The sequence below is a fragment of the Falco punctatus genome (genome assembly GCF_963210335.1).
Source record: "Falco punctatus genome assembly, chromosome: 2".
NCBI classification, from domain to species: domain Eukaryota; kingdom Metazoa; phylum Chordata; class Aves; order Falconiformes; family Falconidae; genus Falco; species Falco punctatus.
The window spans coordinates 77,604,641-77,726,536 of record NC_137581.1 but is presented as its reverse complement, the minus strand read 5'-3'; the positions used below and the strand labels follow the sequence as shown (position 1 = coordinate 77,726,536).

General features: G+C 42.0%; 1 protein-coding gene across 6 annotated transcripts; it reads right to left on the bottom strand.

The window, feature by feature from the left end:
- Positions 1–12,586: 12,586 nt before the first annotated feature.
- Positions 12,587–81,923, bottom strand: KCNJ15 (potassium inwardly rectifying channel subfamily J member 15). 6 transcript variants are annotated; one of them, XM_080376654.1, is made up of 2 exons: positions 36,684–81,923; positions 12,587–14,959 (listed from the first exon to the last, which is right to left on the bottom strand). In XM_080376654.1, exon 2 carries the CDS (start codon positions 14,941–14,943, stop codon positions 13,813–13,815), a length of 1,131 nt encoding a protein of 376 aa, XP_080232780.1. In that variant the 5' UTR covers positions 14,944–14,959; positions 36,684–81,923; the 3' UTR covers positions 12,587–13,812. The 6 variants fall into 6 exon arrangements, with proteins under 6 accessions (XP_080232780.1, XP_080232781.1, XP_080232782.1 ...); XM_080376655.1 differs by having other exon boundaries at positions 49,477–81,923; XM_080376656.1 differs by lacking the exon at positions 36,684–81,923 and adding an exon at positions 19,016–27,623.
- Between the last annotated feature and the right edge of the window lie 39,973 nt (positions 81,924–121,896).

Below are 121,896 nucleotides of genomic sequence, written 5' to 3'. Positions count from 1 at the left end.
CCTCTATTAAGTCTTGCTACAGTAGAATCAGATTCAAAGGGTAAGCAGCAGTGCGTATTTATGGTACAAACCTGCCAGCTGGCACAAGTTCCTTAGCCCAGCACCCCAGCCAGTGCAGCAAGCATGCTCACCTGCATAAGCCATAGCAGTGGAAGTGCACCCCTGCAGCAAAAATAGGACAAAGTCCAGCACTAGGCATAGTCTAGGTATCACACAGAGGCTAGAAGTCACAATATTTTTTTGAATATCCAGGGCTTTGATCCCCACAATCAAACCTGCTTCAGCAGATACTGTTCAGCGCAAGAATCAGAAAATCATAAGGCTCTCATAGTCTGGTTTAGGGCTTGACTGAAAGGTTTTCTGGCCGTACCATGGAAATCAGTGGATGCTGAGGGGATACTCTGTATCCTGCTCTGATTCGTGTGTGCCCCAAATCCAACGATAACAGCTGTTTTGGTAAGAATCCTCATGAGATAAATCCGTGAGTTTTCCACTCCTCAATTATGAATATGAACTCTAGTCCTGGTTCAGCTTTGAGCCACAAACCAAATCTAAACTTAATCTGGATGCAGACCCAGCCCCTTCCCCCATTCAAAACACACAGGAATTCCAAAGGCAAATTTTGGAATTTTCCATGGTTTGTGATAAGTCTCTGCGGAGCAGAGTGTGGGCAAGGCAAGCACGTAACATGGCTATTGAAGGCCAGATGAGTGGAAGCAGTTGTTTGCTTTGTGGGTAATACCTTGGAAGTCAATGAGGCTGCTCTCTAGGGAAAACATGGGAAATCAATGGCAGAATACAGCTCTGTGCCTGCAATCTTCTGTAACTACAGGGTTCAGCAAATGCAGAAGAGACAGAGCTAGCAGGGAGCACTATGGGGGCTGCTGCTAACCCACTGCACATCTGCTTTCTCCAGGTTTGAAACCTTAGGGAGGGGAAAAAAAACACCAAAGAGTGTTAGCAATATCTTGTCTGAGATTACCGTCCTTTGGATTGTCTGCCTCTAGGAGAATTTACCCTGTGAGCATCCACCAAAGTGGAGCAAACTTTTCAAAGTGAATAAAAACTCTATCCTTTTCAGAGGGCTTACACAAAAGGTTTACCCAGGCATCGAAGCTCTGCAAGTCCCCATACTTGAGCCCTGCTAAGCGGGTTGAGTGACCGGTTGGGTGGGCACAGGGCTGCCTCATTGACCAGGAATGCCTGTTACCCCATGAATTCTCAGCTGTTTGTAACCTAAATGCCACTTAGAGTGTTTTCTTCCCAAACATGTTTTGCAAAACTGTCAAACTTCAGACATGTAAGTGTGTATGAAACCCAGTGATGGAGCTGGTTTGGGAAGCACTGGGTGAAGTTCGCCTAGCAACTGTTTCAGACAAGTATTCCAGTTAGACAGCACAAATGTTCAAATTCCTTGGCTGCTTTCTGGAGTCCCAGGTCTTTACCTTGGCTTCAGATCTGGATCAGACCAGAACTGCTTGGGAGGGACTTTTCTTTATCAGCTACTTTACAGATAATTTACTAGCAGTCCAAGCTGCATATTTACTTTGAAGAGCAGAAACTTCAACTTTCAGATAAGATTACTCTCTTAGTAGATATTGGGCAGAACACAAGGAAGGGATAAAAATTGCGGACAGAATGAAAAGGAAATGGCTGATCAGGCTATTAGATAGTTCAGGTTGAAGTACCTTCAGAATCAGTCAGAAAGGAGATTAGAGAGGAAAATAGTTCATGGCTTTGTATGACCAAGTGCAATGCGCTACACTGGTTTGTGATCCTTGCAATGTATTCACCTGGCATGCTCAGTAGATTTAGACACTGAAAATTAATTCAGAAAGGGTCTAAAGTTCCAGTGTAAATACTATTCAGCTAAATGTGGCTGTTCACTGTAGCATCCGAAGTCTGTTGCATGCTAGCCCAAATGCTTGAACAGAAAAATAAAAGCCCTGTCTAAAAGCCTTTTCTCTGTGGAGGGGATGCTGCACTGCAGGGCAGCAGGTGCCAGGCTTGCCTACTGTTCCCACGAGGGAGCTTTTGGAGGAGCAATCATTTGTAACAAGCTCTTCTGGAGCAAATGCCATGGGAAGCATGCCAGAGTGAGGAACCTGGTAGAGACAAAACGATGATGAGTTGCATCAGCTGCAAACCTGGGTGCTGCATTTCCATGTGGTGCTTGGCTACCCTGGTGACAGACACGTTATAAATACCCCAAGACAGACCCATTTTGGAGGGGTGCCTGCAGCTGTGAGGAAGCTACAGATTAGAAATTCCAACCAATGCATCACAGGCATGAAAAATATTTCCCAATAGTGCTCTGTGCTTGGGGAGTTTTCTTAAGCAGATGGGACTTCACTAGTGTCATCAAACCGCTGTTAGAAAGGCTTGCGAAAGCTGCATGCAGCCTGAAAACTGATTACTGCTGTTGTCAAAGCCAGTGCGATGTAATGCTTGCCCTTGAAGCAAAATAAGACTAGTGGAGAACTGATTGTGGTTGAAGAGACAAAGGCTTGAGCTGGCTCTTTAATGCCATCACTGGGTTTTGAAATGGAGGGGCTTGTAGCAAGAGCCCACATGTGCACCTAGCCACTAGGTCACATGGGCCAAAATGCGCTTGTAGGGTTTACGTCACCCACATGACATCAGTCAGCTGAAGGCTGCAGGCAGGATTACGTCACTACTCCTATCCCAAACTACATTCAGAGAGACTGTGTCTGCCTTCAGTAGCATGCTTTACATGACATTTGACATGCAGGACAATGTCTGACACATCCCCACCCATTTGTTCCTGTGCTTTGCACTCCTGAAGAAGTGACCATCACACAAAACCTACCTCATGGTAGGTCATCCATGCAGGTGACTACCTCATGGGTGGCAGAAATGTTGACAGCACAGTTCACTGCATAGGTGAAATGTGAGACAGATTTTATCCTGAATTACGAACCTCCCAGATCTAAAACCTTTCCTGTATAGACTGGTATTACTACAAATGCAATTGTGAAGACCCTTAACAGGCTGAACACATTTTCATTTTTGAAATATAAACATTTATCATTCTGATGTTCCATTGAGCTTGGTCCCAGGCAGTACAATACCCAGAACACAATCAAGGACTTCTTCCTGTGCAAACAACGGGAAGCAGAGGAAATGATGCAAAGCCATGCTCCAGCATGCACCTTCCCCTTCATGAAGACATGAATGAGAAATTGCCAGGCTGAATCATTTCTTTCTGATAAAACTCTGTATTAATTAAACCTAATCACTCTAGTGCAACTCCTTATATGGCTGTTAAATTGTTACCGGCTTACTGATGATCATATTTATGAAAAGTAATTGGGCTACCTTTTTATTGGCATTATCAGAAATTTCCACCCATCACTAACTTGTTCCTTCCTCCACCACAGATCCTTTAGATGTGCCAAATGCCAGATTAACCATTTATGGGCTGCTGCCTGCCTGAAGGGGAAGAAATCTTTAAACTGAAGAAGGCAGGTGCAATAAGCATTTTTAATAAGGTTTTTCCTCTTTGTTGGTCCCTGGCGGTGCTTATAAGGACAAACGAGCAAACAAGAATGAAATGGTGAAATATTCCTTTGCTTCCACGTAAGTGCCATTATATACTACCATAAAATGCATCCTGTCCAGACTGATATTAATGGGCCCCTGATTATGTTCACTGCCTCATCTTGCCAACGTGTAATATTTATATATATATATATATGTTTTATGCCTTCATAAAAAGTTATACCGCACTTGACATCTGTTATCTGGATTAAGGCTATTCACTCAGCTGGCCAAAAATGGATGGAAATCTGTGGAGCATTTAATTTGCCACAATCCACAGATGATGGTCATTTGTCAGGTTGATAATACGAACAAATCCAATAAAACAAGCAATCAGCCTGTGGACTTAAATAATACAACAGAAAGGGGAAGAAATACCAGGCTTCCTTCATAATGCTCTCCTATTTATTTTTTTTTTGTCTGTTTGGTCTTGTGACCATAAATGTTGCCATTACAGTCTACATTACTTTCTTGAGTGTATTACTGAGCAAGGGATTTATCAGCAAGACCTTCTAGTAAAGAGAAGACAAAATCCAATGTTTAGAAGATCTCTGAATTCAGACATCTGAATTGAATATGGCTAGTACTGAGCAAGCTTAGAATTACTGCTACATTTACTAGAGCTGGTAATGTCCAGAACTATTTCCTCTCTGTTCTTTTACAAGTCATGTCATTTCATTTCTCCTCTATCAACACTGTAGTAAATGAAAACCAGACTCATAATAATACAATCAATTCTATTACATTGGCACTGTGTGAAAAGGAAAGCTTTAAAGATTAAGCAGCATTTTAGATAAGGAGAGTGAGCAAACTGTGACTGCTTCAACACCACCAACAAAGAGGGAGCATTTAAATAAAAAATGGGAGAAAAAAAAATGTAATTGGGTACATAACATGGCTGATACACTGATGGTCATGAAAATTTAATTACTTTCTGAACCATTGAATGAATTATGCCATCTCTGTCTGCTGTAGAACAGTTTATAGGCCAGATTCATTGTTGGCACAAGCAAACATGGGCTTCCATGGAATTGTCATCATTTGTTCCAGTGGTGAGCTTGGCTCACCACCCCTGCAGTATGGATCCAGAGTCCTTTGAAGTCAATGGAAAGGGCCCTAGACTTCAAGGGACTTTGGATCATGTCTTGTGTACCATGTGTTTTGCCAACAAATGAATTAGTTATACTGCAGATCACCATGTACACACATATTCAGTGTCGTGACATGTACCAACCTGGGAGTGGGACTGGAAATGCATCCCTAGCAGCAAACACTCTATTTCTGTAACCCAAGCCCATGTTTGGAGCTGGTCTCTTCACATTTAGAATATTTCCACTTAGTGCCCAGTTCTTCACTTTGTGTACAGTTTAATTGCTTCTAGCATGCTATTCCATCAGCACCTCAAATCACTCAGTAACTGCCTGAAAATTAAAGCTATTTTAGATGAAGCTTCATCAGAAAAGATGTGGTTATAAGCTAACATATTCTTGCCCTGCACCAGCTGTCTGTTCTCTAAACCTAGCTGTGAATATAATTTTCCCAAGAAAGCTCTCTGGCAGAAGTTAAGGAAGAGAAGGATGGTGGAAAGCAAGATCGTGCATTTTAACCACCAGTTAGCAGAGTTAAGTTGCAGAGCTTGCTCTTCTCAAATCCTTTCCAGCCTGGGTAGAGAGGGTACATGCGAGCAAAGCAGGGGCTCCATTCATCACATAACTAAAGAAATCCAGAGAAACTCCAATGAAATACAAAGCTCTTTATAGGCTCCGCTTCCCAATGACTTGTTGGAGTGCCTCAGATGGCATCTCTGGACAGGTTCAGGATGCATCGCCTGGATGGCTCTCAGTCAGACCTGTGTCCTGTCCATCCTGGGCCTGGAGATCAAGCCACAGGTCTCAGAAGCCACAGTCCACCTTTCCTGAGGTGTAAATGGATTTCTACTTGTCTATCTCAGCAACAAATATTTGTGAGAGAAGGAGATCAAGGAGAGAGGGAGACTGACCAGATATACAGAAAAAATAACCAAAAAGGCTGTCCTAACAGGCAGGAATGGCAGCATGGGCACCCCAAGAGAACTGAGAAAGAGGACAAAAAACGTGCCAGTAACAGTGGTGTTTATCTTGATGGACAAACATTAGTGTGAATGCGAACTGTCTCCTGGATGATAAGAGGACAAGATAGAAAATCTGACACATACCACTTCTCAGGTAGCATCAAGTGTCTTAAAAATGTTTACAAGCCTAATGTGACCTTATTACGACCTCACTGAACTAAAACTTAGGTCTCCAGCTTTGACACCTGGTGTTGACATCAACAGCTTCGATCTGCTGGGTTACCCTTGCTGTTTTGCTATTCTGTGTCACAGCTTCTCAGTGATGGAGAGGAATGACAGTAAATCATGTTGACTGCTTTAATAAAGTACTAAAGAACCTCTTGCTCTAAAGAGAAGCAATAGCAAAATAGGCCCATTTTCTATTATTTAGCAGCTGTATACAGGTATGAGATGGATACTTGGTAATGGGATGGTGATATCAGATTGCAGGTTTAAAATAGAGACTTTCAGAATATGGAAGTCCACAGACAAATTTGTGAAATACCAGTTGAAGCACTGACCATGGATTAGCAATGAAGTCTAAGTTCAAATTCCAGCTAAAACGCCAAATTTATGGTTGTAAATTGTAATGTTTAAACAAACCTGTATCTGACACCAACTGAACATCACAAAACAGAATTAGAGCTGGCTACAGTTCTCTGGGTTAGCATGAAACTACTGGAAGTTTAAAGCTTTTTCATGTTTTGTCACAATCTTGATAATGGGCTTATTATGGGGGTTGTAAAATTTTATTACAGCACATTCGTTTCTTGAACAAAATGAGACTCATTTTTCCAGTGGAAATAGCCTGGTCTTGACGATGCTTCTTTCTGTGCCAGAGAAAAGATTCAGCTGGCTTCTTGGATCAGCTTTACGGCCTCTTTGCAACGCCAGGCTTCTGCAGAAAGGGGAACCATGGAGCCAAGAATTTGGCCTCTAGATTTCAGTGACATTAACACCCAGAAAGAATTCCTGGGAAGGACCACTTCCATGAGCAGAAACTGGAGCCATTCCTTGCAGTCTGGGGCTTGTCTGCACATGCAAATAAATGCATCTGGAATAAAAGAAGCCGTAAATTTGAAGTGGGAGAGTGGTAAAATGGAGTAAAGTCATGTGGCAATGGGATCATTTCTTTTTTATTTCTGATGGAATCGGTCATGAAAGTCAATGAAGTTGATGCAGGGAAAGACACTCACATTCTCGTCTCACAGTGTCCACGTGTACTATTGCTCCAGGCTGAGTTACTTGGAGTTGTTAAACAATTATGCTGGAATAACTCCATGTGCATATAAGCTCCCATTTTTCTGTAGAACTGGGGAACAGCAGAAGTCTGTCAGGGAATAGATTCCACTTGCTTATTTCCTTTCAGAATAAAATATTTTCCCAGGTTTGTGAGGTTAGTATAAATAAAACTGCCAGGATAAAGCAATCAGTGTTTCATTAATAGACATTTCACAGCTGAGCAAACTTTTTTCAACATATCAGCTGGAAGACCCACAGCCACTTCTGATTTTTAAAACAGAGGTTTTGAGTGTCTGTTCTAGCTTTCAAGTACTTTGGTTAAAGGAAAAAAGATCAGCTATGATATTCACCCAGATATAAGTAAAAATACAGTTTTAGAGCAGTTTTCTAGAAAAAATACCCAACTTGCCTCATACATAGGTGCAACTTATTTGAAGAGGATAGCAAGTCTCAGTTCTGAAGTGCTGCCCGCTTAAAGAAAGTATTTAACTGTACCTTTTTTTCTTGCCTGCCTTTTGGTGTTTTGCCTGTTACTTCAGCCATAAACTGTCATAATATGAACCCGAGTCTGCAGCTTTTAGAGATGCTTTACGTTCGTACTCGTAGGGATGCCGTTTGTTACTTAGCGCTATTTTAGGGCACTTAGTGTACAGAACAGATAGTCTCAAAATGAATCCATGGAAGAGAGCAGAGGAGAGAGGGAGGAGGAAGAAATGTGGGGGTGTCATTGGGAATTGCACTTAACCTACATTCTGACCTTTCCCAGACACCTGATGGTACTGCGCTGAGACTGAAACGAGTGATTCTGTTACATGAATATCAGTTGGACATGCTTTGGGAAATGAACATTGCCTAAACCTTTGTTTCTCACAGGAAAGCAGCTATATGTCTGCAGCTTTACAATGAAAAACTAACCTGACCTACAACAGACATCTTTCAAAGGCTGCTATGGCACATAATCTTCTTTCCAAACTTTGTCTACCATCAGGGTAGCATTAATGATACTTTTTTTTTTTCTGAAAATAACAATGTTTTTTTCCGATAAATAGCAAGACTGGCCATTTAGCATGAATCACCTAATTCATTCCAGATCTTGGACTTTGATATTTATTTTGAGATATTTCTTATTTTGGAGCACAGCAAAGGGTACATTTCACAGACCGTTTTAGCAACTTCATTGGGTAAAGAATGAATAACAATTCCCTAACTTGAAAATTATTGTTTAACCACAGTTGTTAAGTGAAATCTTACTCTGCTTATGATTCAAGTATATATCTTTGTTGCAAAGGAAAGATAAATAAATTGTGATCTAACCAGCATTAAGTAATTAGATGCTTAATATGAGCAGTAGAAGGGAAAAGACGTAGAAATTGGTCTATGGGAGGTGAACATTTTGAACTGCAAAAGTCATTAATGAGTATTGGAGCCATCTGATCTCTGTTAAGTCTTTTCCTCAGATACCTCAGACCTTTTTAATGTATAGCAACTCAGACTCACTGCATTTTAGTTTGAGGCTAGCATGTTCCCAAGAGAGAGTAGATATACAGCAAGGGTGGCTGAAGACAGCTTCATGTTGCTGCCCCATCAGACACTTTTACTCCGCATGAAGGTCAGCAGAACAGAACACACATCTTGCACCTCCACAGTGCAGGATCTTAGTGCCAGCTTACCTCCACGAGCTGGCTTTGGTCTCATCAGAGCCTGCCGCACATTTGAATCTCAGCTGGAGCCTTGGTAGTACAAGGCAGTGCTCCATTCAGCTCTTGGTTCTGAGGGTGCTGATCCTGGGGAAAGGAGAGGAGCAAGCAGGTAAAGCAGTACAGTCTTTGTCCATCGTGAAAGATTCATGGCAACGCGTGTCAGAGTCATAAATCCTATGTCCTTAAACACTTTCCTCGTCTCAGTATCACTAGTGTCAGTCACCACGTCATATTTTGTCTGGATAAACATTTACAGGGGATATTAAAGAAGGAATGAATTTAACAATCATGTGATATGGTGAGGTGCACAGTGGCCATTGTGGAATTTATTGTTAAGAGGAGATGCAATAAAAGCATACGTATGTTGTGCTACTTGTGGAATTATGTTGTTTTGCTGTGTATTCTGTGTGCTGACATAGGACAGGGTGGCTCTGAACGGTCTCTACTGAGGGAATATCTGATGTCCTGGAAATGCTCCAAAAATTCTTTTGAGCCATCTAGGTACAGGATGTTCAATGAGTACCTGCTGCATTAAAAGGGAGCTGTTCTGCTAATCTAATATTTGCAGAGAGTATCTGCTGAAGGCTGAGTAGGCAAGCCAGGGTATCTTTCCTTTATTCACGTAATCCCAACATGAGGGTAACCAGGATATGACTGCTTTGCAGTCAAGCAGTATATTAGCAATGAATAAACAAGATCAAGAGCATACACTATGCTTTTTTAAGCTTCTCTCGATCATGGGTTTGATAGAATCATCACAGAGTCTTACCTGTTCTTTTTCAAGATCAGGCTGTCATCATACTAAAACTGAGCAAACACATTCAGAAGGCGTCAGGAGCATTTGTTCAAATACAAAACTTGCTTTCAATTTTCCCAGTCCTTTGAGACGTCTCAGCAAATCTGAGTGAGTTGTAGGGTTTTTTAACCTGGCGTCCTATGGAAGTGGCAAGTGGTCAGTCATACAGATCAGTGTGAGCATGCACGATTAGAGCTTCTTTCTGTGTTTCCATTCTGCAACGCACACACACACACACACCCCCCCAGTATATTTAAGACCTAATAGCTACTTGCCCTCCTACCTCTATTCAGAAAATTAGAGAACCAAATTTTTCTGGAGACTACTATGATCCCCTGTCAAGTTTTTGGCTTTCCACAAACATTGTCGTCAGTTTGGAAGATGAAGTGAAACATTTGTGAAGGATGGTGGATCTGACTTTGGCACAGTCAGCCTGCAGTCTCTGCGAGTTCATTTCACCCCTTCCTAAGTCATTGCAAAAAAGTAACAGAAGTGAAATTATGCTTTTTCAATCACCTACCTCTACAGAAAAAAATCATAAAAAGAGAAAAGGGAGAGAAAAAAAAAAAAGAATAATGAAGTATTGAAGCCAAAGCAAATAGTTCAGAAACAGTCCACAAGCTGAAATAAGTTCCCATTCAGCTGTATGCTGTACAAGTCCCAAAGACTCTAAAAATGTTCTGCTCACTGATAACTCATGAACAAAAGACAAGTAAGTATGTCATCTTCCTCAGCAAATTTTTTAAAAGTAGATTTTAATTTATTTTAATTTAATTTAAATTACTATGACTATTTTCTTCAGAATGATCTAGTGACTGGAAAGTAGGATTTACTTGACAGACATAATCATGCACACAGGGCCATGGAGCTCCACCACTTCCCTTAGTCCCTGCAATTTTAGATTCAGATTTAATCTAAATCTGTTCATAAAGTTTGTACATTCTAAAGACTAGTATAGTCATCCAACTCAGTAGTTCCCAAAGCAGTGTTTTCCATTTGTGGGGCAGAGTGAGGACTGAGAAGGTGCTGCTGCCAGCTGTGTAGGGACCTGACCTGCTGGAGTTGTGGATGCTCTGCCCCAATACCCTTGGGACAAGCAATTGATGCACAAGAAGGGTATCACACCCTCAATCACCATGTGGGCAGGACAGTCCTTACTCATAAGTAAGGCAACTTCAGGATGGCCATGGAATTTTTGCCTTCTGGTTCTCTATCCTGTCAGTCCTCAGCTGAGGTAAATCACCATAGCTGTATTTACACAACCAGAAGAACTTACCACAAGCAGTGAGAGGCTGTGGTTTGCTAGTGATTCATATCAGATCCACATGTCATGAGATTTTTCCATTGCAGTTCAGTACCCTGCAGCTAAGCATGCTGCTTAAAGGCCACTTCTCTTCTTAACTTGCAGACAAAGCAGTGGAAGTTACACTTGCATGAAAGCAGGATTGAAAAGTACAGCTTATTGCAGAGTAAGACTGTGTTCTGAGACTGGAATGAATGAATAACAGTGCATTATGTATTATACTAATGTATGTATACAGTACATACAGAGACTGTACAGTCTCTCACTACCTGATGAAGGTTTGCTTTGACTTTGATTTTGCCAAAGACTGCCTTGCCTTGCCTTGCCTTGCCTTGCCTTGCCTTTCTTTGCCTTGCCTTGCCTTTCTTTTCCTTTCCTTGCCTTGCCTTCTCTTGCCTTGTAGGACTGAAAGTTCAGAGAAAATATAATCTGTGATGCTTTCCTTCTTTCCAAGGCTTTTTCTTATGATGTCTTTTCATCAGGATAACCTAATAATTGGAATGGCCTAGTGAACATAGCAATGGAACCTTGGGACTGGTGTACAAAGGGACTTAAGTCTCTACCTGCTTCCTTAGCTGCCAAATTGAAGATCCTAAAAAATGACTGCTCAGCAGCAGTCAAAGCCTTGAGCAGCCTGGTCGCTAGGCTCCTAACTGACTGCCACAAAAGGCCTCACACAGACACATCGCTGCAGCTGGGTACCCACAGGACTTCCTAGATCTGACACTCAAGAAATATGCAGGCCTGTTGGGACTTGGCACGTGCCTACCCTACAGGGCTAAATGCACTAGGATTTCTTAAAATACAACCAAGAAAGTGCAATAACAAACAAGTTTATTGAAATCAGTGGAGCACTCACCTGAAAGATAAAAATTCATATGTCTCTCTTTGTTTCTGGGGATGGGAAGAAGGGGATCTGTTAATGATCAGGTATTTCTGGACAAGAACGAGCTCATTTGCTGTTGGTGAAACTGTTTTACAGCCGATACACAGCTAAGACAAAACTTTAGGAATGATTTGAGCACTTACTCAGATAAGAAAGAATTGGAGTGTATGTTTTTTTATCAAAACATGGAGGCTAAGGCTTAGCAGAAGGGTTAAGACACCTGCACTCTCCCCTCAGCATCCCAAAGCAGTGTTCTTTGAGCTGTAGGACATGAACCTCAGGTCTATACATAGTGACTGCAAAATTTCATGGAGCACACACGCTTCCTTGCAATGAAACAAGTGATCAAAGTGAAGGAAAATTGAAAATGAACAATCAGTAATGTAAACTTTAACATCCTCTATATGTGATTACAAATGAAAACTTGTGTGACAGCACAGCATAATACCACCTGGGAATTCTTTCCAAAAATGCTAGGCGGGACCTGCAAGTACAACTGTTTTAGAAAACTTGCTCACGTTGTAATGGGTAGGGAACCTTCTTGGATTAAGTTCGCTCTCTCTCTTCAGACAAGTACCTGGATTTCTGACTTCTCATGAAGGAGAGAGAACAATTTGCACACATGAGCAGTTTCGAGCCTCTCATGCTCCCCCTTATCACCACCACCACACACCTTCAGTATGTACTTCTTTCTTGACCACTTTCTTGGTGCCACAGGCATCTTCATGCTCAACTTGCTGCATGCCTCTTTAGGCACCAAGCTAGGATTTTACACAATATTTACTGTGCAAAATATTGTATGGCAGACTGCAGAGCTGCATTCCACTGGTGCCAGGAAGCTAAGCATGGTAATAGTAAATGCAATGATGCCAAAAGTCCTTTCATCACTGCTGGCCCTGGTGGCTCTCAGACCAAGACCTGGTCCACAGACCCAAAATCATATTTAATACAGCTTTTCCTTGGCAAAGCTTTAGAGGAGAAAAATCTCTAGAACTAGAACAAAGCTTTAGAGGAGAAAAATCTCTAGAAAGCTGCTTAAGTTGTATGAGTTGGAAATAATTTCTAAGTCCCATTAACAAAGCCGACCTATATATAACAGGCATGCTACATGCACACCACTGCTACCTGGTGTGCTACCTGTAATCTGATGGCTTTAGTGATCTGCTGAGTCCCTGGGTTGTGTGCTGGATGCAACTGCCTATACCAAGCACTTGGCTCTTTAAACATCTCCAAGGTACCACACCCTCTCCCCATGCCATAAAGAGATCAGGAGCTGCTCAAATTAAATTCCTTTATTAATGGAATGGTTTTATATAGACCAAAAATGAAATGAATGGAAGGAATGCTTGTCCTTTATGGTTGCCAGAAAAAGTAAATATTGTCTACAGACATTATACAGCTTTCTTTTAACCAAAATTAAATATGGTCCTTAGCAAAGCAAGCAATCTGTAGAAATGTATCGTCATGCTGCTATTACAAACTATTTACATTGGATAAAAAACAGATGCCTTAAAGCCAGCTTTAATCATAATTGATTACTGTTATGCTTCTGTGTATCTTGCCCTCATCTCCCCTTTTTGCTAGTATATATAAATCAGGCATTTAACAAGGTTAAAAAAAATGAGTGATCACAAAACAAGCTCTGAGTAGCAGAGAGCACGCTCCCTTCCTCACCACCCATCACAACTACTTTGTCACCCTCCTTCAAGATTTAAGAAGTTTATCACCTCCCTGCAGGCTCTTCCCCTATCTAACCACTTGTATCTCAAAAAAACTTACTTTCAGTGCCAGGGATCCCCACAAAGGCAATACCTGGTGTGAGAATATGCATTTTAAATATACATATTTTAAAGGAGCATATTTTCTTCTAGCAGTACTGTGTGCTGCCTCTGTGAATGCATGCTCACAGTAAAGCCATGTCAAATAAATATTTGAAGGAATCAGCACAGTGCATCCAGTTTCACTTTCCATACAGAAAGTGATGTGTCTGCTTTTAGTGGTCGTATAAGGCAGAGACTTAATACAAATCCAACTTTGCTAAATCACGATCATGAACAAATAAATCCTGCCTAATTACAAAATACTTAACAACTCAGTCAAAGGGACAGTTTTACTATACACCAAAGCTATTTGCTGAAAAGGACTTCACTGCTGGTTTCATAGCAGACATACAGCACAGACAGTATGATTTTTCAATTTGCAAAAAGGATTAATCAGAATAGTTTGTCCATTCAGTCAAACATTGCTCTGCTGTAACAACATCGTTCTCAGTTCCCTCTCTCTTTGATCCTCCTGCCTGTATTTCTCCTCTAGTTTTTGTTTCTCGGAGTCCATACTATAAAAAGTAGAATCTGTGCTTCTCCTAATCTTCTCAAACTGACTGAAATCTGCAACGTACTTTCCATTTGGAGACAGAGAAACCACAGGCACGAACTCATAGCCCCAGTGGATCTCCTCAGGGATGTAGGAAGTCCTGCTTTGGCAGACAGCACTGGTGGACTCCACCGTGGCATTCAGGAGCACCACAAGCTCAAAGTCTTTCTCCTTGAGATTTTGAGGTGTGAGATCTCTCAAAGGGCTGCTTTCATCCAAAATGTGGTAGAAGGTTAAGGGCAAAATGAGAAATGGACTCTCTGAAGAGGAGTCAACATTGAACTTGACACTGGCTTGATTCAGCAGGATCCGCTCCCCTTCTTTCGTTTCATATGTCTGGAGAAGCTTCCCAGAGAGCTGACACTGTATCAAAAGGCTCTTCCTCATATTTGCTACTCTGATCACCAGGCAAAGTTCTCCATTATGTTTAGTGATGACGGCACAGTGGCTGAATTTAATAGTCTCTGCCCTTTTTTTAGGTCTTGCAATTTTGGCCAGAAAGGTACCTGTGATGAAGATTTCAATCAAGGTGGTGATGACCAGCTGGGCCACAAGTAAGAAAATGGCATGAGGACACTCCTCTGTAATGAAACGAAATCCATAGCCAATGGTTGTTTGTGACTCCAGGGAGAACAGGAATGCCCCCGTCAGAGAGTCTACATTCTTGACGCATGGCTCGCGCTTTGGAGTGAACTTGTTTATTTCTAAATCACCATGAAGGAATGCAATGGCATAGTAGATAACTCCAAAAAGGAACCAGGTCATAACAAAAGTAGCAGCAAATAAGGTGAGTTTGTACCTCCACTTCATGTCTATAACTGTAGTCCACAAATCTTGAAGGTAGAGTAGGTAAATGCCATCAACTTTGTCTATCCGCACGTTGCTGTGACCACTTTTGGACATCACACGGGGCTTGTGTGCCTTGAGCATGGCAGTGTCGATGCCTCCGTTAACCAGTGGGATGCGGGACATATTAATCTTCGTGGTTTCCATTCTCACTGCTTCAGTCCTAAGGAGAGAATAAAAAAAGACAGTTACTTAAATGAAAACAAAGCACATAGCTGATTCTGAAAACCATTTGAAAATGTCATTGGAGAGAAGGTACAAATATCATCTAAACACAGCAGCAGTGAATAAAAGCAGCTGGAATATAAAGTTACCATCACACAATATATCACATTGCAAATAATTTGAATTTCTTTTTCTCAGGAAAAAAATAACCATTCTTTGATTCTGGTGACTGCCGAATATGGAGAAGTAGGTTTCTTTTATGATAGCCTGCAAAAGAGATTTGACAAAGCTGAAATTTTATATTAGTACTTTATTTCTGTAAAATGAATTAAATTGCTTTTTTCCTTACGTTTCTCTAGAGAAGAGGCTCTTTTTGATTACTGAGCAGGTTTTCTTTAATGCCCTGAAGAGAGACATCTGATCAAAATTAAAGTCGCGTCAATGCTTGGTTTAGAACGCAGATCCAGCACGCCACTTCTGTCTCTTCCTGCGACGGAGGCAAAATGAGCCAGACCAGCTTTCACTGTGAACAATTAACTTCCACAAGTGATTTACTCAGTCGGATCTGGCTCTTTGTTACAAACCTACAACTAACCTAGAGGTAAACAAAGCAGACCTGAACACATCGAAGTCGAGTTTTGGAAGGAATATTTACACCTGAAAACACTTTGAAGCTGTTTGCACTGTACACACTCCAATTTTAAGCCGTCTAAGGAAAAAAAAGGAGGTAATTCACAAAGTCAGCATTCTAGCCATGGGCCCTGACCTGTGCAAACCCAGCAATCATTGGACCACCCGACTCCTGAAGTTTGTTTACTGTGCATCAGTCCGGATGAAGAGTAAGTGTGCGGACACTCAGGGCTGAACAAAGCCCACAGAGTGAAGCAGAACGGTGCCTGTGCCAGTTTGATGAGGCAAGTAACAAGACCCGGCTTGCAGGACCAGACAGTGATTACGTAGAGCAAGGACAGTGCATGTTATAGTCGTTCCCAACAACAAAACTTCCTGCTGACAAAAACAACAAAGAAAAATAACATCCCATGCATCCTTTGTGCTTTGGCAGGTCATACAAAAAGCATTGTTTTGTTCCATTGTTTTCCTCAAAAAGAGCCTTAAGTAAGTAAGTGATTCGCTTTCGTGAACCAATGGAAAAAAAAAAAAAAAAAAAGACACCAAAAAAGCCCAACCCGTCTTCCTTATAGCTACTTAAAAGAATTTTGCAGGAAGTACAAGATATATTTGTGGCACACACATGTGCCAGTCCAGGACATCAGCATAATTGCTCACTGAAGTACCCTTCCTGTTATGTCAATTAAGGAGAATTTTTGTTTATGACTATACCCATCACACTGTTGTAGGTTTTCTGGTAAAGGGTAATTAAACTTTACTCACATTAACACCTGTAGCTCATTCTAATTTTTGTTTAATCACCAACATTTCTTTTTAATAGCCTAGGAGCCATTGCCACACATAAATACACACACACACACACACACATGCACACACACACACAAAGGAATGCATCAATGATCCCAGTAGGAGATTCCTTATGTGACAGTCAAATCAACACACAGTGCACAGCATGTCCGGATAATAAACAGGAAAAAACCTTCAAGTGATCTGAAAAAGAACAACAGAAGGAAATGGCGGGGGGGGGGGGGGGGGGGGGGCGGGGGCAGGGGACGGGATGGGACGGGGAGGGTAGGGTTGGAAGGAGTGTACATGCAACTGCTCTTTAAGAAAACTCAAAATCAAGCGCTACTGTCAGGGCGTGGTAAATACATGCAACCTCTAACGGGGAACCTTTTAGGAAAATGCATACCACTTAGTTATCCATTGCATATCCATAAGGCTCCATTCCCCACACTGAGCCTCACCCTGGACAAGCCACGGATATAAAATGTGTGCAAAAATCTGTCCTGAAATAACTGTTCTTGCTCTCAAACGCATTTTCCCTTAGCCATTACTTCCAGGCACAAACATTACATTGTCAGAGCAAATTTCCCTGCCACAGATTGCTAGGCCAGGAGATAGCTGGCCTCTCCAATTCAGCACTGGGGACATGTCCCCATCCCATCCCTCTGCTCAGCCTACCTGGATGCCTGCTCCTGGGAGCAGCTCCCCAGGACTGTCGGCTCCTCCTCCTCTGGAGGCCAAGAGGATGGAGACAGCCAAGGCTCCACCTTCCCTCCTTGGTGCTCCATCTGGTGGGCTTGAGCTGGTGGGGCAGGGAAAGGGCTCATGAGCAGACTTACCTGGTCAAGATCAGACGTGTCTCAGGGCAAGGGGCACATGGACACTCAGTACACCACACTCATCATGGCTCCACCATGCCCCAGAAACACTGGCTTCTGCACAAGTGGTTGGCATATAGGTAAGAAATCTGGCATGTTTGGGATGCAGCGAGCCTGCAGTGCACAGCAGCTCTGCCTCACACATGCTGTGGCCCTGATACTTCCTTCATATGTCAGACTTGGTATGTATGCACTGCACTGTTCATCTGCAACACCAGCTGGGTCCATGGTTTCAACCTGCGCAAGGATCTGGTAAGAGTTCTTGCCATTGCCTCTGCTGTGCCCTGAAATACATTGTTCCCTGGCTGGGAGCCCGGAACAGAGAAAATTCTGACACTGCAGCCTGCCAAATTTCCAAAACTGGTGGAGAACACCTAACATCACAGATGTACCAAAATGCCATAGTAGAAGAGTTCCATCCACAAGATAGGAAGACAATTGCACAGCACGATGTCATCCCTGAGCTACGTCAATGGAGAGTACAGATTAAAAATTTGCCATTTCAGGCTTAACCTGTGAAGTAAAGCTTTGCTGCAGCCCTAGGCAATGTCTGGCACGCTCCAGACTGTTTCAACTCACAACCAAAGCTGTTTTTCACTGTACCTCTCTACTGTCCCAAATGTGTGAAGTTTGATCTCCACTTGTGAGGTCAGCATGGCAGAGATGTTAGTTTTGGACTCCACCATAGATGAAAGAGGCTGTATCAGAGCTCCACTGTCATCTTTTATGTCCTCTCTTGATTTGTATTTCTGCATATGACAAAGTTAGTCAGCTTTACAGTGATTTCCTGAAATGGATCCCAGCCAATTTCTGGTCCTTTTTTTGGTGGTAGGATATTTTTTGTGTTGATTTGCTTCCTTTTTTTTTTCCTCTTACATCACTTTTTCCTGCATGATCCTGAATTCCTCTCATGCTCTTTTCTTCTCCAGGGAAATTCATCTTGGTTTCCTTTCCCTGCAGAAATACTTGCCTTCTTCTCTGCCACGCTGATACGGGAAGAGAGGATCTGTCACACTGCCTTAGGGAAGCGCTGGTTTTGCTCCCCTCCCTTATCACTAGCGGCAGCCAGCAGGAGTAATATGGGGGAAGAAACTCTGATGAAACCAACAGTGGGACAAAACTGGGTTTTAGAAGAGGTTCTTCCCTGCCCTCCACTTCCCCACTGCTTCCTGAGTGAAATGACCACTACAATATCCCACCATGAGTGATCAGTGAGTATTTATGTGTATAAAACCCGTTTTATAACACCTCCATTACTGTTTCCCTTCTTATACCTTACATAGGCACCTCAGGTACTCCACACCCTGATGACCATCCTCAGAACCCCAGCCAAAAGGTTTTGGTTTGTTTGGTTTCCATTCCTTTCCCTTTAAATCTGAAAGCATGTCTAACCACACTAAGTTAACATAAGCAAACAATCTTGAATAATAATAACAGTATACATTTTTAAATCAAAAGAACCTCTACTGCCCATTCTCTAACTGAATCTACTCTGATAAAGTATTTTTTATTAATGCAAAAGAAAACCTTACTCAAACTGTAGCTGCAAAGAAAAGTGAACTGAAGTACTGTTAAGGAAACAGATACTTCAAGAGGGAAGAAAACGAAATTGTCTCAGACTTGTCTAGCACTCTAATGTCCTGTGAACTACCTCCTCTTTTCACCAGCCCTCTGGAACACCAAAGGAGACTCCCCATCAGAGCACATGCTGGTAAGGAAGCTTAGTGCAGACAAAGTCAATAAAATGTAGAGCTACATACCAAACCACCAACCATGAATACCTTGATATTAAGGCAATTCCAGCAGCCAGGGATATAACAAGCACATTAACACTGCTTCCAGAGACCACATTATTAAGAAGTCGAAGCCAGCTTGCATACATGCAAAAATGTTCCTGTTTCATGAAGCCAAATTTGCTTGTGCAAGATCTCTTGGCAGACACAACTGATTAAAAGTGTACAGAAGCATGACTTGTTCAAATGGCCTCAGCTGTTTTCTTTTTTTCAAATCAGATACGATTTGCCACTTGAGCAAAACCTCACGCATGCTTCGCTGCCACTCTGATTCAGGGGCAAATCTTGAACTATTTTTTCAACCAGCATAAAGCATTAGCAGACTTGGTATTAAAAAAAAAAATAGCAGGGGTGAGGAAAGAAAATATTGAATATTGAAAAGAACTACATAATCTTTAAATCTTTCCTACGTCTGATGTGGTTCAGTAGGTTATAAAAGTCCCTCCTGCCTCCTGAATTCCCAGTGCTCTGCCTAGCATGAACACCCTCCTCCCTCTGGGCTATGCACCAGGCTGTGCTGCACAGTTGTCAGCCAGCAAAGTCATCCTCTGCAGCTGAGCTATGGAATATGAAAGGGAGGGCAGAGGCAGAGGGAGGGAAGCAGTGGCTGCAGAAGGGTGCTTCGCCTCCACCACCAGCTGCAGACACACAGCTGGACATCGCTACCCCGGACTTCCTAAAAGAGCCCTTCTCTGACAGGACTGATCATCACTGAGAGTGGTGATAGGTAGGCAGGCTGGCAGGCAGTCACATTGTGAAAGATACTGACTTAAAAAACTAAATTAACACTTTTTTATTTTCTTTCACAAAAGGACTGAACTGGGAGAACTGTAAATACCTCCTTATGTCAAAATCCATTCCCAAAGCTGCGCCTTTAGCTCCCCCACCCCTCCACAGCTGCCCATCGCTGCGGGCAGCTCTGTGAATGGTGACACATCCCGGGCCTGGGCACCCAGGAGCGGATGAAAACAGAGGCACGGCCGAGCCTACCAGCAGGGTAGCATCCAGGGGCTGAGAACTGGCTGCACCAGAGGCGGGGGCAAGTAGTGCCGTGGGGCATTTAGCAGCATGTTTTTCGTCACTCGGCAGAGCCAAGGCAACAACAATTTTCAGACCACTGTTAATGAATTAAAAACTCAAATCCATCTTGATGTCTCCCAGGCTGCTGCCTGACATCTGGCCATGGAAGATGAATTAAAGCTGGAGAAGTCTCATGATACACTGTTTCTGAGGAATATTTGTACAGGCATCTTGTTCTTTCTAAGGACAGGATGCAAGGCTTTGCACTAACTCTTGCTTTATGTAAATGAGCCTTGGAATCTAAAGGGATGGAAGCAAATAGGAAAACAACCAAGCAGGCAGAGAGAAGGCAAAAGATGATTAAAATCTTATTGAGGTTAATGGAGAAGCTTCCAGTGATGTCACAGGTGTCTGGGTCAGGCCTCCAAGTGGAGAAAAAGCACATGCTGAACAGCTAACACACTGCAAGTGAGCCACCCACCCTTCCAAAAACCTGCCCTCCAGCCTCTGCCGTGGGCTCTGAGGGTAAACAGGGACTTGGTCATGCAGAGTCTTCAGTCTGGGAACCTTCAAGAACACCAAAGTCTCCTTTCAGAAAGAAGTATATAAATTGACCAGTTTCCAAAACTTTCATTTTTTTGTTTGGTAATATGGTTTATACAACACTGCTGGAAAAGAGAGAAAGGTTCCCCACAAACCTGTTCTGCTCTTTTGTATTTACAAATGGCTTTCCTGCAGTAGTGTAACATTCAATACTTTTGAATGTCTCCCTTTCCGGCGTATTGTTGCTTCAAACTCTTTCAAGTTTCAAACACTTCACGAGCACAGTTAAGCATTTAAAACTTACCTCTGATGTGATGCTTTTCCCACCCACTAAGCCCTTGCTCGTTCTTGCTGTTCAAACCTTACCTGGCTCTTTCTACATGGGCAAGTCTAAACAGACTCTCAAGAGCCTGTCCTTTCTGTTTCTGGGGAGCCGGGTGCCAGAACTACTCTGCAAGGCTGAAAGGGACGTTATTGTTGCATTAGGCTTATCAAGCTCACAACCTGTACTTCCACTTTCATTTACATCTTTGACCTGCTGTAGGAACATCAGTGACCCCCCACCGCAGGTGTCTGGCACAGGCAACCATCTCAACACCACCACGGAGAAGGAACTGAGCTAAGGGATGATGGGAGCAATGTCCTGTCCCAATCAACGTTAGCAGTCAATACTAAAGCCAGGACTGGACCTTCAGAGAGCTTAACACCTACTGTTGTCCTGTTTTGTAGTCCCTGCCACTATTTCTTCACTCTTTCTTTCTAGGATGCCTTTGGGGGTTTTCAGTAGCTATATCTTACCCTTCTTTCTCCTTGAAGTATTTCTTTCCCACGAGGGTATCTCTCATTTTCCTGCTTTCCCCCATTTTGTTTAGTATCCCATTCCTCTCTTCTTTGCCCCCGTCTGTGAATCAGAAGATCCAAATTCATCGTGCTTACACCACTACCAGACAAGTGTGTAGCTGTGGCAGCAGAGCTGTTTCTCAAAAAACTGAATACTATTTTATGTTCTGCAAGTATCTTACGGTAGGTTCGCAGCACCTATTCCTGATCTTTCCATTATATGAATGTTTTCAGTGGTTTCAAATTTTGCAAGGCTTCAAGCCTTTGGGCTGAGGTTTTCCTCAAGACTGGTCACAAGCGAACACACTTTTTTTATTCGTTTGCTTAATGTGTCAGTCAAAACAAAATAAGTGTTTCCAAAATCAAAGCCAAGAAAATATGTTTTGGGAATATTCTTCACCCATGTTAAGACAGTTTTGGTGTCTTTTCTTTCAGGAAGTCAGAGTGTAAACACAAGCAATTCTTGGTGCAGAAACTGAAACTCACACTCTCTGTGGCCAGATGAGCATCCTAACAGCTTGGCCATAGAGTAATGATGATGCCTCCTTGCTTTCTGGCCTCATCCATACAGTGATGCAGCTTCATTAGGAAGTGCATCTCCCCTCCCCATCTCCCCAGTTTCTTACCAGTGAACTCCACTGCAAGGGTGGAAATGTGGGAACAAATCACCTCAGACACAGAGAAGAGTCTCACCTCCACCTCCTTCGATGGTCAGATTTGGGAACACAAGTGGAAGCAGCCCCACACTTCAGGAAGTCTTGCTGTGCAGGAGGAAGGTGGAGAAGAAAAGAGGGTATGTTGGGAGAAGGCTGAAGACAAGCCAAGGAATGTCTTGTTTCTGGCTTTTCTTGCTTAGACACAAGATCAACTAATCCATTTGGTATCTTACAGGGTGCTTTGTGTTATGCTGAAATGCAGAGCTGTTGGGTGCCCAGCAAAATGAGGGTCAGAAATGGAAACACCTGTACATGTCAAGCACTTCCAGCACAAAACAGAAACAGAAGCTGGGCAGGGATTTTCTGCAAAATAGTTTTTCACTTAGTCAACTAAGACCTACCTAAGTCCTACTTAAATGCTTTATTCCTTTTTTGGGAACGGGCCCTTTGCCAGCCAGCTGCTCCAGCTGCTGTGAGAGCATGCTTCCACACATCTCCCACTACCTTTCCCATCCTGGCGCGGGGACGGGCCACCTTGCTGGAGCACAGCTCTTGGGGGAGAACCAGCCAGGCAGAGGCAGCCAGAGGGGCTGTGCTGCTCTTTTCTCTGTTTTCAGGGCTGGGACTCAAGGTGGTTGGGTCGGTTTACCTCTCTTTATGCTTATTTATATACTGCCTGTTATAAATCACCTGGCTATAATCTGACTGCACAAGCTCATGTGCCAAGGCAGTTTCATGTTTCTGTACACAGCTGAGGGATGACTGTTTCCTTCTAGTATTTTAGTCACATTCTGGCAGCTTTTATAGCAATATAGAAAATAATGAGTGTGAGCCCATCTACTGCTCAGGTATTAAGTTCGACAAAGTTTGTAGGGAAGGGAGTTCCCTCCCAAGTCAGTGCGGAGCACAAACGTCCCAGACTGGACTGCTGCTTAAGTTCACTGGGACCGTCATTCCTTGCTCACCGTAGGTTGGCAGTGTCCTTGTCTTCCCTTCTTTCACAGCAGGTAAAGGACAGCACCTTGTTTTTAACCTCCAGAGTGCCCACCCATCACTTCACAAACTGGCAGAGACCTACTTTACCACTGAATAATGGTGATAATAATAAAGTTAAATTCATAGTGACTGATTTGCCAATTTGCAGTTGTTTTGAAATTTGCTGCTTTTGTTTCAGACCTGAAGAAGGGTTAGTGGGACAGAAAGCTTGTCTGGTCTCTTTTTTTGTTTGTTCACTTTTTTCTCCAAATTAATTTCTTGGTCAAATAAAAATCTGGTTTCATTTGAAAACAAACAAGTAAACAAAATGAAAACCAGACACTTCCTAGATTTTTAATTGAAATTGTCAGCAGGTAGCTGAAAATGAATAGTAATGTGCCTAGTCATGTTTATGCAAGAGGCAGGGAGAAAAAATAGCCCTTTGCTGATAGTCCGTGAAAGCTGGCTAAAACATCTGCAGCCTGCCTTTCCCAGGGCCACTTCTCCCTGTTTCTCAGCTACCATGGGTGGTACATGAAAAATATTTATCAGGCATCAGTGTGATATTTCAAATCATTTAGAGTGGTTTGTGCCTCTTCCCTTTTGTGGGCTACAAATACCTGGAACATCAAACCCTGGTTTGGACACCAGGTCCCAGCACCAGCCTCATCTCACTCTGGTGAGCAGAGACATCAGTTCCTACCTGTATGTCAACCCCACAATATTAATATATCCAGTGGCTCAGCAGCTCTCTTTTTAATTACCATTTGTGATGCCAATTCATTGCATGATGTATGCACTGTATGCCAGTCAAGTTGGGTTTTGTTTTTTAATTAGTCATTGCACACCAGGGCTCTCATGGCTCAGCGTAGGTGTGGCTGTGAGGTGAGGCTCCCTGCAGGGTGTCAGGCTTCTGCTGTGGCAGATGAAAGCTACTTTTCCCGTAAATCACAGCACTCCTTTAGCCCATACCACAAGATATTACACTGGTAGAGGAATGACCTTAGTAGCCCACAAATATCCCACTGTATGTACACATTTGCAAACACTGCCGAAATAGGCATGCTTATAATTCTCTGTTGCTATGCAGTCACTAAATCTCAGAACTGAAATACCAGTCTATGAAAAGAATTTTCCACCAAAAAAAAAATATTAAATATGTAAAAGCCTCAATAGTACTTAAAATAAAGGTAGTGCTGCAAAAGGCAAGGAAACTGGCAAGGGAAAAAGCATTTTATTTAAAGGTCTGTATATCCTTTTGTTCATCTAATACCTAACGCAGACAGAATCAAATCTAACTGGGGAAACAGCACACCTTGACTCAGCAGGAAGAGGGACCTTGTAACACTAATAAAGCTTTCCCTCTGTGACAGTTTCTGGGTCTCTCTTACTTGTATGGTGCAGCTGTTTTGTACTGTTTCATCAAGGCAGAGTAACAAGAAGGGCAGAATAACCTGCTAATTAAGCCAAATTTATGGCTTCTCTTCATGGCCAGGGCACACTAGTGAATTTGGCCTTGTGATTTTTGCAATACTAACAAAGCACAAGAAAGGAGGATGGGTTTGTCTTGGTTTCATCTTAAAACTTGTTACAAGCTGATTTTCTCAGGAAGTTATTTGGTTATGAAGAATTGCTCTACCTGTGTGAACAAGTTCATACAGTGGAAAACGTTTTCAGAAAGTGACTGGTCTTTCATGCTAGCAAAATGCAGCCTGTGAGACAAAGTATCCATTTCCCTCACCCAAACCTAATGATTTTTAAATTGCATGTCTTTCTCTCTTCGGCAAAACACAGACGGTGCTACCAGCATAACAGAGACGCATACAGATTACTTGAATTTTCTTTATACTGTATTATTGTGTGGCCAGTGTTCTCTCTGAGGGACACAACAGCTTCAAACCTGTTCATTCCTACTCCATTTTCTCTGCACTACAAAGATGTCAGATTGCACCAAGCACCCATTTCCCTTGATTGTCCAGGTCTGATAAACAGAGATCAAGTTCTACTTGATCTCAAACAAATATTTGGTAGCTACGTAACAAACCCAAAATGTTAAAACTTTTAAATGCTGGAAAGAAAGTTCAATAGTGTCCAATAAAATCAGGATGTGGTATTTCACAGGCAAAAATCTATATGCACTTACATAGAAAACATAGGTTCATTTTTACTATTTAAAATATTGCTTCATGATATGTGTGTTCTTATAATAATAATAATTTTTTTATCTATAATAAAAAATTAAATAATAATAATAAATCTTATAAATATAGATGATGCATTGCCTATTCTGTAAAGCACAATCAGTCGCAAATACAGGGTATCAATGTGGGAGATTTTGGTGTTATCTCGAGTTAAGTCGTGAATGTATCTTCTACATATGTTTCCCTTTATGCCATTATTACCCTTAATAAAGTCTCAACACAAAATAATTTTCTCAAATGGCAAGTCTGGGCCACATCCACAATGACCAGTAGCCGCAACCCATAGCTATGGTCTTGGAGCAAAGTCCTCACACTATCAAGTCTCCCCTTGAGCTTTGCTCAAGCCATCCTGGGGCTCATGCAGGGTGTCCCCATCCCCATCTCCATCCCTGGCCCCACTTACAGTCTGGTCCTGCTACTGCCCCAGCCAAGCATTTCCTCCTCACTGGCCCCGCAGGAGATAGCCACAGCTCCCAGATGGACAGAAATGGTCACGAGGGTCCTATAAAGCATTAAAATGCTGCACTGGTGTATAAACTGGGGGCTCTCACCTGCCTCTTTGAAGTGGTCTCAAAATACCAATGACAGTTTCATGTTGCTGTAGGGTTACTTATTCTCAGTACTGCCCAAAGTCTAATTTCAGGGCAGCTTTCTTGTTTTTTTCCCCTCACCAATCCATGGATGTGGTTAATTTAAGGTTTAAAAGGCTTTTTCTCACACATACACACACACCCATATATGTTTTCCACTGAAGTCTGTGCTTTTTCCTAGACCCACCCAAATTCCAGTACATAGCTCACTTGTGTGCCAAGCTTTCATACTCACCATGCAATGAATGGAAAAATGCCCTTTTTTCCACTTCTGCACATTTGGGGGGAAGGAGGGGGAGCATGTGTAGAGAAGAGGGAAGAAAGGCCTCCAGAGGAGTTCAGTTATACCTGTTATTTCAGAGAAGAAACAGAGAAGAGTCCCAGGGTTGTCCATGGGAACACTGTTTCTGCCCACCTGTGGAGGTGCATGGGGTCCAAGCCTGGTTGCTTGGTTGGGACTCTGAGCTGTATTTGTGGAGTGCTAAGGAGATTTTAAAATTAATAATTATAAAGTAAAAGTAGCGTAAGCTGCTAGCTGATATGTTTCCCTTCTGTTCTTATAAAGTACGTTAGTAACACTCTTGAACACATCGATATTTTATGAGAGGGATGAAAAAAAAATCAAAGCTTAATGATGAGAAATGTTGGGGAGTTTAAAATGGAAGTGATAGTTTTCAGCTGTGTCATCCTGAGCTCCCTTTAATAGGGTATTTCAAGCCATGAGCATCCTGGTGAAAGGTGGTGGACTGGCTGCAAAGGGCTTCTCTTGTTGGCCACAGCAGCCTGGCAGAGAGAAGGCTGCAGGGCTAGAACCTTTCCACCCCTGCCCATGCCTGCCTTCCTACAAGAGCTTCCATTGTAGTTCATGGGGTGGCAGGAGACCCCAGACCATGGGGAAGGAGCCAGCAAAGCCCTGTCCCCTCCTGCTGCTGCATCTCCAGGGTGAACCCCAGGGCTGTAACAACACGCAAGCTCCATGCAGTCTATTTCATTGCACTCACTTCCATGGGGATTCTCTGATGTCTGGTCAAAGCAGGTCCCCCTTGATTTCCTCTTCTCAGTGAAGGGATTAATGACATCTCTCTGACTTACAGAGCCACCTAGTTTCATGAAGCTTGTTGGAACATAGTTTCTGAAGCCTCTGTTCACCTGCCAAGTTAAGCTGAAATTAGCCTGTGGATTTAAGTATGCGGGCTGTTTTTTATCCCTTTGTTGTGAAGGAATATGCTAGGTTAATTATTTATCCTTTCCATCCACAAAATTTTATCATTATACAGAATCTTATTATCACTCATATTGCAAAAACTGGAATAAAAAATACATAGTGTTTAAGAAAAAGCTGTTTCCTGAGTTTGTTGACTGGGAGGTTACACAGTCCAGGTTTGTATGTCTTCCAGATAAACTCCCAAGGAATCAGAGGGAAGAGAATATTTGTTTTCCTCATTGCTTTCCCAAATTACTCGATCCCTGCCAATTTCCATGACACAGACCCCTCAGTCTGCTGCAGAGACTGTGGCTTCTGAAAGGGAGGAAATAGCATGAATGTACTGGTGCACATCAATGTTTTTTTATTTTCTCGCCAAACCAAAAATACCAAAACAAACAAAAAAAAAAAGAAAAAGGTTTCGATTTTTTAAAAAAATAGTAATAAAAAAATCATTCTGGACTGAAGATGCTGTTTGTTCAAACCAAAACTAAACCTTTAATTTTGCTTTGACGTTTGTAGAGAGATGTGTGTGTGTGTGTGTGTGTGTGTGTGTGTGTGTGTGTGTGTGTAATGTAAATCAGGTGAGGAACAAAACATTGCTTGAAGTGACAGGTTGCAACATCTTACTTTCACAAAGTCAAAACGAAAGTTTTTACTTTTCAAAATTATTTTCAGACTTCTTCAGTCTAAGGTGCTCTATCTTGTTCACATGAATTCATTATATCTTTCATCTGACCTAAATCAACATTTGCAGCCGTTAAGACTTTTGGCTGAAAAATCTCAGCCTTCTGTAGCTGTAAAGACCACATGAGTTTCCTGGCTGGTTTGGGAGCAAGTAAAACTTGTGCAATGAACTGTTCCTCTAGGAGAACACAGCAGAAGCAATGCCTGTCCCTGTTGTTGTGATCTGGGGACATAACTGTGTGATTCACTTGTCGTTTTCCTTTGTCCTATAGTTTCTTGGGAACCTCCATAAAAGCTTTGTGGTGCTATGTTACAAGAGGGTGAAAAAAGCCCAGCAGCGATGATGTGCCCAAACAAGAAAAAAAGTTCCTGCTGTTTTTCAAAGTTACTACATTTCCTTATACTCAAAGGAGGCTATTTTGCTTGTTTATTTACACATACCTTATCTTTATGATGGTTCCTTTATGAACCCATGTCATCTCAAAAGCTCCGCAATGCTTTACAGTTGGGAACTTGGGAAGGTCTAGCTTTGATCACTGAAGTGATTAGACTGAATAGAACATTGTTCATGTTCTGCTGAGAATAGTTTCCAACTACATTCAGAATACCACAAACTTATTTTTAAAATTCTACAATATTCAGCAACTTCTACCTTGGTTTTTGTGAGTTTTACAGATGCTGTGAATTTCAGAAGTCACTTTGATGTTTTCCAAGCAGCCTGATTTATGAGAACAAAAAATACCACCATTCCCCAATTACTTTCTGTCGCCTTGTTATAAGGCTTGATACATCAATGGAAATATTGTCTGGCTGAGGAGGCCAGGCATAAAGAATAACTGGGGTATGAGGAAATCAACTACATCTCCCACAAGAGATCATTCTTTCAGTGGAAAAATCAAACTTTTTGATCCCTAACACTGTGCTTTTCCTGTAATATTTAATTTAATAAAGCCTCCATTTTCATTGAAAAACACACTTGATGGGAAACATGTAACTAGACCTAGTAGACATTTATGTTATTTTAGTGCTGTTTATATGTTGTTTTAGTGCTGTTGAACAGAATTCATATTTTGTAGACAATTGCTAAAGATAAGTGGTTGCAAAAAGTAGCTAAGCAGGACCATGAATATATCAAATTGCAGCAGCGTATTTCAAACGGGGTTAAGATAGTGCTATTGCTGAAAGTCGTACAGACCATGACTCCACCAGTCAGATGACAGCTTAATGGCAATGCAGAAAAGTCCTTCATTCACTGCTTTAGTGACACACTGTCAAACACAATCTTTCCCAAAAGGACATGTCGTTTCTGAAAGCACTTCCTCTGCTCCACTGCTGTATGCTTGACTTCTTGTTTGCAGGCAGCTTGATGCCACAGCATCTGCAAGATCCACCTTTTCAAGTCCAGAATTTCAGTTTATTAATTATTTCCCAATGTGCCTCTTGTTCACAGTCCTTCTTATCTGTTCCATGACCAAATCACTCATACTTCTAGGGTAAAGATCTTATTTCCTTTCTGCTATTTTGACCATAATTTCCCCTTCATTAATGCAAACACCTTTTCATTACTTCATACCCATAAAGCTCACAGCCTAACCTTTCCACAGCTACTGCCCTGCCCCCCATAGCTCTTCTTTCTTTTACTCTTTGTTGGTATCTCATTCCTCTTTCTCAGCAATGCCTGTTTTTTGTGACTTTTTGCCCCCTTCATGGTTTATACTTCTCTTATGCCATTCCTATTTGACATACATGAAATTCCCCCCTTCACCAGATTCCAACCAAATCCTGAAAACACACCTGTTTTGAGACACATTACAATTTCAACAAACATCTGCTCATCTTTATGTTCACCTAGCAAGTTCCTCCTTTGTGTTGTATCATGTCTCACTTGCTGTTAGATCTGTAATCATTTAGAGCAGATCTAAAGTTTTCCTCTTCTTTGTTCATCTGACTGCAAAGCGTGTTGAGGACCTACAGCATGGTGAGAATTAACTTGTTCTGCTTACAGGCTATGTTCAGCATCAGCATTGATAACAAGTGATTTCTTTTTTGGAGGAATTCTTTTCCAGGATGGCTCTACCTACTGCACACCTGGGATACCTTGAATGATGCTTCTTTATCTAATAGTGAGTTTTCTCTGAAATAAACTTGGAGATACACTTTTTTAAAATTCGCCTGTGAATACCAGACATCTGGAAACCTCACTATGAGATCTAAGTTCAGACCTGGCTGCCAAGCATCTACCAAATTGAGACATTTCTAAAGGTATATCCACTGCAAGACCAATTGTTGGATTCTGTAGGCTGAAATTTCTTCTTTGTTCATGTTAGTCCTCTGAAAGGTTTCTGTCTAGCCTGAGCTAGTTTGCTAAGGCACCAGAGTCAGCGGAGAGAGCTGGATACCTCCACACAGTGAGTCTGCCTCTTCTTCTTCTAGTGCCTGGAGGTGCCCAACTCCTTGCAGTGCCTGATAAGCTGAAACTAGATCTTTAACTTTTAGACAGCTGAAATTATCTTATCCTTGCATCTGTATAGCAAGGCTAGTGTTCCTGAGGGGTGCCAAGTTTATTGCTTCTATAGAAATCAACTATTCCAGGGTATGTGACAGTACCCCCACTCTTCTGGGAAGCATGAGGCTTACGTACATATATTATATAGTACATGTGTATATTTCAAGTTGGAATATCCTAAATAAATACATGCCAGCCTGACTCGTACTGATGAAGCCTTTTGGGTTAAATCCCATAGAAGATGCTGTGCAGTGTGGAATCCAATGCAAGATTACACAACATGATGTACTCTTTCCATCACACATACAGTTCAGTTATTGTTAAAGGATGTAAATTACACACTGAAGCAGATGAACAAGGTTCTTATATAAAAAACATGCTATCTAGGAATCTAAAACAAGATAAGGGAGATGTCTGCTCTGTTTTATAGGGCTTTGACTATGACATTCCCTACCACAGATCAGCTTGCTTGTCTATGTCATCAACATATACAGTGCCACCACGTCTTTACCAGAGTATGGATGCATCATGCTTATACTGTGAAATGCTTCCTCATCCATGTTGTTTTTACTTATGCACCTCCAAAAAATGTCATCAGGGCCTGCCTGTGAACAACCTGCATCCTACACCTTTGTCACCACTGCTTATTTCGAATGATCCCCTCTTCACAGTGTGGCTCAAATCTGCCTCTGCTTTTCAGCATGCCTAACCTGCCATTCAGCAAGATGGAGCTAGTAATCAATAGAAAAAGATAACTAAACCAGAGCCATTCAATGGCACATATTGTCTTAAGCTGATCAAAGTAAGATAAAAGAAGTTTCTGTTCATAGCACCTGAAGTTTTAGGAACTCGACAAATTCTGAATCTTTGACCACTGTTTTCTTCTGAGGCTGGGAAATGAGGATCTGGTCCTTCTTCCCAACTTTTTTGTGGATTTCAGTGTTAATGTTTGAGCTCATATAGTATGTATTATGCTTAAATCAAAGTTTCTAGTGAGAACACAAAGGTTATTGACTTCTGTGACACTGTCAGTCTTTATGTGACATCTTGGGTTTCTTAAGTATCTTAAGACCGTATAAAGCAATCAGAAATAGAAGCTTTTCCTTGAATATGTAATCATATTTGTAAGACCCAAAGAAGTAACACAGTAATTAAAGGCATAGCGCCCCAGTTGTACATTTTCACAGTTTACCAATCAGAGCTGTATCTGCAAAGGCAGAACTCCGCACTACGGTACAGTAGTGGGATATATCACTGGAATTGCTCCACTGAAATGATTTCTTCGATTTCTGTACATAAAAACTAAGAAATTGTCTTAAATTAAGATTTTATGTTCCCTATCACCTGAGACCTTGCAAAAGGGAGGGAGATTTTACTACCAATAAATATTATTCCGGGTCATGATCAAGTCACAGCTTTGGTCATTTTACACTGACAGGAAAAGACCTCAACACTAAATTTTAGAGCTTTTTGTTCCTAAAATGTATATTTAAGGTTCAGGACATCTCTTATGGATTTTTTTGTTAGTTTGTTGGTTGGTTTGTTTTTTTTAAAACTGCAAGAATAGAGCAGAGTATGAACAAACTTCAAGGACCAAGCACTCCTCAAGACTTGGGCTGAAGCACCAATAATGTTTTTACCTGTATTGAAGACAGGGACTGAGGCTAGTAGCCTTAATTGTGTTGGCATAATTATCTCAAGAAAAGCAAGAGTATGAGGAAAAATTAGATATATTTCTGGCAGTATGACAGACCTTTAGACCTTTGCAAAGCTAGCTGAATTATGGCATAATACTACAAATTTTACTTGTTGGAATCTGTTTGCACAGATAAAACCAAACAGACCTCAACTTAGAGCTCATGGTGTGATGCTGCCAGCTGAAGAAACCTTTCTGGCCTCTACATTTCCCATTAGAGTATAAAAGGGCCACAGTGTGAATGAGAACCAGACCTGAAGCCTTTTGTTTGTCCATTATATATAGATAAAAATATCATTGTTAGCTTTCCCACACCTGCCTGAGTTGTATTCACTACTCTTGTGGAAGCATTTTTACACAGCAGGCTATTTCAGTCTTTGACTCTTTTCTGTGATGTGATAAAAGCTTTCAGCACCATTTATGTAGCTCATTTCATGACAGGTAATGGACACTGAAAACTAGCACCCATGAGCTGACATTTGCTATGTTAATTTATGATTCATAAACAGAAACCCTTGTAACAATTGACTTCCTGCCTAATCTTAGGGGAAGAGGAGTTGTGATCTAAAAACAGTAAGCTGGGAAGAGTCAAAGGACCAGCTGCCATGTATGGTAGAGGCCACCAAGTATGACAGTTAATGAAACTCAATATGGTAGTAAAATGAAATATTGCCTTAGAAGTTTTTCTTTTTTTTTTCATCCTAAGCTTTTGCATTGTTGTGAGAATGTTTTGACATTTGCCTAAAAAAATGAATCAGAATTGCAAGTGCTCTGTATCACTCAGACACCTCCTCCCACATGCTGGTATACCTTTGGTGTGTGACTGAAGCCCAGCCTTGCTCAAATGCTGTGAAAATCACAGAAAGCACATCTTTGCTTATCTTCCCTTAGTCCCTTTATTCATTGGTGCAGTACACAGTTTACTATGGAGAGAAGGGACTGTTGATAGGTTTGGTGTTGAAGTGTTTGAGGAAAGAAACTTTTAGGAAACATTATTTCTGGATAAGGCAGCAGGAAACTGAAGCCCGTTTGCTTGGCCGAGAGGCTGGAGGGGGTTCAGAAGAAGATAGGTGGCATGGAAGTTTCCAGGAGTAAGTATAGGCAGCTTTGAGTGAGATCATCACTGAGCAGGAAACAAGGGAGTGCTTAGGGGGATCTTTACAGACAAGGTCAGAAAAATTCAGAAACACTTTTTCCAGTTGACATTTTCCTTGGAAAATGTTGACTGAAATAAAAATCATTTAAGCAGGAAGAATTTATTTACTGGTGAAAGTCTATATTATTGTATATTTTTATCAGGCTATGTAATTCTAGTGAGAAGGGGAAAATTTGATCATAATATATTTTTTCCCTTTTCATCAGTTCATGCTAAGAATATACCTTTTAAGTCATCTAAGTAGGTGTACTGTTATATATATTGCTTCATTACAGATTACGGCAATTTGTTCAACAAATAAACATTATCATATAGCCTCTATGCAAAAGTGTGAACTGTAGATAAGGAAAAGTTCATAATGTAAACCCAGAGAAGTATCCTGCAAGCTCCAATCTAACCAAGAGTGAATCACTTCAGTTAAAGCAACAGAGATTAAATTAATCTAAGCAGGTGATAATTTTCTTCCAGTCAAAACTTATTTTACTTTATCACTTTTGATAGAGACAGTGGCTTACCCAGGCTCTGTAAGCATGGACAACTCTAGGTGATACTCTCCATGAGAAAAACAAACCAGAAAGGAGTCAAGTGTGGTTCTAAAGGCACCAGACTGCAGTTCCCAAGGTTTAGACTTCCCCTCCACCTTAAAACCCAGGTAAAATGCATTATGCCCTGAAGGTCAGATTGCACAGGCTACTTTGAACCACGTGGAAGAAAGACATTTCTTAATCAAGAAGCCCTCCTGGGAGGCAACAGAAAGGCATCTGGCTCTCATACCTCAGCGGACACAGTGCAGGGAGGGAAGGGGCTTTGCAAGTAACAAAATGCCTAGATCAAAGTGACCAGATGCTCACCCACAAGGTGAGCCAGATCTCCTCAGCAAGGTCTCCAAGGAGATTCTCAAGCCTCGGTCAGCAAAAGCTTGCAGGGCTTCCCAGTATCCCCAAGGGTGTCCTGAAGACACAGGGAATCTGCACAACGCTGTGGTACTTCCCTGAGATACATGCTGGGTCCAACTTATGTCCCAGCAGTTTGGTTTCAACCTTTCACCAAAGACAGCCTGAGGTTTGCAAAAGGCTCTGCTGGAAGGTGGAAATTGCCAGACACATTTCCCCACAGTGGGTAAAAATGACTGCAGATGTGTTATGTCAAAAATATGCCAACCCTCACTATGTCCAAACATTTATTTTGTCCAGTAAAGTATGATAATACTTAGAGCATTCATATCATTGCTTGCTCTCTTTCTGCCTGACCATGACCTCTAACTTGCTGTGAACTTCAGATGGTGCTAGTCATACAAAGATAATTTCATACGCTTAGGAGGAGGAAAAGATGCTGTGGCTCTTGCCATTTTTCTTCCTTTCTCCTGCCCAATTAGTAATGTATCCGCTGCTTTTGGCTGCTCTCCATGTGTTTTTCACACCATTCAGGCTCAATAGGTATAGAATGAGCAGGCATTTCAATTCATGCACCCCCAGTACAAGGCAGCTACTTTTTTTTCAGCTGTGCCCTGTTTACTCCAAGAGCATGCACATGCTGAACACCAAGCTATTTACCATATTAATGTTACAAACACATTGAGTGTTAAAACGATCCTCAAACCTGTAGTAACTCATTCAAGTAAGTCATGAAAGTTGTCTCATCCCAAGGGGTCAAGGATAGCTCAGCAGGAAGGAGGCTTTGAATAGTTAATACTTAGTGACTTTGGGCTGAAAATGTTGATTTTAACTATTTGATGCTCTAACCAGTATTTTTTTCTAATTTTCATATACACAGTGTAGCCAACAAAGTAAAGACTTTTTCCTCCATTAAAAAAAAACCACAACAACAACACCCCTCCCCCCCCCAAAAAAAACAACCAACCAACAACAAACCAAACACAACCCCCCAAAAAACAACATAAGAAAAGCCCAAAACAACTGTGCCATAATCTGCTTTGTTTTTCCTGGAAACAGAGTGAATCAGAATTTATTTCAAAATGTTCTGAGGTTCAGCATGCAAAACAGTTAAGTTTCTGTTTTTCTTGGCCCCTCACAAGAGTACTGCTTGGTACTTCACAGCTTTGGTATCTACCTGTTCCCAAAGAACACAGCCTGTCTGTGTGAACTGTGTGTCTTAGGAGAGAGAAACAGGAGAGCAGGAGGGAATAATAGTCCAAACTGCTTTAATATATCCTGGACAAACAACAATTTCAGCTCCCATCAGGGCTGTGGGTCGATGGCTTGTTTGTTTCATTGCATGAGGAGCCAGGATAAAAAAGAACTGTTTGTTTTCATTTGAAATTCTATAAAAAGTAACAGGACTGAAGTATTGTATGTATGTTGGAAGACTGAAGCCCAAGTCATCTGCTGCTGTTTTTGTCTCTAGGCCATGCCTCATTTACTGGGATGAAATTCTTGGGGAAGTTTTTGGTCTCGTCTACACTCTGCTTTTCAAAAACGATGCCAGTTTGTACTGTACAACCAACACTATCTTACATTCCAGGCTTGTTTCTCCCCTCCTATAAGCTGATTATTAGAGAGTGCAGAGAGCATAGTGACATTTTACAACCAAGGATATAAAGAAGACATTTCTGTAATAGCAAATTGCCCCCTTTCCCCCTCAATTTTAAAAAAGAAATCACAGGTAATACAGGAGAACACAGACAGGTAGGTAGGCAGGCACTTGATCAGAAAGACCCTAGAAATGCCTCTAAATACAGCCAAAGGCAAGCGAGGAAGTGAGCTTAGTTAAAAAGTAATGTAGATACTCCTGGTTCACAAAGGAAAGCCAGCTTTGTTCCTTTTTATGATCAGCAGGGAGAAAAAAGGAACTTACCTGTAAATCTCTTTACAGCCTGATCCCTGTGTGAAAACAAAAAGTGAGGCAAAACCAAGCTACATTGAAGTAGAGGGGAATTTGCACCACAGGCTCAGGCTGTGATTACTGAGGATAAGCCAAACCTGTTGTAAACAAGTAGTTTGAAGACACATGCAAAAGTTGGAAGAAAATGAATAATGTTCTCCAACTCAGACGTGTTTACATTCTTTATACCTACCATAGAAAACTTACATAATCTTTTCTTATTCAGATAGGTAACAGGGACTGGATAAAGTTCTAGGCAAGCTTTCCCACTATGTCAATGAAAACTTATTTCTGCACTGAAAAAAAGAACCAGAGCTGACTGAAAGGTATGCTTCTAAGACCCTAAAAAGCACTACAGATTTCTGTAAGGAAAAACCTCTGGCAGTCAAACATTTACAGAGATAGGTTCAGCATCTGCCACCCTCCCCAACATATAAAAATATCAGCCACATACATTACAAACCTCACATTCAGTAGCTTGCATCAGTGGAAAGACCAAACCATGACAGCTTTTGCTTTATCATTGCTAAAATGCCCGTATCTCAAAGTTCACAAGAAGGCATAATCTTATATACATTTTTCTTTTACAGACAGTTTCTAAATCCTTAAATTACTAATATAAGAGGAAAATAGGAAAAGAACCTACTCATTAGCTTTCAGTTCCGCACAGTCTCCAAAGCACTGTTAAGCATGTATGCATTTCTGACAAATACCTCTTACCTGTAAAAGAGCAATGTTCAGATTCCTTACTAGATGTTATCGTCATGACAAGTCAAACAATCTTTTTTATAAAAGGTTGGATGTCTTTTCAACAAAGCATGTGTGCATGGTTAAAAAAAAACCAAAACAAAACACAACCCTCAGAGAGTCTCTCTTCCCTCACTGTCAGTCAAAAACAAGTTGGAATAAGTCTGAGTTGGAATTACCTGAATAAAGAAACTGGAGAGAGGGAGGGAGGAGAGGGAGGGAGGGGGAAAGAGAGAGAGAGAGAGAGAGAGAGGGAAGAAAAAAAAAATAGTCTGAGAGGAGACTCAGTGATGTCAGCAGTATGTCTTAAGGAAACCTACAGCTGAGCCCGGCAAATTTTATAACTACGTTGCACTCAACACCTAGTTACGTGGTAAGCAAATACCTGCTTAAGAGGAAACTGATGTACTTTTAAAGAACGTCAGTTAATCTTTGACGGAACTTTAGCCAGGTTGATCAAAGTCCCTCAAAGGCCTTATTGCCTAAATAAATAAGGTTACAAGTGGCTGTATAATGCTAAGAAAAGAGTAAGAACAAAAAGTCAACAGTATTGATTACCCCTTTCCTGTTGGCAAAAGGGAGGCTGAAACTCATCTGAAGCAAATTCATACTATGGTTGTAACACACTGAGCTGTAACAGCCACGGACGCAGCTGAAATCCCTGACCACCAAAGTTTCCAATCTGTTTGGCCACAACACTCTTTTCCTTTGATGACTTACTCTGGGTTTGCTTCAGTGCCTTTCTGCTCGTTTCCTAGATGCAGAAAGCACAGAGAGTGATGATTTGAATTGGGGAAGGTTCAGCACCCTGAACACATCGAAGAAGACATGTGGATGTTTGCCATCTGTAAAGCCTGTACACTGCTGTTTGTACCACTTGGTATTTGATGGGATTCCCTGAACTGAATGCAAACAGCAGCAGTGAAGGAGAGGTCACTGCAGTACTAGAAAGGTTAATGTGATAGCCCTTGTATATCATTCTTCTGTGTCCATGTTCCCAGAAATACTGCTTCCAGGAATTACATATCTCATTAAGCTAGTCCAATACACCTGTAGCTCAGCATCACCCGCAGGGACATCCCATGGTCCAACCGATGCCAGGTTAACTTCATTCCTTCTCACTTGTGGGAAAGAGGAGATCAACACACGATGAATTGTTTACTAAAAAAATTCTGACCACCTCAAATTCACAGAGAACGCATTACCAAAAACAAAATCTCTCCTTTCCTCAGCAGTGTTGGTAAACAGACATTTAAATGCCATTAACAGACATTAATAATGTCATGATATGCAACCCTAGGAAACTAGAGGCTGGAATTCTGCCGTCAAGTGGTCAGCTGTGTAGGCATTCAGGCAGTGCCAGCAGGCAGCAGCTGTTTTATATTTAAAAGGATAACAGTTAGATGTGATTTTTTTTCCCTTTGCCAGAGACTAAAGAATTTCACACGACTTGAATTCTTCCCCAGATCCATGAACCTGTTGCACTGGTATCTCTTTCTCTATATTTACTATGAGGGAGATGGCAACAGCTCCTATCAGTTTTCATTGTATATATATAGATATATATATATAAAATGCTTGTGAATGTCTTCTTCTCCTTTCAGAGAAGCTCCTTTGTTTGCAGAGCCCTCTGCAATGTCATGGGATAAAGCACCTATACTAGAAACTCTTTTTCGCTATCTGATTAAATTATGTTTAGCTGTAACTGAATTATACATTATTAAACCCCCCCAACTGCACCTTTCCTCTTCTTTCTTCGGACAAAGTTTGGGAAACTGCCCAAATCATAACTGAATATGAATATTCTCATGTGCTAGTCCCATACATCCCCCAAATCAGCATCCATGGCAACATGGTGCTTGTGAAATCATCTGCAGTGTGAAGGGTGGTTGGGAGAGCGTAATATGAGGATATGCTCTGAACGATGCATTTCACATTTTGTGCAACCACACTACAGTTCAGTTTTAAATTTTTGTACTGTTTTGCTAATACCCTGTGGATTCTTATCCCATTCCAGAAGACAGACCAGCAGAGCAGAGGGTAGAATTTAAGTTGTATGAGCATTTCCCAGCTTTGCACGCTTGACTTGAAAATGTAAATACCTTTCTTTGAACACGATTTTCCATTCATCCATTCAGCAGAGAGCTCACAGGTGATCAGGGCTCTGAGGACGAAATGATGACTACAAAACCTGTCTCCCAGGAAGCTGTGAAGAGGCTCCAGAAGATGACTGAGTTGGCTACACTGCTTATGGACATGTAAAACGGTCTTCAAATTTCTCATCCCCCCATTTTCTCTCTGCTTTAACTGTGCTGTCTCTTCCCCAACTTTGCACCGTCTCTGGTTGTTTGTACAAACCTCTCAGTGAATCCCGTCAGGCTGCTAAACCAGACAGAAAGTGTCATGTGTCTGTTCCTTTCTGCAGGGTTACTTTTCTGCCAGTCTAACAATCTGAGACACCCCATCTAGAGGCCACCTGAGTTTGGGAGCTCAGTGAGAGGAGTGCATGGCCAGCAGAGGAAAAGCAGGACATGGGTTACCCCAAGTGAGCAGCCTGCCAATAGCTGTCCCTGCTCAGCTCTGACTCCTCCTTTATTACCAGCAAACTATCTCAGTCAAGTGTTTACTGGCAGGTGACCACATGCTCCAGGATGGTTCCCACACTGCTGCTGAGGTGGGCCAAAAGAAGAAACTAATTTGTTAGTTCATGCCCTCCAAAACACGTAAACTCATGTGTTCTTTCTTCAGCTTTACCTCAGTACTGAAGCTCAAGAATCTGCCTCCTTACAGCAACAACAGGTAAGAGTTCAAAAGTTTGGCTAAGATAAGTTGAAATACTTATCCAAAATTCTTCAATCAATAAAGCTGAGCAGGAAATCCCATGATGATAAGGGGCTTGCTCAGGGCATTTTCAGTTCTTATGTTGGCTCTGGTTAAATTTAAGTTAGGAAAAGAGACAATAAAACTAGAATCCCTGGCAGTAAAGTTAGTCCTACACATCAGATCTGCACCTCCAACTTAACCTCCATCAGAAAGTTAGTTCTTTTACTGAAAAAGTTCTTTGGGCTTTTCATGTGGAGTGTGACCTGTGTGGAGAGCTCATGAGGATGTCTGCAGTGAGAATGGGGAAAAGCCACAGCAACAGTGACACTGGCACTCTCTCTTCTCCTTTGTTTCTGTGAGCCCCAAATTCATGACTTAAAAATTAGACACAGGATATAAAGCAATTGGGATTGGTATATAAAACCAGACACAAGACTAGAAATGGACCTTCTGCAAAGTGAGGTTAAAATGTCCTGAGCAGAGATGTCACCTGAGAACCGCTGAACACCTATTTGTACTTTATGTACATATCTGTGTAAAGCTGAGCCTTGTCTACTCCTGCGCAGATTCTTAGAAGTACTGAGGAGCACAGCTCCCAGAGGAATCACACTGGTGACTGGACACTGTTGCATACATGATCTCTCAGGACTCAGACTCCCTCTGTAACACTGGGATAATAGTACAGCCAAACCTTAGAACAAATGCAAAAAAGATGGGAAGGAAAAGCACAAAAAATTATCTCTTGTAATAGCGCTTTTATTTTTAGTGCACCCTCCAAGTCAAAACAATTTCGTAAAGTGTTCAGTTCTGCTGGCTGGAGGCCAGAACTATTCTGCCATGATTCGTGGTGCTCTGCATTCTGCAGCCATTTCAGTCCTGCAGCCCAAACACTGCTTTTATATTTCAGTACTAAACTGATAGAACTTAATGTTTTCTGCATGTACCAGCTGGCTTTTTACCTTCATCTACACAAGTTATTTTTTTCTATTTTTATTGTAGGCTTTTGAAAAACTGCATCAATAATAGCAAGGCTTTCAGTAAGCAGAAGGGTGAGTGAAAAGCTGGCAGGAGTCCTGCCTAAGTTGTCCATGGGCTTATTACTTCAAAATGTGTCTTCATTTGAAAGCAAGTACTGTAAAACCAATGCAACAGAAACTGTCCACTTCATATTAACAATAACAAAGTATAACACACAATGCAGAACTAATCCCAAATACCATTTTGTCAAGAATTATTTGAATTACACCTTGTCATTCAGTATGTGACATGTCCAGGATTAAAAGTACATTCACTAAAAAGGGTAAAAAAGCCACACATTGTTATGCACATGAAAGAATTTGATTTTAAAAGTAAGAAACTAACTTTAAAATTATTTTCCTGTTCATGAACTTACTAGAAGACACCCTGCAGCTAAGGTTTCAGTGACTTTCTTGCGTGGAAATAGAAATACATACTTTTCAAACCAGAAGACTGAATAAGAGACATTCAAATATTTAATCCAAAACTGGTTCTTGTTAAACACAAAGAAGCTCTCCTGTGACTTTGCGCTCTCTTTACTGTATGTTTTCTCGAATTGCTTTAAGATATTCTCCTATTTTTTGTTTTTTTGCCCTGTGCAATGAACTATTCATCTAAACTGTAAATCAAACCATTCATCTGCTTCTTATTGATCAGGTTCTTGATAAAAAAAAAAAGAATTGAAAGGGCTAAAGTTCATTACACAAATTCCCATGCGATTAGGTAAAACATAGGACCTGAAGGTGCTGTAGGAAATGCAATTCTCCAAGCACATGAATGCTAAGGGGCACATGAATCTTCACATTCCAGCGAAATCAGAAACCATGCTCTCACAGCATTATGTGCTCTTAGGACAGTCAATACACATTTTTCCATCCTCTTTCTTTTGTTGCCTCTTTGTTGACATTGCAACAGCATCTGCACCAAGGAATTCACAGCACATTACCTAGGCTGCTACGGTTTAAAGTGGTGGTTTGCGTACAAGCACTCCGCCATGTGTTCTTTGCATTATGAGAGGTTGTGGCTGAGACCGTCGTTCCAAAGGAAGATTCGTGCACATGAAAAACATATAATTGGAATGGGGTTTTATTCCACTTGATGAGCTTCACACGGAAGGATCTGGCTGAGGAGGGCCCAGCTCTGTTCTCAATGAAGCAAGCAGTGACCTTTGTGGAAACCCTGTTACTGCAGCAGTTAATGCTTTCAAAAGCTTCAAGTTCACCCCAAGTAATTTGGATCTGAGAGGACTGCAGTTGCTGAGATGTGTTTTATCTGTTCACATTAGGGGAGGTGGTTGCTCTTCATCCAACTGGCTTGGGGTTTCAAAGCCTCAGCAAAACTGCTGTCCTGCTGGGGATGGAAGGACTTTGACAGCAAACCTCGGCTTCCAAATTTAAGCACCTGCCTAGGGGTGTCACTTCTTCATGACAAAAGTACTGACAAGTTACTGCCCAAGATGTCAAAAGGATTACCAGGTAGCAGAAAGCTCTGGAGAAAAAGCAGCCTCCTGAGAAAAGACACTCATTCCCAGGCATGTTTGGCTGCCTTCTCCCCAGCTGTGGAAATGAACATCCTCCGGTTTTGGTTCTAGCCCAGAGTCAGGGCAGATTCACAAGCAGGAATTCAAATCCAAGCTGACTTTCTACACTAGAGTGAAAATTACAATAGGCTTCAGATCCAAGAGGGATTTTAACTTCCCCTCCCCCGTGAATCTGGCCAAAATGTCCGAAGCAGTCAAAATTCAGCTCAGATTCCTGGAACTGGGCCACATGACTTCGCTTTCTGAAACACTGTGGTGGGTGCATGCTCAGTTTGCCACATCATGAGACAGCAGGATGCATAAAGCTATCCATACGGATGATCTGCTCACATTGCTGGTAACACCCCAGCAGGCAAAGATGCTTCCTGTAGCACTTCTATGCTCATTCTTACGAAAGCAAGATCAGACAGCTTTCCAGGTCACTCAGGTTGTAGCTTTAACATGACATTGGTTTTATTGCAATAGGATCAGATCCACAGTCATGGAGAGCTAAGCTCTGCAAGACCCAATCCTGAAAATTGCTCTTAGCTACAAGCAGTATATCTGGCCTAAGAAATGGCCCAGGGTTATGGTCCAGAAGAGCTGCTCCAGGGGATGTTGGGAGAAACAGGGCTGAAAGCAGTCAGCTGTGAGAACCACTGACTCAAAAAAAAGAGAGACAATTTTCTCTGATCTAGCACTTTCCTCCACTTGACCCATGATGGTTGGTCCCCTCGGTGTGCCTGTGGCTTCTCCTCAAGTGTGAATTTCCCTAGTTAGAGCTGTCCTGATGACCAGAAATCTTTCTGGAAAATGCTGGAAAGCCCCAGCTTCTCAGTTGTTGCATCCCTTCTTCTATTGATGTTTTTTCTCTGGCACAAAGAACATTCCTCAGTCAAAGAAAAACCTGCATATGCATACCTCCTAGCTATATCCTGTCACATATCTTCAGTAGCACACTTTGAAGGACAGCAAGGGAAAGGGAAATCTCTCCTAGTCAGATTTCAGTTTCTTGGGGTCACTGAATCTGCAGAGTCCGCTCTGAATTTTCCACCATGGGGCCTCAATCTCTAGTTCTGAAACACATTTCATAGCAGTCCACAGCAGGTAGGTTAGTCTTTTTCCTTACCTTTAAAACTCAGCGATATTTTAATGGAGCTCTGCTTTGGAGTGATTTGAGAAGTACTTGGAATAGGCAGCAATAAAAGCCTTTTGAAAATACACATTATGTACTTTCTTCACCGAATTTCTTTGAGCTGTACAAACCTGTGATTCTTTAGGATAAAAACGTGGCATTACTATTAACCAGTTTCAGATGCCAAGACTAGATGGCCTCTCAGGAAGCAGTACTAAAAAGGCAGAACAAATTAAGCAAGTAACTGTGCATTTTAAATGTCTTCATGGAAAATAACTGCTGGCTTGAATGAAAGGAAGCGTAGACTTTTTCCATACTTTATCAAAGATTATGAAGCGAACCTACAAACAACTACTGAGGTTGTTGGCAGAGCGTATGACACTACTAAAGTGCATGAAAAGAAGGTAATAAAGGGAAGGGTAAAGAATTTTCAGTACACGGTGTATGTACAAAGACTACCCCCAGGCTTACTATCACCAACATAGATCATGGCATCCCTACTACGAAAAGGTTAGGAAAGTGGTCTTCCAAAAGCAAAGGGCAAACATTTGTCCAGACAGTGCTAAAAAGCCTCAACTTTAAGATTAAATGTTGTAGAAAGCAGAGTTGCCATCATTTAATCTACTGAACTCAACTCTGAGAGGAAGTAAAATATAATCCATGATATTACAGGGGAAGAAAATGATTGTTTTGTGAGAAGATGATGGCACAGGGGTGCTGGCTGCACCCATTGTCACTGTGATTGCACCACAGTTTCCATCGCAACCTCCTGTTTTCATATACCATAAGCATTGCAAAATGCTGACCTTTGGGGCTGCATTTTTCCATGCTTGCTCCGTGCCCCAAAGGTGAATTCTTTCAGAAAGTCTGAGCAAAATCTTTTCAGGGACCGTGGCTGTTATGTTTTGGCTGTTGCCAGCATGGCTTCCCCGGGGCAGATTGTATAGCAACTTCTTTGTTCCTCTGAGCTATAATAAATCCTACCATCCATCATGTAAAGCAGAAAATGAAAAGCATGAAAAACAAATCAGAGCTCTCCTGATTTCAACTTTTGCAAGGACTGTTTAAGCTTGCAAATGGCAGCAGGTAAAGAGAAGAGAGATTTAACTGGGAGGTACTGAACCGAGCAAAATTCTTCTCTAAAGATAATTGCTGACTACCGTATTCACATCAGGAACACTTGGGTTACAGAAACAGCTATTGACAAATGATGTTAAATACAGTCTTCAAAACATGGCAACGTGACAAACCTGTGACAGGAAACTGTATTTTGTCCCTTCGGGTGTCTGTTAGATGAGACACTTGCTTTTCTCAAGCAGTTCATTAAGAAGTAAAAGGGTGCATGTTCCCATGCACTGCCATGTTAGCTGGTTTCCTAAAAGGCTGGGTAAGTCAGAGCCAAGGGCACTAGATGCTCTGGATTTTTCAAGACACTTGAAGGAGCCTTAAAAGATGGGCATAGATGCTGAACTATAGGTACCCATGCTCGAAAATGCAGTCTCAGGGCTTTAAAGACCACAGACTATGCGTTAGGATAGAGATGATGGGCAGCACTTAAAGCCAAAACCAATCCCAAAACAAAAGAATGTCTACTATTTAGACATAGTGCCCAGGTGGCCTCATATACCCCCCCACATTCTCATGATTTTATCATTCATGGAAAATATGTATGAAAGGTACTGTACAGACAGGAAAAGCCAGTCTCCTTACAGGCCGCAATACAGACTAGAGCTGCCAAAAGGTCTCTGGGAGTGCAAATGTATTTGTTTCAGTAGGTCTACTCTATGAGGATACACACCCTCCAGGTTACAGCTTAATTTGGTGCCAAGTTGCTGGTAGAGAAAATCTGGTTGCCATATGATCTTCCTTTAATACTGCTGAACAGTTGGTTAATATTCAGTTCTATGTTCATCTCACATGGTTTAGTCTTATAGGGATTTCAGTCACAGATTTTAAGGTACAAGCTGCATGAAAATCTGGGATAGGCTTTCTGGAAACAGATAGGATGGCTTCAGTAAAACATCACAACCAGTGTACAGAAGACCAAACAAGTTACAGTGAAGCCTTAATTTATGCATCAAAACTTTTGCAGGCAATCATGAATGATTCTTTAAATTCCTTCTTTCTCTGCATCTCCCAGGCTATCAGCAGATATGGGGAAAAGAGCAGCACTGCTGCTTGTCCCTGTCTGGGGACTTGTTCCTCCACTGAGTCCAGTTTGGCTACATCCCTGCATAGTGCGTCAGCCTGCTTAGCTGGAACCATTCAGACCAACCCTTTCAGTCTGTTTCTTGTTGAACTGACCTTGGCTGAATTTGCATGACTATCTCTGGTGTTCTGTTATCTGTTTGATTTCTGCAGTATTCCCACCATCATAATCTTTTCAGATTCAGTCGTTCCCATGCCTTGATTTCACCTCTTATCCTCCTTTCACTTTCCTCATTTGTCTTCAAATGATTGCACTTTACGTCTACTATTGTTCCAACTTCAGCCTTTGAGTGCCTGATTATCTGCTTTCCTTGACTGTATTTTTCAGTCCACAAAAACATACTGTTCACAGGCTGTCTTGATACAGTAGTATTTGACATTAAATATAATGCTTTAATGCAATACTTTTAATCTCAAACACAACAGAATGACTAGCAAAGATGAAGTTTACAAGGAACACAAAATAATCTGCTTGTTTTATAACTTCCTTTTCCTAGCTGCAACAATTAATCTACATGACAATTAATATTAAATAATTCCTCCGGTTTTGTATGCTATCTAAGAATGTGTGTCAGATATTCAATTACACCTGCACATGGACCTTAACATCAGACCATCTGTGGCTTTGTTCTCTAATACATCTAGTATTTGTAATACCTGATTAAAAGCAAAAAGAACGATGGTGAATTCATACTGTTTTGTCATTCACTAAAGTTTTATATGAAGCAATTTCTTAATGCCCATAAGGCCTTATGACACTGTTGTGTAGGAGCTCGCACACAGCTTTTATCAGTGCATTTATGCGGAGCACCCTATATTTCTCCTGCTTCCCACAATATATCTCAGCTGAATGCTGTGATGAATCCAGCAGAAACAGTGACTGGAGTCACAGTGGAGTGTCTCCACCCTCCGTACTTTTCCATGTACTGCTGGAGTATTGATACCTTGTCTACTGCAACATACCCTGATTTGAAGTCACACTGTCTCTTCCCCCTACTCTGCAGCTAACTGCAGCATGTTGACAATTGATTTCACCAGGACAATCAACTCATACCTCTGGATTGCTTGGAATGAAAGCAACTCTTTTCATCAGGGGTTCATTCAACTATTTTCTCTATTCAGCTACCTTGAACTTCCACTTGCTCCAATATACCTTTTCAGATATTTTTTTATTTTCTGCTTTGGCAGAGTTTGTCCCTAAAAGGCCAACTGTGATATTTATCTCTTCTTGGAGGACATCTGCTTTTAACTCTTTCTTGGAGCATAGTTTTCTGATGAAGGAACTGAGCCCATTCAGGAGTGTCTACTATGTTTGCATTGCAGGGTGGATTGCAAGCTTCTAAGGCTGGCTAAGGCAGGCTTCAAAATACATCCTTGATATTTACTTCACCTTTGTGGTATGTGGTTCACCACTCTTTCCCCCCTCTAATTGTTGGTGTTATTGGCTCAACTGCATTTCCACAGAAATTAACCTTTAGCACACTGCCCTTTGTGCCTTGCTTTCTTGATCTTCCCTCAGATCTCTCCCTGCTTGTCTAGCCTCAGAGCTCAATTTTCTGCAGGATACTTTTACTTCTTTTGTTTCACTTCAGCCTTGGCTTGTTTACATTTTCCCCATATTGCCTTGTTTTATTGCTCCTCTAGACTGTTGTTAACTATGCGTACTTTCCATTAACTTCCTTCACTTTGTTTTTTGTCACTTTGTTGAGTATATATCACAGCTGATCTGTGGTGAGATTTCCTCATCCTTGCAATTCAGTGGCCTGAAAAGTCACCAAAACCCACCTTAGAGGACTGCCTCCAAGAGCTATCCTTTAACACAGTCCTGTACTTGGACACAGGTGGTTCGAGGTGCTTTCCCCAGGTGAACAGATGCAGGAAAGCCCTGTACCTTGACTGAAGCCATAAGGTTTCCACTGAATAACATGGATAAGATGGTATTGAGCCAGGTGTGGGGGACACACAGACTCCATGCAGGCAGCTCACAGAGCTACACAGGTGACTTTGTGTCAGAGGACAGCCTGAGTTCCCACCTGGGTGATGGAGTCTGGCTTGCTTTGGACAGCAAGAGTGCAACATCTGGCCCTGGCCACACAGTGGGCTCTGACGTGGCTCTCCTTCCTGCTGGACAAAATAGGCTGACCAAAAAGACACCCTCTCTGTCCAGAAGAATGCAATGAGCCACACTGACTTTTTTTCTGGAGCTTAGCCATCAGGCTTAGGCCATGGAAAGGGCTCTGGATTTCCAATAAGTTGAACCTCCAGGAATCTGGAACTATCAGAACTGAGTGAGACAATTTAATTCCAGCATTGGCAAGACAGTATTTGGATGCAACACATTACAAGATGTCCTGCCAGTTCTGGTTTTGGGCACACACTCTGAAGCAGGTGAATCCTTCCTTATTTGTAGTTCCACAGCAAGTAAAGTGTTTCACAGAGCTCTAGCAAAGATGAAACGAGCTGGCTGCTAGAAAGAGAGGGCTGAGAGAAGTGGTCCATCTAAAAGAGCTACTGTACCTGTTGCCAGAAGTTTCTGAAATGAAAGCAAATTACATTAAAATAAGTGTAGTCTACATCTATATCTGCATTGAGATAGGTACCTATATGTAAATAAAATGTGAATCTCTATACATTCATTTGTACTAGGTGCCATGTGTTCTGCGTGCATGTGTTTTGTGTGCATGTGTACTTTCCAGAAGTGAACTTTTCCTACTTTCCTTGGCAGACCAGATCACTTTCACCTCCTGTGATCCAGATACCATGGTGTCGGAGAAGGAATGAGTCCTTTCTTCTACTTGGTTTCTGGAACTACTTCACTACAGACTATTTCTCATTTTTATATATCTGTTCCTGACACACTTGCTCATCAAAGTACATCTCTATCTCCCTCACTCTCCTATTGTCATGTTAAGAGTAGGCTGAGTGTTGTGGACTTTGGCAAATGAGTCTTGAAAAATGAATCTTAAGAGCTTTGATATACAATAAAGAAGGTTGGGCTGGATGGTGTTGCCAAGCTTTGAAAAGCTTCTGTAAAAATGTACGTTTTCCTATAGTGCTACAAAGCCTATATTTACGTAATAGACTGTTGAGAGTCCAAAGGAGCTTCTACAAAATTTCTGGTAAATAGTATTTGTTTTAAGAATTGATATACATGCCAAAAACAATACACTACATTTATCAGCTTGGAACTATTACAATCTTTTCAGTAAATAATATCCTGGTTTCTGAAAAAGCCTAAAATGTGTATCTAGTCCAATTGTGTCACCTCTCATTTCCTTCAAAGAGGGGGAAAAAGGCAAAGCTAAGTCTGAAATTCTGGTTTGAATTAACTGCCACTTTATCTCTAAATGACCTCTTCGTGCAAAGCTGTTACTGCAATACTGTCTCTGAGATCATTCAGTCATCTCCGACCCCTGCAATGTGTGAGTACAAGGTAGTTAATACTATCAGCACTATCATCTTGCATTTGTGCAGGACTTCTCATCCAAAATGTTCTAGCTCCTTGCAGGGTGATCCTCCCGTTGGGGACTAGGCTGCACTTTTCAGGGGCAGACTGTAGGTGCTGTATTAAGTATTGCAAATTCCCCAACAATGTCAGGTGGAATTATACACTTTAACTCATTTCAGTGTGCTACTCTTAAAACAAATAACCCTTCCTAAGGTGAAAACCAGCAACAAGTGCTCTGAAGTGCTGCACAGCTATTGAGAGAAGGAAATCAAGAATATTCCAGGTCTTATTCTCAATTCCACTCACGTTTTTTTTACACCTCTCTGGCAGTATGGAGACATCTAAGAGCAAGAAAGGTTCAGACCCTCTAACAGAAAATGCAGGGCTACAAAGGGTACTTAAACAGAGAGACTTGGTTATTCAAGCTGTGATAGAGCCCTAATTCCTGTCAGGAAAATCTGGTGTGGTAAAAGGTTGAATACTTCAATTGGGATGGTTAAAAATCTGATTAATTTTCTTCATTACAATGAAGGTAATTTAAACTCATTACACTGTTCCTTACTGTCAGTCATGCCAGCCCCTCACTCTCTCCTCTCAGCCATGCACCCACAAATACCTTTCCACACCAGTCCATTTATTCCTGGTCACTCCTCCTCCTTGCTTTTCTCAGCAGACAGGGGCTCCTCTTCCCAATGGCATCTCCTGAGTGTGTCAGCAGTCAGTTGCTGAGGACTGAGAAGCTCGTCCCACCTTCCTTCTGCCCCACTGGTTACTGAAGCTCAGTCGTTTCTTCTAGCTGGACCCGTTCCTGACTGCTCCTGCAGCTTCCTAGCTCTCGGCTGCTGGAGAAGGTTGAGGTGGTGAGCCGGAGAGCTGGAGAGCAAAGAAGAAAGAAGAGAATTTATACTTTGGTATTTTGGAAGCTGGAATCCAGGGAGAAGCTTAAGAACGTGACTTGAGGCCAAAATGCTTGGCTCTCCAGTTACAGAGCAGAGGGAGACAGGTTTATTCCTATCGCAACACTGTGGCCCATGTCTTGTTGAGAGCTGCCAGCACTGGTGATGCGTGGTGGCTTCAGAGGAACCTCTCCTTCACTCATCTGTTTTCTGCAGCACTGTGGGAGGAAAGGGATAATAGGAGAATTAGCAGCACTGCAAGAAACTTGCCTGAGATAGAGCGGTCTAGTGTGGAGCATAATACATACCACATTATGAGATTGTGTGCCTGGAAGTTATTATCGGGACATCTGGAGGTTACAATTCCTCCTGTCATTGTCCTCCTCAACTGTCCTCCCTTCCCCTCATTCCAGCAGAATTGTGGCCCTCAAACTGTTAATTTGGTCTTTGACTACTATTTCATTTATCCCAGCTGCCGAGTTAGGAGGAAAAAGAAAAAAAGCAGCATCTCACTGAAAACAGATGCTGCGTCTGTACTAAGCAGATAAATTGAATACATAAAACATGGGTTGTTTACAATGTTGATTCTTTGTAAAGTTTTAGTGTTTCTATCCTTGATATTAAAATTCCAAGTACATTGTATCACTTTAGTTTTGATCCATCTGGATTAGGGAAATAGCCCGTTGGCATTTCTTATGAGTACTGTAAATTAAATGGACTAAAAATTTACCACAGAGATGATAGTAAGGAGAAAAAAACTCGAGAACTGCTTTTACTCCTGTAGAACATATGCAGCTTTTCTAGTCCACATTTCTCCACTGTCATTTACATTTCTATGCAATTTCTTTCTATATCCAACATGTATAACTTTAATTCATTGAACTAAACCACACACTCCCAAGACAGACCTGCATACACACACAGAGGAATACAGCTCCATGCAGAGAGGCTGGATTAAAGCTGTTCCAGCATACTCTTTCTCAGAGTTTGCTGACTCTCCAGCAAACAGCAGCAGTATTTTGCCATCCTGTTAGCAGAACTGGGACAAACACTTACCTTTGTTTTAGTACAGTGCAATAGTCAAAGCTGACCCTACAGACTCTGAGATAAAAACTGATCTTTTTGTTGGAAACACCTGATCAGTGTTTACAGTTCTATGGAAATAGAACAATGTACATGCTACAATAACCTTGAAAAGTCAAATGAGAAATGCCTGTGATTTTCAGATGTCGAAGTTAACCAAGGAATGATCTTTGCAGCTTCTTAGATCTATTGAAACAGTCTTTTCCTTAGGAAAGACAGACAGGGAGTTTGCGGTCTGCTAGGGCCAGCAGAATTTGGAATTTGTTAAAGTTTCTAGATTTTGTGCCTCAGGTTACATTAAACAGAATATGTATATGAAAGCATATTGGTGTCTACATTGATGTATGCTGATTTTCATCTCAGTAATAGGAAAAAAAAATTACAACAAAAATGGTCTGGCAGCAAAGCTCGCTTCAGACATGGTTAGGGACATGTGAGTGAAAGAAAGAGCTAAGGTCAAAGTCAAAGCATGGCAACTGCAGAATTTCATGCACTACATGTTTATACATGTTTTCATCTCCTTCCACCTCCTTTGGCACTCATGGTGTCTCCCCCAGGCAGATCCAAGCAAGATGCCACAGATATCCTGGCAATCACTCCATCTGGGGGTCCAGGCTGGAGTAGCAGTGGGATATGGGGAGGGAGCGGTGGTGGATTCTCACACCACAGGGCAGCTCCAACGATGGATCCTTGTGATGCTTTTGTTAGGTTCTCTGCATAGGACTTAGATGGCTCAGTCACTGTTTTGCCTGATTCTGTGAACACTGTCTGAATGGGCAGAGATGTGAAAAGGAAAGTCTCTCACACTTCTCACAATACATGATGGGGCAAGATTTGCACCGTTCTGTTTGGAAAGCAGGTGTAAAAGGGAGCTACGTGCTTGAAGCAGGTCAATTGGCTAGTTTTAATTTGCAGATAGGCATCTGGTTTTCTTTGTATAGCCAAAACTGAGATCAGAGATTGTTACTGGTGTTAGGGAGTTCGGAAAAGCACCCATTAGAACACCCTTGCATGCTCTCCAGGAGAGAGCAGGAAGGGAAGCCCTGATCTTTTGCATTCTTCTTGGCGAAATCACCTAAAATCTGGAAGTCTGGTGTCATCCAAACCCTTCTGGAGTCAAACCTAAGTAGCCTCAGAAATTGCTGTAGCCCTGTTGGAGATAAGGGCTTTCTACTCTGTCCTGCTGCTTTACCCCTGGTTTACTGGACAGCATGAAAGAATGTGCTTATGGGGGCATCCAAAATTTAGCCCTTGGGAGCTCAGGCCGTCAGAAGTACCCTTTTGCAGACCTCTTCTGAGCACAGTCACACACTATTTTTGTGCAAATGAGGCCAGGCTTTTGCAGTGGTTGGAGATGGTGCCTGTAGTTTATATAGCTGTCAGCTGACTTATATTCTCCCTCAAGAAGTGGGATACCTGAGTGGCTCTCCTCAGTCACAGAAGGCTCTCCTCAGGAATAATACCAGACCATGCAGAAGCAGGCTGAGCAATGAACTCGTGTGTTCCTCCCTCCTGCACAAACTGGCTGTTGAAAACTGCCATATACTAAAATGAAGCATCACAGGTACATCTTGTGAGGGGGCCTGATTCTGTAAGGGTGTCATAAGTGTCCCGACCTAAACACTGACCTGAACATTAACCTTGTGGCAGTATAGGTAAAGAAATTGCCTAGTCCTCTGTTAGCCTAGGCAGGAACTCAGGGCTTAGCTGGTTACAGCAGGAAAATGCTGGCTATGTGCAGAAGCAGACCTGTGTGTCTAATGAGTTGCTCTAAACTAATTACAAGCCTAGTTGAGTTGCATACCAGTCACTTCAAAAATAACTTCACTTGTTAATGCACCTGTACTGGGGAAGGGAAATGGATTGCCAGGCAAATGATTTCCTGGAACCTACTTTGTGGTGGTCTGACTTGAGAGTGGTTAGTGGGGCTCAGTTTTACACATGAAGAAATGAATTCTTTCCTGTTTGGATTTGAGCAACAGCAATTGTTTTTCCCATAGATCACTTGGTTATAAAATCAATTACTCAGTCCACTCCTTTATCAAATAAAACTTTTTATTTGCTTATATTCTCCTTGTCTCAGTCACTGGGCAATTTTTTTCAGCTAAAACGGCATTTAATGAGACTATAGCTATAGCATAAAGACACTCTTGACAAATCCATTAACTGCAGTGGCTGTTACAAAGTCCCTTCCTTCTGCTTCTTGTGAAAACTAAAACTCAGTGCCAGTGTGACACCCTAGCAGGCAAACTCAAGAAACCAAAGGAGGCTGCAGCAGACAACTGAAATCTGGTAGTATTTTTACTGATTAAACTACATTATGTTTTCCAAAGAGCAAAATCTATGCTTGTTTTTTTGGAAGATATTATGCCAATGGTAGAAATTATGACTGAAAGCACATGACAAATCACTTCTGGTATCACAAGGGCCAAGATTCATCACTTGTTCATCCGACAACCTGCAATGTGCAAGTACAAAAGCTGTCTGTGATGCAGCAGGAACCACTGTGGTATTAAATCTTTGGTTCAAGAACATAATCTTCCACAATGTTTAACACAACAGTAAGATTCCTGTTACGTATGAACTGTATTCTGGCTACTTTTTAACCATTCTTAGTGAGCAAAATCCTGAAAACATATACAGAGTCAGCTGTTAAGTAATCATAGGATGAATTCCTACCCTTAAGCAATTGCCCTCACTGTTCCTACATCCTTCGTCAGCAATTAGAGGTTCAGAGTTTAACTGAGGATCTAACCAGCTTTTTGCAAATGTATGGAGACAAATCCTGTTCATTGGCTCATTCACTGACAGACCTGCATGAATCAAGCCATCATGATCTGCCTGTTATCATAGGGACTGAATGAAAGGCCATTCAGTTCAGTGGTGAGTGAGCACTGCTATGGCAGAAGGTAGTGAATTGGGCCTTTATCTCAGAATAAATCAGCACCATGCAAGGGAGATGGGAATGCAATTGCCAGTTTAAACTGTAGTGTAATTTTTATTTTATTTGACAGCTTTCAAACTATACACCCTGCAACCTTTTGCAAAAAATCAAGACTTGACTGTCATACCAGGGTCTTGGAAATGTCTCTCAAATAATACCAGAAATAATTAGAAAGTGTAAAAGTACAGTTTGCACTGAGAAAAAATAAATTAGGGTATAGTGATCAGATTTTCTAGGTGTCAACATGAAGATCAAGGTCAGAAAACTGAGTCAAACATCCTCAGCTATCTTTTAACACAAGACCCTTTTTTTCTTGTAGTGCTGCCATAGCAAAACAGATGCTAGAAATTCTCACTCCAAAACTCTTTGCTTTTCATCCAGTTTTAAAGCTGTGGTGATGTTCCAAGTTAAACTCACAAAGGAAAAAGAAATATGCTGGTGTTTTCATTGTAATATGAATTTTCCATTGAAGATGTGGTTGAATTAACAGTTCATTTTTTAACTATTACTTTAATTTGCTGCTTGTGGTCAGCAAATTTTTTTCTTTTTATAAAAGTCATGCCTGAGTCCTATGCCTTTTGAGACACCTCGGCATAAAATGTTTTAAAGGGAAGGGAACTGTCTAATTATATGTCTGTAAAGTGGCTAGAGAGCTTCATTTGTGTGGAGTAAAATAAATAGAAAATGTGGAGGAATGTGCTGCTAAATGAATGTGGACATACGCATCTTGTTCCCATACATGGGCAGTAATATTAAGGTGTTGGGAGTGATTCTGAGTCTAGACATCCATTATAGGCTTTATATTTTCAACCCCTCTTTTAACTTGTGCCTGGAGTAACTGATGCATTCACGCACTAGGACACATTTACAACAAGGCAGAAGGAAACATTTCCCCCCTGCCTTTTTTTCCTCCTTAGCATATGGAAAGTAAAGAGAATTTTGTGCTTTTTGATTACAAATTTCCCCTGCTTTATTTACCACCCAAGTCCTATCCTTTGGGGTTCTCCAGTTCTGATCAACAGTGGGGTTTCAGAGCCTGGGATGCAGAAACCCCTTAGGATATTTTAAATTGTGGACCATTTTCAAAGAGGTAACTCATAAGGAATTCAAGGCTGCTGGGTCCTCTTTAGCCGGACAATCAATGCAGAGTTGTAATCTTAATGCCAATGTCTCTGTGAGTATGTGAGAGGGACAAATGCAGCTCACGAGCCTTTTCTTTTATGGAAGGTAATAGAAACTGAGAGAGGTTAAGCCTATGGCACACTGGAGAGAGAAGAAGCTGGCAGCAGGAAGCAGAGAGGAGGCAGCCGACTGAGACCCCCATCTCGAAGCTAAATAGGAAAGCAGTGAATTTGGCTTATTGAAAAAATGGAAGGGCCAGTAAGGCTGTCGACTGTGAAAAGCGGGGAGGAAGGGCTCTGGGGAGCAAAGATGACTTTTCCCTCTTTCACAATAATAGTTGTCTACCTCCAAAGAAGGAGTGTTGGACAGGAGCTGCACTTCAGCTCCTTCCAACCTGTTATATCCCAGGGTATGGCTACTAAATACATATATATATATATATAGTATGACAAGGCAATATGAAGAAACCTCAGGTGCCCTGCGCAGACCCTGACGGAATAAACATTTCAGCTACATTTAATGAAGCTAAGTCTATTTAGAAGCAGAAGCAGTTGTTGGAGACTTAGAGTGAAAGCACAGGCCAGCAAACCTTAAAACAGCCCAGTGCCTTTCCCCAGGGTATGCTTTCCCCAGGCTGTAGTAATGACACTAGACTGTAACTAATGAAACAAGACTTTTTAGTGATGGCTGGATAAAGTTGCCTGGGGGTTCTGTTTTCTTGCCTAAGGCAGCACCAGAGGGAGCCCAGATAAGGTTGTCTGGGTGGTTTGACTAGGCATTTTCCCAGGTTGTGTTCTTTTCAGTTCCACTTAGAGTCTACATTACACAGATGTTTAGAGTTTCCTGCAATCTGCAATACTGATTCAGGAGCTTTCTTGCCTAAGTAATAGTGGTGCACATTCAGAAAGATTTCCTTTACTTGATTGCACTGGAGTTTTTAAAGATTTCTGAAATTTAGTTTGGGCTTGAAAGTTATTTCCCTTTTCTCTGTGCAATTGCCAAACAGGAGTGTGAAGAAAGAGCCCTGCAAGGATCCCACTGCCCTTATGCCATGCCTGACCACAGAAGTTAACAAACTTCAGATAATATACTATATAGGTACACAACACTTTTTCAGTCAGTCCTGATACACCGTTTAATCTGGGAAGAAACAGGACACTGTTCTAACAACATAAGAAAACCACACACAGTGCAATAACTCATGAAGTGAAAAGCATCACTGCCAGGTTAAAAATAAGCTTTGGAAGACGGACATCTGCTACTTTTTCTGTCATCCATGCCATTTCTGTATTTATAACTGCATATATAGGTATATATGGGCCTAACAAAATACAGTGTCTTTTGCCTTTCAAAACTTAACCCATCTTCCATACTACAACATTGTAATACTATTCAGATCAGTTACATCTTAATCTAGATTCTGTCAAATACACTTGTACCAAAATATGCTTTGATATCAAAAAAGTAAAATAACCTTGGCTCCTGAATTCCACTCAGAAGTACTTCAGTTCTCAGAAGCCATTGATTCTACAGCCTCCTTTTAGTCTTTGTCAAATTCTTCTTCACAGTTAAGAAGTGGATTTTCAAGAGTTTTTATTCTGAAGGGTATCCTAACGTCTGGCACTGGAGAAGTGCATGAAGGCTCGCTGCTCTTTTGGCAGTGCCTCTTCAGCCATATTTCATAGAATCATTTAAGTTAGAAAAGACCTTTGAGGTCATCAAGTCCAACTGTTAACGCAGGACTGCCAAGTCCACCACTAAACCATGTCCCTAAGCATTGCATCGAGGTATTTTTAAATATCTCCAGGGATAGTGATTCCAGCACCTCCCTGGACAGCCTCTTCCAATGCTTGACCACCCTTTCAGTAAAGAAATTTTCTCTAATATCCAATCTAAACCTCCTCTGGTATAATTTGAAGCTTTTTCCTCTTGTCCTGTTGCTAGTTATCTGGGAGAAGAGACCAACATCCACCTGCCTACAGCCTCCTGCCAGGTAGCTGTAGAGAGCAACAACATCCCCCCTCAGCTTCCCCTTCTCCAGACTAAACAGCCCCAGTTCCCTCGACCACTTCTTATAAGCCTGGTGCTCCAGACCCTTCACCAGTTTTGCTGCCCTTCTCTGGACACGCTCCAGCACCTCTACATCCCTCTTGCAGTGAGGGGCCCAACACTGAACGCAGTTTTGGAGGTGCGGCCTCACCCATGCCAAGTACAGGGGGACGATCACTTCCCTAGTCCTGGTGTCCACGCTGTTTCTGATACAAGCCGGGATGCTGTTGGCCTTCTTGGCCACCTGGGCACACTGCTGGCTCATGTTCAGCTGGCTGTCACCCAGCACCCCCAGGGCCTTTCCCACCAGGCAGCTTCCCAGCCACTCTGCCCCAGCCTGCAGCATTTCATGGGGTTGTTGTGACCCAGGTGCAGGACCCAGCACTTCTCCTTGTTGAACCTCATACAACTGGCCTTGGCCCATCCGTCCGGCCTGTCCAGATCCCTCTGCAGAGCCTTCCTGCCCTCAAGCAGACCAACACTCCCACCCAGCTTGGTGTCATCTGCAAACTTAGTGAGGGTACATTCAATCTCCTAGTCCAGATCATCAATAAATATACTAAACAGAACTGGCCCCAATACTGACCCTGGGGAGCAGCACCTGTGACTGACTGCCACCTGGGTGTAACTCCATTTACTGCTGTTCTTTGGGCTCAGCCGTCCACCCAGCTTTTTACCCAGCATAGAGTACACCTGCCCAAGCCATGAGCAGCCAGTTTCCTACCCAGGAATCCTCCTCTGGCCCTTGTAGTCTGTAGGTTCAGCTCCCAGCCCTCTCTCTCCTTTAATTTTTCCCTAAAGAAGCTGAATTTGAACTAGACTCTGTTCTATTTTAGTGTAGCTCTCTAGATATGAATGATGATTTACAACTGTTACTGGTTTAACCAGAAGCAAACTGTGCCCTCATGACTGGTGATTTTTATATTATTTGACTGCAGTGAGCACAGTTGCACTCAGGGAGCAATGACTCATCTCAGTCCAGCGAAAAGGGTTTCCTCTAGAAAGAAAGACTCAAGGCTGAGCTGTAGGTTTTCAACCAATTAAGATCCTGGCTCAGCATCAGATTTGAGCAGGTACTTCACTTGTACTTAATGTATCACCTTGTTCAACAAGGCACAGAAGCTTGTGACACTCTCCACTGAGATTAATTCCATAGAAATATATGCCTAAGTACTTTGCTAAATGTGTGGACTTCAGCACATATGGTATAATTACATGTTTATCCATATCTAGGCTTCCCAAGCTGTAGGAAACAAACTAATTTGAATATCTCAGAGGTGCATGTGGGAATTTAAGAAAAGTCTGTGGGCAGATAGCTGTGGCAGTCAGATCCTAGTGGTAGGAAAGGGAAATAAAAAGATACAGCTGGAAGGTGGCCGATGACATTGAAGAACAGACTTTGTAGTAAAGATGTGCCATCAGTGACCTTGTCTGTGTGCTGGGTCTCAAGAGCTTGATGCTGCTCAGCACAACCTCTACATGCTCTTGGTGATCCTTGTAAGCCAAAGCTAGTAGGGTTTAACAAGAGAGAGGCTAGTGAAGCCCCTTCTTTCCTTGCTTTCAGCACACTGCTCCAATAAGCCTCAACCCCCCTTTATTTCCTTTGTGTTGAAAGAAACCACCACCTCAACATGCCAGTGAATAACATACTCTGCCTCTTCCTGTTGCTGCATGAGAGAAAGATGACTGTGTACCTACCACCTTTGGGGAATTTTTTCTTTCCCAGCTTTGAACTTCTTCTAAGAGGCCCTGAGCAAACCCATCTGTCCCTGAACTGTAACTGTGTGGACCTGTACTACTGTATTGCCATTACTAGTCACAGGCCATAAGCTTGGTACCAAGGCTGCAAAGCTTGACTGAGGCTTTTGAGCCTTGCTCAGGCTGAACTGCAGTTTCACTTGCCTGCAGCTTTCTTTTATTTGGTTTAACTGTGACAATAATTACTGTAATTGACCAGGTGTCTACGGCTAATTTGTTCTACTTTTGTTCATCTTCGTGTGGTACAGCCATAGATTTAAGTGAAGTAACTGCTTGCTACTTCTGTCTATACAGAATGAGGTATTTACGACTCCAAAATGATGATGTCCCATAAAGAAATAGTGTCCTTATATGACAGCAGAGGCCTTGAGAAGTGGAGACACAGGATGCAGCATGAAGGAGTACAGGCATGAGACGACAAGAGATGGGGCACAGGCTTTGCATTGGCTATAAACAACTCACCAATGGTCAGTTAAAGACATGCCAGACCTGGATCTGGACACACACAATTTTAGGATAAACAAAGAAACACTATCTAACATATGTAAAAGGCCCTATATATGGTATATTCAGATGTATCAGGGTGCTGCAGACCAACACAGACAGAGCAAGGGTGCAACAGCATGTTAGCAAACACAAAAGTGATCCCAAGTGGATCCTAGAGTGATGAAGAAGAAACCACCAGCACAAACATCATTTTCCTTCCAGAGGACTCTGCATGCTGACAGTTCTCTAACCCCACCACTACAACAAGGAAAGTGCCAACTTTAGTACCCAGAGGAATGGTGGAGACGTGAGCATAACACCAGGAAAACAGGCAGAAACTAAGAATTATATAGAAGTCAATTTGAATCCACGTTTGTTATTTCTCCTTCTGTAACTATTAGATCTGGACTACTTGTGATTAGATTCTTTAGTTTTCAGTAAATTCATGGATTTATTGCTACTTAAGTGTGTTTTCCCTTTGCCATAGACAAGATTTTAAAAGAAGCTTTGTCAGCTGCGTCTTTTACTCCCAGCACAGGTCTCAAGTCAAGAGGAATGAGATCTATGAATTCAGACATGTATTTCAAGTTTCATGTAAACCAAATGGACAGATATATATAAAAATACACATATTCAGATCAAGCTTGGGGATAAGTGTTTTCCCTATCAGAGGTCTAAATGCAGCATTAGGTTAGAGACCCGACAGTGCGTGCTATAAATAGGACATGGGGCAGGGTTCAGCTCCAGCACTGGTCAGGTCCTCTCTCCGCTGAGCCCATGCACAGGGACTTGTTTTGATCAAACTTTCCTTCCCATAGTCCAGGGGTCCTCAAACTTTTTAAACAGGGGGCCGGCACGCGGATGAAGTGGCAGGCAGTCATCTGCGGCTGCTTGGTTTACTCCCCCAACCCCCAGCGGGGGGGGACACGGGATGGGGGGGGTCTGTAAATACCAGGGGCCGGATTGAGGACCCTGGGGGGCTGTATCCAGCCCACGGGCTGTAGTTTGAGGACCACCATAGTCCATCCAATTCTCTTCTTTCTCACTATAGTTCAGCATCCATGCAGCTGAAATTGCACCAGAGTGGGCTGTTCAAGTAGACTGGCCCAACAAGAGCAGATCAATAGCACCAAACAGTCCATGCCAGGGACCTCACTGTCCTTGACTATCCAGTCAGTGAGTTCACTTTAGCCTGGGTCTGCAGAGCGAGCGCCATCAGTGACTGCATACCCCATGCACACCTCCCAGGCAGGCGCCATGCAGAACCAGTCTGGTTTGTTCATTCTGACCCCTACAAAAGCAGGCTAAGTGTAGGTTCTGGGGACACCACCCTCAGCAGCATGTTCCTGAGCCAATCTAAAATGCCCATACAGGTGGTGGCACCCTCTAATAGTCCTTATCCACCACGACCATTTTCCTAAGAAGATTACCCTTTCAAATTACTCCTGGGGCTTTCCACCTCTTGTTAGCCTTTGAGGTTGCAGTCTCAACTGTTCAGCTGCATGCTTTCTCCAGCCTCTGACTCCTCAGCTGTGTACACAAGCTCCCAGGGAAGTTATTTTGCTGTTCCAACTGTTCCACTTGAAACAGTTGAATTTTGGTGATCCCTTCATGGTTTAGAAACGGACAGTCAGTGGTTTGATTTATAACAGTAAATTGCTTCAAAGGGTGAGCAGCATTCCACTTGCTATCAGGAGAGTATGAGCAACGTTTTGGCAAGCAGTAAACATAACATTATTTTGTTTTGCCAAAGTTTAAAATGCATCAAGCCATCTCTGAATTGGTTGGAAAGGTGCACGCATTTTAAAACTCTGCATCAAGTTAATATTCTCTTTTATATTCAAGCCTGCTTGGGGAGAGTGTTGTATTTAAATTACAGACAGGTTAAAATTCACATCCTATGTTTAAGGAGAAATCAGCATCAAACATTTTTTATAGACTGTTTACTGGTCAGTCTTACAAGCAATGGGGAATTTAAAACACAAACCAAAAGAAAAGAGACTTACGAAGTGAATTTAGCTTCATAAGGCAACATTTCAGATGGAAAAGCCAAGTCTACAGAAAGGCAGAAAGCCAAAACTAAGTACTTTGTTAATGTAAATAAAAAAAATCAGTCTACTGGTGATTTGTGATTAATTAACTGAGCGCTGAGGCACATGAACTCAGCAAAAAAAAGATGCAGTTACAAAACAGTTATCTGTTGGCACAGTTATTTTCATTTTCACAAAGCTACTGGATAGCAGGGATAATTATTTACTGCACGAAGTGCTGTCTAAGCTTCAACAAGTTCACCCTCACAGCTCCAGCAGTCAGCGTGGGAATAGGCAGTTAATGGCTGGACAGCCAAACCTGCTGGAGCTCCTGGTTAGCGCCACATGCCCTCACACGGTGACACTGTGGAGGGTCTGGGGTCTCAGTGGGGGCAGTGGGACTGGCCTCAGGAACTCCCGATTCCCCATCTTGTGCTAAATCTCTGTCTCTCAGGAGGCTGCAAAAGGGGCTGGCTGGATTACCTTTCACCTTACCGGAACATGAGGGGCCTGGGCAGCCAACTGTCCAAAATGGATCCTGTTGCCTTGTATTCCCATTTAGTTCACTGAGTGTTCTAATCATTGCAGAAACTGAAAGCTTTCAGGGTTTATAGTTCAATGGTAACTGTATTAGCAGTGGTACTGACATCGCTTTGCTGGCATTTAGCACTTACTTCAGTAACTTCTTTCAGAGGCCGTGGAAAAAAGTTAGCCTTAAATATTTCCTCATGGTTTCTTTTTCTTTTTACTCAACACATCCTCATTCCTTTACTCAAAGACAGAATCAAGCAGAGCTAGAGATTGTGACTTTGCCTCAGATTATAAGTAGTTTTTCATCAGGTTATTTCAAACTGGCCTGCTTCAAGCTAACCCAAGTCAGTGGTAAGATTGTCCATGAGGAGCAGAGCAAACATCGTTCTTGTCCTGGAGATGTATGAGTCTTACCATGCTCCTGTCAGAGAAGCTTGAATGGCTTTGTGGAGGTATTTTGCACATGTGAAATTTATTCATAGGTTGGTTGAAGGAATGATAAAGGAGAATTCTAAACTGACATGTAATTATGATGAAACTTTAATATAACAAGCCAATCAACAAACATTAGAGGAAAAAGGTTGTAAAGACAGGAAAGGGAAATGTGCTCCTTTCAGTCAATTGAGCTGTAAACATCACAGAGAACATGCACCAATTGGTTTAAGGCAGAATGTGCTGGGGAATGCTATATATCAGCCCAAGACATTTATAAGGCCAGCTACATTTACATGGAAGAAACTATATGATTTGCTGGAACATGGCCGTTAAGTTTTATTTTATAATTATGCCTTTAAACTAACTTATTGGCATTTAGTTTTATGTTTAGTAGTCTTACTCCAAGATAGTAAACTGAAGAGTCTTTTAAACATGAATTCTGGAAAAGCAACAAAAAAGCAAGAAGTGCAATGTAATGTCAGAATTAGAAGGATTTTTTCATTACTTGTGGTTAATTATCTCTAGACTTGCCAGGTCTATGCCATTTGGACAAAGAAGTGGAAATTTGTTTCCTCTTCCATGAAACAAACATTGCATTTATGCCTCCTGAATATAGAAAAAGGTTTTGCAACCCTAATTATAAGCTGTTATTTATTCTTAGCTAAGAAGCTATATAATCTGTTCAGTAACAGCAAGTAGCATCACTAACAAATAGACTGATCCCATACTGAAAGCTTCAGTATTAATGATAGAGCAGAATATCACACACTTTGATTTTGGAAGGGGAGTATGACACTGGTATCCTAACTTGAAAATGATACTGTGCTTTTTAGAAGATAATGTTATTGTACTTTAAGGTGATGCTCAATTATCGCAAAGGAAATAATAAAATCATAAAAGACAGGAGAAGAAATAGGTCTGGTTTCTTCTTTTTTTTTTTTTTTATTCTGCTCAAGGAATTGTGGTTTTCAAGTTGAACTAGACTGGCTTCTCTTCCATCAAGCAGTAGCTTTAATTATTTACCACAGAAAGTGCTACAGGTTATAACAAAGATTGGGGTCTAAGTGTCTTTGACACCATATATGAGAGCTAATTAGTAATTCTCTACCAACATCGTATTTCTGTGTGGAAAGCTTAATTTTCCTGATATTTTCTGATTTCCTAGCAGAACATCCCAAATGAAATTCCCAAATGAAATATTTCATTTTGGTTGGCCTTGAGCTATTTGCTACAAAATAAGCACCTTCCTGGCAGCCAGGTTTTGGCTGGAGCCCAGTACAAGAGGGGTGTAGTAGGAAGGCCTGTTAGATCAAGCAGATCACAGGTGAGATGTGTCTGGAAGCAGCCCACCTGTGAATGCCAGCAGGGCTTAGCCATGGGATAGGTGCTCAGACCTGTCAAGCTGCGCAGGACTTTTAAGCACACAGGGAACATTTTTATAAGGAATGTCAGCATTTCTAAGAGCAGACTTCAATGGAGAGAGTCTTTGGGAGCAACCTGGGCTGTTGGTACTTATCATGCTTTATGACTCCAATTCTGGCTGACTTGTCCCTGCTCCTACACAATGCTGCCATCAGAGCAGAGAGCAGTTTTCGAGATATATAGTGCAGTCTCTTTCCACTAAGCCATCTCTTGTTCACTTATTTCTCCCATCATTACACAAATCAAAGAGCTATACTTGTGGTTATAAGTAAAAAGCATGGGGGATAGAAACATTTTCTACTTTTTAGAGAAGGGAAAACCCCATCTTTGTTTTTTTCCAAGCTTTCTGAATCATGTCCCAGCCTGAGGACTAGAGGTGGGTGTTCAGTCCTGACCCCATACAAAAGAAGATGCAGGACCTGATGAAATAGCATCTTTCCCCTAATGACACAGATTAATTCTTACCACAGTTTGCAAAACATGGGTTTGTGTTCAACCCATACTAAACATTGTTGTGACTTTCAAGATATTTGCTTCTTGATGTGCCTTCACAGAGCTCTGTGTCCAAGATGGCTCTATCAAAGGGATGCTTCTCACAAGTGCAAAAGCCACCCAATGGACCCTGTTGCAACAAGCAGAATTTCTTCGCTGAATTTTGAATTCCAGATCCTTCCCACCCCAGTCATAGCATGAGTTTCCTTTTGAAGTGAGAACAGACATTGCAATGGCAGAAAGCAACACCTTTGAAAGGACTTCAGGAGATCTTAGGATTCAGCAGTGTCTTTCACCCTTTGTAAATTGTTATCACCACTGCTTTCAGTCTCTGTGTATGAGCAATGTTTTCCTCCATTTTGGAGGTAATGACAAAACAGTGTGACAAGTTACAGGCTACAGTATTAAGCTCTAAGTAGAATACTGTCTGTAACTATATTTTATGCTGAAAGCTCCTTTAGTCAGGTGTTATCTTTTCATTCTGCCTCTGTGCTAGTTCTGCATTGATAATAATAGAGGAATTGCATAGAATATTTTTTTTCTGAATAACGGAGACTTGGCAACACTAAAAACATATACCTATTCCATCTCCTTGTCAATGCAAAAAAAGATAACAGCAGCACACTTAAAAATAACTAACTTAATAATTCCCTTTATTAATATCTAATAAAACCACAATTACAATCATCCACATGCATAACATCTTAATAATATCCAAAGAAATGGCTTTCCTTTTCAAAACCTTTTCTGTCAGAAGCTATTGACAGGCAAGCAGGTTTTCCTACCACTGTGTTTTCCTTACAGACAACCTAAATTTTGGTTCAGACCCTTCTGCTCCTTGCAGCCACTGCCTCTTGCTTTTTGTGGGCTCCAGCCTATGCAAGAGGCTCCTTTCCCTCCCTGGCAATGCTCAGAGCTCTGCAAGTCAGGGTCCTTACACTTCCTCACAAACTGGTTATTCTGTCCCTTTTCTCTAGGTATTGATATTTGCCGGGGTAGTTCTGCTGAGTAAAAGTGAAGTTATGTGAAGTTTTCCCCTCTTCTTTGGCTCCCGCACCCCCACCCCACCCCCCAATGGCATTTAAAGGCTTTCTCACACCAGGCTTGCTACATCTATGCCATCTTCTGGATGTTCAGTGAATCATATTTATCCCAGAGCATGTCTGGCAGTTGCATGTTCTGCCTAATGTGTAAATCTCTTTAACAAATGTTACTGCTTCCTGAAATTGGTAAAGGACACATTAAAGATATCGGGAGAGGGACAAGGTTTTAGGGCCAGGGTCACAGCTTCAGATGTGTTTCCTTTGTTTACTGTCTGTATACTAGGAAGAGTGATTGCTCTGTTGCTCAAGTGAACTGTCACTTCTGTGCTAAGAATAGTTACTGAATTTAGCAAAAATTCCTCTTTAATAGGGAAGTTACTTTCACTCAGTAAAGTATTTATCAAATGTTGTTTTTTTTTTTTTTTAAACAAGTACTAAATGCCTGTTAAAAATTTTCTTCTTTGCTGCAAAATGTTTAAGTTGTAATTTCCTTTCCAGTATTTTCTCACCTCTTATGTCTGGGTTTTATGTCACTGTTTCATCAAGACCTATAGCTAGCCTTATTTCAGCTGTTATAGAAACAATTGTATCTGAATGATGTATAATTTATGATTTCCCTGGATGATGAGGGAACATTCTGATACTGATCATTCTCCTGATATTATTTATATATAGATTGAAATTAACATACTACTGTGGTTTTCTTTGACGAAAATTAGCTAGAATTCTTCAATAGTCCCTCTTGTATTGAGCTTAGAATTAGTGAGGACTTCAGTCAATAAACTAATTCTGTCTTGTGTATTTAAACATTAGCAACATGCTTCAATGGCTTGCTAAATCACAGCCTGGATAGCAAAGACTCAGGGAGATAATTTCAGCTTTAGACAGAGAGATGATGAATAATACTCATTACTTAAGTTTTCCACTTAATCTCCTCCATTGTCTAAAAAAGTGTGAATAATTCGTAGGAAAACCAGAAAAACAGTAGGCAATTTCATTATTTTAAGTGCTGCTTTTAGCCAGGCAATTCTAGGCTGATCAGTGAGGCTGTGCTGCTGTATAATAATTCCATGATTTCAAAGTCAAACATTAAACAATTTTTTCTAGATATTAATATCACAAATACTACAAAGTGAGACTTCTTATGAAAGTTGGCTATCTAGGATATTAAAGAAAACATATCAAGAAATCAAGCTTTCGTTGCCAGGAATCAATTACAGTAGCTTACTGTTGAATGGTACTTTCATAGACTGCTGATTCTTACTACCAGTTGAAAAAAAGTCATTTTCACTCAATCATAGAATCACATTATGGCCAGTGGTGAAATTGCTCAATGAGAGTTATGCTTTTTCCCAGATTATTGGGAGTAGAGAGCATCAAGACATTACAATTCCATCAATTTTCTGTAGATTAATGATTTCAGCTATTTATCAGAGGCCATACATTTCTGAACTGCTAGGGACTTACACAGCCAGAAAAAACTTTGAAATCTTTTTGACTTCATGAATGGTGGTGAGTGGAAAATACCAGCCTGACATACCAACACAAGGGCTGTGTGATCTCATTTGACTTCCTAAGGAAATCCTGACACAAAAATGGCAGAACCTAGGCAGAGCTCTGGGACCACTAAAATCCAGACCACTGGAGTGGACTTGGCAAGCCATATGTGCACACCCTGGGTTATTAATTTGATTCTTCTTCTGCGTCTATGTTCATACTGGTTTCTCCCTGAACACCTGTGTTTCAGTTTCACTTTCCTGTCAAACAAATTCCAGAAATGAGAAAGTTTCATATTCCAGCTCATGTTCACCTGCAAAGATTCGGAATTGTATATCCTACTTATACTACTCCACAGATGAAGGTAAAGATGTAGACATAAAAATATTCCTGGCCCAAGTCCCGAATCTCAAGCGCAAGCATGGACAACAACAAGCCTCAGGACACTCAAAATGATTCTGCTGTTGTCAAGTTTGCTGCTATCTCAAGCAAAAGCCCAAACCTTCTCTCCAAGGAGAAGTCTGACAGCAGGCTGACCTCTTACACATTGTACTTACTCTTTTTAATACAGAGATTGGCTAGGGTGAGATAAATCATGAGTAAAAAATTCAGATATTCTGGCTGCAATTCCCAATGTGCACAGCTACAATCATGCTAAATCTATCCAAAACAAGCTCCTTATTATGTCTTACAGTATTATGACTAGCACAATGTATTTTGTGTGAGGTACATCACAAACAAGAGATCTTGCTAAACTCAGGCATATATAACCTAGTTAGTGTACTTGCACACCACAGCAGTTTGTAGCTAACAGACAGGAACATCATAGAATCATAGAACCATAGAATCATGTAGGTTGGAAAAGACCTCTAAGATCATCAAGTCCAAATGTTATCCTGGCACTAAAACTTGTCCCTAAGTACCACATCTACACGTCTTTTAAACACCTCCAGGGATCGTGATTCCACCACTTCCCTGGGCAGCCTGTTCCAGTGCTTGACCACCCTTTCAGTGAAGTCATTTGTCCTAATAGACAACATAAACCTCCCCTGGTGCAACTTGAGGCTGTTTCCTCCAGTCCTGTTGTTTGGGAGAAGAGACAGACACCCACCTTGCTACAACCTCCTCTCAGGTAGTTGTAGAGAGCAATAAGGTCTCCTTGGAGCCTCCTTTTCTCCAGGCTAAACAACCCCAGTTCCCTCATGAGACTTGTGCTCCAGACCCTTCACCAGCTCCATTGCCCACCTCTGGACACCCTCAAGCGCCTCTACATCCCTCTTGCAGTGAGTGGCCAAAACCTGCACACAGTATTAGAGGTGCAGCCTCACCAGCGCTAAGGGCAAGGGGACAATCACTTCTCTTGTCCTGCTGGCCACACTGTTTCTGATACAAGCCAGATTCAAAGATATGTGAGAATGAAGTTGAAACTGGCCATAGCACACATATTCAGGATTTTAAAACACTTGACAAACTCCAACTTAGCTATCTGAATGCTGTAGATGGAGAGAGCAGACAGAGCTTAAGGCCAGTATTTCTGTAGCATGCGCTTCTTTTTATGGTCTCATTACTTTCAGAGTTCAACTTCGGGTTCACATGCCAGGAACCTAGACTGGAAAGTGGAATTCAGCACATCACACACGTAGTTTTCAAAAGGGCTGAGCACCCACTCTCCATTTATGAAGTAGAGCACTGTTGCTGACTATATCTGAAGATCAGATAGGTTCGTGGACATTTTGGAAGGGTGAAGCATGGGGATGTACGACCATTCTAGTAAAGTACAAGGAAGGAGAGCTAGCAATTTCCCTTCACAGTCCATACTAGGGTGAGATTCATCTTACCTAAAATGTCCAAGTAATAGTGTGAACTGCTGATCTTTGCTCTCTTCAGAGACAATGCAGACAGGGAACTCCAAGGGGCAATCCACTCCACCTAATTTAGACATGTACTTCAGTGTGAGTTTACCAACCTAGTCTAGAAGCTTAACAGGTCATTGTCAAAAGTTAGGTGGACTGGGACTTATCTTGTACAAATTTACCTAGAGATTTTAATAGTTTGTGAAGATAAAATTGAGAAAATAAAAGAATGAATATCAGTGCAGTTCAATAAAGTTATTACACTTACAAAACAGTCTGGAGAACTCAAAGATAGGTGAAGAGGGAGAACCCCCACCTTCTGCCCTGCAAGAGAGAAATTGGGAAGGGGACAGGCATAGCAGAAGTTTGATAAAACCCAGCTGACTGTATCTCTTAAAAGAACATTAATCCCCCTGCTCTGAATTGTGTGATGTCTTTACCTAAAATGAAACAGGCCCAGTTAGCAATCCACCGTTATTATTTGTGTTGGTCTAAGTATAAGACTAATCCATTTCATTCCAAAATGAGTCATAAACTTCTGGAAGGAGGACTGTAAACAGGACCATTCAATGTCCAGCCCTCTGTACTGTTCTGTAAAGAACCATCTCCAATCTAATGATGTGGTCCAGTATATTTATGGTGCTGCTCCCAAATCCACTTTGTATTGCTAACAGATTATTTCTAAGTAATGGGTCAGTCTCTTGTTTGCTGCTTATTCATTATTTCTCAAGTAATTAATGATGAACCCACAGATTTTTGGATGAAAGCTGTGATAGATCTGCTCTAGGTTTGCCAACAAGTGTTATAATCCCCTGAATACCCTTTTATTTTTAGTCTACACGATAAAGCTGTGCAGCTACCTCCAGTATGTTCTGCAGTAGATATCCATGTTTTTAAGGCCCATGCAGCAGGCATCAGTTTGGTCACAGCTGACTAAACACAGAAAATGACGTGTCCTGCCCAAGTTCCCACGCTAAGGGCTTGATCCTGTGAGGAGGTAGGTAGGTATGTCTTCACATGCGCTGCCACCAAATAAAGCATGATATATGCTTACATAAAGGTTTAACTCAATTTATTCTTTCTCTTAGCTTAAAATGCCCAGAGCACTAGTGGACTATGGGAGAGAGAAAAAGTGAAATATAGATGAGTGAGAAGCGGAGATTCCTCTCATAGAAAGGTCTGTATTCGTATCTGGTTAACCAAAGAGATCAAAGTCACATTAACCAACCACTGGTTAACACACAAACCACAAACAAGGTTTCTCTAAGAAACCCAAAGGCGTGAAGGGGTTTCTTGCATTAGCAGGAAGGAAAGGTTTGGGTGTTGTTCAGGAAGACAGCTCTGGACTCGAGTTCCTCATTGCTTTGTTCCTCAGGGAACCGTCTCTATCAAGGCATACAGTTTGGTAGGGTCAGATGCCTGCTTTGTATCAAAATGGACTGGCTTAAGCAAATGCACAAGACAGAGAAGCTGACCCAACGTTAACTTGAAGCCACCCTGATTACCAATGAAATCTTCATTTTCATGTGTTCTACAAAGAGCAAGTTTGTTAAAAAAATTGTTGGTATTTGGTAGCAAATGTGGGATTTTAAGCTAACAATCACACTGCCCTTATTTCCACAAGGTGAACATATGTATATGCAAAACACCTGCAACATTTCTGCTGATAAATTCAAAGGATGAGGACCGTTCCTTGGCATGGGTGCTAAAAGGCAAGGGACAGCCACGTGCTAATGAGCTCTCAGCCTCTCTGTCAACTCAGCTAAATGCAAACTATTTATTGGGAACTGCCTCTGGGACATGCTAACTCCCAAAGAAGGGTCTAAGAGGTATTTGCGAGTCCTATCTGTCTGATACTAAACCGTATGAGGGACTGCTCTAAAAGTTATACTGAACAGGAGACAAATTTTTGGTAGCTGAGAATGTTTGCAGGCACTGTTTAATTTACTGGTAGAGGTGTAGCCTCTATCGAAAGAGATGATTAGTAATATGAATAAAATACACCCCACAAATTTAATGTTACAGTAGGGTTTGCAAGAAGAGATAAATACATAGCAGGAGTGACACTCAAACTGGATTTGAGGGATTGTTTTCTGCTTCTGTTTTAGCTTGAACACCTAGTGTAATTTCCTTTCAATGATTTTTTCTTCACATGAAATATGAGATTCTGGCTACAAGACTGTTGTAACTGGAAATTAATTTTACATACTGCGGCACACTGAAACTCATTGAGTCTTCAATATAAAAAGAAAAAGAGATATACTCAATTCACCTTAGCAGCAACCAGTGTATTTCCCTTTGAGATTTGCAAACCTGGCTAGCTGACATCCATGCTGTAATACCTACATTGTGTTTAAAGTGTTTGTCCTTCCTCATTACCCAACACTGAAGGAGTAATTAACTACCTGGGTCTGCTGTGCTCCTAGATGTATGGTTCCCAGCTTAATTTTTCATTGGTTTACAGGGATTTGGAACAAGCCCTGCAAAACAAAACCAGGAGTCTGCTGCTCCTCTTATCAGGGGCAGACTCCTAGGCAGTCACAGGAAAAGGGTCGCATATTTTATGATAAAATACTTACAATACAGCATGCAAATACATACACAGACGTCAGGTTTTATCAAAACCTTCAACCACTGTGTAAGATCCAGAGAAATTCCTACTGAACAGCTACAGGGCTAAGGCTACTGAGGACTTCTTGTGAGGAGATGCTCTTAAAGCCCTGCTATTCCATTTTTTGGCATTGTAAACACTGCCAAAAATGACACAGTCTATGCAGAACAGGGAAATGAAAGCAGCACCTGGACATCCCAATGTCCTCATCCTTAGCTCTGTTGGCTCAGCAGAAATCAGAGCAAATCAGATGAATGAAGTATCCCTATTATTCTAAAAGCTAGCTACTGATCCATTTTTCTATAGCAAGCGTAAAAGCCCATGGAATCTTGTGGAGAGCTGAAAGATCCATATTTTAGTTAAAGCACTTTTTTTTCTTACCTTTTTCATCAAATCATCTGAGGAGGCTAAAGAACCCACTATTTCCATAAACACTCCCTCCTTCAGCATTGAGTAGTAGCTGGAGGATAAGATTATTTCTTACATCCCCTCTTAAGAATTTATTATGGAAAAACCACATAGACACATAGACATACACATAATATACATCTTTCATGCACAAATACACCCTGCAGTGATCAGAAAGGGTACATAAGCGCCAACAGGACCATTTGCAAGCCTCAGAACACTGATTTCTTAATGCAAATTGACTGAGGTCAGGATACAGCCCTGAAGCGGTCCTACATAGCACCAGCCCACGCCAATACAGTTCAGTGACTTCGTACACAGCTATATGCAGCAGAGGTATGAAAAGTTGTCATACCCCAAATAAGGGACTACCACTGATTTTTTCCACCTGGAATTACACCTGTGCAGTTGCACTGTACTCAACAAGGACAGCAAGGGCTAACTAGAGGCAGAAATAAAAATGCCAGCAGATTCCATCAGCCACACACTGATATGCAGGCAACAATGTCCAGTTTTAAAAAATACTTTTGTTTCTTAATTGAAGGAAACAGAACACAGTTTTAAAGCCAGTGGCATTTGGCAATAGTGCTCTGATAGTGCTGAAGCAAACAAAGCTAAATTTGCAATTGCTTGAAATAAAGTCTCACATTCCTTTTCCCCCTCAATTCCCTGCACCTTACAAACTGCTTTTGTATCTGATAAATAAAATCAATTTATCATGTTTTCTTCCCAGCTTATTTAAGTACATGAAACAGAGGATGAAAATGTTATTCATGTCACCCAGCTGCTGTTTTCCTTGCTACTCCAGGGCTGGCAGCATCTGAACTGCTGTTGTAACCGCTGACAGAGCTCTTGTCAGAGAGGAAAGGTTACTTATAGCAAAGCAAAATCCATAAGGTAAGGCAATCTACCCAGAGTGCTTAGACAGCACTGTTCACTTCTAGGAGGAAGCTTCAAAGGCAAGTTATGAGAGGAAGCTGTGAGACAAAAAAAGAATTTGGTAGTTTTTGAAGTTTATATAAGCCACAGTGACTGGAAAACAAAGCTTTAGCTAATCAGCAGTGGGTGTAAAAATGGATGGGGCACCAGTTGGTGAAGAGCATTATTCTGTGTCAGCATTATCATAGAGTGCACTGCAATAACAGCAAAGCAGCTGTTGTTGAAAACCTCCGGATTCATGAAAATTTCAGTATCCATGTGCAGCTTCTGGTTCAAAGTAGCCTGTTTTGACAGAGCATTCGCCAGTGTCTTACAGGTATTGTTATTATTACTATTACCACTACTTTGCTCTTGGGGTCTTTTGCTAATGACTCAAAGCTAAGACTCAATAGCAGCTTTTCTACCTAGTTATTGACCCAGCTGGACATACTGGGCAGACTCATACACATGACTTACGCTGCAGAGCATTTTGGCTTTGCAGTTATTTTGCAAACTGGGGTTTTTGGTTTTTTTTTCCCATCAGCATCAGCTCAGGCTTGACTGCTATATATCTTGAGCGACAACAACAACAATAATAATAATAATACTGAAAATTCCTCCCTTATATTTATAGTACAAAGTTTCCAGAAATGAGAAAAAAAAGCCAACATCCATCTCTTTTGCCTCGCTGTTTTTTGTACATGCCCCTTTGTACATGAAGTGCTATTGATCAGTTCTTAAATAAATGACCTGGAAAACACCTTTGCAAGTTTATGGTCAGGCAAAGGATTGATCCACTTTCAGCAGAGAAGGAAGAAGAAAGACCAAAAGAAATAGCCACAGAAGGAATAAAGAAGAGCTGTACTATTGCAAAAGCAAACAGAGCAGACTGAAAGAAGCAGTCTCCACTGTCCAGGCAAACAGCAAAGTATAAATAATACCTTTCACACAGGAGCCTGCTGCTGAATGAACTGCAGCAGGCACTGAGTGAAACAAAGCTTTTAACAGAACTGGAAAAAAATCATCTAGGTCTAGATCTATCTGCTCTTGGAAAACAACCTGCTACTGACAAGGATATGAGCCTCAAAAATCCCTCCAGTCTCCCCACTTTGAACATCTCCCAACCATTTTCTTTTCAACTGGTGTTGACAGTGACGTGGTTGCTTGAGTCAATGGGATGGAAATAATTTTCATCACTATTGCAGAAGACTCATCTAGCAGAACAGTACTTAGTACCCTTAATACTTTTCAGTCTCCTTCATCCTAACAGTTAAACGTTTCTTCTATGCCAACTGTGGGGAAGCCAGTTGCTGACAACCCATGTCAGCCACATGTCACTCTGTGGTGCAGCTGGTTTCTGGAGTTTTGCTTGTACCATTGGTAACATAGGCTCAGCTATGGGAGATGATAAAATAAACTGACCTTTGGCTGACACCACCATCTTATGCAACAGGGTATCTTATTCATGCTCAGCAGAAGTTTGGAGCATCATGTGAAACACCAACACTACTGCAACCGTGGGGGCAGCAGTTCACTTGTCTTAGGAGCTGTGCTGGAGACGTTCTGATGTAAGCAGCCATGGATGACTTTTGCAAAATATCTTTAGTATGGGTGGCACTGAGTTGGGGAGTTCTTCCATCTTCAAAGTTATTTGACTGCAGAGATAATTAGGGATTTGATCAACCTGAGAACATAAAGGCCAATTCTACAAGAAATTTTGCTATCCTGAAGACACAAAATGCATTTAATGTTTTTAGTGTCTGACTCCCACAGGTGAGATCTATAACCCCGTTTTTGGTATCAGCGCCCTCCCTACAGAGCATAGAGTGTCAGAGTCCTGCTGAAATGGACATTTTCCAGTGTAATGACTTCACAGAAGAAATCACACAGGACCCCCAATCCCAGCACAAGGAGCCTGAAGATCTGTCTCTTGTGTAGAACAGCAGAGCCAGCCCCATTCCCCTGCATCCAGGTCTTTCTGCAACTGAAGTCAGCACATTTAAACTCTTGGCAGACAAAATGATTAGGCTCTGCTGATAATAAGAGCTGCTCTAGTACTGCTTTGGGACCAGGCACTCAAGTAGCTATTTATAGATGAAAGAAGAGCAGCAACAGGGAAAAGGAAGGAAAAAATGAAAGTGGCTGAATGTGTGAGCAACATTTTTCATTTTTAAATTATACATCTGCAAAGTGATCGCAGGAGCTAGCAAATCACATTCTGTTCTCCAAACATCTGATTTCTTCAAGAAGTTTTAAGGACATTATAATCCCTTCATTCACAGTTGTGGGTTAAGAATAAAGACTAAATATACACATAATATATGTACATGGATCTCCTGGATCTTCAAAGCCCTCAGTGACTGCTGGTGCAGTGACCCTTGCTATAGTATTTTCATGTAGGAAGCAAACATTGATCCTGTTCAATGGTCAAGAATCACATGGAAACGATCCTGTCCTCAAGACCAACTCTCACACCTTGGGTCTCCAGGCTCTAACAAGGTCCCTATGAGTAATTCAGAGCAAAGCCTGTGTTGCTTTAAACTGAAGTTGATGAAGCAGCCTCCCAGAGACTGATCTGGAGAGGGGAATGGTGAGGGAAGAGCTGAATTTTAGGGCACTTTTTCCCAGCTCTAAACCCATCCAGTACCTCCTGCTACCTCACCTCACCTGTCTCACATCTCTGTTACCCATTGGGGTACTGTGGTATATTCCCTCCTGTACCCTGAACAGCATGGCCCAATAAGGAGCTATATCTTCAGCACTTACTGTATTATATGGGGATTAATTGGATCTTGCAGGCATCACACCATCAGCTGTTAACATGCTTTGCCAAAATAAAAAAAATAAAAAATAAAGAAGAGGTGCCACACTGAGATACTAACATAAGGCTGAAAACAGCCCCATGACCCCCTCCCCTTTAGGTGGCTCCTTCACAGCCAGCTTTAGCATCTCCATACTTCAATCCATTTCATGATATAGATGTCCATTGCCTATCACCTTTCCTGAGAAGGTGGGTACTGTGAGATGGACACCCTTTCATTTGCTTTGGTTGAACTTGTTTTGCTTGTCATCAGCCCAGAGGGACAATGTAGGAAAGGGAGGAAGAGAATGACTCTCTGAGGTTGGAATTCCCCAGGACTTTCCACAACAGGATTCCCCTCTCAGCCCCTGAGTACCTCTGGTTTCCAGTACAACTGTCAGCAGTTCAGGAACCAGGGAAAACACAAATTGCTTTTTTCCCATGTTATTGAGGGCTTTGGCACGCGGGGACCTAGTCCTGTATGTCCCCATCGCAGGGATGCGTGTGGCACTGCGGCGCAGCTGTCGGCATCTCCCGACTGTGGTGGGAAGGGGACGGTGACCGTCCGCAGCGCTGTGCGAGGTGCCAGGGCCATCTCCCGCAACGATCCTGCAGCTGTTTCCACTAGATGGCATCTCCCTCCCGCAAACATCTCCGGCTCCGGTAGTGTTACCTAACTCCTGGATTTACACGGCTCACAGAACGTCGTTCTACCATTTAGCAATTAAAGATGGGCAAATATTTCATTAGTCTACATCAATTTCTACTCCCAGATATCACAACAAAGTCCCACAGACTAGCGGCATTGGAGCATCTTCCTTTCAAACATCACTTCCAAAACACTGTTACTGCTGTAAACGATCTCCTGGTGCCAAAGTTTGTTCTCTCGGTGCTTCAGCACATTTATTTCCAGGTGTGCTTCCTGATTAGGGCAATCTTTTCAATGCTGATAGCAAATTTTTGAAATTTGTCATACTTGTGGGCTAATCCATCATATAAAATGACAGCAGAACAAGGTATTTATTGACACTGAAAAAATCCGGCTGTGAATTGTATTATAACATCTGCAAGTTATCTAGTCTGGGCTGTGACTAGTGTCACGAACAAAATATCAGCTGTAACAGACCTCTCGAAGACTCCCGTGCTACAGCCTTTTCAGAACGTGTGCTGTCTGAAACTTAAATGCCCAGACTGATGCATCTAGAGCAACAAGGGCAGCTCATTGAAACTGGCTCTGCAACAGCTGGTCTGTTTGGTGCATCAGGAGGACTAGGGAGCCTTCCTTTAGTTCACTGGCTTTGTCAAAGTACCTGCAGCTCTGCTGTGGCTGATAGACAGCACTATCCTGGAGGCAAAGTTTTGGTGAACACTCTAAGGGAATCCAACGCACCATGTGCCTGCCTTTCTCTACCACATTGTTTATATAATCTGGGTATCAGTGAAGTACAGCTAGACTAACAGAAGAGAAGCTGATCCAAAGAAACTTGAAACAGATTCATTAAAATTACCTGTCAAGGTAGTATAACACATACAGAAACAAAACCCCAGCACTGCCACACAAAACTACTCTTCAATAACGGTCCTTCTTGGGAGAGTCAAGGGGTCAGATGTTAAAGTGAGACACATACACACACACACACACACATATCCCATCCTATTCAATGGCTTTTGTTTCAGGTCCTAAATTACGCACCCTGATTCCTTCCTTGGACACTTCCTAAGTGGAATCTTCCAAACAAAATTTCTGATTTTTTTGAGGCAAATGCACCAGAAGGAACACCAGGTATCAACCCAATAGCTGGTGAAAAAAAGACAGATTTGTGCTTAGGGAATTCAGCTGTTTCTGCAGCACTTTTCTGGAATCACTGGCAGCTGCTGTAATTGGGAAAATGTGTCAGAGACTAGATTAGTTTGGTATCCAATGGAAGATACCACTAAGGTGGATATGGTGATAGCAAGTTGATATGTCATACCCACTGAGATTCACATTATTTTTACAGTATTTAAGTTAGACTCACATAGACCAATTGCCTTTAATAAACTGAAAACAAGGAATAGTGCAGATGCCGTATTAACGTCAATAAAAAAAGTTTAAACTGTAACAGTTCTCGTGACTATTGCATGACTAGAAGGGCAAGGAAACAATTTAGATGCAAAAATACAACATTGTGGTCATGGTGGGGTGGGCACAGATTATAAACTATTGAACAGAAATAGTGGATAAATGTCATTTGGTATCATGGTATGTCTATTGATTTAAGGATTGTGTACTATGCAAGAGCCCTGGTAGCCCCAGCTTCCTTGCTCTGGCAGATCCTAATGAGAGTGACAACAAAAACATTGTGATAAGGAACAAATGCTGTTCAAACCCCAGATGCTGGGTGACAGCCTAGTGAAATGCCATCCATGAGCTGCTGAAACATCAGGCAGGGAGCCTCAGGGCCTATGTTTGTTTCTCCTGTGCCTCTGGCAGATCCTGTCCCCTCAGGCATCTCTTATCTCTTCCTATACCTCCATGCTGTGGTTTTCCAGGAGCACCTGGAATGTCCAGCACATCCTGTGCCCTTAGTGTGACTCTAGCCTGATGGGCACCTCTCCCACAAGCGAGGATGTCCTGCTGTGCTTTCCTGGAACATGAAGCACCCACATTTTCAAGTGCAGAGGGGACAAAGCTCACACAGCAGCAAGTCATTTTCCAGTTGCAGTCTGAAGGCCACAACAGGTATGGAGAATGTTAGCATTCCTTTGCACAGGCTCACATCCCTGGGAGGGGAGGAGGAATATTCTGACAGCTTAGCGCTAAAATTTTTCATTACTTCTACTGCCTCCAACACGGATCCAATGGATTTGTTATGAAGAGAAAAATACATCCATCGAGCTTACAACCTTGAAGGGCTATCTAAGTTAGAAATCCTGGCAAATCAACTCTGTGCTAGTGTATCGGTAACATCTTTGCTCAAAGAATGTTTGCTTTAAAGAATTGCTTTCTTCTGTAGGGAAGAGTGGCTGGGAAGCTGCTGGTGGGAAAGGACCTGGGGGTGCTGGCTGACAGCCGGCTGAACACGAGCCAGCAGTGTGCCCAGGTGGCCAAGAAGGCCAACAGCATCCTGGCTTGTATCAGAAACAGTGTGGCCAGCAGGACAAGAGAAGTGATTGTCCCCTTGCCCTTAGCGCTGGTGAGGCTGCACCTCTAATACTGTGTGCAGGTTTTGGCCCCTCACTGCAAGAGGGATGTAGAGGTGCTTGAGGGTGTCCAGAGGTGGGCAATGGAGCTGGTGAAGGGTCTGGAGCACAAGTCTCATGAGGGAACTGGGGTTGTTTAGCCTGGAGAAAAGGAGGCTCCAAGGAGACCTTATTGTTCTCTACAACTACCTGAGAGGAGGTTGTAGCAAGGTGGGTGTCTGTCTCTTCTCCCAGATAACAACTGATAAGGACAGAAGGAAATGGCCTCAAGTTGCACCAGGGGAGGTTTATGTTGTCTATTAGGACAAATGGCTTCACTGCAAGTGTGGTCAAGCATTGGAACAGGCTGCCCAGGGAAGTGGTTGACTCATCATAGACGTGGCACTCAGGGACATGATTTAGTGGTGGATTTGGCAGTGCTAGGTTAATGGTTGGACTTTTTGATCTTAAAGGTCTTTTCCAAACTAAATGATTCTATGTTTCTATTATCTCAACTGTGATGGTAATACCGATTTGATACAGATAAAAGCATAAGCACTTCTTCGTTCATATGTATATTTCTTCTAAACAATATGTCAGGAGATTTCAGGTATGTTCTTTTCTGAAGAAAAAATGTGCCCCAAGCCCAGTGTAATTGGTTTGACGTTTTTACTTGGGTAGTCAATTCCTTAGAAAAATTAGAAGTATAATGAATTAAAATGTCACCATCTGTCTGAAACTGGCATACAGAGTGAAATGTTTAAAAAATGCATATTATTCCCAAAAGTATTTTCTCATTTTGACCCAAAGACAAAGAAAAATTACTATGAAACTGGTATTATAATAGTCACAAAATCTGTGTGTTCAAAGGCTTTGAAACGTTTCGCTTTTTTCTAGACATTTGCCAGCACCTGCTGGCTGATGTCAGTGCCAGCAGGAAAGCACTGCAGGTGGAGCAAGAAACAGATAAATCGGGAAAAGCAAAACAGAACATGGGGAGTCTGAAACTCCCAACTCTTAGCATGGCACTGACACTTCCCCTGGAACACTTCCCCATACCAGTAAGGTCTGTGCGCAGCCTGCTGTGGGATGATTTGTGTGGCCTGCTATGCCCAGGGAAGCTGTAAAACTGAGGTGGAACTTTTGCAACGAAATCATGGCTATAGTTGCGGAGAGAAACAAGTTCTGATCAAATAAGAAGTCAGAGCTCTTCATAACTGCTGCCTTGTCGTTCCTTTTCAGTGCAGTAGGCTTTGTGCTTTCCCTTTTTTCCTCTTCTTTTGTTTACAGCCTAGCTGAGATAATAAACCTCTGTGTGGGAAAGCATTGGTAGGCTTTTTATGTCCTGTCCCTAGTGACACAACATGCTGCGAAAGTTATAAAATATTATGTGGGAAATTTTGGATTCAGTGAAGTCTATGGACATCTTCCTGTTAATTCTTAGGATCACCCTTGATTTCTTCAACATGCCAGAGCACCATATCTCTGACGTCAGAGGCCATTTCTAAGGATAATGACTTAGAAAACCATTTCATTTCAAGATGAGGCTTCATTAGGAAGAACAGTCACCATTCCTAGTGTAAGACACATGGGAATAATTGCACCACAAGAAGTCATGCTCAGCTTTGCCATGGTGGTGGGTTGACCCTGGCTGGATGCCAGGTGCCCACCAAAGTTGCTCTGTCACTCCCCTCTTCAGCTGGACAAGGGAGAGAAAAAATAACCAAAGGTTTATGAGTCAAGATAAAGACAGGGAGAGATCATTCACTGATTACCATCACGGGCAAAACAGACTTGACTTGGGGAGAATTAATTTAATTTATTTCCAGTCAAATCAGATTATGATAATGAGAAATAAAAACTAAATCTTAAAACACCTTCCCCCCCACCCCTTCTTTCTTCTTGGGCTTAACTGTACTCCTGATTTTGCTCTCAGTTCATCACACATCTCTGCTGCTCCCTCCTTCTCAGGGAAAGGGCTCCTCAAACTCTTCCCCTGCTCCAGTGTGAGGTCCCTCCCACAGAATACAGTCCTCCATGAACTTATCCAATGTGAGTCCTGCCAATGGGCTACAGTTTTTCACAAATTGTTCCAGCATGGGTCCCTTCCATGGGGTACAGTACTTCAGGAACAGACTGCTCCAGTGTGGATCCCCCAATTGGGGTCACAAGTCCTGCCAGCAAGCCTGCTCCAGCCTGGGCTTCCCACAGGGTCACAGCTTCCTCTGGGCATCCACACGCTGTGGTGTGGGTATGGTGGCTATCTGCTCCACTGTTAACTTCAATGGGCTGAGGGGCACAGCCCACCTCACCATGGGCTTCACCACAGGCTGCCAGGGAATCTCTGCTCCGGTTCCTGGAGCACCTCCTCCCCTCCTTCTACACTGACCTCGGTGTCTGCAGAGTTGTTTCTCTCACATATTCTTACTCCTCTCTCCAGCTGCAATTGTTGTTGCACAGATTCTTTCCCTGTTCTTAAATACATTATTCCAGAGGTGTTACCACTGTCGCTGACTGGCTTTGTCTGTCTTGGAGACAGCTGGCATTGGGTCCATCGGACATAGGGGAAGCTTCTAACAGTTTCCCAGAGAAGCCACCCCTGTAGCCCCCACACTACCAAAACCCTGCTGTGTAATCCCAATATAGCCACATGTCACCACTGCATGTTGTGACCAGTCCTCTGACTCTGTCAGCTCTACCGAAGCTATAGACAATAAGGAAATAACTTCAGGAATGTCTTGATTCCACAGCAGCTCTGCTTGAATTTCTTCCCTGTTTACTTCCACATTCTGAATTTAGACCTAAATACATACACAGAAAGGAAATAAAAAGAAGAAAAATAAAACAGAGATTAATAATTTCTTACCCAAATTCCTGCCCACCCACAAATCCCACACTGAAATAGAGACAACACTGGGATTCTCAAGAAGGCTAGCACTCATATATGGCACTTACTATTCATAAAATCTCACTGAGCTTTACAAAGGAGGCAAATTCAGTCCTCAGTGTTTTATACATGAAGACAGTACAGAAGAGAAATAACTCACCCTAGAACACACAGCAAGTAAACAGCAGGACTGAGTCTAGGACACACACACCCTGTGGCATTTCTCACCAACTCGGTTGCTCTGGTAATGTGTTGCTCTTCCACAAAGCTCCCATTGAGCTCCAACCGCCTTCAGAGCCTGAGGATGATTCAGGGTGGTTATTATAGGTTATCACTACATGAACATTTCCATTCTGACAACAATCTTCAGACACTCATAACTCTCTAGTGCTTCATGCTTTGTGTTGATTTCTTCACAGCTCTGTTTCTGATTTCTATCAAGTTTTGTATCAGTGTACATCTGTCATCCATCAGGAATTTTGCCACAGATTATATAATTCACAATTCATAAATCAGGTCTTTAGAGCCTTCCTAGAAGCAAGGAGGCTGAGAGGCATCCCAGCCAGCAGGTGAGAAGGGTTGTTTGGATGACAAGGTTACTGCAGCCACCTCCGGTCTGCATTGACCACATCCCATCAGATGGGCTGGACAGCCCATGATGACTCCAAAGCATCAGTGGGGGCCTGATGGTCTGGCCTATGTGGCAAAGAATAAGCAGTACCAAGTAAGAGACGATCAGGCCTATGAGCATTTTTGTTGCAGTAGTCTGTCTAAATCTGCAGGAAGCAGGTCTTTGCCTCTGCTCAGATCTGAAGCTAAGTCCCGTCACAGGAGAGAACTGTGCCTTTATGACCAGCTGCTTCCCTTGCACTCTCTTAGCTTGCTGCTTTGCTGCCAAGATGCTGAATTGCTTTAATCAGATGTATAACAGAGACTATGGATACCCTCCCAGAGCACTCCGGGCTTGTCCTGCCCTAGAGCAATCACCTACAATCACAGTAGTCAGGCACTTTAGAAGCAGAACTGGGACTATATGTCTTTTTTCTTGGAAGTTTCTTAAGAGAATAAGGGAGCAGGGATGGAGGAGAGAGCAGGACTGCACAGCGCAGAAGGAAGCAGCAGAGGAAGAGAAGATGCACTTCTGTCATTTTCTCGGGCAGAAATTTTGGAAGCTGAGAAAAGCAAAGGATCATAAGCTTTGGATTCAAAGCCAGTTCAAGCTGTCTACAGCTGCAACAGATCTCTGCTAGCAAGCAAGGGAGGGGCAGAAGCTCCCAGAGCATATCTGAACCCAGTCTGAATCCGGAGAGTCGTGCTGGCTTCTGTCCAGGCTGCATCACATCACAATTTGCTTCTGAAACGCGGCCTGCAGAACTGGGACTGCGCGCTGCACTGGGGGTAATTAGTGTTTCTTCCAGTTTTTCACCTTACTGCAGTGCCTGCATGGGGGCCGTTTAAGGTACAGTTGAAGCAGGAATGTTGATATTAGAATGCCAGCAGGTTTTCCTTCAGATTTCAACAGGGGAGGTGCAAAGAAAGCTATCCCAGGCAGATTACTGAAAGCCTTCACTACTCATAACATCATTCTCATTTGTTCCTCAGCTCCCAAAACTGTCTCTCCTGTCTTCTTTCCTCATCAGTCCTTTGAGAAACTCCATCTCTCCTCTGCAATGGGTTTAATGTTACTCAGGACAGGCCTATGAATCCTGCAGACAAGTCTGCTGTTTCCCTTCACTTTCATGTTGATCTAAAATCATAGCTGCTCTGAAAGGTGACCCATAGCTAAACTGTAAGCAAGGCTGAGCCTCAGGTTGCCAATGGTAAACAGAACTGTCCATCCAGATACGTGGTGGGAACAACACAGACTTTGTCATTGTCTTTTCACTGCCATGCAGAGACTTTCACAGTTCAGGTTCCTGCCTTAAAATCTCACCTCAGAAACTAATAAACAAAAATAAAGATAAATTAGCAAGGCTATCTTTGAAGTTGGCTCACTAGACCTTGAGATTATTTCTACATTATTTTATTTCCAAAAAAAGGATTGACAGCAATTAAGTATGGAATGAAAAAAAAAGATAAAATCAAGAGGAGTTTACAGAAGGGAATTCTTGTCTCTCACACACATGACTTTGTTATGAGCACAAAGGATTTTCTCTGTTAAAAATCAGATTTCATCCCTAGATTAATGTAGTAAAAAACATCTTTACATACACAGCTCCAGAGGGGTGTAACCATATACAGACTCTGAGAAGGGGAGTTTTAAAGGATTAAGTTTCTTCATTGTTTGGCAGACTGAAATAGGTTTGGCAGGAGGAGTCTTAAAGACTTTGCATAGCTTCTAGAGATGAAAGAGGGGAAATCGTAACAATTGGGAGAGAAGATGAGTCCAATTTTATCAGTTACACAAGAACATTGGAAAGGTATTTCACAGGCAGAACACCTGTTGTGGTGGCTGACCTTGTCCGCCTGCCAGCCACCCACCCAGCTGCTCTTCCACCACCTTCCCTCTGCCTTTGTGCTGCAGGATTGCTTCTCACACCTTTTCTAACTCACTCCTCTCTCACACAACCGCTACATCATGTTTTTTACCCTTTGTTAAATTTGTTTTCACAGAGGCACCACCAGCATCACTGATGGGCTCAGCTTTGTTTGGCCAGTGGTGAGTCCATTTTGGAGACACCTGGAACCAGCTGAGTCCAGCATGGGGCAGTCCTGGCCTCTTCTTGCAGAAGAACCTTGTCACATAAAGCAAATACACCTGTAAACTCTGCAAATCTTGGAGACAGCAAAAGCTGAATGGGTCTCCAATATTGGGTATGATGGATCAAACTGTTTTCTTCTAAGTTATGTCTTGTATCATGTATCTCCCAAAATCACCTTTCAGAGAAACAGATTTTTTACCTCCAGTTGTTCTGCTAAATGAAACTCTAGTGTACTTACCCCAGCACCCCTGCCCACTGCCAGGGTGCAGTAAATCACCCTCCAGCAGCCAACCAAGAGACAGGCTCAGTGTTAACCAGATGAATAGCTGGATCGCTGTGCTTTTCAGAGTCTGCGTGTGTGCGTTTGTGCACATTCACATGCTGCCTCAAGAAAACCTAGAGTTTCTAAAGCCAAGGCGAGATAATACCTGCAACTCGGGGTTACTATATGAAATGGAACAGATTGCTGGAGATGGCAGCAACTGTCCAAGTCCATCAATGTAAGCGATTCTATAGTGAAATTGCTGCTCAGATTGGTGATTTACAAGCTGGTCCCATGTTCAAGAAAAATGAAGCTAGAGTTCATTTTAAGGGCAACTAGCCTCATCAAGCAAGCAATGTACAATAAAGCAAAAAGAGAAAGGGCAAACAAAAGTCATTTTCCCTCATGTTCAGCAAAACTTTTTCTGATCTACTGAGATGCATTGACCCAACTTGTACGTGAGCATGGACAGGTCCCAGGGGAGAAGTTACTCTGCACAATCTGTTATAGACAGATCAGTGATCAGACAATCAAGGATGATTAGCCAGATTTCTTATGAGCATGTCACTCTTAGTTCAGATGTTAAAATGAAGACTGTGCAACAAGAAACAAAAGGCTACAGTCATGTCTATTTTTTGGCAAAAACTACAGTCAGATGAATGTGCTTGGAGAGGGGGAGATGTCTGTGAAACACATGGGATTTCAGACTCCCCCTGGTGTTTAGCAGCCTTTTCCAGTTCAGCAGAGTCCAAGACCTGTTTCTGTCTGAAGAGCAAAGTGGAACCAGAATGGTGGGAGAAGAAAGACGTGGCTTGCCCAAAAGCCACCCAGCTTCTTGGCTGTGTTAGGTCAAGCTTTCATCCAGTAGGTTTTCTCCCGCCAGTCCCTCCTGTACTCTGACTCCTGTGCTTAGAAAAGGGCAAAGGTGGATGGAGTTACATTATTACTAAACTCCCATTTCAGTTAAGTGTGACTTTTTGTTACCATCGTATAAACTACCAGGATCTAAGCCAGATAGCTCTGAAGTAACTTGTGAACTAAATTCTCACAGTGGACCAGAAGGCATGGATGTAATGTAAAAGAGTTTAAGAGGAGATGAGGTGATTCCCTAGACAACAGATCCGGATTTGAACAGCTTAAGGATGTTCAGGATTACAATTGTTTTCTTACTTTTTATTTCTGTCAAGTTCCAGGAAAGAGAAGATATTCATTTTGGGTGGAAGGAGAACTCTGCAGAACTATTTAAAGAAATATGCATCATCATCTGAAAATTAACACAATTAAGTTGTATTGCAGGCTTCCATGGTTGTTATCTTTCCTTGGCCCCATTTCAAATTTGCCAGTTTTCCCAGCAGAGAGTCTGAGGTTTTTCTCCTCTCATCCTCTGTACAAAACAACTAAGCCGACAAATCCAAACAACACTTGAGTAAAAGAAAACTCCAAAGTCAAGCTAGAAATGTTCTGCCCCTCCAGAAGCCCCAGACTGAAACTCCCGCAATTGCTGCTGCAAGAAATGAAACAGGTTTCTCTAACATAGCTTGTTTTCTGTACAGATGTAACCCTGTTTTCTAGAAACTCTCCCGTTACCCTGGAAAACTATTACTATTCCTGGAAAACTAAAGATAAGGCCACAAATGGGAAACTTGACATGGAAATTTATAGATGTCGGGGAAAATAATTAAAAATTCAGTATTTTAGCTGATTATAAATACAAGGGGGAATGGGGGTGGGGGGTGGGGGCAGAGCAGCAGAAAACCATGTCTGTCAACATTTTAAAATAGAATTTTAAACAGCAGCTGAACAAGGAGGTGTTACAGTCAACATTGTCCCAAAACTCAGTGCGTCTTCTACCCCCGACCCACACAGAGGAAAACCCTCAATATATTTGAAATGAAAACCAAGCCATTCCAGCCTGTGTGTGACGGAGCTCCCAGGGCAATGCCCCAGTGCTCACAGACCCAGACAATCTTGGACTGTGCTCCAGGGTGGTCCTTTGCATGGCTGGTGGGACAAAGGGGACCAGAGCTCTTGGGCCAATAATAAATAGTTCTAGCACCACCTCCATTTCAAGGCTGGGAAATACACATGCACAAATCACAGCTGAGCACATGTCTTAAAAGATAAGCTCTCATATCCATCCATCCAACCCATGGTATCTCATCTAGCTGTGTCTAAAATCATCTAGATTCCTTCTGTGGTCATGAGACAGATAGAAATACCTTTAGAGTGAGATTCATTTAATCTGATTTTCTTTTAAGGATGGGAGGAAATCCCACTGGAAATGGCAGTTTCTTTCTTACAGAAGAAACTCACATAACTGGCTTACATGAGACATCTACCTTGCCATTGGTCATGATAAATCCCACCAACAATTATGATCTTAAGAAGTCTCACAGGAAAACTCCTTCCCTCTTCTGGGATTTCCAGGTGTAATTAAAACCATTCCCTGAGTTATGGAAATATATATCCCACAGGGAAGACACTCAAGAGGCACAGCTTATGTACATTTGTAAACCACTCACATACCATGGCCAAATCAATTAAATGCATAAGCCCTTGCTCTGACAATGCAGATTTTTGTTAAAGACTTGTTTTAACAAGAAGACTTGTGAAATCAAGTATGAGGTGAAGAATAGAAGCTACATAGAGGAACCATTTGTGTGCAGACAACTCCTTGGTTTTCCTACATTTTCAAACATTTAATAGATGGTTATATTTTAAGTCCTAATTCCTTGCATTCCCTGGGAATTATGAGCACATACTCTACCAATTTTGGGGGGAAAAAATGTAAAGGCACTTGAGTCAATTTCAAACTTCAGTTGATGTTCACTTAACTCAGTGTTCAGCTGCAAAGTCTCAGCTTCCTAGATACCTGGAGGGAAAGTTGAAAGTAATTAAGACTATGGTTGTATTCCTGATAGCTTTAGGGAAGCTGGACTATGGGCTGCTTCCATCAGTCTCATAGTTACTTGTCAACCTCCAAGTCCCTTTTGTGAAAGAGCTGGATTTTTTAGCTGTGTGACCATTTTGGGTCATCAAAACAGTGTGAAAAAGCATGAGGACATATGACAAGCTGGTTCAGAGCTTTTGTGAAAGGTGGGTGCAAAGTGTTATGACTTCCGTAAATCCAGTCTTCTGGGGACTCCAGAACAAACATGGCACAGAGTCACCTTTAGCCAGAGGACAGGCTCTAGCATCAATGCAAATGTATAGATTTGCACAAGATATCCTAGCATGGACAGGCTTTTAAACCTGCATGCTACAAACCCAGAAATTCTTTTTTTGTCTTGAGCAGACAACTAAAATATCAACTTATTTCCTGCATTTCCTAAACAGAAAGACCACAGAAGGACTAATTTGTTTAAAAGCAGCCTGAATTGCCCAGAGAAATATGGTACAGTACACAGCACAGGAAGCAGATAACATGCAGAGACAGAGCTTTTATTGAAAAACTACGACCCACTGCAGCAAGCTGCAGCAACAGAAAGAGGGAGAGAGATCTCTTACATTGCTCACAACAAGAGCTGCGTGCAGAGGACTGAATCTTTCCCTATGAGGCTGAGCACCTTAACAGGCCAACACTGTTAACCACTTCACAGCTGGCAGCACGTTAAGTAAAGCTGACTGAAGGCTTTGTCGAGGGTGGGACTTGTCTCAGCAGGTAAAGCATCCTGAGGAAACAGCTAGCCTAAACTGTCTCCTGCTGCAGTCAGTGGGGTGGGATCAACAGCAGAGATGTGTACTGGTGCCACTGGCAGAAAGAAACCTGATTTATTTCCCCTTAAAATCAAGTCGTTACACCAAGCAGAGGGTCTAAGGGAAGAGGGATGCCAAGTTCAGTGAATGTGGCAGGTTTTCTAGGAACTCTGCTTAGTCCATTGGAAACTGTGGTCCTTTTTTTAGCCAAGGGAAGTGGGATGTAGCTTGACTTTATATATCAGGTAGTTAGGTAGGTATACAGATAAAGATGTGTATCAAATAAGGAAGATGAGATAAAAATATATTATTTTTTACCTGCTTGATTTAATCCTGGCCCAGGAGCAACCAAGAGGGAAAAAACATCATGCTGTCCTGCAGCACAGCCAAGCAGAACAAAGCCCCGAGTGCTCTTTTGGACTGAAAACTAGAGGAAAACTGAACAGGTTTTCTCTGAAACATCTGCATTGCCAGCACTGGAAAATGCTCAGGTTTTTGTGGATAGTTTGGCCAAAGCTGGCACTTGCAAGACAAATCACTCAGTGTAAACAGGCATTGTCCTGAACTTTCAAACTAGCTTATCCTGGGAAGCTGATGGATAAGCTGAACATCAGAGCAAAACTAATAAAGGAAAGGTGAAACTGAGTCTTTAACAGAGGGTTTGCACAGCGGCTGTGTGACACAGCCTTAAAACAGGGATTAGGCAGGGTTTAAGAAATCCCTGAACTTAATGCTGTGTGTCTACACAACTGCAAATTTCTCCCTAAGCAGTCTGGCAGTTACAGAGGAGACAAGTGTCCTGTCTAAGAGAGTAGATTCAAGTGTTGCAGTAATTCAGCATTTCATATACACTGTCAAATAATTTTGTATGCCTACTAACTCCATTTAAACCACGGAAACAAAGCAATACTTGTATTATCAAGTTGATAATAAAAATAAAGTGATCTGATTTCCCTTGTGTGACCCAGAGTTCAGCTTTGGTAGAAATTTAGTCATACATAAATGGATTTAATGGATTCAGCCCTTGTGCTGACAACCCGCTAAAATCAGCGTGGAAGCATATATACCTGTCTAACTGTTGCAGTCAGATACAACTACACAAGAGCATTCACCTCCCCAGAGCTGTACCATTTTCACTGTATCTATGTAAAACATATCTCTATATATAGCAACAAGAAAACATTAATGGTTTAGAAGGAACTATCATTAGGGTGTACCAAAAACTTAGTAGGCTAAACTGACTTGAGCAAACATTCAAGGATAACATGTAAATTACAAATGTTTCGTTTCTACAGTACTCAGATAAAATTTTCTTCCCACCATCTTCAGTACTGAATCTGTCTTTTCCCTTCTCCAATTTTTATACAACCTCCTGTGCCATCTGAGTAGCTCCTGGTCTACCCTGAAATTGCTTGTGGAGTCCCTTCATTTTTTCTTAGGTCTAGGTACTCCAGAAAGCCATGAAAAGTGCTTTTATTCATCAAGAGGGATGGTAAGGTTTAAAACCAGCAATTAAACCAAATCCAAACCTACAATTTCACAATAGGCAGGAAGCAAAGCCAGAAAAACAGTCTAGAGAGCAAAGGAGGCCCCAGTCTTACAGTGGCACCAGTTCAGTCACATCGCCTGCCTAAGACAAACCCTCAATTATGACACGTAAATATACATCTTGATGTGCAGTCCTTATGCAGTTGACTTTTGAAGTATCAGCCATATGTTCTAAGTGTTAATTGCACCTTCCTGCAGATTACTATAGCTTCTTTTGCTGATGTTTTGAAATTTGGATTGTCCTAAACTTCAGAGTGTTTGTTTCCCTGTGTAGTCTGTATTTTTCATGGTTTTCAAACACCTTCTACTTTCTTTACAGTTCTCTCTCCTTTGGAGAAGTACATTGCTTTGCTGTACAGTGGTATGCTATTCAATCTTTATATCAAGGCAAACAGGTATGGATATTGATGCTATTATTTGTCTACCAAGGAGCCATATAATTAGAGCCAAACCCACAAACAAGATCAGCTGGGAACCATGATACATCACACACACTACTTCTTCAGGGACATTGCCATTTTTGATGTGGTGCCAAGCAACTGGGCATTTAGACTAGATAGGCATACGCAGTCTCCTTAGAAAATATACACAGATCTTAAATGTATACCTAAATCCATGTTCCTCAGTCATCCACAAGGCCTTCATGTTTTCACTCTGGCCTTAGTCAAAAGAAAGCCCGTAGGCTCTTCAAGCCAAGTTGCCCAGCTATCAGGAGGGCTGGGTTGAGCAGGGCTTGCAGCTGACTCCATAAGAACAGTGTGGCTGTGGATATCTTGAGTCATAGCGGTCTCAGAAATTAAACCCAAGCTTGTCCAAAGACAATATAAGTGTAGTCCCAATGAACTATATAGAACACACATCAAAGATCAGTCTGATTCTCAGTGACAAACACACAGAGCCAGAAACCAATTTGTTCAAGCAAACCGAGTCTCTCTCTCTCCCTCTGTCTGTTCAAAGTCCCTCCACATAGCTGTGAACAGCTAGGTGAGAAGGAGGATGGGCAGCACACATGTGTTGGTACTATCCAGAGCAGGCATGCTCTCCCTGGGGAAGCAGAGCCAGCTGAGCTCAGGTTAGAGCAATCCCCAGGTTGCTGCAACCAGACAAAAATCCTTCATAATTGGCTTCCTGGCAACCCAGCCCCAGCAGATCTGGCTGCAGCAGAGACTCTGACCCCAAATGCCCCTACTTTCCAAAGTATTTCTGCATCTGAAAAACTTCAGGTTTCATTTTCCACCATTAACCCTTTTTTTGCAGGAGATACTGTCCAGGACAGAAGTGTATTCGCTATCCAAAAGCTACTATCTCTTTCGAGTAATACTACAAAGGAAATCTACAGTCTGCTGTGATCAATGAAATTCATGCCACCCATAATATGATAAAGTCAGCCTTGATAAAACAGCCAAACAAAATCTGAAGGTTGATGGAGCCTGTGCACACTACTTCATTTTCCTGGTGTTGTAATACCTGAGACAGAGCTAGCAGCAAAGAATTCTAAGAAAGAGAGTTAGGAGGTGAAAATGAACTAGTTCCAGTCTCCATGACAGATAATAGCTGTGATCAGTAAACATTTCAGATAAATGAGGGAATGAAAGCAAACCAAATATTGCAGCAACATGAGCTCCTCTTTCCTCAGTAAGGGATGCCTAGCATTTTTCTGCCAAGCCCACAGGCTCCTCAGTGGCACACAGTATGGATCTCCTTGTTCATTCATGTGGACAAGCAACGATTATTGACAATTAGCATCTCTCTTGATGAAGGCAAATTAAATGCTGTGAAAAATTCAAATGCCATGCTAAAAAAGAAGAGGGAAGAAAGGAAAGAAAGTGCACACCGGCTAAGCTAGCGTGCATGTCACTTACGCATTTTGTAATTGGAAAGCTACCTGGGTTTTTCTTTCTGACTTATTCAACCAAACCATATTAAATAAGGCTCCAGGTGAAATACTGCAGTGATTAATGCAATGTCCCACTGTGACAAAGCATGGAACTGTAGGGAGGTAGGGAATTATTAGGTAGCAGCCACATTCTCAACAGTAATATCCAAGTTCAAAATAAGATTTCTCTGATTGATAAACAGTGTTCCAAAGGAAACCATTCAGTAGCCCTACCTTTCACTGCTTTACCGTCCTCTAGCATTCAGGGAAAACAAATTCACAAAGTAGTACGGATGTATTGCCAGCACTCCTGTACTACGCTCATCATTCCAGTTTCTGAGCACCTGATTCACCTAATGCTAGGTGAAATGTTAGGACAAGATGTGCAGAGAGGAAGGAAGAGCAAGCGAAGACAGCTGGTCTTGAAAGCAAAAAGAGCATGGTGGCAGCCACCACGAGCACTCAGCCCTCCTTAGTGGTGTCACCAGTTGGGCTCCACTTGCATGGTCACAGAGGCTGAAAGTTAAAGGGGATGGTAGCAGAGGGAATGCACTCATGTTTGTCATGTATCAGGAGGACTGGCATACATCTGAAGCCAGGGGACTGGTGATTTCCAAGGCAGTTTCTTTAAATGCAGGTCCTTCTAGGAAGTGTAAGGATGCAGGTGCTCAGCAGGGCCATGGCTTCCCCTTCTGTTGGGGGTGGTTGACCAAGCAGGTCTCCCTGCTGTACTGGTACCTGCCAAGAAGCAGCAGCCAGTCTCCCAGAAATGTGTGAGCTAGCAGCACCACAGCAGAGAATCAGGAGATGGAGACAACCCCCAGAAGATCATAGATCAGTATCTGACACTATGCCCCTGGTCAGAACGCTGTGTTAGATAGTATTCCTGCCCTCAGTTCAGGACTGCACGTCTAGACTTTCTGTAGACCTTTGCTATTTTGTCTCATTTGATCAAAGCTGAATATCTCTGCAGCCCACAGAGGAGGAAGAATATCTAGTCCTTCTGGGTGAACTCATCTCACCCTCAGTGTGCAGTTTAGGCACAAGGCAGAATGACAACGGACATCCAGAAACTCAGGACATGAAGACTGGAGCTAGCAGCAAAGAAGTGGTGGGAAAGAGTCCCACATATGCAAAGCCAAGTGCACCGCACAAGCTGCTTAACTGACTTCAGCACTGGTTCATACCATCCAGGAGCGCTCACACACTCTGCAGCTGCATCTCAGCTGAAGTAGTAAACTAGCAGACAACAGTTTAAAGTGAAGCCTGAGTCTTGCCAATTGTCTTATAGCTTCAATTTCCAGAATTGCCAGCAGAAGTATTTGGAACACGATTGCCAGTCATATACATGCTGGTGACAAAATCTGTTCCGAAATCTTCCTTTTCCTGCAGGGAACAGCTTACCAGCTGCAGCTGTGCAGGTCTTGGCTTGGCTGTTCCTTGGACATGTATACGTGTGGTCCAGACATAACAGCAGGTTAGGAGGTTTGCTGGGCTAAGGTTTGCAGCCAAAGTATACAATGTAGGGCCACTTGTGAAGTCTCACCTCTATCAAATATGTATTAGAAACCTTGAGAAGGACACCGTGTACATAGAGGAAGTTAAGGCATAAAAGGTCCTACAGAAACATAACCTACAAAAACCAAAATACCAGCACTGCCTGAAAGCTCAAGTAGACCCACTGGTTAAGCTACAGTGTGTTCCATCCGTAAGAACACATAAAAGAAAAAAACTGTGATTCAACACTTCAGAAGCACTCTTGTGGATGGACTCTGACCTTGGAAGGAAATTTGGCTCACTCTGTGTGTGCCCAGCAGTGAGAGGACATAGGTGTCAGATTGCTGGCAGTCAAAAGGTGTCCTGTACCGTGAACACCACAGAGAGCACAAGCTGCCTGGTTTCCACAGAGCCAGTGCACTCTGCAGGCTGAACCCGCCTTTCAGAATTGCTGCATCCTCTCAATGTGGTAACACAAGAAGATGGTGCTGTAGAGTGGTTAGATTCACGGACCATGCTGCTTTATGTACACCCAGAAAAGCATGGCCTGTGCAAGTGGAAGAGGGGACAGGTGGCAGGCACCAGGACTCCCATGTCCCTCTCCTCAGGCACCATCTTCTCTACCATCCTGATCTCCAGAGGGAGGAGTTCTACTGGATGCAGGGACTTCAGCAGTGTGGGCACAGTTCTGCAGTAGGGCACTGCTGGCAGACGCCACCAGGATCAAAGGGCAAGATGAGATGCATTAACCTCCAGTCAAGATCTCAGGCTAAGGAAGCTCCTGGAACATATTCATGGGAGGCAAGCTGAAAAATAAATGAGAAAATATGCAAACGTTAGCAGAATAAGAATCCTTGAACTCCATCACCCTCACACCAAACGCCTCTTTCCCCCCAGCCAAGCAATCCTGTCCCTGCTTCTTTTCTCCATGGGCTCTATCCAGGTCTGCCCAGTCTGCCCTCAGCTAGTCCAGGCAGCAGCAGCACAACTTACAAAGTTGGCTATATTTGCCCTCATTTTCTATAGGTGAGAGGGTAGGTAGGTTCTCTTCTCAGTCTCTGTTTTTCCAGATTCTTCAGTGCTCATGCAGCCTTGCAAGGGCTGAGGTCACCTCCTCCAGCAACCTGCACCCATGTCCTGAGCTCACAGTCGCAGGCGCCAGTGGCTACAGACCCTCAATGTGATTCATGTGCTGGGTGACCCATCAGACCTCCTTCCTCTCTGCATGTCTGCTTGTGCTGGTGTCGTGCTAAACAGTTGTAATGATCAAATGGAGCAGGATGAACTCACCGTGGGTATCAAGTGTGTTTGCTGTTGGGTCCTGGAGCAGGGGTAATGGTGGGTAAAATCATTCCTCTTTCCTAGAGATTACTTTATAGAGCTCTCAGCATGAGAAAAGGATCAAGGGAGCATGCCAGTACTGCTTTGTTATTCGGCATGCAGTCTTTAAATTAATTTTCTGTTTTGTTTTACCTTTACATTCAATAAAAAAAAATACAAAAAAGGCAGAATCATCATGAAAAATACTATGGTGAGTTAGAAAACGGATCCCTATTTTACTCAGGAAAAGATATCTCACTATATCTAATAAAGTATAGTGATGATCTTTCCCATTTCAGCGTAACAAAATGCCAGTTTCTGCTTAGGAGATGGGGGGTTGTGCCCAGATTTAATTCATAGACTAATAATTTCCTTCTTACATGTTCATAACAATTGAGGAACGGCTGCTGCCTAATTCAGAAAAATGCACCCCCAGGAGTTTAGATTTATTCGTTTGGGGTTTTCTGAACACAGAGGATAGTCTTTTCACTAAAAGATAAGCTAATTTCTTGACAAATGGGAGTCCTCATTAACCATGATTCTCATAACTTCTGAGGAAATTAATGTCAGTCAGGTATCTAGGCAAATTCTCTCAGAACAAAATCCTGTTCCTTAGTTAGACTATGTCCGTGTTGTGTTCATCAACAGCAGAAGCTTATATAAGTTTATATAGCTTAGATCTGATATTCTGGGCCATATGGTACTATCCTTTTATAAAGAGAGGTCTTCACTAAAATGAAGTTCTGCCTCAAAACTGATGGCATGTATTTTGCAGATTTCTGTAAAGTAGCTTTTGTGCTGTGAAGCTTAAAATACCACCTTTTGCACACTGGGAAATAACAACAGGTGCATTGGGGAGTGTTCATTGTACCTAATAGGCACCTATCCTTACTGTCTGATCTTCTCAGGCCGGCCCTGAGTTACTGAAGAAAGACAGGCTTCTCTCAGGGTGATCCAGAGTGGCTAAGCTGGGTTTCAACTTGGGCTTGCTCCCCCAAAACGATCTTCCAAAAGACAACTTTGCAAAAGACAACTTCCAAAAGACAAACAACTTCCAAAATTAAGCCACTTCACTTCTTTGGATTGGCTTACTTGCTTCAGGGAAAGCTTTCAAACCTGAGTGTCTAGCAATATCTCGTTACCTGTACTTGGGCATGAAAATATTTATTCTTCCTTTGAGAAATGTGTGCATTGGGCATGAAAATATTTATTCTTCCTTTGAGAAATGTGTGCATGTTCAAGTCTCATTTTGCAACAGAGTAAAACCAGGCTTCTTCAGGTCTTTCAGGAAAGAGAAGAGAGAGCAGGTCCTCTGAGAAGGGCTAGCTAATCAGTGGCATGGGGTGCAGAATAACTGAGGTTGACCCTCTTTACTGTGTATGCTCTGGACTAGACGCTACACTTCCCAGGTGACAGCCTGAACACTTCCCTTGGGATATTTTTCAGGGAAGAGATGCATTTGTTCTTGGTATCTTCCCTTTTACCTCTTCTCATCTATCCCCCAGATTCCTTTCTGGACTGGAGATACGTAGGCTGATGAACACGTGTGATTTCTGAAAGCAGTGCATGCTGAAAATGTCCCAGTTTTTCACACATTTGACAAAAACACTTCCAAAACCTGAAATACTCCAACCTGTTCAATTCTGACATCAATATTTAAATATTCAATGTCCCACTTTTCAGAGATAGTGAACAACCCAAAATTCAGGCCAAGTAAGGTACCTAATATTCTTCACTTGAACACATCTAGGAAACTGAAGTCTAGGACTTAATTGTCTTGGGAGAAAAAAGGATGTTGGAATGTTATTAAACACAAGAAATCACCAGGTACAGTAAATCATTGTAGAGCCCAATTCACTAAATAAGAGGTCTCTTGGTTTATAAAAACAATAGCTTTAAAAGATGAAGACTGTTTCTGTTCAGCTCACGTTAAGCTATTTTATGGTTCTACATCTCAAGACATTTAATACAATTTTTATCATGCCAGTATAGCGTTAGTGTCATTAGCTTCATCTATTCCTACTTGCTATTCAAACCCCCTAACTGACAGCTTAAACCCCTGTGAGTAGGAAAATGTATGAGGCATATATGAAATGTCTAATAACCATGTCTACAGAGAGAGACAATAAATAGCATTTTGATGGAGAGTAAAAAATATTTTGAAGAGACAGGATTTTGAAATGAGTGGGAGTGGAGGCTCACGATCATATTTGATTCTTCTGAGGTTATGACTGTGCATTCATTTTATATTTAAAGATGCAGGAATAGTACTGCAGAATAAGTGAATTAACTTCTGTAATCACTTCACTAATGGAAAATGCTGAGCAAGGTTGCTGTGATTTTGATCACTAGAATGGAACTTGTATAATATGTTAACAGGTCATCAGTCTGTCAGTTGAAATGAGTTGAGCAATCACAAGTGATAAGCCTAAAATGAGGCCACAGCATTATATTATTTTTCCAAATGGTGTAGGCATAAGCTATTCTGATGTCATAGGAAGATAAACTAAAAACAACTCTCTACCTCATATCCAAGTTGCTTGGTAGATTTATTAAGGTGCTAAAACAGTTCCAGGTAGTGAACTGATAAACAATAATCTTCCATCCATCCTGATTAAAAGGTGAATCAATTAGTCTTCCTTAATGGGATTCTGCTTTACAACAAAACCACAGCTGGTTTATTTCAAAATAAGTGAGCATGGAGCCTGAAAAACACTCTGAGCAGAATGAAACACTGGCTGCCACAAATGTTTTTTTAATCCCAGGTCTACTTCATGGAATTTGAAAAGCAAAATATACTGATACAAGCAAACTCCAAGTTTGAAAGATATGATTATTTGTATCACGAGAAAGTATATTCCTACAGCACTAGACCCACTGCACTTTTATAAGCTAATCAATCTACTGGGGAACACTCGCTCATTAAAAATATAATTTCCAAACCATTAGGATCTGGACCTGTTTTCTCATTATACAGTGAGGCCTGTACAGTACATTCAGGCAGAGAGGTTCAAATAAGCAAGCTGCCTTTCTTTAAGCTTTATGCTGCTGTTTGTACTGGGAGTCACAAGTCACGCTTTGCTTGCCTTGCTATGCTGGTTCTCAGCTTTGGATCAATAAGACAGCTCCCCTCCTCCCTGCGGTGCTATCACAGGCAATAGTTAGGCTGACCCTTGGTGTTTCTTTGCATCCTATCACAGGCTATTTTCCACCAGCTTACTCTTTTTTTGTCTCTAGTCTGTGTAAATGCAGTGCACATTTTCCCATAGTTTTCTGCACTCCCACTTCTGCTGGTGCACCCTTTGGGCTGGGCCTCCCCGAATGTAGACATATACACTATTTCTATCCTATATACAACATATATGCCTTATAGTTAACCACATCTACAACAAATGCTCTTTCATGTGACTTAATTCTTCTATGTGAGGTTATTGACACCCTCTCCAGGAATGAAAAAAAAATTCAGCCTGCACCCCCATACATGTATATGCATGTATTTGGTTTCGTATATATAAGATGCTTGTGTTAGAGCCACCATTGAGAGAAGGGAACATAAGAAAGGTTCAATCCATCTTTATAGTCACTGGAAGATGACTCTGGAGTTGGATGGTTTCTCTTCTGTTAGCACATCGCCCCACCACCCACCCTCCCCATTCTCAAAGTTGATGCACTGCCCACTGCTGCAGGAGACCAATTTGATTAACAAGAGCTTGCCCCTTGGCTTACCATGCATGATAAGATGGCTCATTGGGAAGGACAAGCCAAAGGAGCACCAGAATGTGCTATCAATCAGCTCTTTTTAAACACTTACAAGAGTTTCTCAGAAGCTGACAGATAGAGAATTTCTGGCTTTTATTAGTATCTATTAGTATTAGTGAAATAGTGTAGTCACAGCTCACCCACAAACACTTGCTCAGACACTCACCCCTTTTCCCCATGTGTTGGTAAGCTTCATACTATCAAGTCCAGGTAGATCTTTTCCAAAACATTTTGCCTTTCAGTTCCCTGTGGGCGTCTTATGTGAAATCTATGATGTTTTATGGTCTAGGAAATCTAAAATTGTATCCTGATTTTAAGTTCCATATTCCAGTATTCTGTCTTGTACTTGAATATATACTGAAGAAGCCTGGGTGACTCCATTGGCATTATCTGTGCAGTAGGGTGCAATGTAAAGACACTTGGTTCCTTATCTTTTTTACCTAACTTATTCGAAGTTATTCACTACTGTACAGAACAAACACTGTGGGTAGCTATAAACTCATGTATCTCTGTGTGCTGCTTTTGATGATGAACACAATTAAAACAGAAGGGAATTAAAATATTAAATGATTTGCTCTTAAAGACAGGGACACCCACTGATGGAGAGCTTCTAAATGAAAAAAGTAAGTGGGTTAGAAAAGAACATAAAATTAGGGGCAATACAGCTTGAATTTTAATTACCGGGGATAAAATGTCATTACCACATACCACATCAATATTGGAGTGTTACAGTAATAAACCAGAAATTACTCTGGCAGTGGAGACTGTAGCTGTAGCTATGTATGTACATCAGATACTAGGTGTGTACACTGAAACCAAGGTCTCCCCAGCCCAAAGGAGGGCACAGGTCCAAGGTATGCTTCCCCAACTAAGTGAGTTGGTTGTTCTCCTTTGCTAAGTCAAGTAGCTTCAAATGAAGGAAGAACTCCTTTCTTCTTAACTTTCCTTGTGGCCTGGGATGGCACCAAGGGAGGAGCTGGAAGTCTGAATCCCTGAGGGTATGGAAAGTACACAAAGCTCCCGCTTCCTGCTTGCATTTGCTCTCCATGGGCAGTGACATCACACCCATCACTATCACTTCCAAGGATGGTCATGGCTCTATATTGTTCTCAAGACAAAAAGCATTTAGACGTACCTCTCAGAGCCAGAGAGAAGCATCTCTTCTTAGTGCTGGTTGAGACACCTTTGTCCCAGGTTTGAGACATACCCTTCTACAAGCTTTTGTTATTGACTACTTTGGGTTGTCAGTAGTCTGTTATGAAAGCCACCGATGTCCTCCCACCCAGCTTTCTGCGTCTGCAGTGCAAGAAGCCATGGTGCCTCTCCCAGGCTGAGGGGTTCCACTGAAGCAGACAAAAGCATGGGGTTTTGATGTTGCCTGGCATTGCTTTCCCCCTTTCTCAGGGGCAGTGGCTGGCTGCCAGTGCCTTTTCTCAGTGAGCATGACAGTTTCCTGATTTCACTGTGTTCTTGCTAGTATAAAAATATTCAATCTGCAATGGGGACAGCGAAGGTCACACGTGCCATTGATGAAGAGTATTAGCTACAGCATAATATTTCATGGTGTAGAAACGGGCATTCCTTTTCTTACTGCTCCTTGTAAATGTCTCCAGGTCCATTTCCTTGGTCTATAAACTTTTTTGTACAGCTCCTGTACAGCTGGATCTGGCTTCAGGGCTGGGATACAACAAGCATTTCTCCTGCTATACAGTGTGCTCTCATAGAAGAAACCTTTCTACTGTGCATGGACTTTTACAGAAGCCGCCTTCTGTGGCGTATGCTGTATGTACTGTTTTACCTCATCTCTGAGAGAAATACAACCTTTCTGATATGTGCTTATTAGCTTCATTACACAAATGATATTTCTTGTATGCACGAAAGATAAAACTTTGACAGCTGAGTCACAGAGAATGCACATACCATCCTATTCTTTTTGTGACAGCCAGCCCTTTGAGAAAACAATGCCTTTTGTGACAGGTTCTTGCAAACACTGGGACAGAGAAATCCTAACACATGCTTTATTCAGGCTAGCAGTTAACTGTGATAGGAAATAATTGGCCATTTCTCCTTTTCTGATGGAGCTGCCGTAAGCACACACTCAGCACGGGAGAGGGGAGGGAAAATGCTATATGCTATGAATTAGTCTGGATCTGGTGCAAAATGGAACCTTGTCAGGGCTATGCAAAGTGGCACTTCATCTCCTTAAAATGGACTTTCTAACACTGATAGTCACCCTCACTAGAATGTCTGTCCCTTGGAACTGCTGAAGTCATACAAGGAAGCAGGGGAAAGAGTCAAGCCGAGCGATTCTTCTCAGTAAATTATTTTATAACAAATGAAGTTTGGAGAATAATGTACTTCCATACTCCCACTTCCCAGCAAGTACTCATGAGTCATGGGTAGAAATAAAAAACCAAGGAATTAAACCTAGGTTGGAAGGTTACTAGAGCAATTCCTAGCATTTATAAGCTACATAAGATAATGTCACAGGTTTCTGAAAGATTTTATTCTCAGCAGGTGAAGACTTACCAAAGCACAAGCCAGGAGTCCCTTCCATCATGTGCACTTAAAAACAATTTAAGAATCTGGCTATGAGGACACAAAAAAAGGCAGCTAATTGCAAGAATTGAGGTTACTTGGCATAGTGTTGGTTCAAAAGATTTCCTATGAAAGTCACCGTAAGGCTATTTCAACCCCTGTTCCAATGGCTACTCAACACCTCCTTTTAAAACTACAATTGCAGATGACATGAAACCACTGTGCATTTCACCCAACTTTCTAGACACGTCACAGAACAATTATTAGCACCCAAATTGCAATGTGACCACAATTTCTTTCACTGGTTCTATTAATATACCTCATAAAAATTATCATCAGTCTTTACAGTTTGGTTTTCACTAGCACTACTTTAACTTCAATGACTGATTAACCTTTCTGGAGAAAAACAGCCCTCTGTAAAGATGTAACACTCTCACCCGAAAGTGAGATCAAACCCGTTCAGCACTCCCACTCACACTGCTCTTGGAAAGAACCAGGGAAGAGAGGAGAAAATATGTTTTAAAAACATGCCCAGGCATTTCTTAAACAAAGTAAGGTGACATAAAAAGCCAAATTGTTCAAAATACTTCACATATCACTTTTAATAACAGCTCTCTCCTTTGTGCCTGTTCTCCATTCAGATCTATTCTTTCCAGAGCAGGAGAGGAAACACTGGTCTTCTGTCTTGCTGGATGCCCACTCAGAAGTCCATGATGGGGTGGATATTAGGATCACTGTGACTACATCCCAGAAAAAAGGGGTCCAGAGCAAAACAGAGAGAGGCAGGGCTGAGGCTGAAACAAAAACCAGGGCAGGAGTTCGGAGGCCCAGGTGGAGAAGGGAATTGGAGCAGGAGGCACACCATGGGGGAATGCCCCATCCTCCAGGGGACTTCTAGTAGGAAGAGCTGGGGAATGTTTCTCCTCATAAGGCACCACTTCTGCATTGCAAGCAGTTAGGCATGACAACACCACTAGGTACAGCTGCTTTGGGATCAGAGCACCAGCCTTACAAGTTAAAAAGTGGTATCTCCTGTATTTTTGATAGGAAACCAGGAAGCTGACTGGTTACACTTTCTGGGGTTCTTGCTGCCCTTTAGACCAAAGCCCTACACAAGGAGATGGATGCAGTGCATAGCATGATTTATTGCTGATATCGGCATATCAAAACTGCAATGGAATATTACAAAGCTAGCAGTCACGGACTGCAGATACTGAGCAAAGTAGGTCAACAGGTAACACCTGGAATGGGATGTCAACCTTTCATATAAGCTCACCTTCAAAAGCACAGCACACCCATTATCTTCCGCATTATTGTATGGCAGCCAAAGCCGGCTTCATGTTCCCATCTCTAGCGTAAATGTCATTTCAGTTGTAAACACTCACTTAGGCCCCTTCTAGTCACCATGAGGCAAATTTCCTGGTCAGCCCATGGTACTGCACTGCTCTGACATGCACAACACCTTATGATGAAGGTGGCTTAAGCTTTCCATGTGCAGACCAGGCTCTCCAGGGCTGCATGAATCATGGTGCTGAGAAGTGGGGAAGCACTGCCCTCTCCTCTGCTGCCTGCAGCCAGCCTGCCTTTGCCCTGGAGGTCTTCCTTCTCCTCCTCCTCACATTCCTTCCCCTCCATTCACAACAGGCAGGACCAAAAGCCCTGGCTTTCCCCTCTAACTCTCACACAGCAGCACTGGGATGCCATGGTGCTGGACGCCGGGGACTAACCACTTAGTAGGGGTGGCACTCAGTTTGCCCAGCTCTAGGCCCACAAGAGTGTCTGAAAGGAATGATCTTAAGAGGAGGACTTGTAAAAAGCCTTTTCCATGTTTAAAATGAGGTATGGAGTGAAAATGATAAATAATGTCATTTTGTATTCATACAGTGATGGGGAGGGAAGTCATATAAAAAAAAAAGTAATTTTACTGTTCCTTTCCAGATTTTTAGATAATTAAATCAGCAAGATACTTTAACTAGTCCCTGAAAATTAACTTGAGCATCAACTACCCAATATAAAGAAGCAAAGCAAGAGTCAGCAGTTCGGTATTGCTCAGCGTGCTTTTGCCGTTGCCCTGACAACGAGCCAGCTCTTGGCTCTTTGGCAGCTGCTGCGGATGCAACAACTTTTAGATTTGTCATTATAATGTTATTATTGTTATAAGACACACAGAGAAATGCTAAAGGAACAGTTGTGTCAAATTTAGCCTATGCACCCAGGTAAGGAACACTTAAAAAGTCTGACTTTTAAATAGCTCCTAATGACTGGGAGACAGCCTAATTTTAGAGCACTGTCAATCAGCAAAACTGTCTGTAGGTGCTTTGATTCCTTGATGGTGAGAACCCTGTAACTACCTAGACAGTCAGATGTTGAAATGTGATCTCGCCATCTGGATTTCTGAGCCTGGGACATACCCTTCTCCTCTGAGGCTAATTTACCTTCCAAGGAGGTAGGTTGATTTTCATGCTAGTGATCCTAGTGGCAACATTTACTTGTTCTGCAGAGCTTAAAGAAATCTTTGTGATCTGATTTCTGGACCATAACAATCCAGTCCCAAGAATCCAAAAGAGGAGATTTTTAAAACTGTGAGACTTGACCCAGAATGAAAACCTAGCTTTTGCCAAGGTACTAATATTCCTAAATTCAGTCTTCACCCTTTCCTTTCACCACCAAAAATCTTTCCCAATAAATTACAATTCTGCCCATCATCATCTTCTGGCCATCTAGGAAAACAGTTATTTTAAGGGTTTATCCCAAGTGGAGATGTTTCCGGCAATATACATAATAATCTAAATGTAGTCTGAAAGCAGCCCAAAGCAATGCTGCCTGCTTTTCTTTGACTATCACCCAGCCCCCACTACTGTCTCCCCCCCGCATCCATGAGCAAGGGTGAGCCAGTAATCAAAATGCTTCTGGGACATGTTATGCTCCCAGCTGCTCTGTTGTAAACATGGAGCCATTCCATCAATTTCCCATTTTAGATAATTCCACATTTATACCTCTGCATGAGAACAGGGTTTGGCTTTCTATGTACTTCTATCCAGCTCTATCCAAATATACTTGAAAACATAGTCCCTTCATCAGTCTAACACATTACCAGATATGGATTATAATGTGCCTTATAGACTTTTGGCCAGAAAAAGCAGACATGAATCAGCTGTGACAGCATGTCTTCTGCTAGCACGCGATCATCCACAGACCATCGGCACAGCCAGAGTACGGCTGCTGTTTACATCTTTACAGGTTTTGAAGTTTAGATGTCGTATGTATGGAGAAGGTTTTATTTCACTCTCATTGTCTCTTAAATAACCCAGTTACCAACACAGTCCGTGTTCATTAGCATGCAAGCAAACATATTGTCCTGTCATTCTTCTCACTACTATTTATATTCATTACATTATTAACAGCTGTACTGTTTATTAAATAGGAGCTTTCATGGATCATGCAGCAGAAAAGACAGATAAAGTGATCATTTAATTGTAACTTTTAAGCTCAATTGTTACACACTTGATTTAGAACCTAATGGGTTTATTAATACAGCAGAACAAACAAGACCAAAAATACACAGCCTTTTCAATTCAAAGTACACCTCACAAAAACTGTCCTTTGAAACATGCTCATCCAAACATATTATCCATCAAAACACTATGGTATTGAAAGGCTCTTGGCCAAGTAACACAGAAAATGAAAAATAATCTTCTGGTAAATTCTAGTTAGGCAACCATTACAATGAGAGTACACTTCAGAGTTCAGTCTGCGATCTACCCCTCATATGAAGTAAATTATTTTGTAGGATCCTAGGATGAGTTACAGAAGGGGAAAAATGTACTCAATAGCTATCCAAGTTGTTATATAGCCTCTCTAGTATCATCACTGTGCTCTGTAGACTGACAGACTGATTACAGCTTCTTTGCACCTTCTGTGCCAAACAGGTTTGGACACACAGGGTCCACACACTTGTGGTTCTTAGGGATGGTCCCTGACTCTTTCAGGCATGGTATCCCATCAGAAAGCCAAAAGGGGAAACCAGTCTCAAGGCAATAATTTCAAGGATCATCAGAATGATGTTAGGCTGAAGAGGAAGAAATGATCACATCTCTGTCCACATCTTAATGAAACCAATACATGATGCTAAAAATTCTCATGCCTCTTTCTAAACTGATCATAGTCGAGAAGGCATGAAGCATCCAGTTACCCAGACAGAACTCCTCACTGGCTTCTAGGCAAGCAAAACTTGAGAATGAAATACTGGACAGCCATTATGTTAGACATATGTTTAAATTAAGTGCTACAAAAATGCTCCTTGATTGTAAAATGAAGTGATAGAATTACTCCTGTTGGCAGTCTATTTTTGGACTTGGTACAATACACCAAGAATGAACACATCAGACTTCTTCTAAAGCTTAATTTCCTAGTGCATTATAAAAGGACAGAAGATAGTATTGCCTGGTGATGTGTATATTCACTACCTTGATGAAGTACTAGTTACAGGTACTTTCCCACTCAAAGATAAAAACACTGTATGAGTTGAGGAACTGTTTCCAGGCTCCTCACTGATCAAAGCTCACTGGTGAACAGACCTTGCCTCACCTGTCTAGATGATGGTGTAACCTGGGGATGAAGACTTTTTGTCTGTCCATGTGTACCACTGTCCCAGCACCTGGGCACCAGGCTGACTGCTTTTGTGCATCCCCAGCTAGCACAGCATGCTCCAGATCCTCTCCTGACAGATTACTATGAACACATCCAGCCTGTCCTGGGCTTTGTCCACTGGCATCCCATTGAAATGATGGTTAAATTAGAAATCTTGGTCCCCTCTGTAGAGATGATCAGTCATCTGCATTCAGCATCTCAAAGTTAGCTTGTAATGTGCAGTTGAATCTTTCTGTAAGCCAGTGTGCTCCCACAACTCAATGGCATTTCCTTCATAAGGATGAAGATGTGGCACATTTCTTCCACCTTTCATTCACGACCATGTACAGACAGCAGCACAGACCTTCAAAAACAATTTGTTTAACAATTTGCTACCAAAGTACTATACAAAGAAGACAGTTGAAATGAACCAAGGAAAGCAGATGAATACTGTGGTAGTGAGGAATGGTGTAAGGACTTTGACAAACTAGGCTAATAAAAACAGATATACTTGGAAAAAGTAAGAGAGAAAACTCCAGGTTCAGATAGTTCAAATAAAGCTTCTTCTGAAGTGCAAACGACCAAATCTTTTGAGCACGCACTTCCTTTTAAGTTTATAACTTTAAGCATAACCTTAAAGTTAGACACAAATTTAATTGCTTCACTCAGACAGAACCCTGGAGAGCTGTTCACCCAAATGTGAAGTGTAAAACAGAGTTTAATAGACACATTTTCAGGCTCTCTTAATTGTCACTGCCATAATTCAGTTTTCCCTTAATAACATGCAATGACATTTTCACATCAACACTGCATCCTACAGCTTTCAAGAAAAGCACAGACTAGCAACAAAATACCTTAAAAATCCTGTTCAAAAAGCAAGGTGTAGTTTGGAGGACCAGTTGTTATGATTATTATCATTACCACCATGATAATTATAATTAGTTTTTATTAACTAGACAGAAGATATAATCAGAAAAAAAAAACAAAAAAACCCAAAACCAAAACCACTTTCAGAAATAAACCCTCCTTCCGTCATAGTATCATTTCCAATGCAAGGACAGAGACATTGCAATCCATTACAGGAGAAACACTGGATGGTGACAGGACTGTCTTGGAGAAACCAAGGCCCCCTTCAAAGACAGCACAAAGTAAAATGCCATGAGACAGAGAAGCCAGGCAGCATGCTACCCCTGTCTCTGGCTGTTGAAGAAGCTGCAACTTGCAGATAACACAAATACAGCAAGCGGGGTGTTCATCAGCTTTGCTTGGTGTTTGGGAGAAGCGGGAGTAAAAGCAAAGTCCTGACCTGCAGTACTTAGATGGATGACTGAGTCACTGTTGTTTGTAACCAGGTGTTGCCCTCCAACGCCCTGCGCCTCTCTTCCCCACAGTCAGCACCAAGCTCAGAGATGGGAGGCAACCCTGAGCACAGGGTGAGTGTTCTGGTTTCAGCTTGGATAGAGTTAATTTTCTTCTCAGTAGGTGGTGCAGTGCTGTGTTTTGGATTCAGTATGAGAATAATGTTGGTAACACACTGATGGTTTTAGTTGTTGCTAAGTAATGCTTATTCTAAGTCAAGGACTTCTCAGTTTATTAGGCCCTGCCAGGGAGAAGGCTGGAGGGCCACAGAAGCTGGGAGGGGACACAGCCAGGACAGGTGACCTGAACTGGCCAAAGGAATATTCCATACCATACAATGTCATGCTGAGTATATAAGCTGGGGGGAGTTGGCTCAGAGCCACCGATCGCTGCTTGGGGACTGGCTGGGCATTTGTCAGCAGGTGGAGAGCAATTGTATTGTGCATCATTTGGGTTTTTTTCCTTTTGGATTTTATTCCTCTCTCCCCCTCTCTGCTTTTCATGAAAATTGTTATTATTATTGTATTTTATTTCAAGTATTAATTTATTCTTATTTTAACCCATGAGTTTTACCTTTTTGCCGATTCTCCTTCCCATACTGCTGGGGCAGGGAGGAGTGTGAGTGGCTACATGGTACTTACATGGCTGGGGTTAAAGCATGACTGTGAGTGAGGGGGAGGTGCTGCAGTGGACATCCAGAGGCAATGTGCATGGAGCTGGGGGCTGCAGACCCCCAGCACATGCCAGAATGCAGTGTGCTGGGGCACCAACCACTTCACCCCTGGCCGGCACATCTCCCCAGTGCAGCACAGTCTCCCCACAGCCACACTAAGTGGGTCAGCACCAGAGAAGTCCCTCACTGGGCTGATTCTGTCCCCCTGCACCAACCAGTCCTACACACATAGGATTTTGCAGCTGCAGCTTTTAAGGACAGTGCAGATTGTGGCGTGCATGTTGGTTGTTATATTCAAGTCCTTGCTAAGCTCATTTATCACAGTTTATTGAATATTAGCCTGTTCTCTCTTTCTCCACTTTAGTCCCCAGAAGGCAGAATATAAGGAAAATACTAAGAATATGTGATATAGACAAACATATAATGTGCAAAAAAAGTCCCTCACACAAATTGATCCCGCTCTGTGTAGCGTCCCTCATTTATCCTTGTGCATTTGTGTGCTAGCAATAGTTAATACCCAGCCCAGATTTCCCTTGTGTCCTAAATTTTTCTGTTCTTTTTTAGTTAGACATGCCAAGGTTCATAAAATTAGAGGTCCCCACAATTAACTGCTATAGGAGCACAAACCTCTGCACTGCTTTGCTCCCTGCCCAACTCTCCCCATTGGAGCAATGATTACTAAGGTAAAGCAGAAGAGAGACTATAAATACTGCATGCGTGTGCGTGTACATCTATGTGCACACAAGGTAATAGGAACTGTGCTCAGCTTATTCTGTGGAGACAGACAGAGATAAATTCAAAACAGGACCTCAACAAAGTCATGCTTCGTAGTGAGTTCCAAACAGAACCCCAAGACCATTTGCTGCCTGGCACATCTATCATCAGCTCAGCCTTTTGGCCAGCACACTTCTTTGCTGTCCCTGGATGTGATGATTCCTGCTCTGCTTGGCATAACTTCTGTGAGATGCTCTCAGTTATCCCAGCTGATACAGCTGCGCCCTTCTTGGATCACTTTTGCCTGAAAATGCTAAGTGTATACATGGTTTCTTAGGTTTGGACAAAATATCTTGGGGACTTTCTGGTACTCTGTCTTACGGAGGTTATGAACACCTATATGGTCTTTTCACTCAAGAGAGGAAACAGCTGCCCGAAAAAAAACAAAAAAAAAACCAAAAAACCTCTCACACACAAAAGGACTGTAACCTCCAAGCTCAGAGACTGTTTCCTGCCTTTTTGTGCGTGCTTACTTTTGGATAACACATTTGTCACCACCAGCTCTAGTGTTCCCTAGGTAAGGATAAAATAACCCACTTCTAGAGCCTGCACTGTTCTAGCTGCTTGAAGGAATAGGGACATGCACTGGGTAACTGCAGCCTTTACATATATGCACAGGAGTATGGTTAAACGGAATGATTTAAACATACGCTGGTGACTTTTTCAGATGAAAAAACCCACTTCTCCAGCTCCACTGAAGTCAAGGGAGACACCAACTCATCATTCCTCATGGGCATCCTAGGACATACCACATTATACATTTGCAAGTTTCCACTGTTGTGCGATGACACTGAGCATCAGTTAAGGTTCTCTCCCTGGCTGATCGAGTCCTGCACAGGTGTAAGTTATTGTCATTCGAACAAAGTAGCCACAGGGATTATTTGGACATCAGGATGTTCAGGTTAAGCCACGGCCACATTACTCTCATACATGTGCTGTAGCACTTGGAAAGATTCTAGCCAGTCTGTACAGTCAAGTCTATGCCTTGCATGGTCTTTTGCAGAAAAGGTATTCAAACAAATCCCAAACTGACGTATTTGTACAACTCTCCCCAGTTGACAAGGATAAAATTTAATTTGCACTAATTAGTTTGAAGTAATGGGACCCTGAAATTAACTTCACTGTAATTTAGAACCTGATAGTGTTTTGCGTCTAACCCACACATTAGATACTGAGAGCTAAATTCAGACTTCTCCTTTTAGACACCTAAGTGTAGCATTGCAGCACCTAAAATTTAGGCTTCTCACCCCACTAGGGTGATTCAGACTATCTAAATTAGATGCTTATGTGATCTTGGAAAAACAGTCAGGTGCTTCTAAAAGCCTTCAGAAGGCAGTTCAGTAAACCTAGATTGGTAATGCAAAGTCTGCACTTTCTTCTAAGATGGTTCAGTGGCCCCACAAGGTAAGTTTTGCAATTCAAAATGCTGACTTCTGAGTTCTCTTTTGGCCTTTTGCATGGAGAAAGCAGATATGCTTTATGAGTTAGATTATTAGACAGTTTAATTGCCAGAAAAGGCCACTGGGTCTGTCAGTCCCCCACAGCCTGATGACTCCAGGACTGCTACTGACACACATGTGGTTTTTTTTCTCCAAGCAGGGCATTGGATGCTCATCCTTTTGTTGCTAGTTGTAGGGGCGGCAATCCTATGTCATGCAATCTGTAATCCAGGACGTCCAGTGAACATCAGTCTTGGCTATACTGAATATTTGGGGTTGGCTGACCAGGGCATTGCATCTGCAAGAGGCATTTCACCTGCTTTTTACACTTGCTGAGTGAAGGCCAAGTCCATGTTCACCAGCTACCCTGGACTCCCTTCCACTGAGTTCATGAAGCACACTTCCAGGAGTCTGCCAACACTGCTGAATCCTGGTGGATATACACCCTTTCCTTTCTGTCCCATCTTCAATTAACGTTCTTATTTTTTATACCAGCTTGAGGAAACTGGAATTATTTGGCTGTTATACTCAAAGCATAACATTTTAACCTAGTTTTGACTATCACCAGGCTCTGTCTGCTGCACAGATCCTCAGCTCTGGATTTCCCAGGGCCTCAGTAAGGCTATCCAACTCTTTTTATCAAGACTCATGCTTAGCTTTATAAACAAAATTCAGTCCCCTCAACTCCAGTGCTGCAAGTGCTTAACTAACATGAACGGAGATAAACACATGCTGAAACCCTTTGCTAAATTAGTGTCTCAGAGAGGAAGCAGATTAAGATTCATGTTCATTGATTGCATGTGATTTTAATCTATTGTAGGTTCTGCTGAACTTTCTCATTAGAAAGCACAGCAGGCCACTCACTTTGAGGAACACTGTTTATTTTATTTCATTATATCAGAATGCAGTTTTATTTTTTCAGTTAGTCCATGAAATTGAGCCTGAACCCTTATATGGACTCTATTCAGCTTTCTCCATCTATGACATCAGCAGCTTTCTATTTGCTTCAGGGGTAAATAAACCACTAAACTCCAACCTAGAGTGAAATTTTGGAAATTAGAAACCTTTCCAGGCCTTAGCTGAGCCAGTTTGTCTTCATGCTTGAAGCCCTTCAGTGGGAAGTGGTGCGCGATATCCTGAGCTGTCCAAGGTGTTTCAGGACTAGAGCACTGAGCGTAATTGCAATGGTTAAAATGCCTACTTAGCCAGTCCTAATTGAATATGCAAATTGCAAAACCTACATTAACATCTCAGAAATGTGTGATTCTGTACCCACTAGTGTTTATTTGCAGTTTGAACAGTTTGTTTCTGGAAGAAAAAGAGAGAGAAAAAAAAAGCTTTCAAGCTTGTCCATTAAATTATTCTACCAGCTGTCACCTTATTAAAAAGTCTGCAGTTATTAATAAAACTACTTTAAACCACTCACCAGAAATTGTAAATTTAAGAACAAGCTCCCTTCCTCCAAGGCTTCCTTGGAAAGGTTCTCAGATTCACTCACAACCTCCAATACGTATCTCTCATCCTGCCAATATTCCTGCATGCAGTACAGCAAACCCTAACAAGAATATGAACGCAGGTTTTAGATCTGAAGGTGAAGGAGAACAGCATGGATTTGTTCTATGATAAAACCTGCCAAAACATGGTACAGAAATTCTAACAAAAATTGAAGTTCTAAGTAAACATTTGTCATTTTGTGTATTTTTTAACAAATGGTGTAAATTAAGAAATATACCAGGAAGAAATAGAGCACATGATCTATGGGACATGGGGGGAAATGGAAAAAAATTAAAAAAAAAAAAAAAAAAGGAAAGTAAACTAGGCTGTGTAACTCTCTCTTGTGCACCACAGAGCAAAATATCAAGATTTATCTGAAAATGTAATTTTAGGTCAACAGGAGTCAGTCAAAATTTGTTACCAGCCTCCATCATTACAGTTCCTCAACTGAAGAAAGACACTTCTAACGGAAAAAAACAAATGACAGTAGATAGGCAAACAAAATTAAACTCAGAAACAGATTATGATGCTAAAGTAATCTATTCTGCACCACGCAAATAAAGATGAATTGCAACATCAGGTTAATAAGTTGATACAACTTAAGGTATTGGGCTGTTGTCAAAGCCCTGTTTGCTGGGTTTTGCTAACGCTGCACCTCTAGTTTATTGGGTTGCTATCTAGAGCTCATCCAACTGGATTTCGCACAGTTTATGTCCATTTGTTCTGAGCAGGAAACAAAAATGAAACTACTGCTGGATTTGAGCCATGGCTATCTCAAATGTGGGGCAAATGAGGTAAACACCAAACGAAGACCCAGAACACAAGTGCAAATGAAAGCCTGGAAACAGGGAAAGGACACAAGCTTTCCCTTTGTAGCACTGTTATCAGCAAGAAGGAGCGGGAAAAGCTGCTATGCACCTCCTATTTCTGAACTGGGAAAGCAGAATCGCTGCAATTATCTCCAGTTTACAAAGCAAAAATAAATTCCTTGAAGGGAGAAAGACAGAAAGAAAGAAGAAGAGGAAACAGAGGGATTTAGCACAGGTTTTTAGACATGTCTCTGTGGGTTTTGCCTGTGAAGAGAAAAATTACTAACCTCATCCAAAATGAGCAGTTTGATCCCATCTGTGTGGAAATACAAGCAGTTAGTAGTTCAACGACCAGCGTGCAAACTAGTTAGACTTCCTGGCCGTATGTGTTTTCCACTAGACAGTGACAAATTTTTATTTGTTTTTTCTTCAGCATCTTGATCATTTCTTACTGAACTTATCACAGAGTTCAAATTGTATTCAGCTGGTGCTGCATAGGATAAATATTACTTCCAATCTTGTAAAAGTTCACAGTACTCTTGTCCAGCTGATCAACTGTCTTGTCTGTGATGATGCTTCCATCACGTTCCATAAAGAAAAGTAACACCATCAGACTGGCATGAAAAAAGGGGTCTTCCACGTGAATAACCAAAAAGGAACAAAGACATTACATCCCACAAGGCATGTCTCTGTCTTTCCATTTTGGAACCACCCCCAGACTTGTCATCCATCTACTTGGATGCCCAAGAGAACCATCCCACCATCCTTCTTCCAGTCTTATGTCAGTTCAAATTCTTTGCTCTCTATTAAGCAAAACCAATTAACATCAAAACTCACATGCAGTGCTTGCAAACTGTAGCCCATCTAATCACTCCAATTTATTTCGGTGCTTTGAGAAACCATGAGCGTTCTTTGGTATCCTAATTTCAGTACACTTTCAAAAGGCCAAGTCTGCCCTTTTCTGAGATCCCTACTGACTGTCACTGGAACATGGACAGGCAGATGGAATAACACTCCTTTTCCTCACACTCAGTTCTGAGAATGATAACATTTGCAGGAATTATTTAACAGTAACCACAAGGCTTGGAATATAAGGAAAATTAATACGAATCTATATTTTTATAGTAATGAAGATATGAAAAATGTCTCATTTGTAAGGTGACCAGCTTCTTCAGACTCTACGTCAACCAACAAGGCTTCATTCAGTGATGTGGTCAGTCCTGGGGAATTTGAAGAAAACTCATTGTTTACATCTTTGGATGTTACAAATTCTTATCTTGATACACTGGAAATGTTTGAGATTAATTAACTCTACTTTTTTTACATGGTAATTCTGCTTGTTTTTTTTCCAACTACTTCCTTCGATTTTAAACAGTTTGTCTGATAAATGTGCAGAGTGATGTCTGACAACCATTAAGCACTAATCGCTCATTTGCAGCATAGATCAACAACATTCAAATTCAGTCAAATCAGAGGGAAAGGGTGAAAGAGCTGCCAAGAAAATGCAAAAATAAAAGAACAAAGAGAGAATAAATAAAATTAGATCACCAGTTCTGCAGAGGACCACACTGTGAGATGCCTTCTCCACATGATGTTGTCATGGACCTGAGTAACCCAGCAGGCCTGACAGCCAGCCTCAGCCAGGACCCCCACCCACAGGCCCAGGAGCCCCATTTCATCTCAGCCTGGAGAAGTCAATGTCTGCCCCAGCAATGCCATAGGGGGTCCCCCAGGTGCTGCCTCCTGAGTGGACCTCAGCCCTATGTTGTGGTAGTTCATCTCCTGGGTGGATCCTTAGGACAGACATTGTAGCTTGTCCCCTGCTTCATCTCTGGCCCTGTCCCCTGGATGAGCTTTGGCCTCACATCACCATCTTGTCTCCAGCTCTGGCCCTGGCTCTGGCCCTGGCCCCAACTCCTTACTGGACTCCCAGGATGGAACCTGGGCCCAGTTCCTCCCCTCACTGCACTGGACCCCACAGCCCCCCAGCTCTGCCTACTGAGCTCAGACCCTGCAGGACAGTCCCCTTTGGTAAGGGCATGACTGGCACTGGGGTCACTTTGGCCCTTCAGGGGCAGCCAGCCTTTTCTGTGCCCAACAGACTCTTCTAGACTTGAATGTACTAACTCTGAGCTGCACACCTTCCTTGAACAGTTGAGATGAACCATTTAGAAACCATGACAAACTACTCTGTTTCTTTTTCCCGTGTAGGCTTTTATAAAATTTTGAAATACAGCAGCACCAGGAAATTTTCCTCACTTCCTTTAACGTTGTTCAGCATCTTGTTTGTAGCCACGGGCTACAAAGTTTGGGTAAAATGTGTGTAGTAGCTAATTCTTTCAAGTATGCAATGTATAGAGTTGAGGTTCATGCAAAACCTGTAACAATAACAAAAATCAAAACTTGAAAGAGGAGAAAGTTCCTCCAAAAAACTACAAAATAAGGGATTTGGGGAGTTCCTTCCAAAACCACATACACCAAAATCTCCTGCATCTGCAGAACTTCCCAGAATAAATTTACCAGCTACCTCTCCTTGTTCTCCAGCCCACTTGCTTTTTCAGCCTCTCTTATTGTCTCCAGCACATTCGCATGCCCCTCTCCAGAACAGGCAGCTTGTAGGTCTTTACAGTCCACAGCCCGGAGTAAGGTGTTGATCACAGAGCGAGTCCCAAAGCGGGGTGAGTTACCACAAAGGTGCAGATGGGAGACTCTTATGCCTTGCTTGTTGCCCTGTAGTCCTTCCTTGTAGTCCCTGGTAAGAGCAGTATCTTGAAAAGCAAAACAACTTTGTTCACTGTTCTGTTTTCATCAGTCAGCTAGGTTGCATAGAGCCTATAGAGGTAAATGGAATATTTGGGCTGTTGTGACTTTAGACTAAAATGTTTCTGTAGCAAACCTGTATTTTTATTTTAATGTCACTACCAGCAAGACCTTGCACGGTAATTTCACAGTACTATTACAGGCAAAACCCAGAATATTACAATTAAAGCTATTGACCTACAAACTCTTAACAGAACACATAGCTTTACTCATGTGCACTACTACTTTACTAGAAGTTACGATTATAAAGAAATATGTGAATCAAAGAAAAGTATCAATTTTCCTGCTAATCTTTTTAGCAGCACAGAATCTGTCACTGTGAAACCTGAAATGATCAGGCTTTTAATAGAGTAATAGAGTGACTAGACTTTTTAATACATACAATCATTTTCAAAATGACAAATCTAAAATTAGGCTCTTAAGTTTGCATACAAGGGATTTTCAAAAATACTGATGTAATTTAAGAATCTCACTAAATTCAAAAGACATTTCCTAATTAAGAAGTGCAGTTTGATTAGCTCTCATGACTTGCCAAAGTTATTAGAAAATGTTACCAAACAGATATGACATCGACAATGTTTATCAATTTCATTTTTTTAAGGAAATTTTACTCTTCACTGTCTTCATGGCAACTATGAAACTAAAAAAAAACATTTATATCAAAGCTTAAATTCTACTAGGTATTAGAAATCTAATAGAACAGATACAAGACAAAGAACATTCAAAACTTACAGTTTTGAAGTATGATTAAAAACCTAACTGTATATATCAAAGCTGATTCTTCAAAAGTATACATACAGGCATGGAGTTTCTACCAAATGCCTGACATCAGGCGGTGGAAGAACAGTTTGGTAAAATGTTTTCCATTGTTCTAGGTACATGCTGTCCGTGCTGACCCAAGACTAAGTCAGCCTAAATAAAAATATATCCAGTATCAAAACAAGCTCCAACACCATATGTTTTTGTGCATGTAAGTTGTCATAAAAACTATTTCCATTAATTGAAATAGCAGATATCCCGTATAATCAGATATCTTCAAAGGATGAACTAGATTCAGTGCTAATCATATCACTCTCATTAGCTGCTGTGAGCAGCAATGCACTCCCTGTGATCCAGGAAATCTTGTTCTCCAAAAATGCATGCTGACATGGCAGGTATTGAGTCCATGCAGATCCAAATCTTACCTGCTTCTGAAGAACTATGTATATAGAATACTCCATGCTGGGACCACCCAGCTGGGATTCAGCTATTTCATGACACATCCAATCTGTGCTGATAAAAGAAACAGTTCTAATTTAAGATGCTTACACAAGGATGGATAGAAAATAGACTGTAGAGAAGCTACAGTATATCTTTGATAGCCTTTAGGTGGTTTCTTCATGAGGGAACTCCTTTCTTTTCACAAAAACAGTAAAGAAAATATGCAGTCTTTGTAATCACAAACACCTTATCAGAGCAGACATATTTGCATTCTGGTAGAAAATATAAACAGTGAGTAATTTCTGGGACTGGTGGGCTCAGTTCTTCACTGTTGTCAGATTGAATTAGCCTCAAAGGATCTACTTGAATAAATATACCTCAAAGGTAACCACAGGCTTCTCAGTGTATTTGTACAGTGGATAAAGACCTTAATTTTTAATTTTTTTTCTGTATATGTCATCCTATTTCTTTCATCTACACACACCTAACATTTTCCTGATTCCCAGTGGAACATACTGCAAAAATTTCTTTTAAGCCCACTTTACTGCCTCTAAAGACCAATCAGCTGGGGAAGTCCTGAAATACATTTTGTGTATTAAATTTTGTGTATTAAAAACAAAGCGTATCACTATAGAACAATTTGTCAGTATTTTCTCCTTGATGTAACTTTTCACAGGGAAAATTCTCAAACGTTTCCTTGACCGTCTCAAACAAGAGTGCCCTGCCTTGTTCTGTGGCTAAGCCTGGCTAACTTCTGTAAGAGAATATCATCTAACTCATCTAATGTTTAGATGTTAGGCTACTTGTTCACATTCTCTCCAAAGTCAACAGCAAGCTATGTGCTGCCAGAAGGTGACTCAACCCATCCTTAAACAAGCATATCGGACAGACTGGCTGAGCTGCCACCTGCAGCTGCCTCTGTGGGTAGCCTAGGCAGCGGGACTCCACCAGGCACTTGCGGTGTGAAACATCCATCTTACCTAGGTCTCCAGTGCCAGCTGAGATTGCCTGTCATGTCCTGCTTGAATGTTGCTCCAGAAGGTCCCTGGCTGTCCTACAGCTCCCATGTCTTTACTGCCAGCCTCATATGGATGCCTCAGACATCCTTCGGTGTCTCAAACCTCATTACATGCCTATACTTTTGCAACTGAATCACCCTCTGCTTAGATGCTGCATGTTTAAAATTTAGCATAATCTATTACATGGGGATACATGAAAATTATATCCACTCTGCATCATTCCCGTTGATAGAACTACCAGGACACATTTTGTTTTAAATAGAGGTTGTCATAATATTCTAGTCAGCACTACAGCTGAGCATGCACAAATACACTTAGCGAATAGATCTTGGGGTTTCTGTCCTCTATCCTCTCTTCACTCCCAGTCTCTAGGCAACCTCATAAGCAAACTCTCAGCCGGGCTGTCTCCTTCGTTTCTTCCAGCAGCAATTCTCCTGTTTTAAACTTCTTGCCATTAGAAGCAGTGGTAGTGGTACCATCATGGTCATGACTGACATCATCACTGCTTTTGTAGTTATTGCAATAAGGTCATCATTGTTGTCGTCACAGCTTATCTGTCCTAATGCCTCGAAGCTTCAGTTCAAAATGGTAATCTTGTCCTACTAGTTTCAAGAAACAGTAACTTCTCCTGGAAAGCCCAAAATCTAAACAGGAGACAGCTAAGGAGGCAGAAATTAAGAGAAAAAAAAACATAATTTGAATGCAGACATCTATCTTCATAAGAACTGTCTTCATCATAATTTTCATTGAGGCAATTTTTTTTGAAATTTTAACAAGGCTATAAATGGCATTAACTGTGCTAATATCTGTCCTCCAGCATACACCCTTACAGTCAGAGCCCCTGCATGTGATTTCCAGCAGCAGGGAGGACTCTACTGCTAAACCTACCAGGCAGCTCTGGATCTGCCTGCCCCTAGTGTATCCCAGTTTAAGGTCAATCTGTGACAGATTCTTTAAAAAATGAACAAATAAACTGTCCTGGTTTCAGCTGGGATAGAGTTAACTTTTTTCTTAGTAGCTGGTGCAGTGCTGTGTTTGGGCTCTGATGTGAGAACAACGTTGACAACACACGGATGTTTTCAGTTGTTGCAAGGTAAGGTTTACACTAAGCCCAGGACTTTTCAGTTTCCTGGTCCCTGCCAGCCAGAGGGCTGGAGGGGCACGGGAAACGGAGGGGACACAGCCAGGGCAGGTGACCCCAACTAGCCAAAGGGACATTCCATGCCATGTGATGTCATGCTGAGTATATAAGCTGGGTGAAGAAGAAGGAAGGGGGGGGGGGGGGGGGGGGGATATTTGACATTATGATATTTGTCTTCCTGAGTAACCATTATGTATGATGGATCCCGGTTTCTCTGGCGATGCCTGCCCATGGAAAGCGGTGAATGAATTCCTTGCTTTGCTTTGCTTGCATGTGTGGCTTTTGCTTTAACTATTAAATAGTTCTTATCTCGACTCCTGAGTTTTACATTCCTTTCTGATTCTTCTCCCCATCTCTCTGGATGAGGGGGAGTGAGTGAGCAGCTGCGTGGTGCTTGGTGGCTGGCCAGGGTTAAACCATGACACAAACAAAGCTCCACATGTATCTTGAGAAATTCTTTACCCATGGCAGGATTTAATAAAGTTGACAAGATAAAAAAATTGATCAGCATGAAAAGATGGTAATAAGGTAATATAGACATAAGCGTATCTTTCACCTCAGTATTTTTAATTCAGTGGCTTAATTTAATATTTTAGGAAACTAATTTTATGTTCTTTGCTTCTGTTTTGTGGATCCATCAGCTTGTTTTAATCATTGTGTTTGACTTTCCATTTTCCATTAATTTCTGTCAAACTGCTCTAAGATTTCAATAATCTAATCTGCTTGGGTTTTTTTCCTTGTTGATTTATAATTTCAATTTAAAATTTGGTTTGGCATTTGATAATTTAATCTGGTTCTTAAATAAGTAATATATGGTACTGGAGTCAGGCCTCTGCAACAAAAGACAATAACCTTCCTCTCTTTTCAGAAATCATCTCTCAACCTTCACAAAGATATTATAAAAATGAATAGGCTGAAGCTAACTTCTTTCTTCTGAAATGAGCTCTCTGAACATCCATGCAGGGAAGGAGAGCTCCTCCTGACACACTGCTGACTCCTGCAAGGATTACAGCAGTACTTCACAGTGGATCTTAGAGTCACAAGTCTTCAGCATCCTTATATACAGTTGTTATCTTACTCCATGTTTTACCTGACATAAGTGAACACATGAAAACATCACTTAAAAGCAAAACAGAATCCCTACGTCAGCTGATGTCAAATAAATAAAATGGAGACAAATATACAAATGATCTAAAAATGAAGGTTCATAGAGATGCTATGACAAAGAAAGAAGCAAAAGGTGAACAGGAAAGTTTTGATTTGCCACAATTAAAATTGACTGGACCATTGAAAGAAGACCTAATCTACTAAGTTGGTTCATATTTACCTCCATGGGATACTTCAGCAAGATATATATTGTTGTAATGACTTGTCATGGTTTAACCCTGGCCAGCAACAAGCACCACACAGCCACTTGCTCACCCCCCCTCACCCAGAGAGATGGGAAGGAGAATTGGAAAGGAATGTAAAACTCAAGGGTTGGGATAAGAAGAATTTAATAGTTAAAGCAAAAGCCACACATGCAAGCAAAGTAAAACAAGGAATTAATTCACTGCTTTCCATGGTCAGGTGTCCCCAGGGAAACCAGGCTCCATCACTCATAATGGTTACTCAGGAAGACAAATATCATAATGCCAAATATCCCCCACCCCCCCTTCCTTCTCCTTCCTCCAGTTTATATACTCAGCATGACATCACATGGCATGGAATGTCCCTTTGGCCAGTTGGGGTCACCTGCCCTGGCTGTGTCCCCTCCCAGTTTCCCGTGCCCCTCCAGCCCTCTGGCTGGCAGGGACCAGGAAACTGAAAAGTCCTGGGCTTAGTGTAAACCTTACCTTGCAACAACTAAAAACATCCGTGTGCTGTCAACGTTGTTCTCACATCAGAGCCCAAACACAGCACTGCACCAGCTACTAAGAAAAAAGTTAACTCTATCCCAGCTGAAACCAGGACATTACTGAATATATCAGTCTTGCTGAGGCTCAGTATTCAGTGAATGTAACATTAGAAGAGAGCAGGAAAAGGAGCACTTTCCACAAGAGTTTGGTCAGGACAGGGAGTTGAAGTGTAAGAGCCTTATTGTATACCATCTCACCTATTAGCAGACAACTGTGGACCTCTAGTTTTAAGTCAGGGCAAAATCATTGAGTTAAAACCAGACTTAATTTCTTGGAAAAGCTGTGCAGGACATTTTGACATGCGCTATAACATTATGGGAAAACTGAGCAACAACACAGAGGGAATTAGTGACCAAGAAACAATGATTCAGAGCAGCGTGAGATGATTTAGGCATCCAGTGAACTTCAGTGGTAGCTAAGATAATTTAGCCTGCATAAAAAATTTCAGAGAGTTCAATGTTCTACATCACAACAGTACAACCTGCAGTGGTTTAATTTCTGTTAAATCATAGGAAATTCTATATGGGGAAAATGTCAGTATTTTTACTAAACTGCTAATCATTTCAATTGCAATGACTTGGCCCATCAAGGATCCCTAGTCATCTTCCCTCACTCACTTCTCATGCCTGCTTCCAGTCCAGTTACACTTGCCTAGGCAGCATCTGTGGCTGCTGAGTCTTAGTATCATCCACCAGGCTCCTCCAATTTCTGTTGTTCTTCCCACTGCATATTAATCAGTTTTCAGAAGTGGAAAATATGTTCTAGGTTCTAGATTCAGCAGCAGAGCCAATGAAAACATGTCCTTTCTCTCCCCAAAGAAGCATGGACCCTGAGTAGCCTGCAGGTGTCTGAAGTTGTACTTACAGGAAAGATCCTGCTTAGCCTAGCTCTCAGCTGGAACAAGCTCATGGTTGTGAAATTGCAAAAGGATACCTCTTGCTAAAATCCATGTTTGACACCATCTCCCACAGCATTCCCTTTGAGAAACTGGCTGCTCATGGCTTGGGCAGGTGTACTCTATGCTGGGTAAAAAGCTGGGTGGACGGCTGAGCCCAAAGAACAGCAGTAAATGGAGTTACACCCAGGTGGCAGTCAGTCACAGGTGCTGCTCCCCAGGGTCAGTATTGGGGCCAGTTCTGTTTAGTATATTTATTGATGATCTGGACTAGGAGATTGAATGTACCCTCACTAAGTTTGCAGATGACACCAAGCTGGGTGGGAGTGTTGGTCTGCTTGAGGGCAGGAAGGCTCTGCAGAGGGATCTGGACAGGCCGGACGGATGGGCCAAGGCCAGTTGTATGAGGTTCAACAAGGAGAAGTGCTGGGTCCTGCACCTGGGTCACAACAACCCCATGAAATGCTGCAGGCTGGGGCAGAGGGGCTGGGAAGCTGCTGGTGGGAAAGGCCCTGGGGGTGCTGGGTGACAGCCGGCTGAACATGAGCCAGCAGTGTGCCCAGGTGGCCAAGAAGGCCAACAGCATCCTGGCTTGTATCAGAAACAGGGTGGATACCAGGACTAGGGAAGTGATCGTCCCCCTGTACTTGGCATGGGTGAGGCCGCACCTCAAATACTGTGTTCAGTGTTGGGCCCCTCACTGCAAGAGGGATGTAGAGGTGCTGGAGCGTGTCCAGAGAAGGGCAGCAAAACTGGTGAAGGGTCTGGAGCACCAGGCTTATAAGAAGTGGTTGAGGGAACTGGGGCTGTTTAGTCTGGAGAAGGGGAGGCTGAGGGGGGATGTTGTTGCTCTCTACAGCTACCTGGAAGGAGGCTGTAGGCAGGTGGATGTTGGTCTCTTCTCCCAGCTAACTAGCAACAGGACAAGAGGAAAAAGCTTCAAATTATACCAGAGGAGGTTTAGATTGGATATTAGGGAAAATTTCTTCACTGAAAGAGTGGTCAAGCATTGGCAGAGGTTGTCCAGGGAGGTGGTGGAATCATTATCCCTGGAGGTATTTAAAAATGCATAGATGCGATGCTTAGGGACATGGTTTAGTGGTGGACTTGGCAGTCCTGGGTTGATGACCTCAAAGGTCTTTTCTAACCTAAATGATCATATGATTCTATGTTTAAGTTCCAAGCACATCAGGTGAAGATTTATCTCAAGAAAAGATTATTAAATATTCCACTGGAGAGAAAATCACATTTTTTCCATCAA

Bases quoted from the DNA above. Each gene is read 5' to 3' on its own strand.
- KCNJ15 (XM_080376656.1), bottom strand. From the start codon at position 19,158: ATGAAACAGGAACATTTTTGCATGTATGCAAGCTGGCTTCGACTTCTT. The intron at 14,960-19,015 runs GTATGTAGCTCT...TTCTCTCCTTAG, and splicing joins TATTCATGGTTGGTGGTTTG to GACTGAAGCAGTGAGAATGG.